We start from the raw sequence: 141,958 nt of genomic DNA on the forward strand, positions 1-141,958 counted from the left end.
GGGAAAGGGTGGGAACTTTTTAAATTTTTGTTTTCAAATCTCTAGTTTATTGGAGTACTTTTTTGGTGAGAGAAAAGGGAAAAGTTTGTAAAAACCTGTAGATAGTTCTTATGAAAATGATTCCTATCTATCAACTTTGGTGACTATTGTGTAATGACGTGTCTCGGTCACAGATTATTGGTTATTCAGTTTCTACACTGCATTTATTTGGATTGCAATGAACAAGTTTTGGTCCAGTTGGAGTAGTCAACTGCCAGGTAATGTCAAATGGGCCCGAAGTTTACATGTAGCCACGTGTTCCTAATCAGTGTATATATGTAATTAAATTTATTATCCCCAATGGAACCCAGCCAATAAGAATCCTTAGTTAGGTTGTTGCAACATGTTCCGAAGTTCTTGGGTGATACACTGTGTTGTAGTGTTAAATTTGGGAAAAGTTCTCAGTTTTGGTAGGAGTTTATGTTTGAATTCTGACCATCATCTTATATTATAAATAATGTGATTAATTAATGGATTACAAAATTATTTTAACACCAGGTTGTTGTCTTCATGAAAATAAGTTTGCTTGTCAAGTAGGAAATCATTAGTTAAATCATACAAAATAAAATAATATATTAAATAAATAAATTGATGGCTGACACGTGTTGTGAGTTTGTTTCTAATCACAGTGATAAATGTTCATTTTTTAAGCATGAATTTGTTATAATATAAAAAAAAACTTCAATTTCTAACTTGGTGAAAGATAGTAGGTTAGTTCATTCAGTGAAAGATGAGTTATTGGCCCAAAAGGACCTATTGGATAATAACATTTGTCACAGAAACTCGGGTCCTTTTCTTTGTTGTAAGTATCTTCTCTATTTTATTTTATTTCTCTCTTATTCTGCATTGACTAAGAATAGAAACAAATCTGACTATCTTTACCTATTTTGAATCCAGCCCATTTACCTGCTTTACCAAAAATAAGCTCACCTTTAGAATAAAAATTGACTATTATTTAGGCTGCTTTTTTTTTTTTTTTTTTTTTTAAGATTAAAAAATAAAAATAATCAGTTATTAACTTTTTTTATCCCATTATTTATTAGATCAATTTTACATGTTTGACGTGGCTTTAATATTGATTTTGCATAACAATCAAATTAAATAGAGATGTATCTCCTATTCAACTAGTGAAATTATGAGAACCGTATTCTAAACTACTTAACCTCTACCACTTCTAGATTATAAAATGTCAACATCTAATGGTGATTTTGGTTGAAAAGAAAGAAGGAGGGAGATGAGTTAAGGAGGAGAAATAAGTAGTTTGTTAAGGTATTAGAAAACGAGAAATATTAAAAAGAAGGAACTCTGCACACAAATACTTAAAAATGTGAAGAAAATACTTGTCATGGGTGTTAGATGATTTGTGTGTGCAACATATTTGACTAAGTTAAGTTTGTAACTTTTGATAATTGAAAACATTTCCATAATTGATTATAGGAATTATAAATATAATTGATTATGAGCTATATTTTTTTTAATAATAATCAGTAATTTTAAGATGGGTAGTTGTACTTAAAAGTACTATTTTGAAAGATAAAAATATAATTTCTAAGCACAATTTTCACTCTGTCCAAATCCATTTTCTTTTCAAATGAAGCTATACTTAAATTCATGACTTTGACATAATTTTTTGTTAAATTGTCACTAAATCTACTACTTCAAGCCTTTGTGTTTTTTTTTTTAATTATCACATGACTCACAACTTCAATCATTTTAATTTTTAAAATATTTTTTAATTCATTTCACTACTTTAACCCATATTATTTTTTTAATTTTTTATTTGTATTTGTGACTTCAGAATTTAGTTTTTTTTTTATATTTTATTTTATTGAGAATATTGTCTAGGAACCTGTAGAGGAAAGATTCCTAGGTACCCTCTTATAACTTTGCTTATTCACTTTTAAAAGTGGAGTGATGATGATCTACACTATTACTGAGATCAGATAGAAGAAGAAATATCAAAGGAAGTGAGAATAGACTGTTAGAAAAGGTTTCAATCATTTGAGGGAAAAATATATTTAAAAGGGTGTTTGATTTTGATTATGTCCCTTTCATGATCTTTATTGTGCATATCTGTACACTTTTTCAGTTAAATGTATCATTTTTTTTTCTTTATTTCTTCTTAGTTTAATGACTATAGTTTTTTTTAAAAAATTTCTTTGTATACATTTTTTTTATCAGAAAAAGAAAAAATTAAATTAAAAAGAATATTTTAGGAGTGTCTAAGCAGTACTAAGAAAATTTCATCACCTAACCTTTAATTTCCAGAAAAAAACATTAGGGATACTGAAACCAACAATCACCTGTTTTACCTTTCTTCTTGGTTTTCTCTTCATGACTAAAGAAAATATTTTTTCCTTCTAATATGTCATTCTTTCTTGGATCCTCTCCTTCCACTTTCACTCTAAAGTCCAATCACAGATATGATACGGACACGCAGATACGACTAAATTGAAAATAAAAAAAATCAAGAAAAACATAATGTTTAACTTTTACTTCGAAGTTTTAATATTTTGTCTGAGATTTTGTTTGAGATTTTATTTGAGATTTAATGTGGGAGAGAAGAGGTCTTTAAAACACTGAATCACGTCTTTTTTTCTAGTTTTTCTGGTGTGTCCAAAGAGGGGAACGTGTCTCCTCCAGTGTGTCCAGAAAGAGGGTCATTTCCAGTCAATAAAAAGCATCCGACACCGTGTCGTACATGCTTCCGCCGCGTGTTTGCTATGTATCGGAAACACTGATGACGCCTTTTTGGCCGTATCCGAGTTTCATAGCTCCCACTACTATACTCACTCAAAAATCATACGTTCTCTAGCCATATGATAATTCTACAAAACAAAAGTACAATTGTTCCAAAAATTTTACTAACATTAAACAAAAAATAAATAAAAATAAATACAAAGATAGATGCTTGTTGGGAATCTCTTCTTATTTAATGGGAGATCATGGCCTATAAATCTTGGCAATTGATTCAACTATGGTTATTCTAAAATTTTGGAATTATATCTTTCTTGAAGACTATGAAATTCAATATAGAAAGTTGAAGATTGTCTTCTCAAGGTATCTTGAAAATGTGACAAATATTAATTATCCCATCATCTCTTTATGAATAAGTCTTTCTCTATATAAATAGAACTTGTGAAGAAGAGAAATACAAACAAGTGAGAAAAACAATATAAAGAGTATAAATATCCACCATAACTCGAGATTAGAAATCCTAATGAGATGTTAAGGAGACATTGTATTTCAGGTGAGAGAAATAAATATTGTAATCCTACTTTCACATAGTGGACACATTTTTTGGACTAGATCTTGTGAATTTTTTTACTTCTCAGATTGAAGAGGTTTTCCTACCTTAAAAGTTTTCAATGTCATTATTTTATTTTGGTCTATTTTCTTTAGTCTGCTTATTGCTTCTTCAAATGTCAATTTTTGTATCTACATCAAGGAAAGAAAATTAATTATGATTTTTCCAACTGTGTTAGATGAAATCCCATAATCGAGGGTCTTGAATTTATGAGAGTAATATTGTATATTTAGAGGTAAATATGAAAGTTAAAAAATAACACTACAAGAAAATCATTAAATAAAAATCTAATTTAGAGATAAAAAACAATTAGTTGTTATATTTACTAAATTAGATACTATTTTAAAGACTAAAAAAATTATTAGTTTCTAAAATAGTTTGTATTATTGATAAATAGTTTCTAAATTGGTATCTAATTAGGTACCAAGGTTTTAACTACCAATCCTGGTTGTCTATTTTCAAGTTCTAGTGATTCAACCTCCTAGTGTATATAATGAATATAGTGCTAAAATACGAGTTGAGATTACTCCCTAGGTCATGGGCTTCATCGGCTTGGATCTTTGAGACTGATTCCTCCAGGTTTTAATGTGACATATGATAATAAGGGATATTCCAAAAATAAATAAGAGCATTTATAAATAGGGACATTGTGCAAGTAAATTAGAGCATTTAAATAGGTTGAGATATTGTGCATTAAAATCACATTAATTGTGCATTAAAATAACGTTAATTGTACATTAATAAGATTGATTTCCATAATATATTTATCTAAATTAATATTATTACACTAACATAATTATGTTGGGTTTATAATAATATAGTCTAAAAAATCAGGGTGATCTTGGCCTTAGACTACCTGGCGGGTCGGGCTAATGGGCATATAACTGACCAAATTCGAGATGGTACAATATACATATTAATATGATATTTAAAATTATCATTTACAGACATTATATATATGTGGGTTAAATATGTTTTTGGTTCCTATACTATAATGTGAAATTGTTTTTTTTTTTTTTGTTTTTAATCGAAACTTACCTCTTGAGTATTTGTAATAATGAAACTATTAGAAAGTATTCATGTAGCATACTATGTTAATTTTTTTTATGTGAGAAATAAATTTTCAATCTAGACTATATTATAATATTATAATAAATTATTCTACATTTCAGTGTGAAAGTTCAATGACTAAAACTAATTTTAATTTTTTTCTTTAATATAAAATAAATTTCTTATATAAAAAGGTTAAAAATATTTAAAAATATCATAATTAATATTTTTTATTTATATTAAAATATGATCTTATAATTATAATAAATATTTATAATTAGAATGATATTATAATAAATTTATAATTAGAATGATATTATAATAAATATTTATAATTAATATGATATTATAATTAATATTATAACTAGATCTTACAATTCAATTAATATTTACAATTAATATTAATATTAAATATTATAATTAACATTAATTTTAAATATTATAATTAATATTAATTTTAAATATTATAATTAATATTAATTTTAAATATTATAATTAATATTAATATTAAATATTATAATAATAGTAAATATTATAATTAATATTAATATTAAATATTATAATTAAAATTAAAAAATATTAAATATTATAATTAATATTAATATTAAATATTATAATTAATATTAATATTAAATATTATAATAATATTTATATTAAATATTATAATTAATATTAATACTAAATATTAAATATTAAAATTAAAATTAAAATTAAAATTAAATATTATAATTAATATTTATATTAAATATTATAATTAATATTACTATTAAATATTATAATTAATATTAATATTAAATATTTTAATTAAATATTTTAATTAATATTAAATATCATAATTAATTTAATATTAAATATTGTAATTAGTATTAATATTAAATATTATAATTATTGTAATATTAAATATTGTAATTAATATTAAAACTGGATCTTATAATTATAATTAATATAAATAGTATAATTGTTTATGAAATCTGGTCCATTGATTCCTAAATAAAGTGTTTCATCCAATCCTCCCGAGATTGGTAATGAGGAAAGTATGGATTGTGTCGCTAAGAGTTTTGTTGCTCGACCCATTGAAGGTGATGACCTCAAATTAATTAAGAGTAAATCACTTTTATCCACCTCACCTAATTAATAGAGTTACACTAAATAAAACATAAAGTTTAACAAAAGTAGTTAACATTGTTGAAAATCCATGTTTACAGCACACATTTCTTACAAAGCTCGAAGGCAACAAAACACTGAAGGGTGTCATGGGAGCTTTTGAATTCTCTTTGTAAGGAAACAATTCAAACACAAATAAATACAAGATCATGAATTGCATTTTAACAGCGTATCATGGTTATTTTGTTTTTGCTTTCTAATGTTATAAAATGAACGTTGTAAAATATAACTTTCTATATAAAACTTATTGCAACTAAAACGTAATATATAGTTTCATTGTTACTAAAAATACCTTTTCATGTTATCTTTAAAACATATTTGTGGTTACAACTTTGGTTATGTGTTTTCATTTAACCATAAGCAATTGAGTGCTATTACTAATACTGGACAATCTAATATATTTCACGGTTGGATAGATTTCAATTAACATAAAACACTCAGAAGATTCATAAGAATAAAACATGTGTTTATATCATTTAGTATTTGTTATCATCAAAATTTTCTGCACCGGATTTAAGTTGTCTAAGGTTTCAACATTATCATCAAATTTGTTTAACTTATTAAACCTATACCTATGCTTATGTTTGAGGGGTTGTATGGCTATCATCATATCAATAATTTTTACATTTTAAACTCTGTGACCATATTTGAGGCTTTGTGTTGATAAACTATCATTATAACAATATTTTTAGCTTATAAAACTCTACACTCACACTCAAAAGCCCGAGGAGCTATCTATTAATCCTACCAATAAACCAACGAGTAGCAAGGTAAAGAAGATCAATAATATGTTATTTATATAATCAAGAACACGAGATTTAACAATAAATGTTGATTTTGACTATAATTTGAGTATATATCCAAGTTTTGAAAATAAAATCTTATTAAGCCAAGAAAATTAACATAATAAAATAAAATAAATAAAATAAATAAAATAAAAGGGAAATAAGAATATCAAACCCTAACTATAGAGATTTAATCACAATCTTAGAAGAGAAAACCTCACAATAAATAAATAAACAAAATAACATTAGAGAAACAAAACACAAGACATGAGGTTTTGACTTAAAGGCTCTTCTAAAGTTTAAACTATAAAAGGATGACTATTCCATTTAATTATCTGTAGGAGGAAACTTTAGGAGAGTAAAAATGTGGGACATGCTTAAAAAAAATAAGAAAAAGTTTAATAGATGGAAAGGTAGACATTTCTCATATTTACAAGAAGGAATAGTTTAATCAAGTCTGCAATATCAAAACTTTGGTTTTCCTTTTACCTTTTTTCAAAACCCCAAAAAAGGTTATTCAAGATGGTAGGAAGATTATATATATATATAAAAGTTAAAATAGAAGGGAGGTTTGGTTGCTAAAGATATCCATAAATTTAATGCAACTTTTCTAGGAAAATGGAAATGGAGAGTAATGCAAGAGCAAAGCCGGTAATGTATATAAATACTTAAGTCTAAGTATGGGGACTAGAGACAAATCAATATTAGTGAAAATATAACTCACTAATCTTCATGGTGGCAGGACATGAAGAAGGTGTGTGGAGTAGGAGATAAAGGAGGTTGGTTTAATAGAAATATTACTTGGAAATTAGGTAATGAAACCCTAAACCGGATCAACACATGTGTTATACTGTAAGATCAACATTTGAGAGTTCTAATAGAAACTCTAGGAGGGTTAGTTCACCTTTTCTTCTTATGATATGGAATTTGAATATTACATCCATTGTGGAGATTGAGCCTCAATAATGTGGCTACAAGGGATAACCTTAGGCACATAGTTGTACTTGTTCCCCCTTTATGTTGTGTGATGTATGGCCTGAAAAATGAGTATGTTAGCCACCTCTTCTTTCAATGTAAAGGAGCAGAGGTAGTATGGAACCTCTTCCATAAATGGATAGGGGTCTCTAATGTGGCCCATAAACAGGTTGAACATAATTTTTATCACTTTGTTTTGGTAGATTTAACCAAATCTGAAAACAAGTTTTGGAAAGTCATATGGATGGCAATGGTGAGAGAAGTTTGGGAACAAAGTAACAGAGTCATGTTCAACAATGGAACAGTTAAAGGAGAGGAAATCTTTGGGGGACCACAATTGAAATCATGGCTTTGGATAATTGATAAGTGCCTAATTTAAGTAATATTTCATATTAAAATATAGGCACTTATGAGTATTAATTGTTAAATTACATATAAAATAATTCATAATTTATGATTTTTTACCTTTTTACATATTTTATGATCTTTATTTGAATAAAAACATTTTATTCCCAAATTTGGTGTTAAATTCAGGTTTCTAGGGAAGAATAAAGATGATTGGGCTAAAGAGGAATGATATAAGCTAAAAGGAGAAAGCTGGAAGGCCTCGAAACGCACAAAATAAAAAAAAACCCAACTCAGCAACAGGGAATCTCGCTCAAGCGAGCCTGTTCTCACTTGAGCGAGAATGCTCCAGAAGCCATAGAAAAATTGACGCTTTACTCGCTCAAGCAAGCTATTTCTTGCTTGAGCGATAAAGCGCCAGAAACATTGAGTCTTTTTATGTTTTAAGCAACAAGCTCATCAACGTGACTCAAGAAGTCACCTAACCCTAGCAAATTAGGTTAAAAAGGGGGCTTTTTGACTCAAACCTAGTGTGAAAGATTGAGAGGAAAACAACATAGAGTGAATTGTATCCCAATTTGGAGAATAAGAGGTGTGAGAAACATTAGAGGAGACAGTGGTCAAGAAGAAACATCCGAAATATTCTTTTCTTGCTTTCTCTGCTTGTAACAATCATCATATATGGTTAGTTCTACCCTTTAGGTTTGGGAATAATCTTTTCAAACTCTTATGTATATTGAGGTGATATCTAAATACAATATTTTGTTCTTGATTGGTGATTGGTATTATTGTTTTATTTATAATGTTTGGTTTACCATGATCTAAAATCTTAAATATGACTGAAAAATATTTTTATGGTTCTGACCTAAACAATAATACTTAACATATTTGAGTGCTAGGAATAGACATGAAATGTTAATTGCTATCAACGTCTAATCTTAATGATAAGTTGTTTTTATAAATATGCGAGTAATCGATATTTAGGAAGCATCTTAATAATTTTATATGCGAGGAATCGATATAAATAATTTTTACACAGACATCAATATCAATCAAATGGCACAATATTGTCATGCTAATCAAAATGCAAAAGAGTGAGAAAGATGAAACTCAATTCCTATTTTTCCATTTGAAGCAACAAACTTTTTGACTTATTTTCTTGTTAATTCTTGTCATCATAACAACTCTTAACAAAACTTTTATTATTCTGTTTATTATTTAGTGAATCTTTCACTTGAATATTCAACTGTTCTTTGTGGGTTCGATATCCGTCCTTAGGGACACATTATTACTTCTGACAACACGGTGCACTTGCCGTAAAAAGTTATCAATAACAAATAAAATCCCTATAGTTTCTTTCTCATATTCTGATTGGTGTATGGTTTAGAACGTGTATACAAAATGTGAAGAAATAACATACACTAGTGCAAAAAGAAGAAAAGGATACGCTTTATTTAGTGCGGCTTTTGCGCTACCCGCTTTCGAAAAAAACGCGGTGGCATTTTTGAAATTATTTTGATTTACGAATGCGGTTATTTGAATAACCGCATTCGTAAATCAAAATTCTTTGATTTACGAATGCGGTTTTACATTTAACCGCATTCGTAAATCCTTTTTTACCTTAAATTTTGAAGCGCGCCACACACAATTTCAAACTTTATTTATCGTCTTTGCCTTCGTTTCGCGTTTGCACTCTGAGTTCGTCTCCTTCTACTGCATCTGCATTCCATTTGTGCAATGTAAGTTTCTTGAACTCTCTTTTTTCCTCTTCATCTTCACAAATATATGCATAAATGTTTTTTCGTTTTTCTTATATATGTTTTTTTCCTTGCATTAGTGATCTCGAAGCACTCTTTCATTGTCTTCGTGGTTTCTTGTGGATTTTTTGGTTTGCTCCGTTGCTGCTTCCCTGTCCGTCGTCGCTTCTGCTGCCGCCACCGTTGTTCGCTCCCGTGACTCTTCATCAATCTTGGCTTCACACAAGATTGACGATGTTTTAAAATTTTTAATTTTTTTTAATGATTCGGCATATACAAGTGCGGTTAAAGCAAATAACCGCACTTGTAAATGGTATTTATAAATGCGACTATATAGCCGCATTTATATTTTTTGATTTACAAGTGCGTGTTGATCAAATGCGGTTATAAAGCCGCATTTATAAATTCAAAACAACCGCATTTGTTTTATGTTTCTGCACTAGTGATAACATAGGGAAGGAGGGGAAGGGAAGGGTAGTTTGTAATGATTAAGGTAAACAAAGTTTTCTTTCAAAGCTAAATCACACATGTCACAAATATACTTTTTGGATTGGTGGTTGGGTTTCTTTCTGTCTCTCAAATGTAGGTGTGAAGGTACAATAAATGACATAAGCGTCTACCTTTCCTATCTCAAGAACTCAATCCTTACTACTCTTTTGCATCAAACATGACTTGCAGCTGCCTCAAATGAAGGATTAACCACTCTGACAAACATGGATACAATGGTAGTCTATTGTGGCTCACATGGGGCTTAGAGGAATTGCCATTTGGGTGTATGGTTATCTTTTATCGTCAACCACATATTAGCATTCACTATCTGATACTCCTTTTGTTTCGTAAAATATCTAGGCACTGGTTTTTTGGACCCCTATTTATTTTGGTTATTTTAAGTGGGGTATAAGTGTGGTTTTACACTAGTGCAAAAAGGCCCATTTACGACAATAGATTCACAACGCTTTTATTACCAAATGTCGTCCATCAAAACGCAATGACATTTTTGAAATTAAAACGAGTGTAAAATGGCGGCTATTGAAATAGCCGTCTTTGTAGACCAAGCGCTTTGGTATTTTATTACCGTAATTCGTAGCGTGTCACTTACGCTTTCGTATTTCCTCTATCTTCTCGCGCTTGTCCCTTCTTTGCCTTCATGCTCTCTCTTCTTCTTCTTTATCTTCGAGCTCTTTGTTTTTGTAAGTTTCTTTCATTCACTCATTCCAGAATCCTCCATTGCTTATTTGTTTTTTTTTTGTTTCTCTTATTTGTTTCTTCATTGTTTACAACCGTTGTTTTCACTGTTGGTATTCTTGTGCCTCCATTCACCGCTGCTAGCCGTTGTCGCTCCTGCCGTGAGCCTACCGCTTCTCTTCACCACCGTTGCCTTCACGCACAAGGTTGTGCCTCTATTCGCCATTACTAGCCACCGTCGCCGCTGTCATGAGCCCTCCACTTCTCTTCACCACCGTTTTAGGGCACCATGTGTGTTGAGTTAGGAGGGTCTATAACAACGGCTTTTACCTTAGCCGTCATTTAAAGTGAATATAACACGGGGTTAAATAGTCATTATCTTTGGTGACCCATCACTGATCAATTATTCAACACGGACAACACTTCTCAATAATCCTGCAACATGCTCTTTAACATTGCTTCTTTCTACACAACTAAAAAACAAAATCACCTTTCTAATAATATACAATAAGATAGGTTCTCCATCTTAGCATGGCGTTCCTCTCACCCTCTATATAACACCTCCTATCCTCTAACTAAGACCAAGTTATTTTGGTTAAAGTACTTCAAAATATATTTAATAAAAAAACACATAGAAAAGCGTGAGATATAATCCAACATAATCCCTGCCCAATTTTGCACCAGTATTGAAAGCATATTTAAGTTGTTTTATAGTTTTGTTGCAAATTGACCTGCATTGCCACCACCCTTTTCACAACTATAAAACAATTAACCATCCAAACTGAACATCTACTTTTAGTGCCTCTCTATCTTCATCTGCAGGGGAATTATTCATCCTTATATCACCCTTCCCATCCTAGCTTTATGTTGTTGCAGTAACTCATCCAACATTTTGTAACTACTTAACCAGGCTGCACCACCAGTTTCTGTATATGGGGGATTAGTTGTTTTCCTCTCAACGCATCTGCCTTTTCAATTACAGATTTTAATGCAGTGTATAGTATTCATATACCACTTTAAAAATGCGTAAAGGACTTCATCCTATATTTTAACCATAACCAAGTTTTCAATTATGTCATATGAAAAATTTCCTCCATGTCCATTTAACCTTGCTTGCAAACAATTGTATTACTATGATTCCAAATACTCCATACAATTACTGTCCAAATTCCTTTTCAAATAAGATTTTGACAAGAGCTAAATTAGCCAAATAAAAACTCTCAAAGTGACTTTTTAAGTCCTTATGTTTAACATACAAAATTTTAACCCATCTAAAGCAGCTATTCCAGACTTAATACGCATATTTACACTCAAAAAACAGATGTTGGATTGATTCAGCCCACTCCAAAAACATGATCATCATTAACTAAGCCAAACCTCACTCAATTTAGTCATGACAAAGGGATTAATCGTTAATACTAAAAAGACCGAGAAAATATATTTTCTTACACGTGTCTTCATTTATTCTTTTTATTGGTGAATATATGTGTTTTTATTGTTATTTAAAAATTATTATAATAGTATATTAGTAAAAAATACCAATTATTTTAAAATTGATATATAACTTGTTAAGAAGAATCTTTTTAGCACACTATTTTAAACACACGTTTTATAAATTGGGTATTAAAAAACAAAATTAGGAGAAAAAAACTCATCAAAATCTGTGATTTTTATTAAATCTCAGTAAATAAGTAAATGTTTGTTAGAAAAGAAGAATTTAACATTTTTGTAACATGAGTTGAAGTTAGTTAATATGTGTAGAGTTGAAATTGTTAAACCATTAATTCTGCTGAAGCATCTTCAACACAAAATGATAGAAATAAGAAAAGATGTCCTTCCACAAAGTAGGTTTATGTCTCGCAGACGGTAACATACACATCCTCTTACACTGCCATGTTATCAAACCAAATTTCTTTTAGGGCAATAGAAACCTACGCAATAGAATGAATACCATAAAAAACATCATCTTCATATAGTATGGTATTTGGCACTCCGTATACCAAATTACAGGAGTACTTTTTTCTTCGTTTAACCACTCATTTGTAAATTTAATAATTAACGTTCGTAATTATATATAATATGACAGGTAAAACAATGTTCCATTATAGTGTTTATTTACGCAAACAACGCATGCAAAATAAATAGAGAAGAAAAATGTCATGGAGGGTTATTTGTAATTGAATATTTGGAGGGGTGGGGAGGATGAGAAAGGTATATTTGTGGTTAATATTGGTGATGAAAGATGGATGATAAAAGGAAATAATGGGTGTTGATGATGAAATAAAGACCAGTCAGAAAATGGTAAATCTATAAATGACTTAAGCTAAGTAAGAGGTGGCGCAAAGGCCCTCCTTTGTAGGAGGCCATTGAGGATCCCAAGGAACCAACGGTAATTGGTTCCTTTTGTATTACCACTTCCTCTCCAACGCAATAGTTTCTTCCATTTCGTTTCTTTTGATAATCCTTCCAGGTACTAACAATTCTATTATCATTTCTCTGTTCCCACACCATTTTCTCATTTCTTTCGTTTAACTTTGAAATCTCTTTGCTTCTTCACAGGGCTCAACCATTGTGAGAAAAAAGTAGGGGAAAATCTGGTGTTCCGGCAGACGTGGTTTTCAACGTATACCATTTAGCCGGAACCCAGAGGACTAATGTCTTCCCCAGATAAGAAATCCGCTCCTCATAACAACACACCCGATAACGCCACCCCCGATGACGCCACCCCCGATAACGCCACTCCCGACAATGCCACGCCCAACAATGCCACGCCCGACAATGCCACGCCCAACAATGCCACGCCCGATAATTCAAAGGGTTCCTCATCATCATCGTCGTCTTCGTCCACTCCTTCAGCCAAAGAGACGCACAAAGCGCTGTCGCATGAAAAGATGTCGAGTACAGAGAAAGACAATGGTGGCACCGATAAAGCAGCATTGGGAGCTGGGATTGGAGTTGGGTTTGTCCTTCTCGTGTTGATCATTGTGTGTTTTGTTTGGTGTTGCAGAAGGAAGAAGCGAAAGCAGAAGAAGTACTACTACGCATCTCCTTCTAAAGGAAAAGGTGACATTTTAATTCAAATGTGGTTGGTATTCACATACATATCATTGCATTGTCTCAAAGGGGTCTAAAATAATTTGCAGGCAATTATTACAACACTGGGCAAAATTCTCTCCCTAATTGGCAACAAGGACCTGGTCCTCTCGGGAATGACCATGTGGTGAGGGTTCAACAACAAGGGATGGGGATGCAGATGGGAATGGGGATGCAAATGGGAATGGGAATGGCTCCTCCTAGTGGTGGTGGTGGTGGTGGTGGCTGGGGTACATCCCATCCCCAAATGAGCAGTGGTGATATGAGCTCTAATTACTCAGTGGGAATGGGTTCCACATCGCCAGGCCTTTCTCTCACACTCAAGGGTGGTACCTTCACTTATGAGGAGCTAGCAGCTGCCACCAAAGGATTTGCCAATGACCAGATTATTGGACAAGGTGGCTTTGGCTATGTCCATAAGGGAGTTTTACCTAATGGAAAGGAAGTGGCTGTTAAGAGTCTAAAAGCAGGTAGTGGACAAGGAGAACGCGAGTTCCAAGCTGAGATTGACATCATTAGTCGAGTTCATCATCGTCATCTTGTGTCACTTGTTGGATATTGCATTTGTGGAGGCCAAAGAATGTTGGTCTATGAATTTGTTCCCAACTCAACTTTGGAACATCACCTTCATGGTAACAATATTATTTATGCTTTTAACTCTTCTATTTTTATCTTTCTATATATCAACTCTGTAGGTGCTACGAACATTGTCATATTTAATACATTTTAATAACTAATAATAATGTATTTAAGACTGTTAAACAAAATATGTTAGTAGCATTTATCGTATACGTAAGCGAGTAGGAAAGAATGAATAGTAATATAGCTTATGATTTGATGGTCACAGGAAAAGGTATGCCTACCATGGATTGGCCTTCTAGAATGCGAATTGCAATGGGATCTGCCAAAGGGCTTGCATACCTTCATGAAGATTGTAAGCATCAGATTTCAATTTCTTCTACCTATCATAATTTTATTTTATTTTGCTTCATTATCATTCTCATATTTGCTACTTTTACAAATGAACTCAGGTAGCCCTCGCATCATCCATCGTGACATTAAAGCTTCTAACGTTCTTCTTGATGATAGTTTTGAAGCAAAGGTTTCTCATATCTACATTTTTTTTATATGAAGTCTATGTATTTACTATTTCTTAACCCTATATCACACATATTACACATGAGTAAGTTTACACTACAATGTCCATCTTGATCAGGTGTCTGATTTTGGACTCGCAAAGTTGACTTCTGATAATAATACACATGTCTCAACTCGTGTCATGGGAACATTCGGGTAATTCTCCACTTCGTGCTCTAATATTTGTCCTACTATAAAAGCAAGTGGCATAACTAATCATAATATTCATCAATTAGTCCAACTGAATGTTCTAATTTTGCATATTAAAATAGGTACTTGGCCCCAGAATACGCATCAAGTGGAAAATTGACAGAGAAGTCTGATGTTTTCTCATTTGGGGTCATGCTATTGGAACTCATAACCGGGAAACGGCCTGTAGATTCGTCAAATGTCATGGAGGACAGTTTAGTGGATTGGGTTAGTACTCTATATTACATTTCTATCTACAATACTTAGAATTACCAAAACAACATAAATATATACATTTCTATCTTTTACTCTCTATCTTAGGGAGGAGATTTCAGATATATATATATATATATATATATATATATATATATAGAGAGAGAGAGAGAGAGAGAGAGAGAGAGAGTGAATTAGTCTCCCAAAAGTATATAGTTTGGTTTTCAAGTTCGTCCATATTTCCCTACAACTATTTTTTCAATCCAAAAGTGAATAAGAAACTCTATATGTAACGAGCAGGCTCGACCACTCCTGAATAAAGGATTGGAGGATGGCAACTTTGGAGGGTTGGTGGATCCATTTTTGGAAGGCAACTACAATACCCAGGAAATGACAAGAATGGCAGCTTGCGCAGCTGCAAGCATTCGTCATTCGGCTAGGAAGCGTTCAAAAATGAGCCAGGTATATATATACACAGAGATTATCTTAATTATTGCCATATGTGACTAAATATGTAGAATTTGACAGAAAATTCATTACCATGATTCTAAATGTCTCTTGGGTTTAAAATTTTGTTTTCTTTTTAGGGTTTAGGGTTTTGTCGTTGTGGATAGTTGCACCACAGCAATACTGCAATTGCCATTGAAAACAATATGATGTGATGTGGGGGTTTTGTCATTTATATACTTGGGAATTCAATGACAGATTGTTTTAGAAAAATGATAGTTTTGGTGGACATGCATGCAGAATTTTACATGATGAAAGTTATAGTGGTGTGACTTTATATTTATTCATTTAATATAAGTATGAGTTAACTATGGGCAGATTGTGAGAGCGCTGGAAGGAGATGTGTCATTGGAAGACTTGAAAGAAACGAAACTTGCAGGGAATGGGAATGGGAATGGGAATAGCAGTGCTTTCATTTCTTCATCTGGAAGCTCAGAATATGATACCATGCAATACAATGCTGATATGATTAAGTTCAGACAGGCAATAATGTCGAGCCAAGAATTTAATGACAGTGGTGAGCTTTCCAGTAAGGAGATGGCTTATCATTAGAAACCTCAAACCCAAGTTTTGAATACTCAATCAAAACGGCACAATTCTCTGCTAACTTTGGGTCACCCTCGTCACATAATTGAGTCGCATTCTTAAATTTTCTCTAATATCAAGTCACAATACCAGAAGTAGTTCTCAAGCGCATTAAGAGGGTAAAAAAATAGATAAACAATTTTTTACCACTGGGGTTGTTATTTTTATCTATTTCGTTGGTGTATATGTGAAGTGGGATCTCATACTATATAGGAAATGGGGAATGAATGATTTGGTTTTGTGACCCTATTAGTATGTTTGAGATGCACCTTATGAGGCTCTATTAATGTAACATTCTTTTAATTCTTGATTTATCTTCTGATTTGACATTATATGCATTTTTTTAGAGATTGGTAAAAGGTCCATTTAGGTATAACTGGAAAGATTTGTGTTAACCCACATTATTGTTGGTGGTTATAAATGTAATTAATTAGTTATTTAAAAATGATAAGAACTAGTCTATAATATTTATTATGTTATTCATAATTTTCTGTTGCAGATCCAAATTCTGTTACTCGTGAATTTAACTGTCACACTTTAAGATATAATAAATCATGTTTATTTCAAACTTTTTTTAAAGAAAAAAAAGAGTTTATTCCCACCTATTCTAAGCCCAATTTACTTTGATGTATATGTATAAATGACAATTAAACTATTTAGGCTCATATAGTCAAAATCTACAACTATAGTAAATATTATAAATGCACTTTCAAACTATAATTAATGTTCATATAATTAATTAATTATTACATAAAGAGGAGCAAATGCAATAAAAATTCATATGTTTGGTAGTTTTCCCATTATATATGATATTTTTATATACGTATCCACAAAGGATACAAATCTAAGATAAATACCCTACAGGGAAAAATAAAGTGTGTATTGTACCTAAAGAGCTACCCTGAACAAAATTATATAGAAAATCATCGATTAGAAATTAAGTTTAGAGATCAAAATTAATTAGTGATTAAATTAGAGACAATTTTAGAAAAAAAAACATTGATTTTTAAATTAGTTTCTATTATATTGTTAAATATTTTTTAAATTATATCTAATTAGTTACTAAGGTTTTAACTACAAATTATTTAGATTTTAAATTTGGTAAAAAAAATTTGATTTCTAATTAGATACCTTAGAAACCATTTAATAATAATACCAAATCTTTTTTTAGTGACTATAACAACTAAAAAATATTATTGTTTTTCTATTAAAGAAAATATATTATAGAACAAATAGTATGTTTTAGCCCATGTATTTTTTATAAAAAATTTACTTGAAATATAGATTTTAAGCAGAGTAAATTGTCCATCCACATCATCTCATGCATTTTACATATTTCTTTCGTTCTGCACTTTGGTTGCCACTTGAAAGATTGGCAAAAGAACACACAGTTCTAGAGTATGTAAGTATCTATTTCGCATATTCAAAAATACAATATTACTTCCATCTACATATATTTCCAGATTCTATTTTTAACTATCATAATGTATTATGATATTATGATGAGTTGTGCTAATATTAGACCACCTATTACATATGTTCCATATCCTGCAAGCTATCTTACAAGTAGAAATAATTGACTAACAAACTCCTCACTAATACCCCACATAGCACATAGGTTGCTTCCTATGTTAATCCCCTGTTATGTATTGTTGTCATTCTGTTTTGTGTCATTTTTCATGTAAATAGAATAGTCATGCAATCAACATACTTTCCTATATTGCCGTTTGTGTATTATCTTGTATCCAATTTTACAATATACTCTTTGTTTCCTCATCTCTCCAGTGTTATTTATCCAAACATGGGTTTTAAGTAGAGTGTATGGAATCTGTTCACTAGAGAACCTAACAATCTCTATGACAATTAAAAGTATTCATACAATACTTTTCATGCGGATTAAGAGTCATGAAGTTGTGAACTTTAAGGAAAGTAGGTAACTTAAGACATGTCTTCTTTAAGAATGTGTTTTGGACTTTTAAACCATATTAATGCAAGTGCTTTTGTATTCAAAATACAAAGAGATATTAATGGTGGTCATGGATGATGCACTACTCCTTGTTGCCTTGGTTGTAGTCGAGGTGAAACTATGCATGACTCCTTTTTCAGCAACCTATGCACAAGTGTCACATCACATCACATGATGACTTGTTTCTCATTCTGAATTGCCACATGTCTATACAAAGTGCATACTTTGCAGTGATGACTTGTTTCTTCTTTTGAATTGCCACATGTCTATACTGCATATTCGCAAGAGGATATATAATGGTAGGATCAAATCAAATTTTATGTATGTATATTGTATTTTATAAATTGCACAAAACTTCAAAGAATGCCCCATTCAAAACTCAAATCAATACATATTTTGTGGTTACAGCGCAGAATTCCATGTAAAATAAATTTTAAATTTTTTATCATTTTATATGCTACATTTTACAATGATTCTATCACATTATCAGTGATATATATTATTTAAATCGATTAAGTTGAAATCAATATAATATATATTAAAATATTTAGGAAATTGTCACCACTTACAATTATTTTAACACCATTCCTCATCTAATCAATCTGGTATCTTTTTTAAATTTCTATTTTGGACTAGAGCAAATACCCATTCACTATCCTTTTGTAACCAATAAAATAATTTATTGGGGTGAGGGGATTCATAATACAATAATTGGGAAAGAAAGTTCCTTAGGAGCTTGACTACGGTTATTTCATCTTGCAAGTTGTTTGCAGGATTCATGGAAAGCTGTGGAAAGAAAAAGCCATTTAACGATCCTCCCCTAACCACCCAATCAGAGGAAAGAGAATATATAGTTTGAGTCTATTTTATTTGTTTTTTGTTTCTGTTGGTGTTTTGCGATGCAAGTCAATAAACGATAAACCAAAGCTGAAAGCAAATGAAATTACCATGAAGCTTCATAGTTGAGTGCTTCACTTCTTTCATGAAGCTTCCTTCAACGTCTTGCTCCCATGAAAGTACTGTGTTGTGATTTTGATAATTATATCATTGTCATCTCGTGGATATTCTCCAATGTTTCTTTCTTCATATTCATTTTTCTTCAATTTGCTTCAGATGTAACATTGGAACAAAATGTTTGGGTTATTGTTTGACCAGAGAGGATTCATCTTAATTCCAAATTACCACGATTTGACTTTTTTTTTTTGTTTTCAAACTTTTGACGTGCAACGGTATTTATGATATGAAATCTCGTAATCACTTAAAATGTATGTATAAAAAAAAATTTCCGTAAAGAAAGTTGCAAGTAATAGTGTTTCAGCAATCAAATTTGTGGCAGAGTTGCAGCTGAACAACTTCATGATTGTAAACTGAAATCTAATATGATTTCAGGGTTTATAACTCATAATCATCTGGTTTAACTCTAAATATTTTTATATTTTATAACAAATTGAATTGAAATGATTTTAAATTTATATGTAATGTTAATGAAAAAATGTATTCTGGAATTACGGTTCTGTAAAAGATGTAATGATATTAAAATAATTGTTATATGAAATAATTTTTTATTCAATAATAATAATGTTTATATGAGAATGTAAAAAAATTGTAAGTTAATGAAATTGCAACAGATAACAGATAAAAGTTAGAAAAAAGGAAAATGAGTGTCAGGCAAAATATTACTAATAATGTGGTTCATTAAGACGGGTACATACAAAACAGCATTGTGAAGAGAATCTTTTAGAATCGATGCAATTAGAGAAGACATGAAGGAGCTAGGCAAGGATAAATAGTGACTTTCACTTGGTCATAAAAGAGGGAGAGAATGTCCTTAGTCCTTACCTTTCGTAGTTTCCTCCATCAACCATACTTGTAGAACCAGCATAAAAAAATAACCACAGAAAAAAAGAAAACACGTTGGGAGAGAGAGAGAGAAGTGTAGCATTCATCCTATTACTCTTTCAACATTGCACCATCCACACATGGCCTTTTCAAGAGCAGCAGCAACCGCAATATGGCTGCTCTCGTGGAGCCTTATTATGGCCTACAATGTGAGTTCAGCAGAAAGAGTTTTGAAAGACCAAAACCATGAGAGTTTAGCTGCCACAGAAAGAGAAGGAGTTTTGTTTAGCATAATCGATTTCTTTTGGAACGATGGAGGAGATCCTTCCAAAGACCGTGTTTGGCCTGTGAGTTTATCAAACACATTTTCACACGAGTCAATCTTTGGATCCAGGTTATATATGTTTGTAGTTACTTATTTGTTTCATGGTATTGGCATGTTGGTCTGAATGCAGGAGATGAAGTTTGGTTGGAGAATTGTGGTAGGGTCAGTTGTTGGATTTTTTGGAGCTGCGTTGGGTAGCGTAGGTGGGGTTGGAGGTGGAGGAATTTTTATCCCAATGCTCACTTTGATCATAGGCTTTGATGCTAAGTCTTCCACTGCCATTTCTAAGTGTTAGTATATTGCTCTATTCACTTTACTCTTCCACAAGTATGGCCATACTTAAAGGGGTCTTAAACCTCTTCTTATTGATCTATAAAACTTAAGAAGGAGACTAAATTCGTGTGTTTGTATTCATTGGATGCTTAACTGTTATGATTTCGCAATTACAGGTATGATTATGGGAGCAGCGGTATCAACTGTATATTACAACCTGAGGTTTAGACACCCAACACTAGACTTGCCAGTTATAGATTATGATCTGGCTTTGCTCTTCCAGCCTATGCTAATGCTAGGAATAAGCATTGGAGTTGCATTTAATGTCATGTTTGCTGATTGGATGGTGACGGTTTTGCTTATCATCTTATTTATTGGTAATATTCACTTGCCATAACCACAACCTTCTAAATTAATTAAGTTATCTTGGGGCAGTCTCAAAAATCTGTGCGGGTGCTTTCTTTCTTCTGAAACTGCTCTGCTGTGTCTGTGTTTCTGTGTAGATTCCTTCATTTAAGAATTCTATTTTCAGGATCTTAAAAGTGAAACTTTCTTTTTACCGAAAAAAAAATGAAACTTTCTAGAGAAAAAAGAAACATGTTACAAGGTTTTGTTTTTTAAAATTTATGAACCAGCTTATGCTACATAACACACGACATGATTTATTTCCTGTTCTATTCTGAATGAATATGTTACTATAACTTGTCTGATTTCTAATGAAACTAATTGGTTGTAGCTACATCTACCAAAGCTTTGTTCAAAGGCATAGATACATGGAAAAAGGAAACACTTATGAAGAAGGTAAACTTACCTTTTCACTTTAAAAATTCTGAAGCTCTATTGTTTTCTACTTGATATCAAGATGATTATGCTACGGAAATTTCAGGAAGCAGCTAAGATGCTGGAATCAGATTCTCCTCCTGAATGTAAGTCCCTGCAAACGTTCCTATAAAATATAGAGAAACTTTCGCAACTACGTAAAAGACTACTGCAAAATCTGAAACTACAAGAAGCAAAAAAAGCATAATGCTGAAAAAAATAGAGATAATAAGATTTATCAGATCAGAGTTTATGAAAATATTCTTTTTCACCTTATAGGACCTATTTTAGGCACGAAATCAGTGTTACAAATTTGTAATAGGGGAGAAATTTGGTTTCTTTTCTCTTTTGGTTTTACCTTTCAGGATTTAAATGGATAGAGAATGCATAATTACAGAGAACAGGGACTCCTATTTTTTTTTTCACTACTATTTTGAACATCATAAGTACAACTTCATTTGAGTTTCATTACAACTAGGTTTTGTGATTCGTACAACTTAAGGAAATATAAGGAAAATGATTCTGTACAACTTCATTTGGGAGAACAAATTATTGAAAACTTAAGACAAACTGATATTCATTACACAAAAGAATTATGAACTGGCTATCTTTTTAGTTCATAAGTATCATTTGAAAAATCTAGTAAAAAATCTCTCTAATATTACTATTGAAACACCATTGCCCCTACCCCTTAATGCAGATGATTCTGACGAACACTATAAGCCACTACCAGCTGGTTTGACTGATCCACGAGATGAGAAGGTGATTCCAGTGGCCATTCAAGGCATTCCTCACAGGAACTTTATTGAAGTTTTATTTAGCCTTAAAAGTTGTGTTAAATTCTGGTGTGCAGGTCCCTTTACTAAAGAACATCTACTGGAAAGAATTATTAGTCCTTGTCTATGTCTGGGTGGCTTTTCTCATTGTCCAGATTATTAAGGTAGTTAACTTTTTATATTTGGTTTGATTTTCTAATTCAGTCACGTGCATGCAGTTGTGGGTTTTGAAATTTATGTACTCAATCTGAAGCAAAAGGTCATTGGTTCAAAATCCTTGCTTGAGACTGCGGGTTTGGCTAAGTGATAAAAGCTTAATCTAAGAAAACGCTATATGTTTATTGAATATGCACCTTATATTTGTTTCAATGCAGACATACAGCAAAACTTGCTCCATACTGTACTGGGTTCTAAATTCTCTGCAGGTAAACATTCTATATTTCAGCAAATAATTGTGTGTGTGTGGGCTTCCGCTATTATCTCTAGTTGTGTACTTCGTACACCAGTTTGGATAAGTTAACAAACCCATTAGAGAAAGACAAATTTGTATTGGGGCTACAACTGTAGAATTGGTAACAAAGACGTTTGCATGAAGGAGGTAGTTGACAAATGAATTGAAAACTGTTGGCGAAGTAAATTACTAATTTACTACAAACTATCAAATGACTACCAAGAAAGAAGACATGACAACCTGAATCAAGATAATCTATAGGAAATTTTCTCTTAACTTTATTGGCAACAGATATAAAAGAAAATGATGATATATAGTATGCATGTATGTGTGTAAGGGCTGATTTCTTAAGCTGAAGTTCACATCTTTGCTGAAAGTTGTATAATAAGATTTCTCCATATGGTCTAAATGAACTTTGGCTTGCCTATTTGTCACTTTAAGGTGCCTATTGCAGTCTCTGTTACGCTTTATGAAGCCATATGCTTGTGCAATGGAACTAGAGTGATTGCATCAAAGGAAAAGGAAATTACAGATTGGAAGAAGCTTCACAAGATCTGCCTTTACTGTTCTTGTGGAATAATAGCTGGTATAGTTAGTGGACTGCTTGGTCTTGGTGGTGGCTTCATTTTAGGGCCACTCTTTCTGGAGTTGGGAATTCCTCCTCAGGTACATCATCCCTTCTTGAGCATTTACTACTCTTGAGATTTCCCAGAACAATCAGACATGAAAATATAGCCTTTATGCATGTGTCCTCTGTGGCAGGTTGCTAGTGCTACATCAACTTTTGCTATGGTTTTTTCTTCCTCCATGTCAGTGGTACAATACTATCTTCTAGAACGCTTCCCAGTTCCCTATGGTAAGAAGCAAAAAACTATAACTAAATAAAATCATTCCTGAATAGTCAATGTGTAGCAGATTTCAGAAAAGATAATGGAGAAACTCCAACTAAAGCCAATAATGTACTTTGCTATCTCCTTTCTTTAATTTCGAATTGAAATAAAGATCACCCACCACAAATAAGTATCCAAATCCCCTTTAACAGGAAATGACACCTAAAAAATTGAAGAAACATGAAGGAGAATGTTACTCTTAAACCATGTGTCATTTTTTAGGAAAGGGGAACAAAAAGCTATCCCAAAGAATAAAGATACGTTAGTTGCACTAGACTTAGATTTTTTATTTATTTGGTTTTTTGTTTAGTATTTGAAGAGGTGATTTGTGAAAGGTACTAATGTCCTTCTTCTTATGGGATGGGGGTGGATATGCAGCTTCTTACTTTATTTTGATTGCAACCATAGCTGCGTTAACTGGTCAGCATGTGGTGAGAAAGATAATTGCTATCTTCGGACGAGCATCCATCATCATCTTTGTTCTAGCTTTCACCATTTTTTTGAGCGCAATCAGTTTAGGTACTCTCCATGATTTTAATTGGAAGTTTTGGCATTCTATTCTATTATTATGCCTTTTGTTCATTGGTTTATTATTCAAACATACTTACTTTCTCTTTTTGGGTATCACAGGTGGAGTGGGAATTGAGAACATGGTTGAGAAGATAGAGAATAATGAGTATATGGGGTTTGCAAATATCTGCCATAAATCTTAGCTCTATTTTGCCTCTGTAGAGAAGTGGAAATTCTCTATAGATTTTATGCCTTGTGAGACATTCTAGGAACACACTTCCTTCTAAACACATTTTTTTATTAGTAGTTGAAATTTAATAAAAATCAAGAGATTATATGGGTTTTATCCTTGAATTCATTCATGTTTTTGTAATCTTTTATAAATTTTAATTAATATGAAAAATGTATTAGAAGAAAGTGTGTAGCATTATTGTTTCTTTACATTCAAGTAAATAAATGGTTTTTCCCTCTAAGTTGTATTCAATCTAAAAGAGTATTAATACTTCACATAATAGATGCACCAATTTTTTTATCACTTTGTCCAAACGTTTTTCCATCATTGGGGAGGTAGTGAGAGTGAACGAAAAGTATTTGTATGTATGTAAAAAGATGTGCATGACATTTTGTGTCAAGAAATCAAGTGCAATGCTGCAGCTCCAATATATATGGACATACAGATCTTTTTATTTATTTATTTTTTGACAAAGCGTATCTTTTACAAGCTTATACACAAGAATCCAAATAGGACTTTTGGTAATTGTATTCTCATTTCCTTCTTTTCCCTATTAATAATTTTTTTTTAGAAATTAATTTTAAATTCCTACAAAGAAAATAAGAACAGAGCAAATAGAATTATTCAGACATTTTGACTATTAATGGGCTATTTATGGTCCATGCAGAGAAGGAGATGGACCTATCTTTTACTATTGGGCCTATTGGACTATAGTTAAGTGAGGGAAATAATAAATTACAAAGCCATTATTGACAAAAGGTAAGAAAAAAAAAATTCCATTGCCGGGAATCGAACCCGGGTCTCCTGGGTGAAAGCCAGATATCCTAACCGCTGGACGACAATGGATTCTTGTTCCTATGACAATTTTTTATTTAATTATTATAATAGTTATTCAAATACTACAAATGAAAGTTGAGAAAGAACAAAACAGCTTTAAAAAAGAGTGATGGTAAGGTAAAAAGTAAAAAGGATAACATTAGGTGAGAGTTTTACATAAAAGGGACACCACCATTACAAATTGTGTAGGAAGGAGGAACGAAAAATATAATTATTCCTTTAATAAGATTTGCTTTTCTAAATTATCCTTTAGCCTAATTAGGGTTTGGTTGGTAAAACTAATTGATAAATAGTTGGTCACTAGTAAGTTAGGTGTTAGTTGATAAATTTTTAACTTGTAAGTTTTTAAGTAGATAAACTAGCTTATTGATTAAAAGTCTTTGGTAAGACTAATGAACAAGTTTATTGGTAAATGTAAATCACATAAAAGGACATACTTAGGTCAATTTTATTGTATAAATAAAAAATTATATTATAGCATAATTATAATTTTAAATTTTTTTAATAACTAAATATTTATTACAAATTAATATTTATATTTTTTTAATTGGTATTTTTTAATTTGAATGATTCATTTTATCCAAACTAATTATCTAATGAGCATTAATCAATATTTTTTTATTTATTTTTTTAAATTAAATTCTTTTATTTATAAACTTAAACGACTCCAATAAGTTTTTCCTTACAGTTTTTACTTTGTGTAATTTTAGTTTGTGCAATTTTCATATATAATCATGTAATGAAACATTAATTACTTATTTCAAGTTATAATGTTAAATGCTAAATTTTTAATTTGAAGTGTAAAAAAAACTAAAAGTGACTCAACAAATAAAAAAAATACACTAATTAATTGTTTCTATAAAATTTAAAATATGTAATATTAGATAAAAAAAAATTAAGAATAATAAAAACATATATTATAATATAAAAATAAAATAATGGAAGAAGATTAAAACTCATAAGCTATAAACTAATAAAAGGAGTTACTCTAAATATCATACTAAACGATGTTAACTAATTACCTTATAAGTTATTACTCAAATAAGTTAATGGTTAGTTTATTGAACTTCTTATAATAGGTTAAGTTGATGTTATTCAAATAAGTTAATAGTTAGTTTATTCAACTTCTTATAATAGGTTTTCTTGTAATAGGTTAAGTTGTTATTGGTTAATTGTTACATAAATAAACGAAGTATTTTATTAAATCTAATTCATTAAAAAGGCTTACTACACTATTTTTCTACTCTATTTATCTTAATTTTAAACAATAATATTTTAAGTGTTGTATTTACGGGCCATATTTTTTTAATTACGTGAATTGCATTTGTTATTATCTTTATTTTATTATAATATTATTATTGTTCACTTTTATTATTATTATTATTATTATTTATTATTATTATTATATTATTAACAATTTGTTTGTTATAATAAATTGAGTAAACATATAAACACTACGATAAACTTTGTTGTCAAATTATAATTATGATTATTATTATCATTATTATTAATATTACTATCCTTATTTATACTAATAATATTATTATTATTAATATTTATATGTTTCTGGTATTTTTAAACTTTTGTTTTATTGTTTAGCCGACATATTCCAAAGGTAATGCTTACAAAATGTTTAAACTAAGCAATAGGTTTACAAAATATGAAATTTGGTAGTCCTTAAACTACACTTGAAAAATCATTAGCTTACTTTACTAGACAACTCTTATATAAGTGTGACCTAATTCAAGATAATCTTATATAAGTGTGACCTAATTCAAGATAATCATGTCTAATTATATGATATATTAAAGTAAACAAGTAATAAATATAGTCCAAATTACCCACAATTTAAAAAATATGGTATAAAATATTATTTAAAGCACCCACATTTTAAAATATGTTATCATAAATATCCACATTTTAAAAATTATTGCCTGAACTACACACATTTTAATAAATGTTGTCTATAATTTTCTTTGTTTTATAATTTGTTTAGTGTTTTTTCATATACTTTAAATCGAATATAAATAAACATTACTATATAGCTACAATTAAAAACAGTTGATTATCTCTATTTTAAACAATTCTTTTTTAAATTATTGGTACATCAAATAAAAAATTGTATAGTAACTCATAAGCCTTTAAAACATTGATAATGAATATATGGAGTAATAAATTAATAATCCATGGTTTTGTTACAAGTTAGAGAGGGAGTCAACGACTTTGTGAATTTGACCATGAAGAGAAGAAGTTATTATGATAAATTTATTTTAGACCAAGGATTGTGAAGGTTTGGATTTAGCATGAAGATTAGTACAGGAAATGTTTAGGTGTGAGAGGTGAGATACATGGAGGTGATTATAGAGTCATGTGATATAGTGGAGTGAGGGGAAAAAAAAGAGAAGAAGACAAAGTACTCTCCCATATAAATGAAAGAGTCATGTCAAGTTAACATTAATTACTAACATTTTATCTATTTAAAAGAAGAAAAAAAATTACATTGATTTATTAATGGCTTTATTAGTTTATTATTTCCTCAACTATAATCCAATAGGCCCAATAAGAAAAAGAATAAAGAAGTTCCATTGCCGGGAATCGAACCCGGGTCTCCTGGGTGAAAGCCAGATATCCTAACCGCTGGACGACAATGGAATTTTGAAAGTAATTATCAGAAAACAATATTTATTATAGGAATGACTTCGCAATAATGATGACACAGTATGACTGTAATATGTTAAAATAAGTCCACCAAGTGACACCTTTTTGTTTTCTATTTTGAAAGTTCTATAAACAAATAAACAAATTAATATTTAAATTATATAAATAATATATAGTTAGAAAATGTGAGACATACCTTTCAGAATAATATACAAAGGAAATCAGACCAAGAAGGGTAAAAATAAATAAAACTTAATATTTGTAAATATATTTATACAATTTTTATAATTTTATCTCTAAGAGATTATAATTTTTGCCACTGGACAATCGCTCTACTTCTCAACTACTTTGCTGAGAGTATATAATGACTTGTATAATTTGTCTTGTATTAAGTGCCTTTTCTATAAGTGTTGAAAGATCTCATATGAAATTGAAATGTGATTATATTATAATATTTAAACGCGTGTAAATTTCATCATTCCATATTACGTCTTACTTATCAAACTTTCCATAAATATCTCTTCTTCATTATATTCCTTTTGTAATATAAAAAATATATTGTTCACCTTATATTAACTTAAAATGTTAATCAAACTATAATTACGAGTAAAAATTAATATTATTTTACAAACTTTGATTTTTTTTATGGCATCACTAAATTACGCATGGCATGACAAATATACATAATATAAAAGAAAGAAAGAAAACACACGTGCACCGTGCTTCTTCTTGTGCTCTGGTGCAACAACTCTTAAAAGGGACTTTATTTTGATAATGAAAATAATGTCTTGATATTAAAACTATCAAATGCAAGTTTAATTAGAATATCATAAGTGATAGAAATTAAATATTAAGATGGTATACAGATTGAGTAGAAATTTATTAAGGAGTTATTAAATAATTATTAAAAGTATGAATTGGCAGAATTTGTGATATATAAATATTACATTTTGTATTTTATAATAAACATTGGAACTTATGAATACATATGGTCACATAAGTCATAAGTAATGTGATACTTAGGGATAAATATGTTATTACAGTGTTTTGAATTGTTATATTTTAATCATTAACATTTAAGTATTTTTCCTATTTTTGTTTACTTTATTTTCTTTTATCATATGATTTACATATTTTCTTTATTTTTATTACATAATTTATAAAATTTAACACTTATATATATATTCCTTTTTTATATTGTTAAATTCTCTGATCAAACACTAGGCTTCATACTCTCTTTCGCCTCTCCTATGCTTTAATCCCATTCATAATATTTCCTTATGTTTCACGTGAGAAGATGAGTATACATTAACTATAACCACACTTCCATTATTTCCTTCCATATACCTTACTCCCTCAAAATTCCCTTTCAAAAGCTTCTTGCTACTATAATTTCCCATCCAACTTCCAAATCTCCCCACACATATCTTTCCCTCATTCTTCTTTCTTTATTTTTTAATATATATTATTTCTTACTTTTTTTTTACTAATGTTTTTAGGTTTTTTTAAGTGATGGTGTTTTTTTTTTCTCAAATCACTAAAATAAGTTAATTTTTTAAAAATTACAAATTAAAAATTAGTCGTATCTACGTGTCACAATTTTAATAAAAGAATCATGTTAATATAACACAATTTTTGACATCAATCAATATGAGATCTAATATTTTTGAACTGAATCAATTATAATAAAAAAAAAATACTAAAATCGTATCACATTTGACATAACTTTATCTTAATATGTTAACATGACTAATCCCTAATTTATAATTTCCAAAATATTACAATGATTTTAAAAAAAATTATATGTAAAAGAATATAATTCTTCCCCCTTCCATCTGTCTTACATTGAATCATATAATTCTTATAATGGAATTCCACTGTTTTCCTTTATGCATAATGGATTAAATCCCATTTAGTTTCAGCAACAGCCTTAAAAATATCTTTAGAACAAGAATAAAATAGAAAGATAATTTTGAACTTCCCAAAAAAGTGGTTAACTTCAAATAGATATTAGATTAGGATCGTCCCCCACTGAATAATGTTAGACTAGGATCACTCACTCTATGTTAGATTAAGATCATCCAAAAGCTTTGTTTGATTCGGAAGTCCAAATCTAATATATTCTTTAAAAGCTTTCAACTTTAGCTTAGACCCTATTTATAAGGAGATGGATGTATTTGTCTTTTTTCTTTAAATGTTTATATTTGTTTTATTGACCCTAAACCATAGCAAAAAGCATTTTTGTTTTCTGAATTTCAAACTTGCTTTTGTGTTTATGTCAGATAATTTGATTTATTTGCTTAATTGTTTCCTAATCGGCTGGTGGGTTAGAAAGTGAACTTTTGCATGGTGCTTTCTTGTTTATTTCCATGACGGTGTCACTGAAATGGAAATTCATATTTAATATTCATGGTGTAGGAGCATTTCCAAATAAACATAATTCTAATATAGTTTTTGGTGATATTCCTCGACTCTGGTGAACGTGAGCCTTTAAAATTCAACTCTCCTGCAATATTTTTGTGTGAAAAAGTTGTAATAAGCATCCACATTAAATCCAGAGAGTTGGGTACAGTGTACGAGCAGGAAAAAAGTTTTTCTGCACACAAATTCTGGGCACTTTTTATGGAAGGAGAAATTTATGCCTCTGGCCCAACTCTTATTATTCATGCTTCCGTGATGTATTTTTCTATATATCTAATAAATACTGATGGTGATAGACAGTCTCCTAAACCAAACAGTTTCTGGGACCACTAATATTTGTTTTTTAATGGATGATGAACACACAATATTAATGTTAAATTTTACTGATGAACAAATTACATCTACTAGACGGTAAATTGAAATGATCATGAATAAGTACCATTTTTTTATTTAATATTTTTAATTTAAATTGATGTAAAAATAATTCTGATTGATTTTAGCCTTTTTTTTTGTTATTTTCAGATCTTTCAAATTTTTCTAATGCTGTATTTTAGTTCTTACTATTAACCATGATTAGTCATGGTGCATTAAAAATAAAATGTTAATTAAAATAATAATCAATATTAAATTGACACATTGGATTAGTTTCTGGTAAGTGATTCAATTAAATTATTAGAAAATTTAAGCAAGAATGAATTAAAAGTTGTAGAATAAATAGAAATGAAAAAGTTGTTGTAGAATAAATAGAAATGAAAAAGTTGTATATTAAATATCTAAAAAGTATAGCTTTAAAATTTTATATGCAAGGTGATGTTATAATTTCTCTGTATAATTTATTCATGATTTATTAATGTTAAATTTTATAAAAATAAAAATATATAAAAAATTAAATGTGTTTTATGTTTTGTATTATAATATAAAAATAATTTTGTTTTTAGTTAAAATTTTAAATCACATAGTATTTGTGTTAAAAAAATATTGAAATTGATCTTTGTACCACAAGAAATCACTAGACGTTAACTTTATCTTTTTGTTTTGGCAAACAGATTTACATTACAATCAGCAGTCGATGAGTCGTTATCTATGTTACTCCAGACTAAAATCAATTTTAATTTTATTTATTGAGTTTAAAATAATTTTTTATATAATTTTTTTTAAAAATATTAATATTTTTTTGTTTATATTAAAACATGATATTATAATTATAAAAAAATATTATAAATAATACAAATATGAGATGACAAAGTCAGATAATTAATATAAATGTGATCACACATTTTATTTAACCTTTTTTTAATCTGGCAAGAACAGGATAACCTTACAGTCACATTGTTCCCACTCTCCATCTCCTTCTCCCTAGCCATGTTCTTAGCATTCAAAATTTGACTTTTCACTTCAGATAAGTCCCCAATCAAATGCCTCAGAATATTGTTTCTTTTAAAAAGAAATATTTTTTCTTGAACAAACATCCTCTTATACCTCCAATGAAATCTTCGTAAATATTCAACACAGGACCAAACATAATCCTCAATATCTCTCTTGTATTGGTGTCTAACTTTTCAACTTATTTATAAAAAAAAAATAGATTCACCCCAAAAGTTTGGAATTTGGTTTTTCAACATGAACCACATTGGCAACAACAAAACCCCCCCTACACCAATACACCACTCTCTTCAACGCCATTACTATATACGAAAAGAGGATTGTTGGGAATCTGATTAGGAATTACTTTGTGATTGTGATAGTGGAGGATCTTCTTCTTTAGGGATTTGCAATGCTAGGTTGGGTGGTCAGAATGCGTCCAAGTTTGAAATTTTGAAGTGATAGAGTGTCATAGGTAAAGTGGGAATAGAGTTTTGCAAAATGAAAATGTGAGTTTGTTATAGTTTAGTGGAACTTTGAGGCTTAGGGTTTTGGGTGGCAGAAGGACGGTATTGAATAGTTAGTGGGGTTTGAAATTTTTTTAATGTCTATGGATATGGATGAGAGTTAGGGTTGGTCGAAGGTTGACACCTCGGACAATTATCCCTTCAGTGTTGATAGTGTTTTTGTAACTTTTAAATTTTTAGAGATCTTATGTTTGGACAATCAACTAGAGAGAGGTCTCAAGGTTTCAATTAGGAAGAGAGATACATTGTTCATGTCGAATACTTCATCATTTTCTTTCATTCCATCACAAAATATTATTAATAAAACTAAATTATAATAATAATAATTAAAATTGGATGGAATCTCAACCTATATTTTCACATTTTAATCTGAATCCATTTTTATCAAATATTTATTTCATTAAATGATTTCATAAATATTATTGAAAATATTAAATATTAAAACTGATTGCATTTTTTTTTCTTTCATAATTGTGCAAAAAAAATTCTTGAATTTTAAAGGCATCCTTCAAATCCCTATCTTTAAAATTCTGTCCGAGTTAAACAAAATATTTTCTCAAAGTTAAAAAAATGTGTAGTGTGATTATTAATATTTATACTAATTATAATTATAAGATCATGTGTTAATATAAGTAAAAAATAATTTAAAAGTATTTTAAATCTTTTTAAAATAATTTCGTGTTATACAAAAAGCATATTTAATCTTGGATAAAATTATATGTATTTAACTTTAATACATGAATAATATTTTTTTCATTTATTTTATTAAATAATTAATAACTTTTTATTACAAGTATTATTGAAAGAAGGTAGAAAAGAGTTATTGATGCATAATATAGAATTAAATTTTTGCTTTTGCAAATGAAAAGTAGGAAAATGTAGAAGCATAAGCATAATTAGGAATTAGGAATTAGGAATTAGGAGTAGAGGAAGAGATGAGATAGGTATAGTTAAAATGTGAGAATGAATTAATAGTTAGTTAAAAGAAATTAGAAAGAATGGTATAGAAAAGGAAAAGATATTTGAGGAGGGGGGTGGTTGCACGTAGTGAGAGTGAGTGGAAGTGGTCAAAGATAGGAACTTAGAAAGAAGTGCCGGTGGAAAGCTACATTTCTGACAATAAGGGTGAGAGAGAGAGAGACGCGGGTGAACAATGATTGAGGTCCCCCACCTTCCACCCTGGGGGCCCTTCCTTCCAATTCAATGCTCCAACACACATTTACATGAACTTCTTTTTCCCTTCATTAATCCTCCCTGCTCCTTCAACTTTCAACTTTGAACCTTAATTTGTTTGCTTTTCTCCTTCTTTCCTCCTTCTCTCTCTCTCTCTCTCACCACACCACCTCGGAGGATGCTCTTCAGGACCACATCAACAACAACAACATTACTATTCCACTTCAAACCTCCCTACCCTATGTCTATGTGTCACATACCACACAACTACACTCACAATTATAAAGGATAACTCACATCAAATTCACTCTCCTTTATATATATTTAATGCTCTCAATGCCAATTACTCTACCCCTCTCTCTTCTCTCTTCTGTCCCATTCCAACTCATTTTTCTTTTTCATTAACACTCTCCACATCAACTCAATTTTCACTTTTCCACACCTTTACTACTACCTCACCATCTTTATTCATTATACAATAACTAATTTATTCATATATAATTTATATATTCAGTCAAATGTTAACTAATGTGAAAAAGAGAGGAAAAATAATAATATATTATTGTTGCTTATTGTTATAAAATAAAATTATAAAAAGCAAGAAAACCATAATAAATTATTATCTTATCTTTTATTATAATTTTTTTATTTGCAAACAAATTCTATTAATTTTCTTTGGAGAATATAATTCATTATGTGGAGAGAATAGCGTCTCTCCTTGTGTTTTGTCAGATTTAACTTTGGTTTGTGGACTTCAACATTTAATAGAGAGATTATATGCAGAGTGGCATGTATGGTTATTATATAATAATATTAATACATATTATTTGAAATAATTATTTAGTCTTTTATTTAACACATAGAAAATTAATTAGTATAATTAGTATTCAAGTGTGATATTTTTTTAATTTTAAAAGACTAAAATTAATTATTTTTTAAAAAATCAAATAAAAATTATTCTACTGAAAACATATTTAAGTTTAATAAATAGTTGATAATGCACTATATCTCTTTTAATATATTTTAATCCATGAACCTCTAATTGGGTGGAATAAAATACAAATTATCTTTATTATGTATGTGTAATTATCAAATAACAACTTTTGGAAAACTTGTGTTTTTATTATAATTATGTTCAACCAATAATTACTTGATAAAGATAGCTTGCCTACTTGAAGTCTAACACATAACTTCTTTCATCTTTTAACTATTTTGTAATAAGGATATCTCTTTTATATTAATGGTATCACCACACACATATATTCACCACATTTCTAGCCTTCATCATCAACTTATCACTCATGCATAAATATTCAGTCACTATCACTTGAGTGAGCTCATATTCTTTGAGCAACCTCAACTTGTATAACATAATTTTAGGTGGTGAGAAGTCGAGGAATATGACTTAGTAGCAATTGTACATGCGGTTAGATAGCAAATATTTTATTTTATCTTGATAATAGAAACATAGACTAATTAAGGTACAATGGGTTAATAATAGGTCAAGTGTTAGCTTTTGGTTAAATTTGTTTATCATGATTTAGACTCTTCTATCTATGATTAGATGTGAGTTTATATATATATATATATATATATATATATATATATATGATGACGATATAAACATGATTATGATGTGACAGATGTTATTATAATATAGTGTTATGCTTTAATTTCGTTATCTTATCACTCTTGTATGTTTGTGCATGCGTGTGCAATAATTTATTTGATATAGAGAAGATTCTATTGTAGATGACAAAAAAGAGAATGAACTTTTCATCAACGATGTTAATCATTTTATGTTAAAATTTTGATGTGTATTCATTTTTGAAGAAAAAGAAAACATATTAATTATATTATACTATTTTAAGAGAAATTACAATTATTTAAAGATTAACATTGACTTAAAAAAATATATAAAGATAAAAAATTTAGTTTAATGTCCGTTGAAACACTTATTTATAGAGTTATTTATAGAGTGTGACTATGTGTGCCAATAAATGCAGTATTTTTTTTTCCACAAATTTGTTTCCTATCAAGATTAGAATACCAACATCCCCCTTTAAGTTTGCAATTACAAAGTCATCTACCAATTCACTTAACCTGAAAACGGATGCAGATGTAGTGCACATACTCCATTCCATAGTCAGGACATATGATTTAAAAAAATACTGTTTAATGAAATCTAACAACAACATATAATATCAATTCATATTAAATATTAGTTTTAAATTATTACAATTTATATAAAATTTTAATTTTAATAAATTATATTTAAATAAATTTAAATATTAATGTGAGGATCGAGAAAAACAATTTTAGAATATAAGTGGTATATTTTAAATGATACATGAATATTTTATTATTAAAATAAATAAAAAACATATAAATAGAAAATTCGGTTATTTAGGTTTCATTTCAAAAAAACTACCATCGATCTACAAAAGTTCTTCTTTCCTTTTCTCTCATTTCTCTAAAATTCTGACTTCCTTGCTCATCAGATCAACGATCGACAAGTTTGACGGATCAAAAATTTTAGATAAAGTAAGTTCATTATAAACTATTTTCCTTTGAGTTAGTTTTGATCTTATTAGGTTTTTCCTTAGTGATGTTTGTATCAGAAGTAGTCTCTCTTACCTCAGGATCCTAGTGGTATAGTTAGATTTGTTATCAGAACTCTTTGGTACATGTTAAGTGACCTTTAAACTTTTGGTAAATTTGAAGCTATTAGTAAGTATATGTTTAAGTTCAGATAAAGAAAACTAGTTTAAATTGCCAATAAAATCCTACACTAGAATATCTGAATGTGGGGATGACGTCGTCACCGGTTTTAAAAAAATATTTTAAAAGTTTCTGAAAAAAAATTAAGAAATAAAAATAAAGAATGTAACTCCTGAAAAGTTCGAATTCTGATTAATTTTGCACCTACCATCCAGAAGTTGGAAGGACAGAAATTAGGCCTCTGAGACCGATAGGCCCTATTTTTTTCAGGTGTGTAATAAAGAAGTTTATTTGGAGAAATATTTGAATTTGGGTAAATATTTGAATTTTGGGTCTATTGGAGGAAAGAAATTTGTTTGAAGAAGACAGTTTGGAACATAATCAGTTTTTTTGGTTTTTGGTTTGTGGAGGTTCTTTGTGCTACACAGGTAGTGGTAGAACCAGAATTAGAAGTAGAAGAAGCTTAAGAAAAGGGTACGTGTATAGTGATGGCATGTGCCTTTGTCCTTTACCTGCAAATGGAATATATAGATGTCACGGACAACATTTTACGTCAACTGCATTCTGTAAATCTTACACACCTACTGTTCTATGCTCTTCTCTATGCCTGTGCCTAATGTTTGAATTTAGATCCTAACCTAAAACACTGCTGATAAATCAAATAAAATTGAATACATTTTTGTTCAAGAGTTGGTGTGCAATAAATAAATAAATAAATTATATGTAGCACAGTGTATGTTACACACTCACACCCATGACAGGGGTTGTAGTGACATGATTGGCTATGTTTCCACCCGCACGAGTGGTTTTCTTTGGTTTTTGTTTTGTACTTTTGTTATCTTTATTTCTTGCTCTTTCGTCTTTACGGCTCTTCTGCGTCTTTTTTCCTTTATCCTTTCATGTCATCCTATGTCACCCCACTGCTATTAATCACCTTCAAAAATTCATTCTTAGCCAAATATTAAAGTGCCTTAACAATTTATCAATTCAAATAATATTTTTAAATAATGAACGAATATAAAATTATAAGATAAATATATTTAAATAAGTTTGCAGTTTCTGATAAATACTTTTTTTTTTGTTAACAAAAGCCTCTCTTCTTACAAAAATCCAACACTTTCCGGTAACACTTTTCCTCCTCCAATACGGCTTTATCTGTAACTACCACACAACACTACTGCACCACTAAATGCATGTGAAGATAACAGACAATGTCATGAAAATTTAGTTTTATTAATTCAAATCTATTTTAGATATTTATAACTTTAGTTTTTAATTAATTTTAAACTTCTGCAATTTTTTATTTATAGATAAACCATTTTTTTTAAATGTTATATTTTTTATATTATGTATTTCTCTACTTATCATAATGTGTTTAAACATGATGCAAGAAGTAGTTTTCAACAACCAACTAAGCTTTTAACACTCATTATTATATAATTTTATCAAACATAATCTCAAGAATCAAAATGGTTTTTGTCCTTGAAGTAGTTACTTTTTTTCTTCTCTTTCACCAGACAACTTTGCTATTTTTTTTTTGGTCTTTTTTTTCTCACAATCAGTCAACTGTTAACGTAACGTTATTCGAGGGGTGAAACCAATGTTATATTAGCATCGAAATAGCTGCTAGCTGGTTACTGTTCATATGTTAAATTTTCATAAAATAAGAACAAAAAAGTCAAACATAAGTATGGATGTTCTTAATCCGACACATTTTTACTGTTTTTGTTTTCTACTGCATTTAGTTTTGAATTGTTGCTTGACCCAATTGAACTTAACAGGTCGTGGACCAAAGGCGATGAACCTTTCGGCCATCAATAGCTTTTATTGCTAGGTGGTGACAATTCTTTAATTCGATTATCAAGACACATTGTTTACAACTATAAAGCCATTACTAAGTACAGAAATTTAAGACACCTTTTTATTATTAATAATGTGATATTAATCATTCTATTTTTGTTTGTTATGTAATTATATTTGTTTTTGTTTATTTTTTTCAAATTTACACACAAAGAGGTATTTTTTTTATCGTTTGATTGAGTTAAGACGGTAAGAAATTATTATTAGATTATGTTTGGTATTTTATGTTTACTTCATAATCAATTTTGTTGTACAGATTATAAAAGAGTTTATTTAAAAACTAAAAAATAGTTATTTATTATAATAGTAAATAATAAATGAAATACTTTTTAAACTTATTTCATTCGGTCAAAACTCTTTTTCCATTTATTTTAATGTTTTTTCTCTAAATTTTCATTCTCTCGATTAAACAACTAAAAGCATGTGAAGTCAAATAAACAACAAAAATAGAGATGGAGCAAATTTGGAAACAAACAAAGATGTCACAAATAAAAAAAAAAACATTAACTTAGAAAAGAAGATACAAACACATTGACATAACATAACACAACCCTTTGTATGGAGATTCATAGAGTGTGAAGATAGCAGAGACAAGGGCACGATGAGAGTTCGAAAAAAGGACAACAATAAAATGCCTATGACTTAGGAACAACATGATGTCATGCGATCCACCACAATGAGTGTAGTCAGACAACGAGTCCTGTTAGAGTATTTCATCAAATAATCATGATTTTCAAGTGTTCGTTGTTCCTTTTACTCACCCTGTTGCATTTTTCTTCTATTTTATATTTTAATACATGCAGATATTCAACAACAAAAAATTAAATAAAATACACGCAGCTATGTTTGAAGCCATGAAGAAAAACCCGAACAAATTGCAATTTTGAAAACTGTAGTATGAACAAGATGCAGAGAGATAAGAAATGTTTGCGTAACCAATTTGTGAATACGAATGGATGTTAAGCTCAAAGACTTTCAAAGTGAATTTTGGTGTATGAGCTTTGTAATGACTACAAATAAACCTTTCATTAGAGGATTATATTCAAGTGAAAGGTTTGGGATTTTAGATAAATATGTTAACATCACATACAACTTCACACGTTCAACAATTTAGTTTTTTTTTAACACGCAAACAACTTTAGATTTGCAAGTTCTTTTTTAAGAGGCTGATATATTAAGTGTTTCAACACTAAAAACTTAAACTTTACACCTTAATAAATTAACATTTTTTTTTGTTTTTTAATTTTAAAATATTATTACATTATTATAAACAATTATTATAAACAGTGTCATATAATAAACTTTTTTTTACCTGTTGTTTTTAGCTGCAACACACAGGAAGTCTCTCTAAAAAGGAAAACGTCCACATTCCAACTCAGCAATTTACTAACCATTTAGAACTCATATTACATAAATTAACTTTCAATTCGAATATTAGGCCAACTTCACATTTCATTTTTTACATTATTTACGAGTATTCGAAAACTAAATCGATAAAAATAATAATAATCAAAAGTTGATCCAAAAGATGGGTAACGATTTTTTTAATAAATTTGAATTTTTTAAGAATTGAGTAGTTTAATTTAATATGTGATATCACATTTTAGAACGAATGGAAATTGAAATCAATTATTTAAATATTATTATATTATTTATTATTCAAATTATATACTAAAAATATGTATGAGAGAGAAAAATAATGTGTCTAATTTTGTTTATATTTATAAATATGTGACAGAGTACTAATTAACACATGGTGGACTAAGAGTTGTAATTGTTCTGGTGGTGTTATGTTGAGAAGAAAAATATTAAAAAAATAAATAAAATAATTAATAAAAATAAGCGATATAAAAAGACTAATTTTAATGCTTATGTTTAATCATTCTTGAATTGAAAAGTATTTAATAGAGTTAATATTTGTTTTGAGTTCTATCATATATATTTTTATTGATATAATATATCAACATCAATTACGGTATAAAGAAAAAATAGATTATTATTATTATAATCATAAAAATATTTTTAGAAACTGTGTTTAATGAAATTATAAAAAGTAATCAATCTTTTAATTTGTGAGTATTTGATATCAATAAAATGTTTTTGAACATATATCTATAAAAAAGGATATCCCCATATAACTAATAATTATCCGGGTTTAATAGGGTTTAAATCTCCTGTTATTAATGAGTGGGAAATTGATGAAGATGGATTTAAGCATAATAAATAAAAGAAGAGATTGGTAAGGTGCATGTTTTCCAAGTGTAAAAGGGAGTTCTTTGCTACTTTCTGCTGTTCCTTTTCTGCCTAAAGACAGAAGAGAAGCTTATAAAAGCCCCCCCTTGGCTTCACATTTTCATAAGGTTGAATACCAGCTTTTGTGATTTCACTAGGCTAAAAAATAGAACCTCCTTTTCACCAAGCGTGAAACTAACTTTTCCTCGTCCTGTTGCGCACTGCACATGCAACTTTCTTTTCTTTCTTTTTTCTTTTTTTGTTTCCTATACATAGAGAGAGAGAATCAGAAGAGAAGAAAGTAGAAAGAATCAGACAGGCTAGCTCCATGTCAGACTCACACCTGACTTTCTGTTTTCTTTCTTCTATCCTTGCTCTTATAGTCATCACCTTCATTTTCACCAAAAGAAAGAAACCATCCCTTAATCTTCCCCCTGGCCAAATGGGGTGGCCCCTTCTTGGGGAAACCATAGGGTATTTGAAGACTTACCAAGCTCTTACACTAGGAGAGTTTATGGAGAAGCACATAGCAAGGTAAGCGACCCCCCCACAACATCAGTACTGAAAACAAACAAAAAATAATATAAAATTGTTGAATATGTGCAGGTATGGTACAATTTACAAGTCAAACTTGTTTGGGGAGCCAGCCATTGTGTCCACAGATGCAGGGCTGAATAGGTTCATAATGCAGAATGAAGGGAAGTTGTTCGAGGCTAGTTATCCTAAGAGCCTTGGGGGAGTACTTGGGAAATGGTCTATGTTGGTCTTAGTAGGAGACATGCACAGGGACATGAGAAACATATCACTCAACTTTCTCAGCTATGCCAAGATCCGAACTCATCTAGTCAAAGACGTGGATAAGCATGTCCTTCATGTTCTTTCCTCGTGGAAACATAATTCTACATTATCAGCTCAAGGAGAAGCAAGAAGGGTAACTATTTATAACTAGTTCTCTCTTCACAATTTCATTTTTGTTATCATCATTATCAAAGAAAGCACCATAGTTAGTTATAATATATTTGCTTTGGTTGATTAATTAGTCATTGAACTAAATTGCAGTTCACCTTCAATTTCATGGCAAAACATATCATGAGTTTGGATCCTGGTAAACTCGAGACAGAACAATTGAAGACAGAATACGTCTCTTTCATGAAGGGTATTGTATCTCTTGCTCCTGTGAATTTGCCCGGAACAGCATACAGGAAAGCATTAAAGGTAATAATAATATTTAGTATTAGTACATTCGAGAACCCCTTTTTCCTACAATTAGTGGCACTGTATTTTTTAATTTTTAATATTGTAAGGCTTTTTCTTTTTACTATGTTATACAGTCTAGGTCCACCATTCTGAAGTTCATAGAGGCGAAAATGGAAGAGAGGGCCAAGAGGGTCCAAAATGGTGACGCATTGGAGGAAGATCATGATCTTCTAAACTGGGTTTTGACTCATACAAATCTTTCAAATGAACAAATACTTGACTTGGTACTGAGCTTGCTCTTTGGTGGCCATGAAACCTCATCGATAGCCATAGCTCTAGTAATTTACTTCTTGCCGAGTTGTCCTCGAGCTATGCAACAATTAAGGGTAAGCATGCAGAAGCAGGATGATGATGATACGTGGAATATTTTCTCAGGACAATTGCAACCACAAAATTCAAAAAATTAACTTTATTTCTAATCAATAACTACTTTTTTGCATTTTTCATGAAAAATAATAGGAGGAACACGTGGAAATAGTCACCTCGAAGAAGAAGACAGGGGAAGTTGAATTGACTTGGGATGATTACAAAAAAATGGAGTTTACTCACTGTGTAAGTGTCACATATATGATAAACAAATTGGGGTTTTATCTTTCTGTCCTTTTATGACACTTTTTCTATAAAGTAATAATACTAATTATTGAAATCACATGTGCAATGAATGAATCTAAGTTAATAATAAATTGCTCTTTTCTTTGTTTTGGGAAGGTTTTGAACGAAACACTTCGACTAGGAAATGTTGTGAGATATATTCACCGGAAGGCTCTTAAGGATGTTCGGTACAAAGGTGAGAAATAGGATGATATGGTGTCTCACTGTGTTTATGTACATATTTGGTTGAAAGAAAAGAAAACGAAAGAGGAAAGGTTGGCTTAAGTGTTATAGTAAAAGGGAAAGGTGCCAGAAATCCCAGGCCATATATGTGTATTGAAAATGTGTGTTTGTGTTTGAAAGGTTATGACATTCCATGTGGGTGGAAAGTTCTTCCAGTGATTTCAGCAGCACATTTGGATCCTGAACTCTTTGACCAACCTAACCAATTCAATCCATGGAGATGGCAGGTAAGTTCTATTATTTATGCACGCCTTGCATCATTACTTTTATCCTTCCTTTTTCTTTTCTAAAGCCAACTCTTTAAAGTGTTAGAAAAAAGAAAAAAACAAGATTATTTAAGCATCCCCTACCATTTCAAATCAATTGGTGCTTCTTCTGGATTGTTACCACATGCAATCACTCCATTCATGGTAGCTGTGCCCTGTGAATGAACAAAAGTTCAATTCCTATTGACCCTTCACATTTTGCCAAAACTTCCTTATATATATAATACTCTTAGTCTTGCCCTGGACACCACGGATCATTCATAACAATCACATTTTGGGCGATTTAATCGTGTCTTTTAACTTTTCTATAGATGCAAATTTTATGAATATTTCAATGTTCATACTAAAACCATTTTCTTAAAGTCATATGCACATTCCTCTTTTTATATTTATAACCCCATGTCATTAAAATTATTCGGGTGTATTACCTCCGAAGAAGAAAACAAAATAAAAGAAATAAAGTAAAGAAAATAGGAAGAGTAAATAGAAATAATAATAAAAAAAACGAGTGGATATATAGTAAACACATTCCGATTAAGACAAATGGGAAAGAAAGTAAAAAAAAAGTTAGGTGACTAGAAAAGAGTAAAAAGTAAAAATAACGAGTCGCACAATTTTAATGGCATGTTTTATGAGTTCGATAAAAAAAAACAGAACGAAATTGTAAAAATAAGTAGGGCTCACGGATATTCTTTCTATTATATTTTGTTTTGAATCTTGTTTCTATTTTATTTTATTTTGTCTCTCTTGAATAAAACATTCCATTTTCATTCTATTTTATTTTTATTTACTCTATCTGTCTAATTTTTGAGACATGGAAGATGGGTTTTGTTTGTTTGTTATTTTTGTAGAATAAAAGACATGAATGTTGAATTTGGTAATAAATTTGATGATTATGAGTAATATGATGATGATGCATTAGAAATTAGAAATTAGGTTGGATGGGTATTGTTATGGAAGAAGAATAAAAGTAGTTGTATAGTTATGTTTAGGTAGCTTTTTTAGCTTGGGTTTGTAGCATCCTTTATAGTAATAAGACTTTACATTCGGCGCTTCAGAATCAGGCCCCCACATGAGATAGACACGCCGTACAGCTTTGACGAAACTGAAAAGAATGCTTCATATCCTCTTTGTTCTCTTCAAACTCACTCACTGCTAACATTTTCTATCAATCATAATCTCATAATGGATCAAGCTTAAAAAGTACATAATTTCCATGCCTCAATAAATTAGCATAGCATGAGAAAGGAAGAGGGAGAAATAGTAGAGTTGGTAGAGTGTAATGGGTCCCACTGCCTCTTTTTGTGCACGTGTGTCCATGGTCCTGTCCTCTATGTCCTTCCGCATTATAAATGCCCGTGTGCAAGTGGGCCTCTCACATCCCACGTGCATCTCTGTCCTCCATTTACTACCTTCTTTTCTTTCTCACTTATTATTCCCATTCTAATCTCCTCTTTATGGCCCAAAATCAAAACATGGAGGCCCTATTATCAGGCCCGCTACAAGTCAATGTGGTTTTAACTGTTTGTGGCATGATATTAATTAATTTTGATTATTATTTATTAATATGTGTTTTGGTTTTACACTGGGGTGGTGGAGTTGCAGGGCAATAACAGTAAAAGTGATAACTTCATGCCATTTGGAGGAGGATCAAGGTTGTGTGCAGGGTCAGAGTTAGCGAAGGTTGAAATGGCTGTGTTCATCCACCATCTCATCCTCAACTACAACTGGGAAGTTCTTGATGGTGATGAACCTTTTGTATACCCTTATGTCGATTTCCCCAAAGGTTTACCCATCAAAGTTCAATCCTACTCTTCCATCAAACTTCCCAACTAGGACCTACAACATTATTATTAGCTCTTCTTTGCTTTTATTTCCCACTCATGCTTTTAGATAGCAAAAACTATGCTCCTTTACCTTTCCTTCTTTCCAATGTGTAGAAATTTTAAATAATACAAATTTGCTAACTTACCCTTTATTGCTTTCAAAGGGAGTATTTTAACTATTTAGATGTGGTTTTAGAAAATGAACGTTGTAAGATTCTAAATCTTCTAAAACAAGTGGGTTTCTGTTTTTTATAATAAACATTTTTGGGAAGTTATACTTCAATGTTCTGTTTAGCACGGCAAAAGTAATAAAGAGATGAGAAATAGGTAAGTAATAAAAGAAATAGAATGAACACAAAGATTGTTGGTTAAAAAGATGGAAGCAAACCCAGTTAAAGTTAATTTTTAAAAAGAAAAATATTAGTCATATTTATAATAATAATAATCCAAGGATATTATTATTATTTTTTGTTCCTATTGTTTATTATATTTGTGTATGTGAGTCAGTGAAAAAAAAGTTGGGAATGAATAGTTAAGGGATCAATAAATAGGACTCGAAAACGAGTGGACTAGACTCGTCCGAGAAATTGGTTGAGTGGAAAAATTGTTATGGGTTGCTTCACTTTAGTTTTATATCAAGTTAACGGTCATTTTGGATTGCTTTTTTTTAAAAAAATAAATAAATGAAATGCGTATTTTTTTAACTTAAGTAAACGAAGTTAATTTTAATTCTTAGATACACTGATTTAATATACAACTTCTTACATATAAAAATATTATTTCTTAAATTATAATTGTTATGACATTAGAGTATTTTGAGTATGACATTCTACTCTTAGGGGTTAATTTTTTGGGTAAGATTATATGTAAAATCTTTCTATTAAATACCTTTTTCAAATAATATTTCAAAATATTATGAGTGACTTTCATAAATAAAACATTATGAGAAATTTTATCGTTATATTCATTTAAGATGATGAGAATTGGTAAAGGATGAGAATTGGTTGATTTAATATTATTCCTCTTTTTACTCCACTATTTTTATTTATACCGATTTGTAAGAAAAATAATAGATAATTCAAATTTATTTATTGTTTTTTAAGTATAAATATTAATATAACTACTTTCATTTATAATATTGAAAATAATTTGTTGTTGATAAAACACACACAAAAAAGAGAGTAGAATTTATCAAAGGAATAATATTGATGGTCATATATGTCTGTAGGTAATTACTGACAGATGTGTTGGTCAGAAAGTTATTTACCATCAGAATTGTCCCGTTACCAACTTATTTTAGTATGTAACGACGAATTTTGTCATTTCAAAATATGTTTTTTTTAGTCGACATGATTATTGAAATTCTTGTAAGTTGAGTAAATATTCTCCATATCATCAACAAATCACCTTCAAATCGAGCTTCAATTTCATTATCACGGATGAAGGTGATGATTGGGAAGAGTTATTTTCAAAATTAGTTGAGGAATTGTGTTGAGTAATAACCATCCCTTCCTTAATTAACATAACTCTTTTATTTGAAAATTACATGCAATATGCTTAAACCCTTCAAATATTATTTTTTTACTTGTATTTTAAGGTGTAGTATAAGAGAGTTAGAGTTTTAGGAAAAAATATTTATCGTTTTAAAATTTATTTTATCCTTATAAGTAGAATTATGAAAATCATCATTAATACTTTTTTTTTAAATTTTTTTTCTATCAACAAAGAATAAATAAATTAAGATAAATGGGACAACCTTTTACATTATTAGAAAGCTAAAACTAAAACACTACAAGCACAACGAGATGCTCAAGGTACTCAACATACCCACTTTTTCTCTGCATTAGCTACCAGCAAAACAATAGGTTTGAAGTTTGCTACAAAGCACACCACTTATATAATTATATAATGTTTTAAATTTCTCTTTTGAAATCATTTAAAAATATAGTTATTTTTGCCTAATTGTCATTCATATTGGTATTAATTAAAGTGATAATAAGTGATTTAAGTGATAATTTTTTGGGTTTAGGCCTTGATATTGATTCTTTATTCTTCTTGGTGTTTTAAAAAGCTAATATATAGTTTGTATGGAATAAATTCCTTCTCCCATACGTTTGTTTCTAGTCCATTTAATATGTGATGTAAATAGAGTATGGTATTCAAATGATCATATCTAGCTTTGGGATGCTACGGTGCGTTTCATGGCTACGTGGACTATCTATATCATATCAGTCGTGGCACAAAAGAACACCACCCATCTTCGCTTTTTCACCATGCAAACACTCTTGCCTTGCCACGCGTCTCTCTCTCAAATATCTTACGTGGGCCACTTCACTTTTTTCTTATTATCGTACGCGATGCACGCGACCCTTGTTACTCGCGCTCCAAAGGATCCATGCATTTCTTCCTTACCAACCAAAACCCTCATCGTAAATTCCTGCGTTATTACCCTAATCACATTCCTTACATTCCTAATTTGGATTAAATTTCACTTTCTTTAAAACTCAAAATCAAAATCAAAATCAGTTTCTTCCATTTGCTACTTCTCCAAACCAAACGCCAAACATAGGCATCAAACTATGCAACCAGGGATGCAAACACTATCAAATTAGAACTCCACGCCAAAAGCACTGAAAAAATAAACAAAATAACCACACAGAGATCAGAAAGGAGTAGAAGAAAGAAAAGAGAGTGGCCGCGAGGCGAAACAGAGCGAGTCAGAGAGAACGAACCAAAAGAGTGCTTCGAAATGTGGCGGTGCGTGGCTCGTGCGAATCACCAATCACTGAGATCTCGCGTGTCAAGATTTTTCTCTGTGCGAATCATTCCATCAATTTTCTCTCTCCATCTCTCCATTATCAATTTCCGATTCGTCCATGGAAATTTTCTTTTCTAAACGGCGTCTTTTTGGTCGTTGTGTGTGCAGAGTGGTGGGAACTCCTCCTACAACGTGGTGGATCACAAGTACGATGCGGTTGTCGTGGGTGCTGGGGGTGCAGGGTTGAGAGCCGCCATTGGACTTTCCGAACATGGCTTCAATACTGCTTGCATCACGAAGCTCTTCCCAACTCGTTCGCATACTGTTGCAGCTCAGGTGCGAGATATTCTCCCACTTTCCACGTTAATGCATGTTACTTGTTTGTCACAATTCAGGATTTTCCCTTTTTATCGACCCCTTTTGTTTTTTTATTATTTCGGTTGATTTTACTGTGGGACAAGTTGTCTGTATACGTTAAGTTATTCATTTATTAAGGGTTAATATTAATAAAAATAGTTTGTTGGTCACAGAGGATCATGAGACGAGGAGCAATTTGGTTTAGACGAAATACACTCATTCATGGACATTGAATGTTATTTCCATTTTTCTAAGAACTAATAAGCCCTATAGCTTGAAGCTACTTTGACTGTTTATTCTAAATTAATCTCTTCATGGACCACCGAATGAGGGCTATTGACGTGGTTTTAATTTGGGCTGTTAATTTTTTTTGAATTGAATCAATTCACACTGAATTGTTTTGAAAGAAAACTGAATGGAATTGCTCTTTAAATAGTACTATTTGAACTAAACTGAATTATAGCTAGTAAGATTGAAAAATATGCTTTAAAATAATATGTTCATTGGTAATAGTTCAAACAATTCAGATAGGAATTCAGAAACAATTCAAAGTAATTCAGTTTGATTCACTCAAACTATCTCAACTGTAATGCAGTTCAATTCATTTAAACAATCATATAGTTCCGTTTTGTTGAACCACTTTTAGAGTTTAGTGCAATTTTACTATAATTCAATTCTGTTCAGTCAGTTTGACCACCCCTAGTGTTAACTAGATGAATATAGTAGTGTTAACTGACTAACTTCTTTCAATTTATTATCTCTACTGAGAAACTTTTAGGCATGTTTTAAATTTGATATTACACTGGTTATAGTGGGATAGATGATGTTATGTATTCCGCTTATTGTCTTATGGTCAATTAACACAAAAAGACACTTCATCTTTGCTTGACACCATTTTTAGGGGATGAAAGCCATCATTTTGACAATTGTGTTTGCAATGATGAATGGGGATTTTTCTTCCTTTTCTTACCATATCTTTATGTTGTATTTGTTTGTATAGTTTGTTAAAGTACTGGTTGATGCTCAAAAGTGAATTAAGTTGGCCTAACCACACCAACCTTTTCTTCTGAATCGATTATACTGATTATGCTCATGCATGGCAACAAATTTGTGTGTAGGGTGGTATAAATGCTGCATTGGGAAATATGACTGAAGATGATTGGAGGTGGCACATGTACGACACTGTCAAGGGAAGTGATTGGCTTGGTATGAACTCACTCTATCTTAAAATTTTAAACTTTTTCGTTTTGTGCTACAAATTTTTCATATAACTAGAAGATGATTTGCTATATGAGTATCATGGAAAGCAGAGACTCTTTTATTGTCTGTTCTTTCTTTTGTTTCTTTTTTGGATATGAAAAGATAAGCTCCGTGTTCTGCAGGGGACCAAGATGCCATCCAATATATGTGTAGGGAGGCACCAAAAGCAGTCATTGAACTTGAAAATTATGGACTGCCATTTTCACGAACTGAAGATGGAAAAATATACCAGCGTGCATTTGGTGGTCAGAGCTTGAACTTTGGAAAAGGTAAAATGCAGAGGATGGAATATTAGCACTTTTTATTTGAGAGTTCTGATTTTGACTTTTTTTTTAATGTTGCTATGCTACAGGTGGTCAGGCATATCGTTGTGCATGTGCTGCTGATCGAACTGGACATGCTTTACTGCACACTCTCTACGGCCAAGCCATGAGACATAATACCCAGTTTTTTGTGGAATATTTTGCACTAGATCTATTAATGAACAGTGATGGTAAGGTTCTGTACATAGTAGTTTTCTTTCTCTGAAAAATTTGCAATTGGTTAATTGCACAACGTATCAGCATTCACAGGAAAGGATTTAATAGCACATGACGACTAGAAAATTTCCTGTACTATGCTACGGGAGACTTATATCCTTCAAGTAGATTTTATGCATCCACATTTGCAATTTTTAGTCTTATTTTTTCTTTCAACTGCGTAAAATATTCGTGCATTTGTTAATAATCCGCTAAATTCTAACAATTCCTGTATCATTGACAGAGGAAAAGAGCTAAAGTTTTGCCAAAGCTATAATACAAAGATAAATAATTCACAGTTTTTCTTCTGCACGACAATGGCTAGTAAAATGTGCATAAAGGAAAGTATGGGTTTATAGGAATAATACTTCACTATGTTGTTGGTATGCCCACAAGGCTAGGAAAGCAATTTTAAAATACAATTGCAAACATGGGGGATTTGTCACATGTTTTTCCCCCCAGCTAATCTTGAAATTAGAGCTAACCAATACAATGCTATAGTACAAAGTTAAAACTGAAACTATAGGTTTTGTGCATATTTAGATTTCCTTCTCACCTTGGCTGCTGACTCCTTTGGTCATATTATGACTACATCGCAAGCAGCAACGTTGGTGAAAGAAGAACAAAAGTAATTAAAATTATTAAAACTTCTGTCACATGTCACAGTTATAGGACATTTTTATGAATGGTACTCCAAAACATACTCTTCTTGTTTATTTATATTTAATATTTAAGACGTGAGATTAATTGGCTATATGTTCTCATCACTTATTTTTCTCTCATCTACTATATCACCTCTTTTTCATATGTACAGATATGCCATTACTTGTTTGTTATGCTCACTGGATTGTCAAACATTTGCAGTGGTGAAAAAAAGAAAAGACGTTGCTGATTGTGTATGTGTTGGAGTTGATGATAAAGTTAACAAATTTTCCTTATTGGATATACAGGTAGTTGCCAAGGTGTGATTGCCTTGAATATGGAGGATGGAACATTACACCGTTTCCAAGCAGCTTCAACAATTTTGGCCACAGGGGTACATTATTTTCTTTTGCATGTTAGACATTGAAGTTTATAATTGTACTTGTTATGAGCGTGTATGTGTTAATATTCTGTTTTGCATCAGGGCTATGGTAGAACATATTTTTCTGCCACCTCAGCACATACATGCACTGGAGATGGCAATGCCATGGTTGCACGTGCTGGGATCCCACTTGAGGTCTATTTTTGGGCTTTGCAAATTTTGTTATTAAGTTGAAATCTTACTTAGCAAGTGTTTTAACATTTTCTTGTCATAAATTATGAAGGATTTAGAGTTTGTGCAATTTCACCCTACAGGCATATATGGAGCAGGCTGCCTTATCACGGAAGGTTGGAATGTCTTAGTTCTTATTTGCATATAGGCTATCTTTTTATTGTATAATGTAATGACAGTTATGTACTTTGGTCAATTTAGTTGTAATATATATTACTTCTCGTTTTCTTTCTTGGACCTTGTAGGTTCTCGAGGTGAAGGCGGGATTCTTAGGAACAGTGAGGGCGAGAGGTTTATGGAACGTTATGCTCCTACTGCAAAGGATCTTGCATCAAGAGATGTTGTTTCCAGATCAATGACTATGGAAATCCGGGAAGGCCGTGGTGTAGGTATGCTGGCCATAAATTAATACTTTTATTTTCTGATAAATAAAACTAACATATAACTGTGCTGTTAGTTTGTGGTTGTATTTATACATAATTGTGGCTATATTATTTTAGTGGGACGTTATGTCTTCTAGAAACTAGATATGCACGATATTTTCTTGAACCTTGACCTGCCAGTTAAGTTGGACAATTAATTTGATACTGGAAATTTTTTGCAGGACCCCAGAAAGATCACATCTATCTCCACTTGAATCACTTACCCCCAGATGTTCTCAAGGAGAGACTACCCGGTATCTCTGAAACAGCTGCTATTTTTTCTGGCGTGGATGTTACTAAGGAGCCTATTCCTGTTTTGCCAACAGTGCATTATAACATGGGTGGTATTCCCACGAATCATCATGGAGAGGTACAATGTTAAAACTAATTGTTTAACCTCCATTAGAGAAAGAAAATGAAAGAAAAAGAAAATGTGAGAAACAGATTAAAAAATAAAAAATAAATTTAATTATCACTGTCATGCCTATATATATATGTTTATTTATTTTTCTAGACCTACTGTTTACTATTATTATACATTATGCTCTCTGCTTACTTGATGTATAATAGTTGACAAGAACGCATACCACATCAGATAATTGTTTGGTTTTATTTTGATGACTCCAACCTTTACGTTGTCTTGTAGTTATGTACCTTTCACAAAAGGAAAATATCTCTTCACAAAGAAAGAGACAGGATGTGCCAGAATGGATTGCATTATTCTATGTTATTAAAGCAATTTTCTATTTAATTTGTATTATGATTAAACACCCAAACAATTGAGTTAGATATTTAGATGTTTTCTATAGGAACAGTTAGAAACGGATATAAAGCTGAGTTTGACATCTTCATGAGTTGGAAAATGTTGTGGTCATGAAGTTATCAGAAAACCGTGATTAAGAAGTTGGTACCTAAATGTCTTTCTAATATTTTCGTGAATCATTTGGTACTTGTAGCGCTACATTATCCCCATTACTATATGAATGTATGTGTGTGTAAATGTGTGTGTGTATATATTGTAACTAGCTTGCACCATTTCACTTCTCTCTATGATGGAGACTCTTGCAGAAATATATTTTTTTATTGCAATTTTCCCTAGCCAATAATTAATACCTATTTATTTCTCAAATTGCTTCTCCAGGAATTTGAATATGTATGTCATTGGGTCAGTCACATTGCAAATAGTGATATCTTTTATTAATTTTGGTTTATGGCATACTTGATTACTTGTTTGGTTTATGGCATGGTATCTTGTCCTTTGGATTTGTTATATTTTCATTTAAATTTTCTTTAAACAAAGCGAAAAAATGAAAAAAAAATGTGGTCTAATATGTCTTTTCTCTTATTCAGGTGATTACTATTAAAGGTGATGATCCAGATGCAGTAGTTCCTGGATTAATGGCTGCGGGGGAAACAGCCTGTGCTTCAGTTCATGGTGCCAATCGGCTTGGTGCAAATTCACTTCTTGACATTGTTGTTTTTGGTAGAGCTTGTGCAAATAGAGTTGCAGAAATCTGTAGGCCAGGCAAGATTCTTTGTCGGTTATTAAATAAATTGTGCACGCTGAAATGAGGTGAAAAAAATTCCCGTTTTATATTTTGCAGGAGATAAACAAAAGCCTTTAGAGAAAGATGCTGGAATGAAATCAATTGCTTGGCTAGACAAATTGAGAAATTCAAATGGGTCATTGCCAACTTCCAAAATTCGGTTGAATATGCAACGAGTAATGCAAAACAATGCTGCTGTGTTCCGTACCCAAGAAACATTAGAAGAAGGTAGTCCTTTGTTGATCAATAATAATTGTTCTTCTTATACCCTTCCTTTTCCCAAAGTACACGTATCACCTTTACTGCTCCTATAGTTATCTACTTTCTTTGATTATCATCTACTCTGACAGGTTGTCAATTAATTGATAAAACATGGGAGAGCTTCCATGATGTCAAGTTGAAGGATCGAGGTTTGATATGGTAAAAGTTCTTTGGCTGATGTCACTTGGATCCCTATTATTTCAAGGAATCAAATCTGTTTGTTCATTTTAAAAGTTCCATGGCTCAATATTCTCAGGAACTCTGACTTGATTGAGACCTTAGAGTTGGAAAATCTTCTGATTAATGCCTGCATCACCATGCACTCTGCTGAAGCAAGAAAAGAGAGTAGAGGTGCTCATGCCCGTGAGGACTTCTCGGTTAGTATAAACTGGTGTGTATATTTCCCTCCATTAATATGAATAGTGGGTCTGATTGAATACGGTACTTGCTTTAAATTTACAGAAAAGAGACGATGAAAACTGGATGAAACACACTTTGGGGTAAGTCATGTTTCAATTAATTTTCTATTTACATCAGTATATATTTGGATTGAGTTAGTTCTCTTCAGTTCTAGTCGGAATCCTGATACAATCCTGTTGATTCGTAAGTGCATCAGATCTTGCGTCTTGATTCTCTTGTATTAGTAGAGAAGTCAAACAATCAATAAACCAGTGGCGCCAGCGGAATAATATTTTTAATTGACAGTATCTGGTACTTTTACCATCTTTAAGTGATCCTTTCTTGGAGAACCTCCGTCTCTGGGTCGTTTAGTTTTCATTGCAGGAAGGGATAAGCCTTTAAGTAATTCAGTGTCTTGCTATCTCTAAGTAAGTATTTTATAAAACGAGCATGCATTGATTTTTGGGGGCAAATTGCGACAAATGTTTTGCTGTTGAATATGGTAATTTTAGTTCAAAATTTCATATTCACTAAAGTACAGAGCTGTCAAAACAAGGACAGGTGGGGAGTGACGTATTTTAATTGTGCTTCTATCCGTGGGCATGGTATATATATTCTGTTTAGTGATCCATTAGACTTCTTGCTTTGTCAAGGCAGAATTGTACAGTGCAGGGCTTGTTGGTCTTCTAAAACAAAAATGAATTTGGTTTGCTGGATTTACCGCAGCACTTTGATGATAAAAATACTTGTGTTGTGTCTACGAGTTGTTTTGCTTTTGTTCTCTGAGCTTTTGTGCATTGATTTGCAGATATTGGGAGAATGAGAAGGTCCGGTTAGATTACAGGCCAGTGCACATGAACACGTTGGACGATGAGGTGGAATCATTCCCTCCTAAAGCTCGTGTTTACTGATATACTTGTTTAATTACTACTATGGATGATTTATACGGATTGTTTCACCAAGTATGAAATAAGAAATGGCAAGTGCAAGTGAAAAAGGATTCAATAAAAGTGTTGTAGATGCATAATCGTTTCATTCATCATCACTCAATAATATACGATGTCTGTATTGAAAGCTGAGAATAATACCCTTAGATCCCAATAAGAGATGATTATCTGCATAATACTAGTTTTAGTCTGTTTTGAATTCAATTTTGTTGAGTGTGATTTTTTATTTTGTAGGTTGCTTTTTGTTGGGAAGAATTTTTTTAGAAAAAAAAAGTTATTTTAAAGGGTAAAATTGTAAGAGACTGAATTCTTTGTTGTTTTCAAATTCAAATTTTCAATTTAAAATAAAAATCATTAAATTTATTATATTTTAATATTATAACAATAAAATATGTATGCCAGGAATGTCGTTTATATATTGTTATAGTTGTTATAGATATAAATTTTGTAAAATTAATATTAAAAATTATATTGACGTTATTTTTTAACAGATACGGTATTCAGTTGTTGATATTCAGTTATTTTCAAATAAAGAGAAGTTATTCACTTATTTATTTATTAAATAAATAAATAAATTATTTTTCTTTATTAGAAATAATACTAATTAAAGAGAGTTACCAAATAGGTTTTTTTTTATATATAATGGTACAGATTACTATCACATTTTTAAGTGAATTTTAAATTTTAATTTTATGTATTTATATATATTTTTTTGTTTTTTTATTAATATTCTTCATATATTATTATATTATTATATTAACAGTTAAAATCTTGGAACTCAAGTTTTTGTTAGTTCAGGTAGTAGTTAGACTGTTGAGAACATTACTCTTCATTACTAATGTTTTTAATTTTACATTTTTTATTAGTTTTTACCCTGATAAAAAAATTATTCAACTTATAAATTTGTTTTTATCTTTCAATATTTTATTTTATTCCCTCTTATATTCAATATAAGTATTAAATAAGTCCTAAAAAGTCGTTGTTTGATGATAAAATATGCTGAGATTAGTCAATTTATTTATTTAATACTTAAATAAGAAAACGTAACAGCATGCACGAAGTCAGAAGTTATTATGTAACCAACGATATCTGGCTGTTGAAGAATATCACGCGTCTAAAATTGGAAATCTCAACCCTTCATCCCATCAAAACAACCCTATATATAATAGTGGGTATGTTTTCCCTAATTTCAATTCAATTTCACCCCTTTCAATCTACCACGTATCAAGAATTAGGTTTTCAAAGAAGAAGGACGCGATCTTATTGAGGACCTAGTATCAGGCTATGGTGAGATCGAGCAAAGAAGAGCCTACTACAGTAAGATTCAAAGAAGGCCATGACGAGACTATCGAGCAACTTCTGGTTCGTAGCACTGGAACCAGGTATCCCAACCCCAGACCTGATCGGGTATGGTAATCTACAATTGAAAGCGCTACTTCCGTAGTCTATGGTCCCGCTAAGGCATTCATGGCCCTAACTCTGCTCTGGACAGTTTCTTGTTCTCTCTATTTAAGATCTACTCGCCAATCGTGCTTTTCCTACGAATTGGTGCGATTACTTTGCGATTCGACTTTTTTCTTGCTTACGTCCTTTCACTCTTACGTGTTCGTGTTTTATTTTTTTTCCAGGATTTGAAGCCCGGTGTCACCGTTCAGAGGTGTCATGATCGTGTTCTTGTTGATTGTTTTGTGAAGGCTCGGTGAATATAGCGCGGATCGCGAGAACAAGATTAGGCCGGTGCAGCGGTTCATTCTTGCCGTTCCTTTGTGGTGTTCTTGGCATTCGGATTTCAAGAATGATACTAGGGTTTTTGAGGGGAAATCTTCGGTGTAAATGGTAGAATGAATATTTGGGGATGAAGTGGTTGTCGAGAACTTTGTCTACCGACCTTTGCCATGACAGGTGCGCTTGCATGGCAGGTCAAAAAAATTAATAAAAAAAAGATTATTTGTGGGTTTTGAGGGAGAACGTACGGGAATTCCCGGGTTCTCCCTCTGGTGTGGGGTGTGGTGCCGTGTTTGATGTGTTCCTTTTCCTTCCTTCGCCCTTTCTTTTATATCTTTCTTTTCCTCGCTCTCACTCCTTGCCATGGATACACCACCACTGGACTCGCTTCGCCTTCCATCTAACGACATTCATCTAACGAGGTATCGTATAAATCTAATTTTTCATTTACAATAACGCCTTTCCTTTTTCGCAACATAGTCAATATACAAATAACAACGACAAAATGAATACAATTGCAAACATTAATTAATTGAATTAAGGAATTCGTATATGAGAAATGAATCACATGTAGTTTATCTTTCCACATGGTGAATTAGTAATTGAAGTGATATTATCATGTAAATTCTAATATAACAGCTTGGATGATAGATTCGTAACAGCAACATTGATCCTTCGGTCGACTTCTATAATAACTTTAGTCAAGAGACGATACTTCAATTGATTGAGATTTTTCCCACTGTAAACTTAAATTCTTCTTCATCTTTAAATTTTGCAACGCTATTACTACGAGTATCATTTTCGGTTGAGTTCTTATAATTATTTGTAACCCAAAATTTTTTGTCCTTGACTTTAGCATTTCAATTTCCGACATGCATAGATTTTTCTGTAGATATACTCGTTCGTATGAAGTCTTTGCAGCCTGAAGGGTATAAACGGCACCGTTAGCAGTGATCTTCCTCAGCTTGACTGGAAAGAATTACAAGGTTTCAAGTCTACAAATTCAAGAAACGTTTCAAATATGTACTTAATCATTAATTTTTGGAGGTAGCCTCCTCAAATTTTATTTAATAAAGTGTCATATTCACGGTTTTCAGTCTATGGAATAATTCCGTATTGGCCTTTGGTATATTTTGTCAAATTATGTTGGTGATCAATCATTTTATATATGTTTTATGGATTGAGTGGTTTTACAGCAGTAAAACAATAGTTATGTCTATAAAAAAATTCTTTATGAGCATTGACTTTTGATTTTATTGAGTTTTTTTTTGTGTGATCCAACAATGAATTGAAAGATTTTGGTCATAATGAATGAAGTTTTATAGAAGAGACATTGCTAATAGTAAAAGAACTTGTTATCATTTGTATAAATTGTAAACCATAGTGTGAATGATATGATAATGACATGAACCTGAAATATGAAATAGATAATCATATATTTCCTTTTGATTCACTCAAACTATCTCAACTGTAATGCATTTCAATTCATTTAAACAATCATATAGTTCCGTTTTGTTGAACCACTTTTAGAGTTTAGTACAATTTTACTATAATTCAATTCTGTTCAGTCAGTTTGACCACCCCTAGTGTTAACTAGATGAATATACTAGTGTTAACTGACTAACTTCTTTCAATTTATTATCTGTACTGAGAAACTTTTAGGCATGTTTTAAATTTGATATTACATTGGTTATAGTGGGATAGGTGATGTTATGTATTCCGCTTATTGTCTTATGGTCACTTAACACAATAAGACACTTCATCTTTGTTTGACACCATTTTTAGGAGATGAAAGCCACCATTTTGGCAATTGTTTTGCAATGATGAATGGGGATTTTTTTATTAACTTTCTTACCATATCTTTATGTTGTATTTGTTTGTATAGTTTGTTAAAGTACTGGTTGCAGCCGGAAGGGTGTGAACAGTGTTTCATGTATTGCAGTGATCTTCCTTGGCTTGACTGGAAAGAATTGCGAGGTTTCAGGTCTACAAAAGACTTTTCAAATATATGTACTTAAGCATCAAGGTTTCAGGTCTACAAAATCCTTATTCAAAGAAATGTTTCAAATATATGTACTTAATCATCAATATTTGGTTGTAGCCTCCTCAAATTTTATTTAATAAAGTGCCATATTCAAGGTTTTCAGTCTATGGAATAATTATGTATTGGCCTTTGGTTTATTTTGTCAAATTATGTTGGTGATCAATCACTTTATATGTTTTTTGGATGGAGTGTGATTGCCGCAGTAAAAAAAAATACGTATGTCTATAAAAATTCTTTTATGAGGATTGACTTTTGATTTTATTGAGTTATTTTGTGTGATCCATCCAACAGTGGATTGAAAGATTTTGGTCATTAATGAATGATGGATGTTTTATAAAAGTGACATTGCTATTAGTAAAAGAACTTGTTATAATTTGTATCAATTGTAAACCAAAGTTTGAATGATGATGACATGAACTTGAAATAGATAATCGATATGATAAGATATTTGATTAAATTAAGCATGAACTTGAAATAGATAATTGATTATATCGATTATCTTATATAAGTGATAATTTATTAAATTATACTTGAACCCAATCCAAATAATATGACATTTTATTTAATAAAATATATTTTTCTATCATTAAAAAAAATATCAACCATTTTAATTGTGGTTGAACTCTTATAAAAAAAATTCTTTAGTCTCTCCCAAGATAAATCGAAAACATCTTTCAGATAACTAATAAACAACCTTACTAAACTCATACGCTAAAACTAACCAAAAATGTAATGTCAAATGTTTTAGGAGGAAATACTCAAAAAAAACCAATAAGCAACATATTCTTAACCTATTTAGTTGTTAGGTTTTAGTTTTAATTCTATTTTGTTTGCAATATTAAGTATTTTATATTGAAATAGATAATTTAATTATTATAACTGTTTTTTTTACGTTTGAACTATTTAATTACAATTGTTAAGCAACCTACTTTAGATATTAAAGAATAAGTTGAGTGTCTTTTAATCCTCAATAAAAGTAATTTTAACAATTTAGAATAATAATTATTTTAATAAATAATAAAATTTTTAAAAATTACACTCTCCTATAGAAGTGTTAAGTCGGCTAGTTTAGATCATTTTGGTTCTTAACCAGTCAAAAGTGGGTGGACGGTTGGTTGTCAATTAAAATTGTATGAAGTGAAATTAGTAACATGTTTATTAGAGGATGAACAAATTTTAATATTTTAATAAAAAATATTTAGTGTTTAATAAAATAAAATAAATATGAACAATATTTTAATAAAATTATGTATAAAGTTATTATAAAATATTGATCACCACGATCTTAATTTAAAAAACATGATATTCATCTTTAAAAATAATAAAAGTAAATAACTCATGACTGAATTTGCTGAACTAGTAAATATATTTCGATGACCCGTTAAACTAGTAAACACGTCATATCAATTTTTCGAATTGATAAGTTTAAAAAATTAACTTAAGAACGATCCATTTTTTCATTCTTAATCTATTAATTTTAATTGATTCACCATATGATTTGTTTTTTACATATATTCATTAAACTCTTATAAGTATTGGAATCAATTATAACCTAGTTATGCATTGAAAGACCTCTTAAACATTCTTGTGCATGTGTTACTGCATACTGTGCCGTCCTACGTGTATAATTCTTTAGTCTTCTATACTAAAAAAAAACAAATGACCAAAATAAAATATATAACTATCATAACAGGTCAATATATTTTCAATTTCTATCTTAAATTAACTTCTTGTACCCAAAATCAACAGCGCATTAAAATTTACTATGATTAAAAAAAAGTCAGTATTGCAATCTTTGTAATACTTAGCATGACCAATAAATGTCTGTAAAATATAATAATAAATTAAATAAAGAATTTAGTTTTCAAAATTTAAAATTAACATCAGCACATCCCAACAAAATATAATAATAATGACTAAAAAAACATGTTCGTTTATCTCATTTTTAGTTACACATAATACATACAAAAATACAAATTTTCAACTAAACTAACAATAATATAAAATTTACAAAAATACATACAAGAATATAAGAATTACAACTAAACTGAATATTTTTTTTTTCTGACACACAATAAGGCCATACTATCCGTACAGAAAAAATTGTCCATATTTTTTTAATTATTATCTGATAAATAGTTTTTTTTCCTCTCCAATTTCGATATAACCAAAACAAGTATTTTGATTTTTTTAATCTAAGCAATATTCACGTGGTGTCATGACTCATTTGACGTTTCAATACTCTTAATTGAAGCTTCTAGAGGGAGTAGTTGCAAAAATTGATATACCTTCCTTTTTAAAACTATTTTTTTTATTTTTTTATTATTATTGCCGTCCTTACATTACATTCTTGTTAGCAATTTAAGAAAGTTCATTTTGGATTTTACGGTCAAGTTTTAATAAAATAAATAAATTAGTATCTCTAATTGATCGTAACTACCAATGATAACAAAGATTAATCCGTGTCAACCTCTAATAAACTAATTTCAAAACAAGTTAATTGGCCATAAGTTTTCTCAAACATTCAAAAAATAATTATCAAAATGTTTATATTTATACTTGTAGTAAAACTATATTTAAATGTAATGATAATCCAGTTCATTTATTTTGATATTAAATTATAATAATTTTATGATTTTAAGGGTTGATTTTGTAATTAAACCAATTGTATGGATGGTTGCCTAAGGTTTGCAAATTGTTTGGGAATCCTCTTCGCATGGGGAACATGATCCCTTAATGTTTTGCACGGATTATTTTGTGTATTTTAAGTTTTGAATTTTTTAAACATAAATAAACCTTTTCTATTGAATAAGTAAATAATAAAAACAAATTCATTTTAATCTATTTTAGTTTTCTCTAATATCTCATTTCTGGATTCTCTTTATGAAGATGTGATGTGTATTAAATTATATTGTCTCCAACTTACTGCACATGGAATATAATTATATATTTATATTTATTGTATATTTCATCATAATACTTTTGTATTCACTAATAATAATTATACATGAAATAAAATTATACTAGATTGAAAATATAATACCAACAGTCTTATCAAGATATGGAATTTGACTCAGATACCAACGGTCTTATCAAGATTAAAAATATAATACCGTAATTTAAAAATTAATTTAAAATTATGAGTATTTAATATAAAGAGATTAAATACAAAAATTAAATTACAATTTAACTAAGGTTATATAACCCTTAAACTTCGAGCATATATAACATGAAGAGATTAAACTTATTGTTCAAATTAAAATTTAACTCCATATAAGAACAGTACTATATAATTTATTGTTCTAATTCAAGAATCCAACCTAAAGTTTGTGTTAATGTTTTGTCTAATTTAAATAACACTTTATTGGTATGTTTTGATCTTCTTATTAGAATTAATAAAGTCAAAAGTTCATATTTATTTAAGAAAATTTTAAAAACTTAATTTGCATGTAAGAGTTTATCTCATATTGAAATAGATTTTTAATGTGAATAAATATGAAATGATATTAGGTTGCACGTGTAAAATGGATTTTTTTGGTACAACCAATATGATAAATGAGATTGTGAAAGTCACTTCCATGTATAATCATTATAAGTTATTAAGGATAATTTTTTATTACCAGGTGAGTATAGTTGGACTAAACTAAATCGACCTACTTTATATTTTTTTATAATAATTTAAAAGTAATTTAAAATAAAAAATACAAGGTCAAATAATTTTACTAATATATGAAACATAATTTTTTTTATTAAGCTGAAAAGTCTTAGTCAAATTGATTTAATAGTATTAAAAGAACCATCATCTTTATTTAAAAGTTCATTTTTTTTTCTATTATCTCTCTAACATTCTGACATTATTAATCAGTTTGATGATCGAAGTTGATTTTTGACGACGATTATTGTAAGACTGCTCAATTAAAATCTTAAACATAATAATCTAAATTTGTTCCTTTTTTCTTTGAGACATTTTTTAAAATATTAAATCTATTTTAATAGATGTTGTTGCATGTGAGATTTTTAGCTTCAAAATTAGTTCTTGTTAGCTTAGAATTCCTGTATCTTGATTTTTTTAAAAATATAAATAACTCATCTTACAATTTGTATTATGTTTTATTTATCTTTATTTATAATGATCATATATTTTTACACAAAAAAAAACAAGTGATGTTTCATATAATATAGTTTATAAATAAATAAATGAATCTCTATTATTTTATTTTAATTTATATACATGTATATATTAAAATCCTTACGAGAAACAGATACATATATTTTGAGATATTGATTTTTCATATATATATATTGACATATTATATGGATTATTCATATATATTTTATAGATGTTTTTTATATAATAATTAAAATAAAGATGTTAGAATATGAGAAGAAACACATGGGTTCCGTGTAGTTTGCTTTAAATAATATTAAATCAAATGATTTAGATCTGAGTATAATTTGTATGCAAAATTAAAGTTAAGAAGAAGACATTAAAGAAGTGAAAGGGAAAGACACTCTCTTTCTTTCTCGTTTCTGTGTTTAGGCAGACTCAAACAGAAGCGTCATTAAATGAGACTCGCGTGAGCCAAATCACAAGAGACATGTCGCCAGAGTGTGCGTGATTGCGAATCCTACCATCCATCTCACTCATTCCCCACTCACTCACTCAAACGCAACACAATGCAATGCACGCTCACTTCGTAATTCTCTTCTGGAAAACCTCTTCAACCACATAACATTACCCTTTCAGCTCCTTCTTTCTCACCAGGTTTCTTTCATTTTCACTCTTCACTCTCTGGATCCGATTCTCGAATATTAATTTCTCTTTTCTTTTTCTTTTTCTATTTTATTCCTTTCACCTCTCTCCTGTTACTGCTTCATCAGATTCCAGGCCTTTATTCTAATTCATTTTACGCTTTCTCCCTTTTCGTTTTCCTTTTGTCAGTCAACGCTGCCGTTTCACGCGAGCGTGTTAAACGGATCGGTTTCAGAAGAGAGAAAATCAAATTGAGGTTGAAAAGGTTGACCTTCTTCGTGTTGGACTCAGTGAAAACGAAAGAGAATTGATGTCTTTTTACGCTTTTGCCTTTGCTCCAATAGATCGGTCGTCTGCTTATATTTTATGTTGTTAATTAGTTTTTGTATTCGGTCAACGGAGGGGCTTAGGGAAAGTGCTTAAATAATTGTTAGGTGTTTCGGTATGTAAGTGCGCCGTGTTTTGGTTTCATTGTGATTAAGGTGATGTAGGAACTTGTGATAGATTACAGTGGTTTTTTATTTGATTGTTATTTCTATTTTGGGGAAATCGAAATGGAAACCTTGTTTTATTGAGGGGAGTTCTTCTTTACGAGGGTTTGATTGGTGCTAACTTCCGGTTATTTTGTTCTCTGTTTCAACTTTCATGATTTTGTATGGTTGTAGATTTTCGGTTTGAGGAGGAAGTGTAATCTTGAAGTTTTGTGTTGCAGGTGGAAGCCGGTGCGTTTGGTGGACACCATGTTCCTTCTTAGAAAGCAAGGCCAGAATCAGCTGGAGATTGATTCCACAAAACAAGATACAAAGGTATGCCTATTTGTTAACTCAGAAGTTCCATATCAGATTTTGAAAAATCCTAAACAACAGTTCTAATGATACACTTTCTGCTATACATCTTTCTTGTTTATTATTTTTTTTTTAAAACTACAAAATTATATGTGGGGTTCCGTAAATATGAAGTGGATCCCTCACGATTCTGTGGTTTTCAACAACTTTTAGCAAATAATAGAGACTACATCAGAGAACGTGTTAGAGAAAGCGAACCTTTATGAAATTGCAAATAGAAATTATTTGAGTCTATTATTCCCTTCATGGAAATTGGCATCCTCTAAGGATGATGGGAAATTATTAATACTTGTCTGTAAGAAAAGACATCCATGAATGCTAGCTTTTATGAGGACCAAGTGTAACACATATGCAAACAGGTGAATGAACTCAGGGCTGCTCTTGGGTCCCTCTCTGGTCGTCGACTACTGTATTGCACAGATGCATGTCTAAGGAGATATTTAGAAGCAAGGAATTGGAATGTTGATAAAGCAAAGAAAATGCTGGAGGAAACACTCAAGTGGAGGGCAACTTATAGGCCAGAAGAAATCCGTTGGGTTAGTTTGATTTAACTGACTTTGATCCCCACGTGCTCAATTTGGTGATGCCAAAAATGAAATTGACAATGATGGTTTCATACTTATAACACTGATCCATGTTGTAAACAATTTGACAAATAAATGATGATCGATCAACATATCAGTTACTTGTTCTAACCTGTCTTGAGCTGACATAAAGTCTGTGTGTTGTGTTGTTTTTACTTGTGGCAGAAGCAATTCGTTTATATTGTCCTTTTACTGTTTGATCATCTGCAAGATACTTCTCTGTAGTCTTTACTGCAAACATATCAAGTACTTTTTTTCTTGGAGCAGCATAATTCTTAAATTATAAATCAATACTTCAGTACTAGATTACTCAATATAAGGCCAAAAACATATACATCTAAATTTTAAAATGTTAAGATTGAGTTGTGTCTTTTGAAATCAATTAAGATCATACATTAGCATCGTAATACATTTAGTTCCAAAATTATGATACGGTACCTTCTACATGTGTGTAGTATCTGCTTAGTTTGTGAGGACTAAGCCTCTCTTTGTTTCCACTGAAATATGAAAGAAGGGAATTGAAGCAACTGAAATGGGAAGGATAAATAAAATTTCATTCGTTTGTTTGGACTTTAAAAGGAGTGGGAACTATAAAATTTCATGGACTCCACATGTAAGGCGTGGAATCATACATGTACAGTACAAACACCTGTAATTTTGCTCCTGCATTTCAGATTATGTCCGTTACTACTACTTGTTTGAAGAATAAATTATATTATCTCATTTCATTCCATCTTTCAACCAAACAATACATTTTCTCTTTGTCTTAATTCTATTTTCTATTCTCTTATTTATTTATTTACTATTTCATACTCCATCCAAACAGAGCATTAATGAAACCATCATCAAGTGACAGCCTGTTTATGGATATTGCCCTTTCATGTACTATATATACCCTGTATTTACAATTGAATAACTTCCTACATCCAGGCTGAAGTAGCACATGAGGGTGAGACAGGTAAAGTCTCCAGGGCTAACTTTCATGATCGACATGGGAGGACTGTGCTTATTTTGAGGCCAGGAATGCAGGTTTGTGCAAACATGTATTTTTAATAGGCTTCTCCGTTCACGACTGGCTAACTTAATCTGTCTAATCTGTTTTCTTTTGTTAGAACACAACTTCAGCTGAAGATAATATCAGGCATTTAGTCTATCTATTGGAAAATGCTATCCTAAATCTTTCCGAAGGTCAAGAACAAATGTCGTGGTTGATAGACTACACAGGATTATCACTTAATACGAATATTTCTCTTAAAACAGCTCGCGATATTATTCACATTTTACAAAACCACTATCCAGAAAGGCTTGCTATTGCTTTTCTGTACAATCCACCAAGAATATTTCAGGCTTTCTGGAAGGTTTGTTCTCCTTCCCTGCAAGTTATACTTGGTCTGCTTTTGCATGGCTTTATTTATAGTTTCTAATTGGAAGTTTGCATTGCGTAGTAGTGGTTTCTTTCATTTATATTTTACTTTTAAAGATCAGGTAATACTTGGCTGAGCCTTTTTGCTTATGTTAATGTTATTATGTTCTGTATCTTTATATAATTGAATAGTCAAATCATATAATGTCTGTAAGTTAGGGAAATTTTAGTCGGTTTCCAGCAAAATAAACTCATTTAGAATTATATTCTGTAGTATTCTTGAAAATCAGCCGTGTAGGTAGTGTTGGCCTTTAATGTGTTTTTCTTCTCAAGTTCTTGAGGATGGGTTCTGGGATCATGTAGAAGGATGTATGAAGTATCTTAGTTTCTTATGCCCCCACCCTTCTCTTCTTTAATATATTTCTTCTTCACCTTGATTTAAATTTTTTTATGTTTGTTGACTTCTATGATTGTACTCTATTTGTGGTTGGATTTGAGCTTTTAATAGTTACCTCTTCCATTTGACAAATTTGAAGTTGGTCTTATTTTGATAGGCCGTCAAGTTCTTCCTGGACCCCAAGACAGTCCAGAAGGTGAAGTTTGTTTATCCCAATAATAAGGAGAGTGTGGAGCTAATGCAATCACTCTTCGACCTAGATAACCTTCCAAGTGAATTTGGGGGGAAAACAAGTTTAATGTATGATCACGAAGAGTTCTCACGGTTGATGACTGAGGATGATGTGAAAACTGCAAAGTTCTGGGGACTTGACGAGAAGCCTTTCAACCCTCCTAAAAAAGGCCATGCTGGAGCAGAGGTGGCACCAGAACCCGTGTCTGTTCAGACAGTAGTTAGTTAGTTGATCTAGTTTCAAAATGTTGTCACTTATAAACTGAAGTGATTACATATCTGAATTCAGTGGCTAATTTAAGGAGCCGAATAAGCGTTATTTTGTATTTTTCAACTTTTAACCATTTATGGCAATAGCTGCCATATAGTCCTCTCCTTCTAGGTAAGCGAACTTAAATTCTGATTGGATATTCCGACTATATATGTCAATTCTCCAAGCCTGTGCAAAGTCAATTTCTTGTTGTTAGAACTGTCCTTGTGCCTAATAAAGCTAATGCAAACTATGAAAATTGGTCCCAGAGAAATAAATGGCATATAATTAAAATTGATTTGACTTGTTCATTTGGACAGGACTTTATTCATTTTTTAATGCCAATTCAAGTTTAAAATTATAATTAGTTTATTTTCCATTGCGTATCTATTTAACTCTCATTATATTGACGCATTAAAATTTTATTAATTTTAAACTAATTTAAATTCATGTGTTGTATTTATTAGAATTCAGTTTTATATTAAAAAGATTTTAAAAGTTTAATGTTGATGCATAGTGTAGAACAATTTTATATTTTCCTCTAATCTTAAATCCATGTCAATATGGATAATGAATTAATGTGATTGAATGATAGAAGTTAAAATTATACTTTTAAGTCCACCGTTCTACTAACTAATATTTACATCTTTCTAATTTTAAAATATACACTTATTTTCTTTCTTTATTTTTTTATAAAATAATACTTCTATATAACATTTCCAATCTTTATATAAAACACTTATTAGGGTGTTTGCCAAATTTAACTTATAAACTAGTTGGTGACAGATGAGTTAGTTTTAAGTCGGTAAGTTAATTTATTAAATTAGAAGTAAATACTAAATGAAAATATATATAAAAGGATATAACTACATAATTTTATTATATAAATTAAATTTTTATTTTTTAGATAAAAATATATTATTATGTAGTTTTAATTTTAAATATTTGTAGTACTTTTATTTATTTTATAAAAAGCATGAAAGAATCAATAAGTATAAAAACTTTCCAAAAAAAAGCTTCCAATCAACGCAAGTCGGGAATGCAATGCAAAATCGTTGAAATTAGTTTTATCTCAGTAAAGTAATCTAGATTGGATTTAATCAGTTTGTTTTGTTAAAAAAACATATATAAATTATTAATGAATTTTAATTTGTTATTATCGGATCTATATTTATTTTCATTAAAGAGTATCGAAGAGGTCCCGTAGCTCAGTTGGTTAGAGCGTTGGTCTTATGAGCCGAAGGTCGCGGGTTCGAGCCCCGCCGGGACCAACTTCTAATTTTTTGTTTTAACTAATTTTTTTTTTGTTTTTAACTAATTTTTTTTTTGTTTTTAACTAATTTTTTGTTTTTGTTTTTAACTAATTTTTGTTTTGTTTTTAACTAATTTTTTTGTTTGTTTTTAACTAATTTTTGTTTTGTTTTTAACTAATTTTTTTTTTTGTTTTTAACTAATTTTTTTTTTTGTTTTTAACTAATTTTTTTTTTTGTTTTTAACTTTTTTTTTTTTTTTTTTTTAACTTTTTTTTTTTTTTGTTTTTAACTTATTTTTTTTTGTTTTTAACTTATTTTTTTTTTTTTTAACTAACTATTTTTTTTTGTTTTTAACTATTTTTTTTTGTTTTTAACTTATTTTTTTTTGTTTTTAACTATTTTTTTTTTTGTTTTTAACTATTTTTTTTTGTTTTTAACTAATTTGTTTTTTCAATTTCTTACTAATACCTTTGAACAATCACATAATTTTTTTTAACACGTTTCAACTAATCACTATTACATGTAGGAAAAAAAAAAAGGGGGATGAAAGATCCCCTTGCTATGAATCATATCCTCAACAACTCCATTTGATAATCTTGATGACTGAATACACGGAAATGAAACCTATCCCTTCCCAACGAAACGGTAAACAACAACACCAACCCTAGATCCATCGGAAGGAGGATCAGAGTGCAAAACGTCAACATGAAAATGCTTCTTCGCCTTCCGAAAAAACGCCGATTCCTTCTTCCACCTTTTCATGTGGGCCATCACAAACACCATCTTCTCCTTCCCCTCTCTCTCCGCACCCTTAGTTACCATTAACAAACGCAGCGTTTCGAGCAGAGGCTCATAAAGGTGATCGTGATACACTACATCTGACGCAAGAATAAGATCGAACTCCCGTCCGATCGTTTCCACGTCATCAGCGTGGCCCCACCTCAGAGGCGCAACGGCTAATTCCCCGCCGATAGGCCCCACCACCCCCGCGTTCGCGTCCGCGTTGAATTTCAGATTGGGAACCACGTGAGGGAGGTCCGTCAGGGTCACGTGGCCGCCGAGAGTTGCGGCGGCGACAATTCCCACGATGCCGGTGCCGGAGCCGAGCTCGAGGATCCTGAGGCGGCCGTTGAGCGTGGCGGAGAGAGGGCTGGAGGGAGGGTCGGCGCGGTGGCGATCGAGGAGGGAGACGAGGGAGGTGGCGGCGGGCCAGAGCTGGAAGGAGAGGCCCTCGGAAGGTAGCTGGCGAATGGTGATCGTTGATTGAATCGAAGGGAGAGAATGGTTCTGGAGCAGGTGGTGATTGGGTGCGGTCTGGTGTAGGGTAGTGGAGGATCCGGGTTTGGCGTCATCGTTTAGGAGGAGCATTGTGAAGGGATTTATTATCTGGTCTTCCTCGTTTTCTTGAGTGGCCATTCTTTTCGGATTGCGCCGTTGAGGTTTTTGACTGGGATTGCGCCGTCGCCAGACGACGACGTTAGGGCATGTTTTCCCTCCCCGTTTATGTATTTATATTCAAACTGAATTCCTCTTATTTTACTTTTCTGTCCCTCTCTTTCCTTCCTTTAGATTTCATAGCTTATTTTATCATAATTTGCTTTCATTTTAAATAAACTAAATCAATATAATCTTTTTCAGTAAATTGGTAACGAGATTACAATAACATATAAAACAAAACAAAAAAATTAAAAAGATTATCACAATAAAAAATATTAAACCTTTCTTTTATAAACAAATATAGTGATAATTAATGTCTGTATGGTGTATGTTTCTGTGTATTAAGCTAAGAATGATTACTTTTCATTTCCTTTTAAAAGAATTAATATCCAAATTATCTTTATGGATGATCATGAAAAGGGAAGTATATTTTTTTTAGAAAATCAAATTGTTCGTGCATCTCAAATAATAGATCATACATTCTTTTATATTATAGATTGTATTCTGATTAATTTGTCTAACACATCTCTTTAATATTAAGTTTTCTCCTAAAATTTTAATCTTATTATTTTTTTATATTTTCTTTTACCAATTTTATCTTTGAATTTATTACAAGATACTGGGAATTTTGCAGGCAGGTAGAGATGTCACCGTTAAAGTGGAAATTATTACAAAATTTGTTTAACTATGATGATTTAAAAGAAATACTGTTGCAGAGTATCTAAATTGTATCTAACGGTTTTTCTATGTAAGAGTTAAATAATATGTGATATTTTACAGATAGTAAATATGACAGTTAAATATTTATTTAAAAGATATAATGTTTTAGTGAAATTATTATTTATTTATTTAAAAGATATAATTTTTATTTTATTTTATATATTATTAATGTAAAATAATTATATAATTACTCAATAAAACTTTATATTATCATCGCATTAGTAAATATCACAAAATGATAAAAAATTTAACATTTATTGAATGTATACACAAAAATATTAATGCTAACAGTGTACATAAATTGTTTCATAATTATTTTTAAATAATTTTAAAAATCCATACTAAATGTTTTTTCGAATATATCATTGTCAAAAACTATTTCAAACTATCGCTTATTTAAAGTTCATTAATGATAATGATTTCAAACATCATATTTCATTAAAAATTAGAAAGTTGTTATTTTCCCTAAACTCTATTTTCAATATTTTATAAAATTCTTCATATATTATTATTATTATTATTTTCATTTATAATATTTTCAATTATTTTCCATCTCTAAATCATCCTAAACCTTTAACTATTTGAGCATTAAAGAAAGTTTAAGATTTGAGTGTAGAAGCAATACAAAAAGCTTAATAATAGCATTGAAAAATATTAGAGGGATTAAATTAAAATAATTATATCAAAGAAAAAGGCAATTAGTCAATGAAGTTGACATTTAATTTAAATTTTTAAATCAAATCCCATTTACTTTATTAATAATATTTATTATTCAACATTTTATACTGTCAACTGATTAAAACTAAGTTTTTATACAAATTTTAAAATAATTATGATTAAATTTAACAAATTTAAGCAGTTTTATTTATAATGAGATTAAGAATAGTAATAGAAAAAAAAACTTTGCAAATTTCATATATTTTTTCGCTCATACTATTTTTTGGTCTATGTTTGTGTGCACCTTGGACGCACACGCTGTAATCCTAATACGCTGGCAGTGGTGTGGGCTTAATCGATGCAACCAAATTATTACAATTGACAAATTCGATAAACGGTGCGTTTAAGAATTCCGTTGTTCTTACAGTTCGCAGTAAGAGCAAGGAAAACACTGACCATCGTCGATTGTTTCGATCGGAGACTGAACTGGTACGTCCCGCTCACACTCCTATTCAATTTCAAATTCCTTTTCTATTTCAATGTCTCTCTATCTTTCTCCAAATCTCGTTCGTGTAATTGATCGTAAGATTGCTTCACTTTCATATATCGTTGATACATTCTCGTGTGCTATATAAGAAGTTGAATTTGAGGTATGATAAGAAAAGGAGCTCCATTATTTATGTATATACTTAATTGGTTCCAGAAAGAAGCAAAATGATAAAAGCAGTGCTGGTGATGAACACGCAGGGGAAGCCTCGTCTCGCCAAATTCTACGAATTTCAGGTCCCCTCTCTCTTCAAACCCTTGGTGTCAGCATTTCCATTTATCATTTAATGGATGCATTTTTCACACTTTTTTATTTTCCTTTTTGTGCTGGATCAGCCCGTGGAGCAGCAACAGGAAGCTATTCGCAATGTGTTTTCAGGTTTCTCTCTCCCTCCCTCGTTAGTTTTCTTTTCAGTTTTGCTTTCCTTTTTTGTCAATGTTGTTTCTTTTGCAGTATTATGCACTAGACCTGAACATGTCAGCAATTTTGTGGATGCTGAGTCCTTCTTTGGCCCGGTATTTCTCTGCTTCCTATAAATTTGATTTGTCAGAGTTTCATGATTTTTTATTTTAATTATCTTTAGTTAGGCGTTGGAAAGAAATATGAGATTAGGGCCTTTTCTTTGCAGTGTTTGTTGGCATAGTACTGATTAAATTTTTTTATGGATTTGTATTGGCATATGGTGCGGCAAAGTAATAACTAGTACTGAATTACCATGAACTTGTTTTGAAACTAAAGTTAGAAGGACTGCTATGAACGCAATTGTGAGTGTGCTTTTATTTTATAATTGAAAAACCTCTGTTAAGTTTTGTTAACTTGATGACCAACTGGCGTAGCCTGTGTTCTTTTGAGCAATTCTTTGGCTTGATTGTAGTAATGCTGTTATCTCATCTTTTTTCATTCGAGGAATGGAAGTATGGATTTATTATTGTATTCTCGTGCAGGATTCTCGCCTTGTCTACAAGCACTTTGCAACTTTATATTTTGTGTTCATTTTTGATAGTTCTGAAAACGAACTAGCTATGCTTGATTTGATACAAGGTAGATTCCGATATTATCTAACTTTTACTGCATTGCATTAAATGTCAAAAACGAAAATATATATCTTTTACAGGGATCAGTATGCTGAATAGATTAATTGATAATTTTACTCAGTAATGGTGACTTATCGGTGTGCTAGGGAATCAATCAGTGTGTCTCAAATGTCTGAAGAAGCTACGAAGTTTTGGTTGAAAACCGGAGTAATTTTTTTCCTATTAATACCATTTTTAAGAATTGGGAAAATTCATATCATGGAATGACAGATTTCTGAATGACCGTTGATAAAAAAATTGTTGTGCCTGCTAAGAACTATTATAAAAATGGTGAATTTTAAACTTTAGTTATATATGATGTTATGGTGCAATACTGGTTTTATCGTTGCTTGCATCAAAGTAATTTAGATTAATATTTTTAATACATATCATCAAGTGCCTCCCAAAGTAGGTAATCTGTAATGTATGGGAACATGCGTAAACTGACGTTTTACCATCCTTATGGCTATGTCTTGCTTCTAGGCTGACAAACCTGAGAAAATGTATCATAGTTTTTTCCGTGGGTGTCATCAATATGATGATAAAGGTAGAGACAACCAATGAAGCTTCTTTCTATCAGTAATGGGTTCAGGACAAGGACGATTGAAGTTAGAATTAGAGTATTGTTGTTCTATGTTTTGGATCCTTTTGAGTATGAACATATAATATATTTAATACTTGGAAACTTAGAAGTTATAATGATAAAAACATGGATTATAAGATAGAAACTCTTCTAGAATTTCCTATACATACACTGTACTTTAAGGACTTCATACCTACCATAATCATCCCAAAACTAACTGAAATAATAAAAAATAAATACTAGTGATAGAATTCAAAGATATAATTTTGAGAAATGGTGTATATTCTTATCATTCAGAAACAGCCAATACAATGAAACAGTGCTGAAAACATGCACACTAACAGAAATGATTACAATCAAAACCGAAAATAATTACAATCAAAAGCAGAGCTAAAAGTATGCACCACTTATAACAGAATCCACAACAAACAGTAAAGCATATACACTAACATGCCCCCTCAAACTCAAGGTTATTGACCAAGATATCCTTTGAGTAAAACAGAGTTATCAATCTGAGACTTAACAAAACAAACAGATGAGTGAAATTCAAAATATACACTGTTATCTTTTGCAAACTTACTGACACTAACAAGATTTTTGTTTTTGGAAGGAACATGTAAAAGACTTTTGAGATATAATGTGATATATGGATTAGTACTCGATGGAAAAGATGCAGAACCATAACATGAATTGGCAAACATTTCCTAGAAAAACATTTTCATCTTCTTGAGTAGAAACATCTTCCACAAGATTGGTGGTGTCAGTAGTGATGTGATGTGAAGCACTGGAGTCAATAAACCAGTTTTGAGTTTGTTGTGTAGGAACAGATTGTGTTGCATATTCCTGTGGTAGAGGATTAGACACTGCTGCAGTACAAAACTGAGGTGGTGCAGAAAATTGATGTGATGCAGAAGACTGATGTGGTGCAGAAGAAGGAGAAGACCATGGCTGAGACATTCTTAGGAAAGAAATTCTGATGTGAATTGTAGAGTTGTGCAGGATTAGAATGCGGATAGAAATTGTAAGGTTAAGCAACATAAGTTGGATTAAGATGATGATAGCAAATTGATGTAGTGTGTCCATACTTATTACAAATTTGACATTGAATAGAGACACAACTATTGCGGCCACCTCTATGGCCACCTCTGACGTAGTGAAAATAACCTCCTCATGAAGAATTACCAGAAAGATAATTCCAAGAAGACTCAAAATGCATTTGAGTTAATTGAACAGTAGGAGTAGAAGTTGTTTATAATTTTGTCAAGAGTTAAATTGAGAGAGATGTTGTCACTGGATTGCTTAAATTTCTCAATTCAAGCTTCTTGAGCAACAAGTAATGATTCAATTTCATCAAATGAAAATAGATCTGGTTTGCTATTGATAAGAGAAATGAATGATTCATAGTCAACAGGAAGATCTTCAATAAGAATGTCCAGTTGATCATGTTCAGAAACAGGATCACCAATAGAATTGAGTGAATGAACAAACGTTTTGAGACAAAGTAAGAATTCGTTAATTGGACAATCACCTTTTTTCATATTACGCAGTGTAGACGTTGTGCCCTCGCTTTAGTTTGTGAATTAAAATGAAAATGAATTTTCTCCCAAAGTTGAAAAGAATACTTGCATCCGATGACTCTGGCTAAGAACGATGCAGAGAGAGATGATTGCAACCACGAGAGCAGGAGCTGATCTTGTGTTTCCCATGCACTATACTCTGGATTTTCAATTCCAAGATCACAATCGGAAAGAGAAAGATATTGCGAAGGAATTAGAGGATTGACGAAAAAACGATGAAGACGATGTGCCTTGATAACAAGTTCAACCTACTGTTTCTAGATAAAAACAAATTGTGTTAGAGAGTTTCTCTGATATAGAATAGGAGAAGAGAACCAGTTAAGGAGTGGTTGATGAAATTGGCATAGGTGCGAGCAATGGTTTTGGTTCAGATACATTAACCATGAAAGAGTTTTCAAGCTCTGGATACCATGATAGAATTCAAAGAAGAAATAATTTTGAGAAATGGTGTATATTCTTATTTTTCAGAAACAGTTAATACAATGATTATATAGATAGTCTAAGTAGTGCTGAAAACATGCACCGCTATAAGAAATGATTACAATCATAACAGAAAAGGATTACAATCAAAAGCAGTGCTAAAAGTATGCACATGGTACACCACTTATAACAGAATCCACAACAAAAACAAAGCAAATACATTAACAACTAGAAATTATTCTGTGTGAAATTTACAGAGTAATGTTAAAATTAGATTGTTATGATAAACCGTTTATACCTTTTAAATCATTTTGATCTCTGATAGAGCTTAATGATGTCATTCAGTTCATGTATGTGCCAACCTTGCATTGTGGGATATGACTTAGTTGTTGTTTTACACCATAAGCATGTGAAAGAATACCCATATGCATACGCATCTACATTGTATATTTTTAAAGGGAAAGAAAAGAAATTTAATCCAAGTTTCTAGGAAAATGTTGTGAAACCTAATTACAAGTTGGTACTAACAACTCTTTTCAAGAAACCTCAATTTGAATGTTTATTTGGGCTAAATGTTTTTGTGGTGATTTTGCTTTTTTTCACATTATGAACTCTATTGGAGGTAATAGTGTTAACCGTTAACAGTCTATTTATTTAACCTTTAATTTTACCATTTTCTTTAACCATTTCAATTTTATTGCATATTGTTCCAAGGATCCTGGAGGAGTAATTATTTGCGTTATCATTATATATTATCTATTACATTCTGCATGGCTATGTAGATATGCTAACAGTTGTTCATTACTGCCTTTTACATTGTTTTTAATTTTTTGTTTTGATGTACTTACTTAGTCCCTTTCTTCCTTCAGTCTTTGTTGAAACATTGGACAAATGCTTCAGAAATGTATGTGAGCTTGATATCGTGTTCAACTATAGTAAGGTTGTATGCTTTGTGCCTTCGATTATGAATCTTATGTTCTTTATCTCAATTTGACTCTATATGGTAATGCACCCCTGTATCAAAATATGAATTAGAAACTGTTACGATTTTGGGAAACATTTTTTCTGCATATATGATTTGCTGGAGTTTGCTGCAGTCTGTAAGTTTGACTTGATCGATTCTCAAATATGAAGCAATTGACAATGTTTGACTTTGCACTTTTTACTCTAGATTGACAAGTCCTTTATATGTTATTTTTCTCCATTAACTTTGTGTTGTTTTGGAAATGCCCTTCAATTTAGGGAAATCAATTCATTATTTTGCTTAGTAGCTCAATAGTGATACTTCAACCTAAGCAAATCTGCATCTTAAATTCCATTAATGTGAACCTAAAATACTAGTTCATCTGCAGATGCATACTATACTAGATGAGATCATTCTGGGAGGGCAGGTGTTGGAGACAAGTTCAACTGAGGTGATGAGAGCTATTGAAGAAATAGCAAGGTGCTCTCTCCTTCCCTTCTGGTTTTTAAGATGGTCTTTCTTTTTTACATAAGATTCTCCCCACTCTAGCCTATTACTTTCTTCAATAATACGATGATTTCTCTATAAACCTCCCCTTCTTTTTTGTTATGCCTTATTTCTTCTACTATCTCATCCACGTAACTAACCTAACCGACTTCCTAAAAAATATAGACCTAACGATCTATCAATACTCCTAGTCCCCTTAAAGTTTCACCTTGTCCTCAAGGTGAATGGCTTGTAGCTACTAAAATGAAGTTCCATTTGATGTTCAACTGATTAAAGCATGATGACCAAGCCAATTCTTCCCAGCAGCCCATGAACAGATTCCACTCGTTTCAAGTCAAATACAAAACATGTAAACACTTCATGATCGTTGAGATCCCTGTTTTCAATGTCAGTTTTGGCCATGAAACAGCATCAGAGGCTGTATTAGTTATACTGAGATCCCATGACTCCCTTACGAATTACACTCCTACACATGAGAGCTTCTGGTTTTGTTATCCACAAACCTTAATATTCTGTTGACTTCCATCACTTGGCTCCCCATGCTCTTACACCTCTTCCTTACGTTGATCAAAATGATACCCTGGTTGGAATCTTTTGACCAGTACCTTCACAACCGTCGATAAAGCATGGGTTGTGTCGTTTCCATGTTACTCAACCGTTGAGAACATTACCTCTAAGAGCCTAAACTTCCTTCGATAGCTTTTTATTCCTTGTGTTTTTAGTGGCTTCAAAATACAGCTCTGCCTGGATAACTTCCCCCGTAAGTCTTCCTCTCTAACAAATGGTGGACTCATCTTCAATATTTGTAACCCACCCATGGCACCAAGATTGGAGCTATGGTGAATAGCAATAATAAGAATGCCTTAGAATCTAATGAAAAAAGAAGGATTTTTTATTGATGAACACTAAATCCCAAATGTTGTGCCGATGTTGTCGCAGCCTTAGGCTAGGGTTAGAAGATATAAAATGAATGATTTCCATGATATTCAAAAGACCAAGATTCTACCCACTATCAGACTATATAATCCTCTATCAAATGATAAGATTATTTCTCTCTTGTTCTACCCTCTTTATTTATAAGCAATACGCATCTACTATATCTTCCTAACTAATTAACTTCCTTATCGATACTTAACTGTTAATGGTATCTATTAAAGCGCTACGTCATTCCAACTAAAGATGTTGCATTTTCTTTATAAGGTAAATTAATGACTACATTAAACTATTTGGCAATTTTTAATTGAATCCCTAAACTAATTGAATTGCAATTGCATCGTTGTTTTTAGTTTATGACGACAGAAACAGTGGGAAAAAAGACAATTTGTATAGGTCTTAAAAATCTTAGATACTTAATTAAAAATTACAAGATCAAGGACCTAATTATAATTTTTTAATTAAGACCTAATTAAAAATTCCCAATTAGTTTAACAAACTACAGATTAATTAATTTATTTTTTATAAAAAGACTTTGTATGCATTTTAAATAGATGGAATGATAATGTATCAAAATTATTATATTTTTTACATATATTTCCGTACGAATTTAACATTTGTGGTTTATGTGTATTTTTGTGACTACATAAACATATATCTAAACTTGTGGTTTATACATGAAAGCAGGCTTGACGCAGCATCCAATGCAATCAATCTTGTTCCAAAATCTGTTTCTGGTTGGAGGTCACGGTAAAATAATTTCAATTAAACTTCCGGAAGGTTGTCCACACATACAGGGGAGCTAAAAGGTGAAATGTATCTTATGTTCTACGAAGTTCGTTGATATTGTTGTCTAGAACTCTGGAATGAGTGCTCCTAACTGATACAACGACTGACATCCAGAATTACAGTTGAGTTCACCATGAAATCTTGTGTCGATTGATCTAACACGGATTGCTTAGTCAATTGGTGTGTTTGTATTTGTGATTGATTCCTTACCCAATGTTGATCAAACAAACTGTTGTGTACTTATTGTTCCCAACGAATCTCAATTTCAGTTAATCTGTTTGATTTAAATTGACTTGAAGTGTTTAGCTCTTATAAATACTTTCCTACACAAATTAAATTCTTTATCAACCGTGTCAAGATACTGGAATCAATGCATTGAAACAGATGTCAAAAATCATCTTAAAGAATCACAAGTTCTAGTTTTCTGAAATCCATGTTATAGCTTCTGCATCGTTGTTATGCAGTTCATCCAATTTGATAAATAATTGTCTTCATTCTTATATCTAATGCGTTGCAAACTTTGCAGTAGTTACTGCATATAATTCCAACGGAAGAGCCATCCTTTTCCAAGCCAGTTTGCAGAAGTAACAATGTGGACGAGCCATAATTGAGTATCACTATCACCCCTTAAGTTCTTTCTCTAATATCTTGAAGAGCTAAACGAGCAGCGTTACGTCCAGGTGCTCCCATAACTCCACCACCAGGATGTGCTCCACTTCCGCACAAGTATAACCCTTGAAGCGGAGTCTTGTAGTTTGACCTTAGTCCCAAATCAACGAAAATATTCACGTAATTACAAGTAGTTGGAACAGTATGGTTATAATCCGTTATACGTCAAAAAAACAGAACCAGATTATATTCCAAACCAGCATAATTTAGCTTACCACCCCTTTGCAGGTCGCATGAGGAAAAGGGAATCCAACCCCATAGCCCCATGGAATATATTCCCTCCTGCCCAGAAGAACAGTTCAAAGTGTTAACTGTCACAATATACAAATTCTTTCCAGTTCGAGGGATTGGGGAAGCTTTGTTTCATTTATGCATTCTCCTGGATATCTCTTTTGTGACCTAGAAAAAGCTCTTTGACTTGCACTTAAAATATCAACTGCATATGTTTTTGTTTGGGTGAATATGGCTAAATTACCTGTCAAACCGATTACCCTTTCAAGGTCTGGTGGAGTCAGCATGTCATAACCGATGACTGATGTGCTGAAGCCAGGAGCATATTCATCAATCAACGTGAAGCATTTTTGTGCAAACGATTCCTGAATAGATTCAACATAAAATATTTAACAAGTAGTTTTGGCATTATGCAGCCGCCAGCACTCACAAGTGCAAGACCAAGGTGGAGCAAAACAAATTCATGCACAGAAATGCATAACATAAGGAAAAACAATCAATGTAACTAGAAATCCAAAACAAACTAACTCTGTATTTGTGATCTTGCCAGTCACCATCCAATGGTTTGTAGGGTGTGTACTGCACAAACAGGTTGATTACATGCTTACCTGTGAAGAGAGCACATTTCATAAGCTAGATGTTATCAACAAAAGTAACCGTTCCAGTTCTAGTCTACTGGTGAAATTCAATGGAAGCTAAAGGCAAAACAAAGTCAGTTCAACAGTGCCAACAAATCATCATAATGAGGCAAATACTTTAAAGCAAAGTAATAAAACTTCCTCCAGTAAAATAAACATAGTAGGATCCTTAAACACAGTTTCAAGTACCAGGTGGAGAAATAGTTTTGTCCAGTACGGAGGGAATTGTCATCTCAATAACCGGTCTTCTCGATGGTGTTCCACTTGCTGCATCTTGACAAGCGGAGTGAATCTCCTCCATGCTAAACAGATATTAACAGGGCAAAGAAAACTGTCATGTTTTAAGAAATAAGTTGCAACCATCCATATTGAATAATGTTAAAGCAAATGTATATCTTGATTAGACAGCATGATCTGAATCCACAAAAGATGAACTAAGATTCAATTTTAAGGCACCTTTCTGAACCTATATGAATTGTGCCGACGTGCTGTGGACCAGCATGAGGATGATCCAACTTGCAACAGCGAAATTCAGGCAATTTATCAACAGCTACATTTATTTTTGTAGTGGCCTGTTTCAGTAGATATTTTCAAAATAAAAGAATGTCAATTAATGACGAATTACTGAGAACTTCACCAAATTCTGTACTGAGTACCAATGATTAGTTGGAAAAGAAAATAAAATCCATAACACCAAATCAAAATCTGTCCTTGCCAGGTCTAGATGATCGTTGCACTCTGTCAAATGTTAATGACTAGCATAGCAATTAATCATACTTGATGAAAGAGGCAGTCTCACTGATTCATATTGTTTATAAAACTATCCCAATCTTGTTCTCTCTTTTTTCTGGCCATAATTACCCCAGGTTTGTCATCTGATGTAGATTTGAAGTTTCTATAGGAAATGTGATTATTCCATTCATGAATTCCAGGCATTCTTCGCTAGCAATCAAATATAAACGGTACATATATTTTAATCTTACCTATTATTCTAGTTCCGTAACACAGTACAGATTGAGGGTGTTAAAAATAAATATCAACTGAGAAACAATAGTTAACTTACAGAACTGTAGTCAGAGTGCTTAATGGCACGGACAAAATCATTGGGGAGTACATCGTCAGGCACTAATTCCTGGTTCATATTAGCAGATTCTATAAATTAATGTCAAGTATAGGTACACAGAAGAAGTTAGTATATGCAGCTAGTTTGAGAACTTACCATGAAAGTTTTATATGGAGTTGCATTGGACAAAACAATTGAAGAATGCACTTCAGTACCATCAGCCAGAGTCACCTATATGTAAGCCATATCTTCAAAATTTAATTGCTAAGATCCAGTATTAAAAATCCACTTGATTGAGCAAATTCAATATCACGAACAACACTAACCCCACAGACAGTGCTAGAATTTTCAATCAACAACCGAGACACCTACAATAATACAGAATATCGCAGCTGGTTAGAGCCCAGGAGAAATAAGAAAGAAAAGGGAGAGGAGGGGCAGAGGTTAGAAACAAAATATTAATTCTCCTTCCTTTTTTCCCTGTGAAACAAAAATTATCTTTCTACGATATCACAAGTTGATATTTTCAATTTGGATTAGAAGAAATTTAATTAGATAATAAGGTATTTTCAACAATCAGCAGGTAGATTAAAAAAAGAAAAGGTAGAGACAAAGAATGTACTTGCTTCCATTAAGGAATCTGAACTTCAAAAACTTCATTGGAGCTAATGTTGAAAACGACAAGATTAAGACCAGCCCACACCAGCAATCATAACTTGGGAAGTAAAAACAATTTGAATTCCAAGTTTGCCTTCATTGGGAAGATTTTGATGGCAAAGAAGGAGGAAGTTAGTTGGGATAAAAAAGGAGAACTTGCTCACAAGATTCTGCCTAGGTGGACCAACACTTTAATAGACTAATTTTTTGTACCAGATAAAATATTAATAATCTAAAAACTTAAATAAAATAGTAAAATAAATTATAATTATATATACAAAATGTTTAATAAAGTGTAAATTTTAATTTAACTAATATCAAGGATATATGAAAAAGTAGATTCGAACTTGAACAGCAGAAAATTTAAGGAATGGTGTAAAATTAGTTGAAAGTAGATGATTACGGGCTCATTAAATAATAAAATTAGAATATTAAAAACATAACATAAGTTTTATAGTTATTCGCGAACAAATACTCCTTTGAACACAAATCTAAGAAAAAAAATAGCATGGATGACATCACAATATAAGCAAATCATAACTAATTTCACTATACTTACTAATATCATCCCCAAAGTACCCTTCATTTGACTGAGATTCTATTTCTAATGATCATTTTTCTTTCTTGATACCAAGACCAACCAATAGAAAAAAATCTTTAATTTTTAAATGAGATTAATAAATTAAATAATGGCAATTATCTTTCTTAACTAACTATTTTTTGCTCAAATAACGCACAAATTAGTTATTTTATCATCCTTTCCCTCCATATTCTTCTTCTCGTTGTCATAATAAGATTCTTATTTTATAAAAAATTGTTCATTATTTATTACTCTTGTTGACCCTATTCCTCATACAATTGACAAAAACTTTTTAGCTTGCAACTTATGGGAAAAATGATTTTTAAAAAAGGAAAATACCCTTCCCCTCTTCTGTCTCGAGAAGGCCTCTGTAAAACCAGAAGGTACTGTTGAGTATTGAGATACCCAGGAGTTTCTATTCTTGCTCACATTTGAACAATCTACAATTAGGTCAATGATTATGGTCAGCTTTTCTTGTCTAGTTACTTCAATTTCTAATTAGAAATTTATCCGAGATCAAACTTAAATATTTTGATACCCCGACCTGCCTGTGGCCTCTAGTTTCATGACTTCAACTAACTCGGATCTTGACTAAATTATATTATTTTCTGGTTGTATTTAAAAATTCAATGGAATAAGGACACAAACCTATCAGAATCTGCTTAGAATGTGAGAATTGTTGCTGTGCTTACTATGGAGGAAGCCAATTTAAAAGTTAATAGAGATTCTTGATGGCATACCTCAGCATTGGTTACAACATGCGCTCCAGCTTCAATAGCAGCATTACCAATAGCCTTGGATATTGAGCCCATTCCACCTTCAACATATCTATATATGAAATAAATAGCATGCTATTTACTCGCTTGTATGAACAATACGAAGTTATAGAGAATGGGTAGCTAATTAACAGTTTATGTCTCAACTATAATTAAGAAATAATTATTCAGGAATGTTACTTAAGAATATCATTTTGAGATAAAATTGGTAGTGACATTTTTCTTTTGACAAATTTGTCTACTCATGTTTATATTTATGCCTGTTTTTCTATGTATAATACATGTATGAAAGAAAATTTAAACACAGAATCAAAGAGGTTAAAGCAAAACATAATCTCCATCTTTGGACAAAAGGCAGTAATGTATAATACTTGAAATATAAAAGAACGTACTTGGTAAACCTATCATGTTTAAGTATGAAATGGAGAAAAAAACTGTCTATGGACTCCTTCCTCTAAATGTTTTGGGTAAGATGCAAAGAAAAGTACTAGTAAACTTAATTTCAGATCATTCCAGCATATTAAAAATATTTTGTCAAAGAACAATATTTCATTCTGACTATGCACTAGAAAGATATAAACTAGCAAGAGAAATACATACGACCAAATCCCACGTTCCCCATCAGTTTCTCCCATCACATGATGTAGCAGAACATAGCCACTTCCTGGGGTGTGGACACTGGCCTGCATTACAGATTTAGAAATACTATGTATGCTGTGAAAGATGAAACATTGACTAGGCTATTTTTTATCAGAGAGAATTCTGTGATAGTTGTAATTGAAATTTCAAGTCTGTCTCTCAAGAAGGATTAAGAATATTTTTATCTTGAAAATGTTTTCTATTTTGGTGCAATTTTTTACTGTAAAGATAACTGCTCTTACCGTACTGCCTATCACAGCATCAGTTGCAAGGGTTGCCTTCAGAACATCTGCCTGCAGAAATAATGCCATACAAGACATTACACCATTAAGAGAAATAATATATAGAAATTGCAATCTTATTTACAAGATTTATTAGCAATGTAATTGATTTTGGGAGATAATTTTGGGTTGAACCTCAAACTATCTCACGAGGAAAGGTTGCTCAAGTCAACCCCCTCACACCCAAGGTAAGACATCTAGAGAATGAAGTTTGGAAGGCTAGACATTAACAAGTAGCCCAACATTAGAACTAAGATAGACTCTAAAACCTTACCAGAATTAAGAATGAACTAAGCCTGACTAACTAAACCTCAAAAGTTAGCCCAAGGATGAAGGATCCCCTCCCCAAGGAAAGGGCTGTGTTGGTCATATATTGAGCCGGAATGGGATCTTAACACCGTGAACCAAAAATGTAGATATCATCATATTAGTATATTGAGAAATGTATGGTATGAGATGGAAAATATCACGAAAGAAAAAAAAAGATTAAGATTATATGCAATATTTATTCCATGATCAGACATGCAGCCCAGTCTCAAGTTGAACACTTGAACTAGCCTTTTGAAAAGATGTTTATATAAAAAATAAAAAATAATAAAAGGAAGTACAACAAACTTCTGAGACATGAGATTAACACAAACAAAAGAATATCATCAAAGAACTAAGAAGATATATCATAATTTTCAAGACATACAGTCAATGTGAAGTTGAAGATCTAAGTGAAAAGTAAATAAAACCATAAAAATACCTCAAACCAGTTATTCAACACTTTAGAAGCTGGGGACAACAGAAGGTCCATGAAGTCCCTGCGAAATAAATAAACAGTGTCAACTTAGTTGCTATCGTGTACTCATTACAGTTTTGCTATTCAAGACATCCCCAAATCATTGGTTATAAAAACAAATTCCTATTGGATAAACAGACTCACACCATATCCTTTTGTCCCATGGAAGACACATGCCGCAGACAACTCGCCCAAAATACTGAATTCTGTATTTTATTCTTCAACTTTTCATTAATAGACAATTTATGCTGCACAGATTCAGGTGGAGGCGAATCCAGCACTAGATCCATGAACTTACAGAAGTTCTCAAGCTGACTCTCGTATCTAAAAGATTAAAACAAAGAATTAAGAAAATAAAAACGAAAGCAGGAAATCTTATCAAATCATGAACATACAGTCAATGCAGGTCGACTATAAGGTCATCAAATACACATCTTTACAGAGGTCAATGAACAAATTGAATGAAGAATACTAACACATATTTGAGCAAGTTGCATTACTGTTTGATAAACAAATAACATTTTAAACTTTTCTGGTTATCTATTCAAAGCTGTTGGAACATTTAAAGAGCGAATAAGGTGCAATTTCTTAAGTAGTTTTGGTGATGTCAGAATTAAAGTTTGACTTTGGTAAGGCTTTTGACATAGGTTATGGATGTGAAATTCAATTCTGATTTTGGAACAACACCAAACGTCAATCAGAACTGAAGTTTGACTTTGGTAATTCGTGTGAACATAGGTTGTTGGAGTGAAACTCCAATTATTTATATTAAAACAGTACTAGACAGCATGTAAGAAACTGTATCTAGGTTTTGTCCATAAGAATGAGAGTTATTTTGCCTGATATAGAGTAGAATAATGCAGCAGAGTGGAAGAAAACAGAGAGACCTTGGATAAGCCTCAGCATCTGCGAGCGAGAATTTGGATATCTCAGAGTGGTTGAGCTGCTTATCGGGTCCTAATAGAAGGTAGCGTCCGTCGAGGCAGGGCGTGAATGACGACGGATTGCGCTTCAGAAGCTTCAAGCCGTGCTTCCCCAACTCCAGCTCCTTTATAACGGACGGTCTCAAAAGGCTTTGGAGGTAACTGCACCGCGAAAACTTGAACCCCGGAATAAGCTCCTCTGTCACGGCGGCGCCTCCGATCACGTGGCGGCGCTCCAGGACTGCCACTGACAGGCCTCCGCGCGCGAGGTAAGCCGCCGCTGTGAGGCCGTTGTGGCCACCGCCGATTATCAGCGCGTCCCATTTCTTGCCCTTGAGAGTGGCGGTGGCGGTGGGGGTGCTGCTGCTGAAGCTCCTTCGCCACATCGTGTTATTGTTTGGGTTTTGTGTTAATTATGAAAGTGGCATCGTTTTAATATTATTGTTGCATCGGGGTTACTGGGTTCGTCTGTGTGGGTTTATGAATTAATAGGGTTTATGAATTATAAAAGATACGGACTTTCAGTATTTTTACAATTATATTAATCAATAAAATAAAGTTTGAATTAAAACAATATAAAATCAATACAAAATAGTAAAGTTCCTTTTAGTCATTTTGAGAGACTAAGAGCTTTGCATAAGATATAATGTTAGATGATTTATCTATTTATTTTAACATTTGTAAATAAACTTAAAAAAGAAAATCAATGCAATTCAAAACATAATAAATTGGATTGGATAAAACTTAATTTAATTTTGTAATAAAACTAATAATTTAGTAAAAAAGAGACAAGCTATTTTAATTAAATGATAGAGATAATACGATCTTAAGGATAATTATAATTAAATCTACATATACAACTATAATAAATACTTGTAACGATAATTAAATAATTATTATTTATATAATTGTTGAAATGATTTAGAAGTAGTTCACTATAACGATACTAAAAGAATTTGAAATTTCAATTAATATAAATATGTTTATTTGTATTAATAAAATTGTTAAGCATCTTATTTTTTACTCTTCTCATAATGAGATATCTAAACATTTAGATATTGATAGTCAATTTATCTTGTTAACACCGAGCATTAAATAATTGACATATTTACAAAGACTCTTCCTATTACTGTCCTTCAATCATTTCATCAGCAAGTTGAGAATCGTCATTTATTCTCCAACTTAAGGGGATATTAGAATAAAATGCAATTAGATATTGTATAATTAGTTATTTTGTTTTATTTCTATTATTAAATGATAAACACCTTAGTTCAATTAATTATTTTCGAAGAGAGGTTCACGTCACCAATGTTTAATATTAAAATATTGAGTAATGGGTGAGTACTTTGTGTAATATTGTGTGACATGTTGTCCTATGATATGACATACTAGAAGGTTTTGTCATTTTGTATGAAACATTTTAAATCTTTTGCCTCCCTTATATTAAAATTCATTAGTTTTCTTTATTTTGATTATTCTTTTCATGGTCCTTCTAGATTTTTTTTATGTTGTTTTAGTAGTTTTATGTATCTAATTTGTCTTTCGTGTATACATTATGAGCAAAATATTTGATTATAAACAACATATATCCTTTGTGTATAGTTCTTGGTATGTTGTTTCAACATTCGTACCTTAGTAATATGCCTTTGAAAATGAACTTATATAGTTTGTCATTTGTTAACCTTTATACATTTTTTTTTTACATGGATGTCCTATTTAGTAACATGTTTTGTATACTAGAGAGTTCTACTTTGTTGATCATTCTCAAATTTTTGTATTTGTCGCCCCCAAATGAAGATTACAAGTTGATCATGCATAACCTGCAACTTAGTTTGGTATTGGTTGTCCATGAGTTTCAAGTCTTTATCAAACTTCACCGGTAATTGTTCTTGAAGTTGTTCCCAAACCTGGTGATTCCCCTCCACTTGTTGTTGTTACATGTTGGTTATCTTATTATGGATAGTTTCTTAAATTTTATGAGAAGATTTTTAATGTGTTTTAAGGATATTCACTAACAAGGAGTCCATTTCAAGATTGGATGAAGGCGAGATAGAAGTTCTATTATAGTAAGAAGCATAAAATTGGTGGTTTGAAATTTTTTTATCAATTTCCATGATGGTGTTACATGTTCTTACTGGAAAGAACGTTGTTCGTCTAAGGTGAAAAAATAATACCTTAAAAGATTTGAGTTAGACCTTCCGAATTTGAAATTCAAGTTATTTGTTGAGTATCGCAGATAAGTCCACCTATAAAAGATTTTTCGATAATAAATTAGTAACTTCTATATATAAAAAAGAAAAAATATATTAAAGTGTTAAATAATAAATAACTACTTTTTATTATATTGTCATATATATAGGTTTTAATTCTTCGATAAATAAGTTAAAAAATATAATTTTATAAGAAATTAAGATATATTATTAGTGATAAATAATTAAAAGAGTTTAATTGATAATTGATTAATTAATATACTACTAATCTTGTTCTAATAAGTAGGTATACTTTATATGACTATTCATATTAACATTTTAAAATAATTTCCTAAAAAAACTTATAGTTTACTTTGTTATTTCCAAAATAATAATATATTTCCTAGTATCCAATTTTTGTCTATATTTAGATTATTATCAAACATACCCATAAAAAAGATTCCTTTTAAAATCATCGGAATCTAATGGGTGATGCGAAGCAATGTGAGACATAGCGTTTTGATATCCATTACCCTTTTATCGTAGTTTTTGTAGCCTTCTGTTGTTTGGGAAGCAGTTCTGGAATGTGGTGGAAGTGCAGGTAAGAGCTTCAAAATCACGCGTTCGTCCAAATGCCTACAGAAAACCCACCCTTCAAGGTTTGGCCCGTTTCCTCTTTACACGTTTCAAATGATGTCTGTACCTGCCCAACTCTGTATAAATGGCCCATTTCCTCTTTGATTAAGCAATTGATGTAATCTGTGATTTTGTTATCTTTCAATAGATAATTCTGGGCTCTTCTTCCAATGCTCGTCGAGAGATTCTTTCTGAGATGGGATACGAGTTCACAATAATGGTATGTGTTGTGATGTATTTGCTTCAATTGTTTAACCGTAGTTCATTAGTGTGATGGAAGATTGAAAGAGTTTGGCTTGGCTTGGCTTGCAATTTAGACTGCTGACATTGATGAGAAAAGTATTCGGAGGGAAAAGCCAGAAGATTTGGTAATGGTATTAGCTGAGGCAAAGGTATGATTTTTTTGGGTTCTTCTTCTTCTTATTGTTTAATTAGTGGATGCAAATCTAACAATCACTTCCTCTTGGCGGGCTGTAGGATAAGAATTACACCCCAAGAATAGGTCTGAGTTTGTATGAAAGTTTTCAGTTCTTGTTTCACTTTGTGAAATCCTTCACCACAGTTGTCTCTTTACTTTCTAAAGCGATATAACCGATTTCTTTTGTTGATAAATTAGTCTTCATTAGAGTCTCTATCTCTATAGTAATGTAGTGCTAGTGCATTCGGCAGTTATAGGTAGCCAGTGGCTGGTGGATGATTATTGAGTATTATATTATATCCATGATACTTAAAGATCCAAGAATACTGGTGTTTTATGTAAATGCTCAGAGTTCACTTGGTTGATGAGAAAAAATGAGAAGGTGGAAAAAAGGGTGGTGAGGATTCGAGATGGTGTGGGATGATATGATTTTGATTTTCTCTAGTAGTTTGTTGTTAGCGGGTGGAAAATTTATTTCAGATAATTTCATGATACACAAGTGACTGAATTATTTGGGGTGAAAACGTAGATGAGTTGCACTCTAGCATCTTCCTTAACTTCTTCTGCAACAGTTTATTCTGAATTTTAATCTCCATAAACAAAGGACACCGTAAAGCATGAGAGCCGGTAGTAACATAACAATTTTTTATCTTTGCTTAATTTCTGGTAATATTTATTTTAGAAGAATGCAAAACTTATTTAAGGTCTTTGTATTTGATCGTGGTGACTGAATATGCAGAAGGATTTCAGGCTGTCATGTACCCATCCAGAAACTGCTTCTAAAAAAGCTAAATAAATAAAATAATGGAAAGTATAGAGCAATTTGAAAACCTCATCATCTATTGATTCTTCCAAGGTGCGTTTAGTACTCTAACCTTGATATTCTTATTAGGCTGATGCTATTGTGCAAAGGCTCCCAGCTGGAGGTCGATTGGAGGAAGATGATTCTACAACACTATTAATTACTGCAGACACGGTATTCTGTATTAACTATTGTTTGTTTCAACTATATATTATCGATAACAAATGCATGACTTTAGTTTTCCTTTTGCGGATAATATCTGTACTACTCTATCTCTGTTCTGGTCTCCGCAAACTTATCTTTACGGATATAGCTGTCCAATCAGCTCACATTCTTGTTGCAGTTTACAATCATATAACTAACTTAATATTTATAAAATAATTTTTAAGTTGAAAGAATGGAAAGAAGTTACATCTAGGAGAATGATAAGGAATCCTCCATAGAGAAGCTTATTGGAATATGTTCCCAAGCCTTGAGTTTCCTTTCACTTTCATAATGAATCAGATTAGTTATTTATGAACCTACAGAGAAAATAAATTAAACTCAGTTCTACCTTTACGTGTATTAACCTTGTTTGATGCAAATGCCATTTTAATGCAAAATCAAGCTATAGATTTGGCTTAGACAGTTTTTTCATGTACACTTTTTTGTGTTTGGGATCACCATATTTTCTGTTTCACACTATATGTCCTTGGTTAAACTTTAAGTTACAATCTGAATCCTATATAGCCAGTCACCTTGTACTGATTTTTGTTTTGTTAAAAAATAAGACTGTTGTAAAACTGTTTGTGTTGTTGCAAATATTTTGCAGGTTGTGGTGTATCAAGGAATCATCAGGGAAAAACCCACAAGTGAAAAAGAAGCACGTGAATTCATCAAAGGTTTGTGGTTATTGACAGATTTAGTTCCCTTCTTTTGTTGTCGCAGTTAATGACAGATTTAACAGCAACATTCACAAATTCGAATATTTGCAGGATACTCTGGTAGTCATGCAGCAGTGGTAGGATCTGTTGTAGTAACTAACCTTGCAACTGGAAAACGTGTTGGGGGATGGGATAGTGCAGAGGTACGAGAAAATAAATTGCCTTCTTTGTATGAATAAGTCTTACCACCGTTTTGAACGTTCGCCTTACCCCATCTGGCTCAAGTCTTCTTTTATCTGCCAACCAGGCTGCATTGTTTTCATTGACATATTTTATTGATTAATTCAATGTTTCTCTGGGCTGATAACTTGGCTAACATTTGTGACTATTGTGGCAGGTTTACTTCCTTGAAATTCCAGATGAGGTCATTGATAGTCTGGTAAACATTTTAGAAGTACACTTTTCACCCTTGCACTGAATTAGTATGAAGGTGAAAAGAGTACTTTAACTAGTTTCTCAAAACATATGATCTTCTGAAACTTTCTTTCAGGAAATTCTAGTCAACCTGAATACTATGAGTTTTCTTATTTGATGGGAGCTTCTCAGATTGACGAAGGAATTACATTCAACGTTGCTGGAGGTTTGATGCTGGAACATCCATTGACATTACCCTTTGTGGATGCAGTAGTAAGTTATCGTGCTTCTCAACAACATACTCACTCTCAGAAGAAGCATATGCATGCACATTAAAACAAGATCCTTATGGAACTGTTGGCTTCAAATCTACTTATGATAAGCACTACTTTCTATACCTTTTTTCTTGGCCATAAATATCAAGGCACTGTGATCTTTTGTTGCCATTATTTGGGGAGTTCTTTCATATCCACAATAAGCAAATATTTGCATCTATAGTTATCACTCATTTTCTCCACATCTTTGCCAATTGAGATAATTTTCTAGATGAGCGTCTTTTAAATGTTAACAATGGTCAGATGTAAATGTGGATTTGTCCCTCTTATTTTTTTCTTTAACAAAATGACTGTTATGCTTGTGGTAGGTTGGCTCAACTGATACAGTGATGGGACTTTCCAAAGCTCTTACAGAGAAACTCTTATTGGAAGCTCAATAGCTGTCCCAACAACGCTACAAATATATTCCAAGGGATACGGTGCGCTGGCTGACAGCGAATATTACTGCAATTACATTCAAAAGTTTTGTTTGACAGATTCTTGTTAGTCAAAACATTAAAAAGAATGCCCCAGACTAACTGATTATTTATGGCGAGCTAAAGATACTTGTTATTTAACTTTAATGCTCAGTCTCCCGGGATTTTATCAACAATCCACTCTTTTGGATTACATATTCTTCATACCAATGAATGCATTCCAAATTACATTCTTTGAATTGCATTTTCCAGGCCGAGATTGAATATCAACAGCGTAGTTTTGTAATTTAAAAGATTCTCTGAAATTTTCACTTTCACATGAGTAATTTTACGAATAATGTTAATTCCTTCGTGAGCATGGTGAGAATCTGGAAAAGATTTTATTAGAGTTAAAAGTCAGTTGAAGTCTCCTATTATAAGAAGAGTGATATATTTTGATTTTTTATGAGTTTGTTGATGATTTATGTCAGACTCAAGAATTATATTTCTTTTACTTCCTAAGTTAATTTTCATCACCTCTTTGATGCAGTGGTCATTGCCTTTTAAAGATGGCATGTTCGGTTTATGAAGGTTCTTTTTTGTTTGACTCATTTCATGAACAATATGACATAGCAATCATTAGTCAAGCATACAACCAATCAAATCCCTCAAGCAGATCCTCATCAGTGTATTCACTACAACAAACTATTTTTTAGTGCCCAGATTTATCCATGGCTTCCAAGTTCAGCACCTACAAAATAGAACATATGAGAAAAAAATCAACACTTCTAAGAAATAATTTTATATTAAACTAAGAATATCTAGATTGATCCCTTGTCGTTTTGGAATCAGGATTTTCAGGATTCAACCTACGATAGTTGTTTACTTAATTTTGTAAAACGTATCTCCCTATTGTACCTGAAAATATGTATTATTCAAGGTTAGCAATAACACTTGTCAACTTGTTGAGCTGTTGAAACGTTGAATTCAAGGATCTGTAATGCGTACCTGGAGAATCGATAAGGGTTTTTTTAAATAGTAGAACATAGATCAGCAAATAATATAGTGGTCTGTTAAAAGATATTGTATCGCATAAAGTCCTTAGCATTGTTGATGACAACTACTCACGGTTGGTTATATGAATTCACTGATTCATCGTTAATGGTTTACAACATGGTCAAGAAATTCTTTGTTGAATTTTTTTTATTTGAGTTCTATAGTGACAAAAATTAACTATTTTTATTGTTGAGGTTATAAAGATTTCACACCAGTTAACTATTTATCTTCCTAATTTGTTAATATTATGAGCATGATAAAGTTATACATTTGCATCCTTGGTTAATTTAGTATGATATTATATATATGTTTACAAAGATATAATAAATACAAGAATAAGTATAAATGCATTTATTTATTTGTTTTAATGAACTAAATATAAAATGTCTTTATTTAACCATGAAATACATTTTAGTTTATGATCAATTATAGTTCTTTATTATTATACTAACTAATTTTGTAACTTCATTTAATATTACTACTTTCTTATTTAATTCTTGATCATTGCATGAAGATGTGAAGTTAATATCAATGCTTGTGTTTATGGTTCTTTGTTTTTTTCTCCTTGTAAACATATAAGTTCTTTTCTCTGTGATTTTGAGACTTGTAGTTAAGTTATGTTTCAACAATAATGTAAACTAGATTATATTGTGAATAGTGTTAAAGATATACATTGTTTCCAGGAGTTGTTGTCCACTCTCAAACCGCGTGCTCTGCACTAAAGGATGTTGATGCTGCGTCGCGCTACTAGTCCTTCGCAGTGATGGTTATGCTCCCTCATGTCACCACTCACCTGCGCCACTTTTCTTGCCAGGTTAGTGTTTGAATATTCTTTATTTTATTTTTATTTTTTTTATTTTATTTTTATTTTTTTAATAAATTTATGAATGCAACGTGTTGATTCTGAGGGTGTCCGATCCTCGACAATTTGGATTTTATTTTATGATGAATTAGATAATATTTGTATACATTAAACGTATTGCATGTATCTATGTGTTGATAGTTAGTAGTTTAGGATTTGAGGAAAGTTCATTTAGTGAGTATTTGATGGAGAAGTCATGCATTGAAGAGAAGAGAGATAAATTTGGACTTGGCCAATAGCCAAAGGAAATTGGGGTCCACCAAAATTCCAAAAATCCACCATTAACTATTATTTAGGTATTTTGACGTTTTAGTTCTCATACTTACACTTGTCAAAAAATTCAGAAATTTTGCATGATGCTTCCTAGTATAAATTAGAGATTTATCAAACCATGATGATTATATTACATTCACAAATTTATGACTCATACATTACATTATATAATGTTATGTGTGTTCTAACATAAAATCTTATTATTTCAGTGTTTATTCTGGATATAACATGTTGAGTGGGAGGAGAAGTGCAAGTGCAAGTGCACAAAGAAACTCACTTGGATGCACCTTAAGGTAACCCATGTATAACACTTTACAATGACATAAAACTTTTTCATATATTTATAGAACTTTGTAGACGACTTTCATATTTAAATTATGATATTACATGTATTATTGTTATGGAAATTTGATAGTTTATGCAGGATTAGAGTATATATATAATAATATTTTTAAAAAATATATACTTCTAACAATGGTCCCCACTAGAACCGTCTTTAAAAAGAATTTATAACGACGGTTACCCACTAGAACTGTCTTTAAAAATGTATTTTTTTTTTCATAATTATATTGGTAGAATAACGACAATTTTTAACACGTGTCGTTAATGTGATTTTATAATAACAACGGTTTTATATGGTTTTTTTAACCGTTGTTAATGAATTTTTCTGTACTAGTGTAAATCTTATAATTAAATAAGAGGTTATTCTTGTGAAGACATATTAAAGCTTATTTGTTACACATAAATAAAATTGATAGTTTCATTTAATTTTCAGTTCCTAAACTCTTATAATGTATTTGGATAGAGAATTTTAAGAGAGTAATTCATTTTTTCTAGAGAATTTGAAATGTTTTATAACAAAAATGTGTTGTTTGGGTAATGAATTTCAAAAGAAATTAAAATTTTATAATTTTATTAGAGTAATTGGATTGCTTAAAATTAGACAATTTCAAATTTCATCTAAAAAGTAAGAATTCATATTTTCAAATTCATGTTTTGATTTTCATAGTTTCTCGTTCGATTTTGGTTGGAGTGTTATTTATTTAACTAAGACCGAGACATTGTCAAAAATATTACTTTTTCGGTTGATGTTAATGAAGATTTTAATATTTAAATAATTTTTAGAATTTGGTTATGATTGAAACACTTTATCTAAATAAGAAAATTAAAATTCACCAAATTTAAATTTCCTTATCCGAATAAAATATTAGAAAATAAAACAATTTAAAATAAGATCCGTTTAAATTAAATGTATTTGAATCTCTTAAAAATGATAAAATTTTCATTCCAGATACAAGGTTAACATATTACTAACATACAACAATGACAAAAGGTTTCAATGAAAATATATATATATATATATATATATATATATATATATATATATATATATATATTTTGACCCATTCTTTGTTTCTTTGCTAAAAACTTAGAATTTGTTTACACATTTGCTTATGCTCTATAGCTCCTTTCTATAACTTCTCTTCTATTTATAACACATTGATCACATTACACATGTAAGGAAAGTATAGCAAATTCTTAATTATATATTATGATGTATTATACAACACAAAATACTTTGAGTAATAACTTAATTTAATTTACCAAACAGTCAAATATTCAAAGTTATAATTTACTTATTTGTCTTTTTTTTTTAACCTTGCTGTCTCTCAACATGAATCAACGGGTGCATCTTAAGTTATTGATATATGTTTTGAAGTAATCAATTCAGAACTACACGGTTATCAGTTATCTATAAAATTGTAACGGTGTTGTATTTTGTCAGTCTTCAAATAACTTGTCAGAAACGCAAGGATACATAATTTTGTTTCTCTGACAGAAGAATCCATCCATTATTTTGTTTTAGAAAAATGAATTTACTTCGACAGAATGGGAGAATGCATCCTAATTCCATCCATATTGTTTTGGATTTTTTGAAAAATGGGGGCACCCAACAAAAGAAAAAGTGGGTAGTACGCAAGGGATCACTCAATGAATTAGGCAGTGTAGCAAAGTACTTGAGGGTTAATTAAAAACGAAGAAACTTAGTGATTTAGTAGCTTTTAGCATAATTAGTCCACATAATGGAGAGGCCCGTACAGTAGAATTAAGAATAATAAATGAAAAGATAAAGAAATGGTCTTTTAAGGTGCATAGTATATGCACAGTGGTTTAAGACCACCTTTGACCAAAAGGTTAGACCTCCTTAGAGGAGACAATTAGAGGTTACAGTTTGTAGGCTGAGATGTTATGATACTGACAACAACTCAACTTTCTTAGGGTAGCATGACTTAATAGGGGTTTCTCTTACAATACAATCTCCTTTTCTAAACGTTGGTCCACAGCCTCCACCCTCGTTTTACCACTTTATTTCTCTTCCTCTCATCCTTTTCCTTCTCCATATTCCATTTCTTCAATCTTGGTACTTTCAGGCCTTACCTGCCACTGCCAACACAAGATCCCGTCAACAACAAGATCACTAGACCAATCCCAATCCCCCTACCCATTCAAACTCTCTCTCTCTCTCTATGGATCACATTTCAACCAAAAATATATACTATAAGAAAGTGAATTGTCCCTAACCCCCAAGTCAGAGAAAGACAGACATTCCAGTTGTATCTTGTTGCTTTTTAGGAATGCAATTTTATGTGTTCCCAAAGTTTATCATGCCAATTATTCTCTTTTTTATTTAATCTTCCTCACTATAACTATACTCCTCTGTAATATCTACTACATGCTACTCCTAGTACTATAATAATTATACTAACAATAATAATATAATTTTTTTTGGCTAACCTGCGTTATTTAACACATTTGCATGCATGCATGCAACCAAATCCCTCCCACGATACCCACGTGGCATCTAGATTCACGATATTATTTTGTTAATATTATATTAATAGTTGGCAGTAAATCACATTTAGGATTTTCGTCGAATTAGGTGTTAGATAGATACGATTTGGTAATTATTATTAGTATTTTTATTTCTTTTTTTATCACACTCACATTGGGAAAGTGAAACACTGTGACAGATGGGTCCCATGAAATCCAACAATCATGATTAGGGAGAGCATTACATGTAAGACCGTGTAGAACTGCGGTTGTGAGGCGGTGACCATTACTTGCACCACTCGCATGCACGTACACTCTCCTCTTCAACCCATACACTATTACACAGTATTATACATAAAAACAGTAACGCTCAAAATACCATCATAAATATCATTAATTTATTTAGGAAATTACATTATACTCCATTAAATTTTAAACAATTTCTATAAAGTATGCAGTTCTCAAAATATATATAAATATTTCTCCTGGTTCGAGGTTCTCTCTGATAATGATTAATAGCAACTTTATTTGTTTAGGATAAACAATAGTATGCGAGAGATAGATACATACATTCCTTCACACGTCACATGCGAAGCAGACAGAGCAGAAGAGGAAAGGCTCAAACTTCGAAGTGAAAAAATGGTAGCATATGGTGAAGATAATGTATAAAACCATTTTAGAATACTGTTAAAAAATGATAATGTAAAAAGTTAAGAGGGTGGTGAAGTATGGTTATTAGATTAGATTAATGGAAGGATTTTAAAAAAGAGTAAGTATTCAAGATTTGATAAAACTGTATGAAAGAGAGAGAGAGTGGTAGAGTATGATCCACGTAAGATGAGGTTGCGTGAGGATGTAGAAAATGTGTGTAAATGAAAACATAAGCCTTGTCTTGGGCTAATCGTAGTTTACAAAGCGAATAGAGAGAGCATCTTTTGGAAAGCGGTGGTCGTCCCCGTTTGTCGAACTATGGTTCATCAATCTCTAGATGATCTGATTCTCTCTCCTTCTCTTTCTCTCTCTCCGTGAATGTTTTTTGAATCTTTTGATCGAATGGGGTCGATATTCCAGAGGAGGGTGTGTTGGGTTTGGCCATGATGAATGTGGGGTCCCTTATGCGTTTTTTTATTCATTTTGAAGACATTTTTGGTTGGTTTTAGTAATTTATTTGGATTTGATTTTTAAATTTTTGCGAGCCTTTATTTCTTTTTGGTATAGGAGTTTCTATCTTTGACCCATAGAAATGTGTTGTTGTCTAGTGGACTAGACACATAAGAAGCCAAGTAAGAAGCCAGGCAGAGTTGCTTTGATGATTGCAGGGTATCTCATTTGGGATACCTTTATCTCTTTCTCTCTCTTGGCTTACTTTTTCCCAGTGTGATCCAAAAACCAATCCAAATCTCAGGATCTTCTCTTCTTGATCAGTTTTTCTTCTTCTTCTTCTTCTATCTACGGCTACTAATACTGTTGCCCCCATCAGCAACTGCTCCTAAAAAGCAATGTTGGTGTGATGGGGGTTTGGATTCGGGGCATGAGGTTACTATCATGACAATTGACGAACTTAGCTTTGTGTTTGGATTCACGTGATTCCTACAGTACGGATGGAAATAACTGGTCGTTGTGTTGTTGTTCCTGCAGATTTGACGGATTGAACGGCCTATAACAACTAACGGAGATGTTATCTACTTATCTATCCTACAATGCTCATTCCTCTCTTCAACTTCAAATCATAATAATAATAACTCTTTGCTTGCACACATATGTCCACTATTACTAACCCCATCAAACAACGTCACCATCAAAAATAAAACCAAACTAAAACTTTTATTCATTTGTTAAGCCATCAATATATCAGTTTACACCATCTGCATCTTCTATGCCTATAATTACATCACGTTATATTTTGAACTGATTCTGCTAAAGACTCAACACATTTTAATTTGACTCGGTCAAACTACCAATACAACTAATGAAGCAAAATAAAAGGTAAATTGAAATACAGACATTTTATCATCTAAGTTATAGATGATCAGGGTAGTATGTAGTGAATTTATTAATTTTGATAATAAGAATAATATTAAAGGGTTGTTATGAAATGAATATTTGTTTTGATTTGAAAGAAATGAAAAGATGAAAAGAGTGGAGAATATGAAAGGTTTGGTAATTAATATATGGTATTTAGGAAGAAGGAGAGAGGAGAGAGTAGAGTAGGGGTATGTGGTTAATTAGGAGTATTGGGATTAGAGCGTGTTTGGGAAGAGAAGAGAGCGTGGGAGTGGGAAGGTAGATACACTCAACGCTATACTAACACACTACTATTCCATTTTCCTTGGGGGATGGCAGTGGCAGAGATACGGATACAGACAGAGGTTTTGATGTATTGGGTTTGCGACTAATAAAGCCTCGTGATCGGAGAAGGCAGATCCGTGGAAGAATACTGTTTCCACTGTCACGTGCCCACTTTTGACTACCCAATGACCAAACCAAACCAAACACTCCCTCACCACATCACACTTCCTATGCTACCCCTCTCTCTGCTATAAATTAACATGATGCATGAGAAATTTTTATGCAGAGTCACAAACAGTGCCGCAGATAGAAACTCTCAAACGCTTCCTTCCACTCACTCCCTGACTACTCACTCAGTACCACTCTTCACCCTTTCTCTTTCTTTCCCCCCCAACACATCCCCAGCCACTGGGTCCCTCTCTGTTTTTCCATGTCTTTATAGTTTTCATTCATGCCCCACTATATATATATTATTATACATTTGTGCATCTCTCTATTCGCAGTTAACGACAACGTGGACTGCACCTGCTGACTCGTATTTCGCCATTTTATTAGCTTATAAAGCTACCTGACAACACCCACTTCTCATTTCTCCCGTACCATTTTAACTCTTTCTTCCCACTGCTTCCTACCCTCTTTACATTTCAAACGTTTTATCATTGCATTTCGCACCCACACTCCACTTTCCCCCTTCTACTCTTCCTAATCCCTTTCACTCTCTCTCGCTCTCTCTTTTCCCTTCTTAAACCCCAACACTCGCATCATCGCATCGTCTCCCCGACCCTCGCCTACCATAGCAGAGGACCAGTCCAATTACAATGATGCATCGTTGTTGCGGGAACTCCCAGGGTCACGTGATGGGCACCTGCACATGCAGCATGTTTCACAGTGAAACAAACTCCTACTCGATGCTCTTTTCTATGCCCAACACCCACGGTCCCTATGATGATTACGAACACGACATGTATTCCTCCTACACGCCCTCTCCTTCTTCCGTGGACTGCACGCTCTCCCTCGGAACCCCTTCCACGCGTTTCACTGAAGGCGAGGAGCTACGAAACCGTCACGAACCTCGCTCTTCCGTCACCAACTTCTGCTGGGACTTGCTGCAATCCAAACACACCACGCAATCTCAAACCAATAAATCCACCAGAGCAACCAATAATGGCGGCTCCAACAACGACCCTCTCCTCGCTCGTCGTTGCGCCAACTGTGATACCACTTCCACTCCCCTCTGGAGAAACGGTCCTCGTGGCCCAAAGGTATATCCATTGCTTCATTACCCCAACTCACTTCTCTTCACCTTAAATTCTTCATAACAACTCTTAACTTCACATTCTTTATTTTGTTAATAACTCTTATTTAAGAAACTTCATTTTATTTTATCATTTTTAATTAGCAATAGAAAATGTTACAAATGAATAATATATAACACTACCACTTTTTATGTTAATTGTTTATATGAAAGTTGTGCCTTGGTAAATGGAACTGGACATATTTTATAAAAGTAACATCAAAAGCTTCTACTTGGTAACCAGGTTTAAAATTACGCTATTTTTAATTGTTGTAAAGAAACATCAAAAAAATAAGTTGGTGTGTATATATATACATATATGTATATATATATTTAAATCATTGAATTTGCAAAAATATTTTTAGTACTAGTATTGATTAACTAATAGTGTTATGATACATTGATAAGCCCTTTATTTGATGTAGTTTGAATCCGATTTTGTTAACGTTTTGTTTGAATTGAATTGATGCAGTCACTATGCAATGCTTGCGGGATCAGATATAAAAAGGAAGAGAGAAGGGCAAGCGCTGCAGCCGCCACGTCTGCGACAGTTCCCAGCAGCGTAATGGAATCGTCGCGCTCTTACGGCAACCAAAGCAGTTCGTGGTACGCACACTCGCAGATGGGTAACGAGTTACGTTTCATGGAGGATTCTGACGATAGAGATTCGGACAATGGCATTCCGTTCTTCTCATGGAACCTTAACGTTCCAGACCGAACGAGCCTCGTGCACGACTTCACGAGATGATGAACGATTGCGATATCCTTAATACGTTAATAATCATATGGAGAAAAAAAAATGACAAAAGCGAGTAGCAGCTACCTTGACGTTGGAAGACCACACAGATGTACGTCGACGTTTTACGATGGTGATGTAGATGTTTTTGATTGCGATGGTTGCATTATGGTCTCGTCAATGTGATGTTTTTTTTTTGACCTTTTCCTTTTTGTTTGGTTCCTTTTCTCCGTCTTGCTGCGAAAGATGGAGTGAGAAGGGGATAATTCTATGTTCTTAGTTTGCTTTTTCTTTGGTCTTGGTTCTTTAACTTTCTCTTTCAGTTACTTGTTAATCCTACCTTTCTGTTGCTTCACTTTCCCTCTCGAACTCTCCGTTATATACTATATTATTCTATTCTGTAGTGATGATGACCATGACACTGTTGGCATGTGGACCGTTTTATTTGCTTGATGCAAAGCCATTATAGCTTTATGGTCCATTTTGTTGTGTTCTAAGACGAAGTGGTTCCCCCCTCTATCACCTTCTCGTTTTTTGAGTTTTCTATATCAACAGCCATGGAAAATAATTGCTTAACAGGGAAGACAAGTAAATATTAATATAAAAGTCGTATCAATTTAATAAAAAAATATATAAAGTAGTTTTACTATTCATTCTTCTTGTTTTAAGATAATAACAGTATTATTTCTATGAATTAATTTAGTTATCCATGTGGAGAGAATTTGAACGGCCATTCACTAGTTGATTTTGAAACACTTTGGGAAAGAGAGAGAGAGAGAGATGTTAGTGCATTTAATCGGGTTTTGTAATTCTGACGGTTGGATATGTATGTTGGATCACTGTTCTCTCTGAACCGGACACCCTGCGGTTCAGAACAGTAAACTGAAATGTCTTTTTGAGCACTTCATCGAATCCGTCCGGTTAGAGTTGCATTATATCTGACTGCTAACTATGACTACTTTTTTTCATCATCAAAACAACCATCATTGAGATACTATTTCATCTGCGATGCCACGGACTCATGAAAATGGTCTTTTCTGATAATAACAAAATCAATATTTGCTTTTCTAGCCATTTTCTTTTCAAATATCGAATAACAAATAGTCTATTTTTAAGGAAAAGTTTTAACGGATGCTGAAGTGAAAGTACCAATGTAATGGTATTTCAGAATGGCGTTATTTCCAGTTACAACAAAAATATATAATGGCATCCTTCATGAGGGTGCAATATGGCAACATTAATATCTAATGCAGCACTAGAAAAAAGAGTGGTGGAATGATACAATCTACCAAACAAAGGTAACCATGTTAACATGCCGCGCAATTATTGTATCAATGCCCAAATAGAAATGCTATGGTATGATTAATGCAATCGTTTCCGCTGCACATGTGCTCGAGGAAAAAGGGTACTGGCACATGTAATAAATTTTGATGTTAACCTTTCAGCATCCCACTTTGCTATGTGGTTTTGTTGTACCAAAATTTCATTCACGACAACGGTTGAACCCCAAAATTAAACTACAAGAATTTCACTTTTATTATCACTTATTATAAGTCTTAATCTTAATCTCAAATTAATCATGTTTCAACTGCTAAAGTGCTAAAGAAAATGAGTGTCTTTACTACCTAATTTCTTCCACAACAGGAAAAGATAAGCCTATGTAAGTAAGGATCAAATCATAGTTACATTTTTTTTTTGAACATTTAAGAAATACTACTTGAAGATAAAAAGTTCAATATATATATATATATCTTAATTGATATACTATCATACATTTTATAACCTTACACACAAAATATTAACTAAAACCCATTATTTAATATGATGAGTCATCTAGACACCCTCCATCTTAACCTCAATTGCATAAAAATATTTCTCCTTAAAAATTATACATTTATGTAACCTTATTGAGATTATGAAATTCCAATATCTCTTCAATAGTGTATGTGATTTGATTGCTGACTGGGCAATTATCCTCCAAATTAGATCCTGTAAGATATTAATATTAATATTGTACCGTGGTATTGGGTAATGAAAAAGATTTCTTTGATATCGAAAAAATAAAATTGACAACCTATTATAATAATAATATTTTAAATTAAAAATCATAAAGATATTAATTTATTAGATTGTTAAGTATATGTTTTTTATCATTTGTGTGTCAATCTATCATCACTTTTGGGTAATTGTTCCACCTGATGCAGAGAACACACCTGCTACAATAATTAACATAAACCTATTTCTGTTTAGAGGCAACGATTAGGGTATAACAATTAATTCCAAAAGAAGAAAACATAGCACGCAATTTATATTTTACCTACAACTAGGCTTTTAACTATACCATGTGTACCAGTTCTTCTTCATCAAACTTACCATTTCTAAACGCCACTACATTTCTATGATTTTTATTTTTTTTTTATAAAATTTTTGTGTTAGATCATTATGCAACTTGACATCTCAGCTAAGCTGACACCTCAAGTAACAACAATCATTTGTTATCACATGAAAAAAAAATATTACTAAAAAAAAAAAAAAATACAAAAATATGGGGGGACTAGATCAAAACCCATATGTTAACACAAACATATTATACCTATTCATAAAGAATTCTAAGAACAGACTAGCTAAGAGTCTATTATACCAATGAAAAGATTCTCTATGAATAAATCCTAAATTAGCCAACTTATCAGCACACGCATTCTCACGAAAAATATGAGTTACCCTAAACCTGATTGTCCCACAAAATTAAGAAGACAAGTATTTAATGATTTTTTTTTAAATTGTATTACATTTCTATGATTTATGAATACTAATCACATGATTTTTCAGACTTGATTATGTTTGTTTTACATTGTATTTTATCGATAAAAGATTGACATGTAAATAAACAACTATTTTTATTTTTTCTCCTATTTAACAATTAAATTTTTACATTATTAACCATTATATAACTAATATATTTTTTGTTTTCAGAAAATAATGAAGTAAAAAAAGTTAGAAGTGAGAGGTTTTCTGTGTGCCTCGTTTAACATGCGTAGTCAATCCTATGGCGGTCAGAAAATAAACTCAAGAAAAACATGAAATGACACGGAATGGGTAAAGGTCCATGCATGTATTGAATGGAAGTGTTTTATGCACAAACCTTGGATACTGGACTTTCTTTTTATTTTTTATTTTTTCGAGTATAATTTATAAATTAAAAATTATTATTATTATTTTAATTCAAATGAGCCTTATATTTAACATAGTTTTTAAGGTATAATTAATAATTAATTTAATTGATTAAACTATAAAAAATAAATGAACATATATAAAATTAAGGATCAGACCAAATTACATTTTTTTTAAATGAAGAATAAAATAATAAAAATCAGGGAGAACAAAATTATATATAAAAAATAATAAAGAGAAATCAAACTTATAATTTAGCTTATTTATTTTGTCTTACAGCTAATGATGAAAAGTATCTCTAAATGCATCGACATGTTTATGAAAAGAAAAGCCTATATTGCAAAAGCCGAAGATGAAAATGAAACGTTAGAAAGAAAAGAAAGAGTATATATGGAGGAGGATGAACATTGAAACAACACAACACATCTACTATAGCATTGACAATCATCCTCCAAGTAGTCAAATTTTGTAAAGTGCATCTCATTTGATAATGGTTTAGACCCTCTTTCTGATATGAATGTTTCGGTTGTGATTTTTGTCTTCAAAAAACATCATTAGAATTTTTTTTTATTGATTTGACTGTTAAACATATATATATATATATTATTATTAAGAAGAAGTAAATTTTAAATTTATTTTTATAAAATAAAGTTTATACTAATAAATATATTATTAAATATTTTTATTTCGGATCGATGAGGATTACACTCATAAATATGCTAATAAATTTAAAATCCACTTAATTTTGTTTTTTTGTTTTGAAATAGCTTAACTCAATGTTGAGACATTGTATAAGAGTCCTGTGTATTATGCCTACACTATATAAATATTTAAGATATATATACACATATATGATATCGCATATAATAATCAAATAAAAAGTCTATTGTACTTTTTTAAGTTTTATTAAAACTATATTGTTTGTTTAATATAATAAAATTATTTATTTATTTGTGTTTTTTTATTAGTAAAAAACAATAAATAAATATAGATCACTTTAAAAGGTGATACAACCTTTATATATAAAAAAATAGGACCTCACATTCCAACTAATTTCAAGCTCCCAACAAAAACTACCAATTAATCCTTATCCCAAAAGTTGGAATACCCCAAGTATTCTCATTTATATTATTCTTTATTGCTGATTAAAAAAAAAAAAAATCCTTATCCCAAAAAAAATCATATCTACAAACACCCACCATTAGTAACATCCAAGATGTACCATCCCAACAAACTCCAAAAACACATAAAACATAAACAAATCACCAAACATAAATCATCAACAATTAGAGACTCATAAAAGTCCTCTTTACAAATAATCCACTATCTTAACAAAAACCAAAAATAACCTTTTTACATCACAAATTTTCCACCTTAAAATCTCTTTATCCTAAAATAAGAGACAAAAACTCCTAATGAAAGCAATTCTCTTATCCCACTTAAGAAGACAAACTGCTTAATGCCCTTTGATCCTGCCTGTTGACCGGAACGCTGGAAACTGCCTCGTCAAAGGATCGACATGCGCACCGCTTCTCACCTCCGTTCCTCTTCGAGATCCACCTCAAGAACCTGCAAAGAAACAGAGCGGCGCCGCTGCGGCCGATCGCACTCCAACGCTCAAGTCAGTGACCGAATCACCAAATACTAAGAGAACAAGAACCGTGCAAATCCTCTCTCACAGTCAGCTCTACAACTCGCAAGCGTAAAGAGTACATACTGAACGTGCGTACCTCAGAAAGTTTGTTGAGAACTCTTATATACCTGGTTGTTTTCTCTCTCCTGGCAGTTACAGACCTGGACACGTGGCTTGCATCCAGTCGTACACGTGCCATCATCTGGAGCCTCCTTGACTTGGCGCTGCTTCTACTCTCATTTTGGCTAAGTTACTTATGCATGGTACTGCCCAGTGCATAGCTAACTTGGGAGTGCGATCTCTACTGGAGTTGGCGAGTTAGGGTGTCCTCATACACCTTCCCTGTGGTCTCGCCGGTCGCCCTCATAATTTGCTTCTCCTTCATCTTCGGCGATGTGCTTTCTCCGGCGATCTCCAACTGCTTGGTCGCCCGAGTTCACATCTGGCGACTTCGTATTTAACCCGGTGATCGCCTATTCTGATATGCTGGAGATCGGAACACGCCAACTTAAGTACTGGCGGCTTCACGAGCCCCCCGACTTCCTTCCCTTCTGCCAGCCTGGCACCTTGCCAACACGCCTATACTGTAGCAGGATGCCACGTCATCACTCCCGACTACCAGGGCGGTACACAAGCCCCCAGTCTTAAGCGAAGACTTGTCTAGCGAAAAGACTGAAAGAGTCACGTCAACACCGGTCTACGTGGCACTGACGCAGAATTCCAAACGGTTGTACCTTCTGCTTTTCTGACGCTCCACCAAACCCCTCACTCATCGCTCGACACGTGGCTTCATCAACGGCTCTCTTCAGCTGCCGTTTGCGCTTCCTAAACCCATTTCGAAAAAACCCTTAAACCTATTTTCACTCAACACTGTTCCATCACTTTCCCTCGCATTCACGAACGCTCTAACTTTCTTCTGCGGAAAACTCTCAGCGCTCTCCAGCATTCTGAATCACCATCAACCTTCATCGTTTTCCTGATCATCAAAAGGTACCTACTTTCCTTCTTCAGCTGGTTTTCCTTGCATTTTAACCGATTCGCATCATCCTGTAACTGCCTGGTGCATACGCTGTGGGTTGCTTTTCCATTTCTCCTTCTGCGTAACTTAGGGCTTCGTCAATCGTCGCAACGAACCTACATTCGTTCGTTTTTCACCTTCCTTCTATGATCGAGTCAGCCTCTGTAACCCCTGATCATTTTTCCTTTTCTTCTTCCCGTGCAGCTGCAACCATGACTCGCACAAAGATCACCCCGAATCCTCCTCCTTCATCAAGAAACCCCCATTCACAAGCACACGATCCACCACGAGTTCGTGGCGCTTCATCTTCCCAGGCTGAGAGGCCTGCGTCTTCCCGTCCTGTCCTGGCCCAGGCGACTCCACCTACCGCCGGAGGAGCCCCCGTTCCCCTGCCAGACTTCAAAACCTTGTATCCCTGGGCCAACTCGACCCTTCTGAGGGAGACATCCTCTGTGAACACTGCGGGAGCAGTTTTGCGGCTGACTAAGGGGGATGAGCTTCATCAATCATTTCACAAGGAGCACGACGAGAAGATGATGGTGCTGCCTTGCCCCCCCGATCTGCCTGTTTGTGCCGATGACAAGGTGAGCGCCGACGGGCCCTTCTGCTTCGTCTACACGACCTTATTCAAGAAGGTGAAGCTCAAGTTCCCTTTCACCCGATTCGAGAGGGAACTCCTTACCGAGCTCAACATTGCCGCCGCCCAGCTTCACCCCGACAGCTGGGCGTTTGTTCGAGCTTTTCAAGTGATGTGCGACCACCTGGGGTTGCCCGCATCCGTGGATGTATTCCTGTTTTTCTTTGAAGCCAAGCACCCAGGAGACCGCCTGTGGGTTAGCTTGAACGCGATTGCTGGGAGGTCCATTTTGTTATCTTCCAGCAATCCTACAAGGACTGGAAGGGGAAGTTCGTCCAAGTGCGCGCTAATGACAAGGATGCCTCCCTTCTCGACGGCTTCCCCTTGTACTGGGTGGACAAGGGGAAGAAAGAGTCCAAGAGCTGTTTCAGGAGACCCAGAAGTCCTGACAGCATGGGAGCATTGGACAGAGATCTCTGTCTCTTCTGGAAAAGGGTGGCGGACGCCAACATTACTTTCCTTACCACCACCTTGATCTGCTTCGAATTTTACGAAGACCAGCTAGAAATTCGAATAGGTTAGAACATTAAAAACTGTTGTTTTAATACTGCTTCTGTTTAGCTGTTTCTGGGCGTCTTGTGCGTTATGCGCAAGACTTTGGTTTTATCTTTCCTGCACGTATCATCTGCTTTGCTGTGTACTACCTTATGCACTTATTTTTTCCTTGAGTTAACCCATGCATTTTCGTTCCATGCAGATAACATGTTGGGCAAAGGCATGCTCGCTGAACTGAAGGCGCTCGCCCGAAACCACGGGTTGGCGACGGGTTCTCAAACGGTGCCCAACTCGGTGGTGGAGACAGCCATCGTCCAAGGGCGATCACCACCCAAGGAACCTGCCCAACGCAAGAAATTGGTCCTCAAGAGACCTAAAAGGAAAGCCCCTCAGGTGATCCACGAGGAAGAGGAAGAAGATGACGAGGCCACCGAAGACGGTTTGGTCTCAAAGAGGAAAAGGGTGGCACCTTCTTCACCGCCTGCTCCACCCCCTCTTCCAACCTCAACACCTCCATCGACGCTTGCTCCTCCTCCATCATCGCCACTCCCACGGGCTCCTGCCTCACCAGTCCAAGCGGTCCCACTGGCCACTGCGCCACCTGCAGTTGAGGCCCAAGAGCCAAACTTCATGGAGGACCCCCCAAGCGCCTCTACACCATATGTGTCAGCTGGAGGGGGTCTCCCTTCAAACGCCTCAGCTGCAGAAGTTGCTCCAATCGGGGATGAGGTTGCTCACACCTCTCCGATTCTGATCACCGAATCCCCGATTCCGTCGCCACGCCAGGAAGCGCCTACTGAAGAACCCGCTAAGGAAGGTGGCGACGAGAACCAACAACAGGCTCACCTGGTACCTCTACAAGCAGCAAACATCCCTTTGGAGGTCACAAGGATGTGGGAGCCTCTAACTGCCAAACTGAAGACCATAACAGAAGATATCCCAGCGATCATAACCAGAGCTGTGGAGAGCTCAACCAGGAGGCTCCAAGACGACTTCTTCAACCTCAAAACCGAAAACAGCACTATGAGGGTCGAGGTGGAGAAGTTGTCTTTCAACCTGACGCTCGCAGAAATCGAACACTCCCGAGTGGAGGATGCCATGAACACCGAGCTCAGGCTGGCGCGCAAGGAGGCCGCTGACCTTCGCCACAAGGTGCATCAACTTGCTCAAGAGAAGGTTGAACTGGAGAGCAAGATTGTGCCCCTTCGCGTCAGAGTGGTTGACCTGGAGGCCCTCATGAAGGCTGACGCCGTCAAGGTGCAAAAACTAGAGAAAAGGTCAGCTGACCGAGAGACCCTCCTTGGGCAGGTGGAAAAGGCGAGGGACGACGCCATAGCTGATCTTGCCAAAGCCAACGAAGAGAAAGGAAAGGCAGTTGCTGAACTGGCCCAAGCGCAAGCGGAATCCAAAAAGGTTACTGAAGACCTTCTCCAGGCTCAAGAGATCAATGAACAACTCAAGAAACAGGTTGAAGAGCTGGAGCAACAGAATAAAGAGCTGAAAGAGCAAACTGAAGACCTCAAGAAGCGGATTGAGGAACTTCAGAAGCAAATTGAAGAACTCAAGCTGAACTCCGCTCAAATTCTGGCTGCTGGATTCGAAGCTGCGCGGGAACAATTTGCTTGCCTGTTCCCCGACCTGGATCTCAGCATGGTGTCGCTGAACAATGAAGTGGTGGATGGAAAAGTCGTTCCTGCTGAAGACTAATCAATTCTTCTTCATCTGCTACCTTTGTGCTTTCCCTTGTATTATAACTTGTAATAAACTTTATGTCCCTTCGTGTATATGCTCTAAACTGTTAACTGTTAATGACAAAGGCTACGTTTTCCCTTTTATAACTTCTTCACTCGCTTCAACTTTCCTTGCTTGTTTAATTTCAAAGAAATGACTTAGGAAAACTGTAGGTACAACCTTTGGCTTAACTGCTTCGGATCACTTCAGCCTTAAGCAACAAACACTTAACAATTCGTAACCTTAAGGCAATTAACCTTATCGTAAAAATATCCCTCAAGCAATGAACTGTAACCCAGTCACTGGCTTAAACACCGCTCCACTCGACCTGCTTCACCAAACAGGTCTTTTAACCTTCTCGCCGCTGTTTGAACTCTTCCCGATCGCCAAAGACTCTTGGTGATATCAGCTTCTTTCTAGCCTCATGCTTTGGCCATTGTTTCTTTGTCTGGGGGTAGAAACGCCTTTTGGGATCCTTCTTTACCTCCCTGAACTTCAGAACAAAAGACCGGTTGACTAGGCGTTCTCTTCGAACCTACCTTAGCCACCTTCCAAACTTCTTCCACCCTCTGCACCATACCTGAACTCGTTTGAGACGAGAAAGATTTTATCTTGCCTAAGCTCGCATGTAGGCGAGAAGGTCTTTAACTCGCCTGAACTCGCTCATCGGCGAGAAGGTCTTTAACTCGCCTCTACATTGCCCCAGGGGTTACATCTTCTCGCCCCCAGAAACACGGAGGACTTTTTACTGGCGCCTCTACATTGCCCCAGGGGTTACATCTTCTCGCCCCCAGAAACAGGGAGGACTTTTCACTGACGCCTCTACATTGCCCCAGGAGTTACATCTTCTCGCCCCCAGAAACACTGAGGACTTTTTACTCTTCATCGCCTGCACTCGCTCGACGGTGAGGAGGTCTTTATCTTGCCTCAGAACGCGCGAGGGCGTTGAGGTCTTTCATCTGGTGCCTCCGATCGCCGAAAGACGATGAGGACTTTAAAACTTTAACTGGTGCCTCCAATCGTCGAAAAACGATGAGGACTTAAAAACTTTAACTGGTGCCTCCAATCGCCGAAAAACGATGAGGACTTAAAACTTTAACTGGTGCCTCCAATCGCCGAAAAACGATGAGGACTTAAAAAACTTTAACTGGTGCCTCCAATCGCCGAAAAACGATGAGGACTTAAAAACTTTTTAGAAAACATGCGATATATCTTTACTTGCCTTAAATCATGTACAAGCGACAAGGTCTTTCTTCAAAACTTTTGGGAAAAAGCAAACATGCAATCTGAAAACGCCTTATACTTCGAAAACTCTTCTTTTATTGGGTGGCCTCATTAAAAACCCTCCTTAGGGAAAAAAGAGTGCCCCCTTCAAACTGTTTCATCAGAGACATTGTAATATGACCTTTGTGTTTGTCTTTACTTACAAAGCTCTTAACTATAGTACAACTTCAGGTGCGTGGCGTTCCAGGTGCGAGGAATCGCCCCTCCTTCCAGCGTCTCTAAGCGGTAGGCGCCGTTCCCGAACACCTCGGTTATTCTGAACGGTCCAGTCCACTTGGGCGACAGTTTATTCTCCATCTCGTACTGGTGGGCCTTCCTCATCACCAGATCGCCCTCTCTAAACTGCCTTGGCATCACCTTCGAGTTGTATCTTCGTTCGATCCTCCTCTTCACCGCCTCAACTTTCAGTCTCGCCTCTTCCCTGACCTCGTCCAGTAGATCCAGGTTCAGCCTTCTCTCTTCATTCGAGTCTTCCTCTACGAAATTCTGGAATCTCGGCGAGCTCTCCTGGATCTCTACTGGGATCATGGCATCACACCCATAGACCAAGCTGAACGGGGTCTTATGGGTTCCTGACTGCTCGGTGGTGTGGTACGCCCAGACTATACGGGGTACCTCCTCAGCCCAACTTCCCTTGGCTTTCTCAAGCCTTCTCTTCAAACCTCTCAACAACACCCGATTAGCTGACTCCACCTGGCCGTTTGTCTGAGGGTGCTCGACGGATGCAAACACTTGTTGAATTCCCACCCATTCGTAGAGCTTCTTCAGCAGGTGGCTTGCAAACTGAGTTCCATTATCCGACACCAGGCGTTTAGGCACTCCAAACCGGCACACGATGTTCTTCCACACGAAACCTTCGATCTTGTGTGCGGTGATCTGGGCCACTGGTTCTGCTTCGATCCACTTGGTGAAATATTCAATCGCCACCACCAAGTAGTTCATCTGCCTGATCGCCAGCGGGAAAGGTCCCAGGATGTCGATTCCCTAGGTATGAAATGGCCAAGGGCTATAAATCGACTTCAACTCCTCGAGAGGCGCCTTATGCCAATCGGCGTGCTGCTGGCATTGTTTACAACATTGGGCATACTTCTTGCAATCTTCTCTCATGGATGGCCAGTAGTATCCTGCACGGAGAGTCCTCGCGGCCAGAGCTCGACCCCCGACGTGGCTTCCGCATATACCTTCGTGGAGCTCCGCCATGATTCTCGTGCACTTCTCGCCGTATATACATTCCAGGAGCGGGTGAGTGAACCCAAACCTGTACAGATCGCCATCAATCAGGGTGTACTTGCTAGAATTCTTCTTTACCTTCCTAGCCTCAGTCGGATCCAGCGGGAGAAGGCCATCTGCCAGGCACCGCTTGTACTGTGTTATCCAAGTGTCTGGCTCATGGGTAGCGCAGACCTGTATCACATTCACCTTCTCTCCTCGGCATGCTCTAATTCTCGGCGATCTCAGAGTTTCTTGCGTCAGGGACTTATGGCTTCTCGCGGCGTTCTCCGTCGACTTGCTGATCTGAAGGACCAGGTGATCTGCCACAAATGCTCTTGGCGTCTTCAGAGTTTCTTGAATCACCGTCCTCTGCCTACCCCCCTTGCCTGAGCTGGCGAGCTTAGCTAGCAAGTCAGCTCGAGCATTCTGCTCTCTGGGTACATGTACTACTTCAAAGGAGGCAAAGGAACTCTTCAATTCCTGCACGTACGCCAAGTAAGCCGCCATTTGTGGATCTTTAGCCTGTAACTCGCCTGTTACTTGCCCCGTGACTAGCAGTGAGTCACTCTTAGCCATCAGCACCCTAGCTCCCATCTCCTTGGCCAGCAGAATCCCGGCGATCAGCGCCTCATACTCTGCTTGATTTTTGCTGGCTTTGAAGGCGAACCTCAGAGATTGTTCGATCAGCACGCCGTTGGGTCCTTCCAATATGACTCCAGCATCGCTGCCCTGCTGGTTCGACGATCCATCCACTGAAAGTACCCAACGGAAATCGTATCCTTCAACCCGCGTCGCCTCTGATGAGAGCTCAACCACGAAATCTGCAAAGATTTGCCCCTTGATCGGGCCTCGGGGCTCATATTTAATATCAAACTCTGACAACTCTACTGCCCACTTCACCATCCTTCTCGCAACGTCGGGTTTCTTCAAGACCTTCTGGATGGGCAGGTCAGTCATCACCAGTATTGTGAAACTATGGAAGTAGTAGCGCAACCTCCTCGCCGAAAACACCACAGTCAGCGCAGCCTTCTCCAGGGCCTGATATCTCGTTTCGGGGCCCTGCAACACCTTGCTCACAAAATAGATAGGCTTCTGAGCCAGATCTTGATCCTGAGCGAGCACCGCACTCACCGCCCTCTCAGTTACAACAAAATACAACCTGAGAGGGATTCCCACCAGCGGTTTGCACAGAACCGGCGGGCTCGCCAGATACTCCTTCAGTTTGACGAAAGCTTCCTCGCACTCTTTCGTCGAAACAAACTTATTATTGCGCCGCAGACACTGAAAATAGGGATGCCCCTTTTCTCCGCTAGCTGACACGAAGCGAGATAGGGCTGTCATCCGACCTGTTAGCTGCTGGACTTCTTTTACCGTAGCTGGGCTCCTCATCGCCAAGATGGCGGCACACTTGTCTGGGTTGGCTTCTATTCCTCTTTCAGTCGAGGAAACCCAAAAACTTTCCAGCCTCCACGCCGAAAATGCATTTCTCCGGATTGAGCTTTAACTTGAACTTGGCGATCGTCGTGAACAATTCTTCCAAGTCTGCAACGTGCTTGCTTTTTTCCTGCGAGGTCACGACCATGTCATCGACGTACGCTTGCACGTTCCTTCCCAACATTGGTGCAAGTACTCGATCCATCAGCCTCTGGTATGTGGCCCCCGCGTTCTTTAGCCCAAACGGCATCACCTTATAGCAATAGCACGATCTCTCCGTCATGAAGGCTGTCTTCTCTTCATCCATGGGATGCATCTTGATCTGATTATATCCTGAGAAGGCATCCAGGAAACTCAGCAACTTACACCCTGCAGCACTATCGACCAGGGCATCTATGCTTGGTAAAGGATACGAATCCTTTGGGCAAGCTTTGTTCAGGTCGGTGAAGTCGACGCACATGCGCCATTTCCCGTTACTCTTCTTTACCAGCACGACATTTGCCAGCCATTCAGGGTACTGGACTTCTCTGATGTGGCCTGCAGCGAGGAGTTTCTGTGTTTCGTCCCTGATCGCCTGCCTCCTCTCCTCGTTGAATTTTCTTCTCCTTTGTCGCACTGGTCTCACCAAATTGTCCATCGCCAGATGATGGCACAAGAAGTCGGGATCAATCCCGGGCATGTCTGAAGCGGACCATGCAAACGCGTCCAGATGCCGCTCAATCACCTCGGCGATCTGGTCCTGGAGCTCGACCTCCAGAGATCTTCCCAGCTTGAAGATCTTTCCTCCGATCTCCTTTTCGAGCCACTGCTCGACAGGTTTTGGCCTGAATTCTCTGGCGATCACCGCCCTGGCGATTCCCTGCTCCCTCGCTTCCTCAGGGCGATTCCGCTCCTCTTCCTCCTCCAGACCAACATCCTTCTCCCCCAGTTCAGCGTCCACCATCTCCACATCTCTTCCGGCGGCCTCCTCTGTTACCGTCGATCTGGGCTTCACACCGGGAGGTGGGGTGGTTGTTACATAACTCACCGATCTCTTATTTTTCAGGCTATTCTCATAGCACTTTTTCGCTTCTTTCTGATCAGACTTGATCGTGATCACCACCCCTTCCATGGACGGCAACTTTACCTTCATGTGCCGAGTCGACGGGATGGCGCCTATCCTGTTAAGCGTGGGCCTTCCCAACAGGATGTTGTATGCTGAAGGAGCGTTTACGATGAGGTACTTGATTTTCTCCGTCCTCGATCCAGCCTCATCTGTAAACGTGGTTCTCAGCTCAATGTACCCCCTGACCTCCACCTGGTCACCAGCGAACCCATATAGACACCCTCCATAGGGCCTTAGCTGGTCAAGGGGCAACTCCAGCTGTGTGAAAGTCGGCTAGAACATCACGTCTGCCGAGCTTCCTTGGTCCACCAGAACTCTGTGGACCTTCCTTCCCGCTGTAACCAACGAAATGACTATGGGATCGTTGTCATGGGGCACAACGTCCCGAAGATCCTGTTTGGTGAACGTAATGTCCACTTCCGGCGAGTGATCTTCAAACATACCCACTGTCATCACCGATCGCGCGTACTTCTTCCTCTGCGATGCGGTGCATCCACCACCTGAGAAGCCCACTGCAATGGTGTGGATCTCCCCGTGGATAGGCATCTCGTGTTGCTGGGTTTCTCCACCTGCTGGCTGGGAACTCGACGCTCCCCCCGTCCTCCTGTCCAGCAGATAGTCATTTAGGAACCCGCTCTTAACCAGATCGTCGAGCTGATATCCCAAAGACAAACACGAGTCCAAAGTGTGGCCAAAACCTTGGTGAAACTCACACTAGGCATCCGGCTTTGACCCCAGCACCTTGTCGCCCACCTTCTCAGGCGCTTTCAACCTAGCAGATATATTAGGAATGGCGATTAGATCCGCTAGTCCCATGACAAACTTGTGCTTAGGCGGGCGATTGTATTCCCGGCGTGCTGGTTGCTGGCGCCCCTGGCTCCTTCCCTTGTTCCTCCTGTCGTAAGGATGGCGAGTCCTCTGGTCCTTCCTGGCCGCCGCCGCTGTTTCCAGCACCCTCTGCGGCTGGATCCTGGTCTGGGCGCGTGGCCTGGCGGAAGCCACGCTTCCTCTCTTCTCGGCGACTTCACTCTCGTCGGCGATGTGAGCCACCGTAAGTCGCCTGACTTCAGCAAACGTCGCGGGGTGAGCCCTGATCAAGGCCTCGCAGAATGGTCCTGGCTGCACGCCCTTCTTGAAGGCATAGACCAGCATTTCTTCATCCTTGGCCGGCGATCTGACCATCTGCGCTCCAAAGCGATTCAGGTAATCTCTGAGGGACTCTCCATGGTACTGCCTTATATCAAACAGATCATAAGACACCCTGGGCGGTGCCTTATTCAGGATGTACTGCTCGACAAAAATCTTCGAGAACTGTTGAAAATTGGTTATGTGGCCGTTAGGCAGGCTCACAAACCACTCCATCGCCGTTCCCTGGAGCGTACTCACGAACATCTTGCAGTAGACGGCGTCTGACCCTCCCGACAACATCATCTGCGTATGGAACGTGGTTAGATGAGCCTCTGGATCCTCCACGCCGGTAAAGACAGCCTTAACCGGAACCACGCTCGTGGGAATAGGCGTGTCAGTAATCGCCTGAACAAAAGGCATAGGGAAAACACGAGGTGGCGTCGACGGCGCCACCTCTTCAGCAGAAGAACGCCCTTGCTGCTCCTGAAGAGCTTGACGCAGCTCCTCAGTCACCTTGCTAAGCTCCTCGTTCCTGGCTCGAGCGGCGACCAGATCCTCATGTATTCTCGCCTGCTCTACGCGTGAGGCTTCCACAGTTGCCTGCAACGAACGCATCATCTCTGCCATCTGCGCCATGGTCATGGCGGCGACGCCTTCGGCAGCAACGGGCGCAACTGAACTTGAACGATTGCTTCTCATTTTTCTCATGAACTCAGCGAATCTCAGAATGCAGCGAACGACACTTCAACCACGATCGAGTCAGCGATCAATCGGAGAAAACAGTGCGAAACTGCGCAAGAGAACTCAAGAACACCGTAAACCTTCAAAGAAAACCACAACTTCACCAGAAACCACCGCTTCCCCACGGACAACCAAACGAGCGAAAGAACTCGAACTTCCACCAAACAAATTTCGTGTAAACAGCAGGAAACCTCACTCCACCGATCGAAAAGCCAAACGAACGGTATAAAACGCGAATTCACCGAACGAAACTCAAGCAAACAGCGAACGATGGTTGCACCAGCACACAACCATGCAGAAAACTTCGAAAACTTCCAAGAACTCACGCTGTGGATGGGAGCAAGTTTTACACGGCCCCACGGTGGGTGCCTGATGATCCTGCCTGTTGACCGGAACGCTGGAAACTGCCTCGTCAAAGGATCGACATGCGCACCGCTTCTCACCTCCGTTCCTCTTCGAGATCCACCTCAAGAACCTGCAAAGAAACAGAGCGGCGCCGCTGCGGCCGATCGCACTCCAACGCTCAAGTCAGTGACCGAATCACCAAATACTAAGAGAACAAGAACCGTGCAAATCCTCTCTCACAGTCAGCTCTACAACTCGCAAGCGTAAAGAGTACATACTGAACGTGCGTACCTCAGAAAGTTTGTTGAGAACTCTTATATACCTGGTTGTTTTCTCTCTCCTGGCAGTTACAGACCTGGACACGTGGCTTGCATCCAGTCGTACACGTGCCATCATCTGGAGCCTCCTTGACTTGGCGCTGCTTCTACTCTCATTTTGGCTAAGTTACTTATGCATGGTACTGCCTAGTGCATAGCTAACTTGGGAGTGCGATCTCTACTGGAGTTGGCGAGTTAGGGTGTCCTCATACACCTTCCCTGTGGTCTCGCCGGTCGCCCTCATAATTTGCTTCTCCTTCATCTTCGGCGATGTGCTTTCTCCGGCGATCTCCAACTGCTTGGTCGCCCGAGTTCACATCTGGCGACTTCGTATTTAACCTGGTGATCGCCTATTCTGATATGCTGGAGATCGGAACACGCCAACTTAAGTACTGGCGGCTTCACGAGCCCCCCGACTTCCTTCCCTTTTGCCAGCCTGGCGCCTTGCCAACACGCCTATACTGTAGCAGGATGCCACGTCATCACTCCCGACTACCAGGGCGGTACACCCTTCTACAAAATACATTACTTCTTCCTTCTTAAAAAGGGAGTTAGAAAAACATACCAAGATAAATGAAACAAAATTATTTCCAGAGAAGCCAGAAACAAAGCCCGCTCCAACACTATTGTCACCTCCGTCGCTGTCAATAGCTCCATCACCGTCTGCATATTAAATTTGTAAATATTTACAGGCCTACCTGCTATATTATTTTTGTCATGGTCTCATAATTTAGAAGCGACCCTAATATAAGTATATATATATATACACGAAAAAGCAAGCATGTACTTATTCTCTGGTAGAGGGGCATGAGGTACTTGGATCAACCCTACTCTTAAAGACCCAAAATTGATATAACAATATGGACAAATTCAAATAGAAAAATGGAGATGTTGCTTTTAAGATAATCTTGGGAAAAATCTATGGTAATATGTGGATTGAACTATTTGAGAGATTTTTTCACAATACTGATGTGATTTTGTTTTGACCAAGATAGACTGATGCAGGCGTGCCAAATCCAATTGAGCATGAAATCGGCAAGTCTTGGTTGATTGTGGCATTGGCTTGGCAAAGATGCAGTTGGAGGCAAGTATGGAGCAATATATAAAGTCACAGATCCCTCTCATAGCTCCATATATAAGCCCAGAACATGGTGTGGTCCAACTCCTCTAGATCACTTTTGCCAAAGATATGGTTATAATTAAGAACAGGTGCTAAAGTGGAGATAGCAAATGGGCCTTGCATTACAATACAACGTGGACTGTTTCTTCCTGCACCTCCATATATTTTTCTCTCACCTTCATAAAATTTTATATTTCTAAAAATACCTCACTTTAATATTCTGGATTACGTAATCTGGAAGTCTTTTTTCAAATTTGTAATTAGCTTCCAAATTACATAATCTAGAAGCATTTTTTCTAAAGCATGGTTAGTTTCTGGATTATGTAATCCAAAAATCTTTTTAGCTTCCGGATTATGTAATCCAAAAGTTTTTTTTTAAATATGTGTCCGGTTTACATCTAGAAGCTATTCTATGGGGTGACACAAGAAGGATAAAAAAAATATTTTTACATATTGTATGGAGTGACAAAAGAAGCTATGGAGGTGCAGTGTACAACGTGTTAGCCCTTTTATATCATGCATGGCACTAACATCTCATGTTGCCCATGCCAAGGCTATATGATCAAGATAGCATATTTTTGGATTCATCATTTTTTTTTTGGCTCTTCTATAAAATAAAGTCATGAGTCACAACTTTTAAAAAAAATAATAATTGAGGAACACTACTTTTTCATTAAGAAGTTGCATCGTGAAGTGAACTTGTTCATTACAATACACAATCTTATAAGGTTCACTTGGTAGCATCTCCTTCAAATGTTCTACAAAGTGAAATATTTATTACTTCCTTATTCAAATTCACAAGACATAAAATTAATGACAGAACTGTGAATCTTGTGCACTCAAAATACCATGGTGTCTTTGAATCACTCTTCAATCTATCATATACGAGAATATGTGAAAACTTTCTTTTCACACATTATGAAACATATTTATTCGATCTTCCATATAATTTTTTTTAAAAGCAATTTTTTTTTTAATAAATATGAATTATTTCAGGGGTGATCCAATCCTTGATTCGATCTTTCATATTAACATTCTCTCCTTAGTGTGAGATACTTTTGTAATATCATTTCAGTGTATCATATCCATGTCGTTTATTTCTTCAAGAACCATCACTCACAAATAAGATATATTATATTTCAATATTATTGAAATAACAATAATGATGTTTTTAAGAAAAGATGATGATTAATTATTATAGTTTCTCTTTGATAATAATTTCCTTTTATGTTTTCTTATCATGAAAGATTTAACTTTAACATGTTTATTTTATGTAGATGTTAATTTTATGTTTATTTAGCTTTTTAAAAATTTTACTGTCAATGATAAATTCATGTGATACATGAAAGATGTGAAATATTAAAATAAAATTATTCTTTCAATATATGCTTGATTCTCTTTTAAGAGTGGGTCGGCTTGTCTAATATGATTTTTTTACCAAGTCAGAATATAAAGTGAATCCAGATTGTCATCCCTAGAAAAAAAGATAGTTTGACGAAAAAGATAGTTTCAAATGTAAAATATGATGAAAATTGTATTGATATAAGGATTATCTTATAATAATTATTGCATTGTCTTGGAAATACTCACTAATAATATTCGAAAGGTCAAGAGAGTGAGAGACCATTATCTTACAGAAACCAAGTGTAATTAGAAAAAGATAAAAGAATAAAACAACTTTGATATTGTATCAAAGTCTAACGGATAAATCCAAAATATTAAAAATATACTAAGCAAATATAAGGTACAGAAAGTAAAAGCCTAAAAAACAGTATGAATATGTGACTTATTAACGGCTCACTAGAGTGTTTTTTAGATATTACAACTTAATCTAATTGATCTTGACTTTATCATCGGAATAGCTTGTAGGTACATCCACCTGAATGAGAGAAGATGACACCCACCTGACTAAGAAAGCTTAAACCTACCTGTCTAAAAGAACTTAGACCCAGTTGTCTGAGAGAGTTTGTTTGAGATAACCATATATGAAAACATATAAAGACATTTACTAGAAGAAACCGGAAGGCCGCGAGGAGGGGAAAATCAAAGTAGTTATTTTAGTTTTATGTTAATCCCTCTAAGAACAATTATATTAAAGTACCCATCAGCATCCTTTCAAATATGAAAGTCAAATTAGAAGATGGAGAGATGGTTTAAAGTCCACAAGTAATTTCTCACCAAAATGGATGGGCAAGGGTCCACAAAAGCAAAACGTTGGACTATTAGGCGATGTGGTGGTTCATCAAAACTAAACAAAGTTGTTGTATGTTCTACAACAAAACTTTGTTAAGCGAACATATATATATATATGCATAACCGAGATTGCGTGTAAGAAAGCTGTACAAATCCTTTGATTAGATTTTATTCATGTGAACGGTGCTGTGGTGTGGGATCATATTCATTTTTATAAAAACTCTGCCTAGCTAATAGATTGAAGCAACACATAGCTTGATATCTTGGACAAATAAACACATTTCTTAACACCTAACTCAGAGACTTATATTCTATATCGACTTATGAAAGACTTCATGTATGAAAAGAAGTATTACAAAAAGATAGCTATTGCCGATAAAAAAAAACAAAAAGATAGCTATTTCTTTTTTCAGAGTCCAAATTCAAAATAATTTACGTTTAATTCATCAAAACCAACAAGACCTTCAAAAATATTGGTGTACGCAATTGTTACATTTACAATTTTTGTAGTTGGCAAAAATTAAAAAAAATGCAGTTAGCTACCAATATCTTGAAATTTGTCCTTTCGTAAAAAGTAATAATATATTGAAAATTCCAATTTTTTATATAATTACATTATAACTTTTTAATGTTATTATTTTAAATTTTTTATATCATTTAATTAAAAATTTACTCGTTGTCAAATTATCATTAGTATCTTTCCTCTGTGTGTGGCAAGTAATAACAACCCAGCACCAAACCTCACTAATCTAAGTTAACCTTTCTCCAATATAATAAACCTTTCTCCATTCTCAACAATTTCACAGCTTAACGTAGAGTGATCACAGAGAGAGAGAGAGAGTAGAGAGCATGGTGAACCTTGTGGCAGCGCAGAGGCCATTGCTGCATGGGCTAATGAAGATGGCGGGAATCAGGCCGTACACGGTGGAGATTGAGCCCGGGACCGTGATGAGTTTCTGGGTCCCTTCTGAGACCATAACGAAGCCCAAGAAAAAGGAGGAAAAGCCCAAAATTATAGCGAAGCCCAGCAAGCCCACGGTGGTTCTGGTGCACGGTTTCGCGGCGGAAGGAATCGTGACGTGGCAGTTCCAAGTGGGGGCGTTGACGAAAAAGTACGCTGTTTATGTTCCTGATCTTCTCTTCTTCGGAGGGTCTGCCACCGATAAGGCGGACAGGTCCCCAAGGTTTCAAGCGGAGTGTTTGGTGACGGCGTTAAGGAAACTTGGGGTGGAGAAATGCATAGTGGTTGGGTTCAGTTATGGGGGAATGGTGGCGTTTAAGATGGCTGAGATGTGGCCTGAAATGGTTGAAGGCATGGTTATTTCTGGTTCCATTTTGGCCATGACGGACTCAGTGAGCAGCACCTCGCTGCAAGAGCTTGGGTTCTCTTCTTCTTCGGATCTCTTGCTGCCTAACTCTGTTAAGGGTCTTAAGGCTCTTCTGTCCCTCGCTGCTCACAAAAAACTCTGGTTTCCCAATCGTTTGCACAAAGATTTTCTCCAGGTATCTCTCTATCTATACCTTATTTTCCCACTGCTTCTACTTTCACACTTCAAAACCTAAACATCTTTATTATTTAATAATTCAATAAATTAATATTTAGTCTTAATCATTTTCACACTTTTTTATACCTTATATTTCTTGCTTTTGAAAAAAAAAACAATTCTCTCCATATAACTCTATCCATTTCTTCATAAACATATGGCATAATTGATTTTGCATAATCATTTATACAAGCTTAACACTTATAAGACCATGTCAGCACCAAGGAAGAGAGTGCCATTAATTTGAATATAGAAATGGAGAACACAGAGAGTGGGGATGTTTGGTGTTTCTGAGCGACTGGAAATCACCAAAGGAGATATATAACTCCATAAACAGTAGTACGTGAGCCATATTAAAATAGCCTCAAAATAGTACATGTACTTTAAAAAGGGTCAGCAAATTTTATTACAAAGCCATTTGATAAAGGAAACAACACAGGTACCATGATTTTATGGCGACAAAGACGAAAAGAAGAAGGTCGATTAGTTCAACCACCTTCACCTAATAAGCAGTTACATACCAAAGTTTGAAAATAAGGATTTTGATTATCACCTTACATCAGTATATTTATTAGTTTGTGTAAAGAAATACATACAAATTCACTAAACTCTACACAAATGGTTCACGATAATAAAATAAGGTAAATATTAAAATTAAATGAAGAATCAGACAGAAAAATTTAAATTTGATATATTTTTACGGTCAGAAATTCACTAGAAAAGAATATGAAATTACAATAGAACATAATGAACTTTTGATTTTAAGTTAAAGATAATTATTCATTATAAGATCTTATTTATATAGTTAAAGTTTGCTAATTAACTTCCAAAAGAGTAGACGGTCTAGCTTGAAGCTTTGGTCAAGACAAATTATAAACACTCTAACCACTCACAAAATGTCAAGGCACGTGCAGACCATAAGATATATATAACAGAACCAATGAGAGTAGCATTTGGAAGATGTCTCATTTTTTTTTTCTACAAAGTTGATGGAATTATTCCAAAGAATGAAGGAGAGTGAGTCCCGGGTGGAAAGTGAAGTTAAAAAACAGTTTCTGTGCGTAAAACATACATGTTTGAAAGCTTGATGGTAAAGATGGTTGAAGTTTTGTTGTGGGATTATTATTTGCAGGCGATGTTTACGAATAGAAAGGAACGGGGTGAATTATTGGAGGGCTTAGTAGTTGACAACAAAGATATCGTCATCCACAATTTTCCACAGGTAGTAAAAAATTGACAGTAATTTGCACTGCTAGCTCTAGATGCATGACCTTCGTGCTTACTTTGCAGAGAATACATCTCTTATGGGGCAAGAATGATCAAATTTTCAAAGTGGAGCTTGCAGAAAATATGAAAGAGTAAGGGAAGAAGCCTAGTTATTGTTGTTTGTTAGAGTAGTTGCAGTGAATATTATTAACATGAGTGATGTATGGAATGACAGAGAACTGGGGGATGGCACAACATTTGAATGCATAGAGAAAGCTGGTCACCTGGTTCACCTGGAGCGACCCTGTGTCTACAATAGATGCCTCAAGCACTTTCTTGCTTCCTTCTTTCCCAATAATCATTAACGTATTCAATCTATTACATCTTCTTCTTTACCCTAAGATGGAGGAGATATCTAATACCTACGCTGTCTCTCATATTCATTATATTCTAAACACCTATACACTACTTTTCCTATGTATCTTCCTTCCTTTTTCAATTATTGTTTTACTTTAAATTTTGAAATGAAAGTATTGCTTTTCTTAAATTTTTGAAATATTAAAAGGTTGTTAAGCACTTGAATGAAACAAAATTTATTAAAAAATATTATTAACTATAACTCAACTTTATAAAATCAACTTATAAATTAAATTTTATATATCCATTATATATTATCTATTAAATATTATCTCCAATAAAACTATAGAAATTAATATAATGATATTTTTCTTAATTTATTATTTAGGATAAATTATAAATTTAACTACAAGTTATTGCAATAAATGTTAGGTTTTAAAGGAGTAAAAAGAGAGAGAATAAAGTTTCTTTACACTCTAACTGAAAAAAAATAACCATTCAACTATCACTTTTTAAAATAAAATATTATATTTATAATAAAATAATAATTTTTAAGTGCCAATTGAACGAGACTCGTGTACTAGATAATTCAAAATAAAATACATTATACAAAATAATTGTGTCCTAGATAATGTACAGAACCGTGATAAATTAACACTCTATTTTCACTTGATAGAGTGAAAACAACCACAATCATTGTATTTCTTAATTTGATTAGACGCACATAGGAGAAGCAGCCAAAACTACGCAATAAGAATATTATTAGGTAGTAATTCAAGTCATCCAGGTGAATAACAGAGTTACTGCTTTAATTTATGACCCCATGTTTACCGTAGGCACCTATTCCCTGGCAAAATACACAATTCGTAATAGGAAATACACTATGACTAGGAAGGTTTTTCCCTCATTCTTTTGCTACAATATTATTTAAAAAAAATTATCAGTAGCTTGTACAGTAAAGGAACACTTGCACAGATTTTTCACCCCCTTCATTTGTTACACAAAATTTGATACATAATAAATACAAAGACCTAAAAAACACATGATATCGGACTCCTCATTTAAGTTTAAACGAGACAGACTACCTGTGTGCTCTCCCAAAACATATCTATCTGAAGGAAAACTGAATTTCTTCCAATGTTCTTCCCTTGGTCTCTGGGACAAATTTCGCTATAAAAGCAATAGTCATGGCAGCTATTACTGCGTAGATTGTAAATGTCCCTGTAGACAGTAAAGTCAGCATTGCATTGATATTGATATAAGCATACAAGAAAGACATTATACACACACTCACCTCCACTGCTCCAATTTAAAAGTATGTTAGCTGTCATCGTGACCACCCACGCAATCAGCCAATTTCCCATTGTTGCTATACTGCCAGCAAGCCCCTTTATATTCACAGGAAGTATCTGAAATGCATTATTAAACAATTAACTCGAGACCTGCAATCATGATTCAATATCCAAAAGTGGCATGGTGGCTCAGATCAAAAGAAAAACGAGAAAACCTATCAGAATTAACTAAATAGTAAATAATGTAACAATTACTGGATTCTTCCTCCTTTTGATTATTTGTTTTGAATGCTGAAAGTATTTCATACCTCAGACATTATCAGCCAAGGGATGGGTCCAAGACCTAGAGAGAACCCAATCACCATAACCTACAACATTCGTGATCGTCAATCAGACGAATGCTAAAAACTTAAATTGCAAATTGTACAAAGAAACTCCAACCAAATCCAAGAAACATACCACAAGTCCAACAGCAGAAAGTGTTCCTAAAATGCTGATTAGATGTGAATCCTCTGATACAACCCCCTGGTATCAATCAATAAAATAGTTAAAAGCATAGGTAGTCTTATGAAATTGAATTAAGACTGTTAGATATTATTAGATATAATTAGATATTATTTGATATTATGAGATATTATAGATATTATTTGATATTATGAGATATTATAGATATTGTTAGATATCTCATATTTATGTAATGGGCTTAGCCCATATGTATTTTTTTCCTATATAAACATAACCCTATGTGTTCAATATACACAAGGGATTTACCCTATTCTTTTCTTTTCCTTTAATATGGTATCTAGAGCATAAGGTTAGAGTTAAGGGTTTAGGGTTCAATTTTTATTGGTGAATCCACTATTCACTGGAATTTTTCAGCCACCACCCCCACTGTCTCGCCGGACCTTCACCGGACCTTCGCCGGACCTTCGCCGGAGACGCCGCCGGAATCGCTGTCGGAGCCTTCATCTTTGTTGCTCCCGCCAATTAACCGGTGACTGGATTTGTCCTTATCTTTTATGGCTTCTTCCGCTTCCGCTGCCACTATGGCTTCTTCTTCAGTCATTATGTCGGATTCATCTATTTATACTAATTACGTCAATGTTCATCTTTCCATTGACAAATTGAATGGAACCAATTATGACACTTGGGCATCAGATATTAAATTATGGCTTAAGAGTCAAGGTTATGTTGATCATCTTACTCATCCTACTCTTCCTGAAAATGAGGTTGTTCGTTGGTCGAAAATTGATGCTCAATTATGCATTGTTATCAAATCGACCATTCACTCATCTTTAAAACAAATTTTTCGTACCTATGAAACATGTTCAGAAGTTTGGGAACAAGCAAAATTATTATATACCAATGATACTCAACGTCTTTATGGTGTGTGTCAAAATCTTCTCACAATTGTTGCTCCCAAACGTCTTGATGGTACAATGGCAGAATATCTAGGTAAACTTCATGCTCTTCTTCATGATTTTAATGAGTTATTACCTCCTGCCTCTACTCCTTCTCAAGAACTAGAACAAAGATCCAAGTTCTTCATGTTATTGGGTTTACATGGTCTTCCTGATGATTATTCTCAGGTTCGTGATCAAATTTTGGGATCTCCTATTGTGCCCAATTTTACTTCCACTTGTTCTACCCTTTTGCGCGTGCCAGGTAAACACACCGCTGATATAACGTCTCATGTTGATGACTCTTCTGCTTTAGTATCTCAGCATAATGATCGTACTCGCCCTCACAAGCCGGGCAAAGGGCGTCACAAGTGTGACCATTGTGGCAAACTTGGCCACAAAATTGACAGATGTTATGCCTTACATGGTCGTCCTCCTAGATCTGTTGCGGTTGCTCAAATTGCCCCTGTGCAACCTTCTACCATGGACCATACTTCAATTGATACCCCAAGTCAGCCTGCTATTTTCAATGAAATTCTTAAATGGTATGAGGATCGTCAGAACCCTAGTTCCACGGTTTCTGTTGCACATTCAGGTACATCTTTTGTTGGCCTCACTCACTCCACTTCCCATGGCCCTTGGGTTCTAGATTCAGGTGCCACTGATCACATTACTGGTAATAAATCTTTTTTCTCTTCCCTATCTACTACGGGTTATTTACCTTCAATTACCATGGCCAATGGATATAGGGTACCATCACATGGTGTTGGTACTATTAATCTTTTTTCATCTTTATCTATTGATAATGTTCTTTATGTCCCTGGGTCTCCATTTAACTTATTATCCATTAGTCGTCTCACTCGTTCCCTTGACTGTGTTATTTCTTTTACCAAAGATTCTGTTACTTTACAGGACCGGAGTTCGGGACGGATGATTGGCACCGGATGTGAGTCTCATGGACTTTATCAACTACAGATCTCTGCACATGTTGGCGCAATTATGGATTCTCCATCACTCATTCATGCTCGGTTGGGTCATCCTAGTCTTGCCAAGATGCAACAGCTTGTTCCAAGTTTGTCTAATGTGTCTACTTTATCGTGTGAGTCGTGTCAGTTAGGGAAACACATTCGTAGTTCTTTTCCTCGTAGGGTCTCACAACGTGCTTCATCTCCTTTTGCCTTAGTTCACTCTGACATTTGGGGACCAAGTCGTATTAAGTCTAATTTAGGATTTCAGTATTTTGTTACTTTTATTGATGATTATTCAAGATGTACTTGGGTATTTTTAATGAAAAACCGTTCTGAGTTGTTTTCTATATTTCAAATATTTTACAATGAAATTAAAAATCAATTTGGAATTTCCATCCGAATTTTGCGCAGTGATAATGGACGTGAGTATCTTTCTCATTCTTTTAAAAATTTTATGGCTTCTCATGGTATTCTTCATCAAACTTCATGTGCTTATACACCTCAACAAAATGGGGTAGCTGAGCGCAAGAATAGACATCTTGTTGAAACAACTCGTACTATTTTAATCCATGGTGATGTTCCTCAGCGTTTTTGGGGTGATGCTGTTCTTAGTGCATGTTATCTCATTAATCGCATGCCATCTTCAGTTTTAGATAACAAAATTCCTCATTCTATTTTATTTCCACATGACCCTCTCCACTCTTTACCTCCCAAAGTTTTTGGGTCCACATGTTTTGTTCATAATTTTAGTCCTGGTCTTGATAAATTATCTCCTAAGTCACACAAATGTGTCTTTTTAGGGTTCACTAGATCACAAAAAGGATATAAATGTTTCTCACCGTCTTTAAACCGTTATTTTATTTCAGCAGATGTCACCTTCAGTGAATCTTCCCTTTACTTTAAGTCTTGTCCTTCTCCTTCAATTTCTTCATCTAATCAAGTTAATATTCCTCTTGTTGTGCCTAGTGCACCTAACAATTCACCACCGCCGCCAACTCTTCAGGTGTATAGTCGTCGTCAACCGTCTCATCGTCCATCAGCAGACTCTATTCTGGTGCCAACACCTCATCCCCCTCCGGCTCCTATAGTTGAACCTCCGACTGTTGAACCTGATCTTCCTATTGCTATCCGTAAAGGTATACGTTCTACTCGTAATCCCTCTCCACATTATACTGCTTTGAGTTACCATAGACTATCTCAACCCTTTTATACCTGCCTTTCGTCTATTTCTTCTGTATCCATTCCAAAATCTGTAGGTGATGCCTTAGCCCATCCTGGTTGGCGTCAGGCCATGCTTGATGAAATGAATGCGCTTCAGAATAATGGAACTTGGGAACTTGTTCCTTTACCATCTAGGAAATCTGTTGTTGGTTGCAGGTGGATTTTTGCTATCAAAGTTGGTCCTGATGGTACTATTGATCGTCTCAAAGCTCGTCTTGTGGCTAAGGGTTATACCCAAATTTTTGGTTTAGACTATGGTGATACTTTTTCTCCAGTAGCAAAGATGGCCTCTGTTCGCTTATTCATAGCTATGGCTGCTCTTCAACAATGGCCTCTTTATCAACTGGATGTTAAAAATGCTTTTCTTAATGGGGATTTGCAGGAAGAAATTTATATGGAGCAACCTCCCGGTTTTGTTGCTCAGGGGGAGTCTTCTGGATTGGTATGTCGTCTTCGCAAATCCTTATATGGCCTCAAGCAGTCTCCTAGGGCTTGGTTTGGAAAATTTAGCAATGTTGTTCAACAATTTGGTATGACTCGCAGTGAAGGCGATCATTCAGTTTTTTATCGTCACTCGAGTGCTGGGTGTATCTATCTTGTAGTATATGTTGATGACATTGTTCTTACAGGCAGTGATCACCATGGCATCTCACAAGTAAAACAACACCTTTGTCAACACTTTCAGACCAAAGATCTTGGCAAACTCAGATATTTCTTGGGGATTGAGGTAGCACAATCCAATACTGGTATTGTTATCTCTCAAAGAAAATACGCATTAGATATTTTGGAGGAAATTGGGTTGATGAATTCGAAATTTGTTGATACTCCCATGGATCCCAACGTCAAGCTTCTACCCAATCAGGGGGAGCCTCTTTCAGATCCTGAGAAGTACAGGAGATTAGTTGGAAGATTGAACTATCTCACTGTTACTCGTCTTGATATTTCCTTTGCAGTCAGTGTGGTGAGTCAATTTCTTAATTCTCCATGTGAAGATCATTGGAATGCAGTCATTCGTATAGTGAAGTACATTAAAGGCTCTCCTGGAAAAGGTTTGTTATATGGTCATAATAACCATACTAAAGTCGTTTGTTATTCAGATGCTGATTGGGCAGGATCTCCATCTGATAGAAGGTCAACTTCTGGTTATTGTGTCTCCATTGGTGATAACTTGATCTCTTGGAAGAGCAAGAAACAAAGTGTTGTGGCAAGATCTAGTGCAGAAGCAGAATATAGAGCTATGGCCTCGGCTACTTGTGAGCTTATTTGGCTTAAACAGTTACTTAAAGAATTGCAATTTGGAGAGGTTACTCAAATGACACTGATATGTGATAATCAGGTTGCTCTTCATATTAGCTCAAATCCAGTTTTTCATGAAAGGACAAAACATATTGAGATTGATTGTCATTTCATTCGAGAAAAGATTATATCAGGAGATATCAAGACTGAGTTTGTTAATTCAAATAATCAATTAGCAGATATTTTTACTAAACCCTTACGAGGACCTAGGATTGATTACATTTGTAACAAGCTGGGTACATATGATCTATATGCACCAGCTTGAGGGGGAGTGTTAGATATTATTAGATATAATTAGATATTATTTGATATTATGAGATATTATAGATATTGTTAGATATCTCATATTTATGTAATGGGCTTAGCCCATATGTTTTTTCCTATATAAACATAACCCTATGTGTTCAATATACACAAGGGATTTACCCTATTCTTTCTTTTCCTTTAATAAAGACAATACCATTACTATTACTAACCTCTAGATAGAATGCTGTTGAAACAATGACAAGGCTAACTGTCATTATACATGATGAAATCTGCAGAAGTAATAAGAGATCAAATTTCTTTTAACTTAATAACCATATTTTAGTGTAGTAGATATTAGAAAACGATTATGACAGAATGAAGTTTGCTTCATACTCACTATTAAAAGCAGCCTCCGACCACTTTTGTCCACCAGCCACGTGGAAATTCCAGTTGCTATGACCTGAAAAAAGAAAGCTGATAATAAGAGCTGAATTCACATTCATTATATTCGCATTAAACATGATATGCAGCCTAGGCTTTATTATGCAACCTGAATGGCACCAAGTCCAACTGTAGCAGCATCGCTTGACGAAATTCCTGTTACAACACAGAAATTAAACACCATATCAGGAGCAATTGAAATCCGGGAGGCAATAAAACTGTCATCTAAATCCAAAAATCAGTTTTTGTTACCAAGTGTGTGAACACTCAAACCAAAAAAAATAAATTCTAAAGTAGATCAGAATTAGCCATCTTTACTTTCCTTTCAGTCAAACACATCATTAGGACATTCAAATCAGCTGAGTAAGTTTAATGAACTAATGAAGCGGATTTTATGCCATTCAGATACAATTTTCAACATATATCTAACATCTCAAACCATGCTATACTTCATGTAAAGGAATTTTGAGTATTTGAAGGTTAAAAACTCCCTTCACCCTACAGATCATTGAACACCAATCACTCACCCTCCTCTCACCTTGGTGCACATCCCCACCCCCAACCAATAAAATTGTCAGCCAAAATTAAATATAATTCAACAGTTTATAGGTAGATCTAAACCTGCGTTTGCAAAGATGGTAGTTGAATAGAACAAAACTCCATTGATGCCAGATAATTGCTGAAGAACAAGTAATCCAATACCAATCTGCAGGAGCTCAATTAGCAAAGAATGCTCGACATTTTTTATAAATGACAATAAGTCATGCTTGGGAAGAAAGGATTTAAAAAATAACTTATACAGCATCATATTATACCATTAAGGGAAACCAATATCTTTTCCTCTTGAGATCTGCAAATCGGATTGCAGCTCTTTTTCCTGTTGAAGCCACAGATCTCTAGAAAAGCAAAATGGTTAGCAGTGCATTTCAGAAACAAAAATTAAGCTGCACCTGGAAAAATTTAGCCACACAAATTACCCAAAAAATACCTTAATTTCATAAACTTCCACAGATATGTCGGTGTCAAATCCTCTTAATACTTGCAAAGAAGTCTCAAACTCATCTGTCATCCCCATCTTGGCCTATACTTCCCCACCAATCAGGAAAGATAAATAAAATGAAAGAAAAGCAGAAAGATAATCAGCAAGAGTATAAAATGCCTTGCCATCCTTTTTCAGGAAGGAACAAGTATTTTAGCAAAGATTAAAAGTACAGAAATTTGATCAGCATGATGCATAACTTATCCATACCAACCATCTGGGGGATTCTGGTATGAAAAATAACCCAGGTATTAATACTGTACAAGGCAAAACTCCTGCAGCAGAACATAAAATATTTTTTGTTATTATTTAGATTTCAGAAACCAAGTAAACCTCTCGTAACTTCCTAAGAACATCATGTAGCAGACACTTCAAAATTGTAGTCATCTATGTGTCATACCCATGTTGGACATGTGTGACAATTTGGGTTTGAATACTTCTAACTGCATGTTACATTTTGTTTACATTCATTTATAAAAATATTAAACTGAGATAAAATATCAATTAGAAAAATTACAGCATTTATCATGTCAACAACAACTCATGCTCACTCTTCAAATAAGATTCCCTCGTTTGATTTAAAATTTGTATTTTATGCTAATTTTATACGTTTAAAATTATTATGTCATATCTATGCTTTCTATCCCAATCAAATTGTACTCCCCTATCCCATGGTGAACCATATTTTATTTTATAAATGTTGCTCGTCCCCTACACACACAAATTCCTTATATTCCCGTTTTCTGTAAAAATTTTATGGAACTAATTTGTAACCAAGGTACCTAAGAGTTCCATTCATCCATCCACAAAATCCGAGCCAAGTAAATAACTACAAATTTACCTAAAATTGCAAGCACTCTCCAGTTGACAAAAAGGCCCAACAGATAAGCCAGCAGAATGCCAATTGTAACAGAGAGCTGAGCCAGAAAAATTACAAAAATAGTGAATATTAAACTTCACATAAAACAAAAATAAATAAATAAAACTATGAGAATTGTTGTGCAACAATGGATATCAACCTGGTTCACTGATCCAAGGCTACCTCTCATGTTTTGAGGAGCAATCTCAGCTATATATACAGGAACCTATTAAAAACAAAAACCAGAAGCCAGACCACGTTCACTCAGCATTCTAACCAATAAGCCAAACCAAAAGAAATGATTAAGAAAGTCGATCCAATTTACCACATAAGAGATGATCCCAACGCCGAAACCTTCCAACAACCTCCCCATAAACAAAAACGAGGAATCCTAAAAAAGCAACAAAACATCACTGATTTACACAGCCATGGCCGCTTGCTGATTAAAAAAAACACAGCCATAACCACAGCATCAAAACCAAACCACTCGTACTTACTTTGGCAAAAGAAATAGAAAGCCACCCTATTATATTGGGAATTGCAGCAATCATCAACGACTGCAATGTTAAAAAACATGCCAATAATCACCAATCACTCTTCACATTAATAGATTTTCCTTGAAAAATGTTGTCCTCAAAACAAACACAAAATAAATAAACCAATAAAATACCCCTTTGCGCCCTATGTATTCAGCTATCTGACCACTTGCTATAGCCCCCACCATCGCTCCCACATTCGACAAAGATCCAAACAAAGAGAACTACAAAAAACTCAACATATTAAGCATCAAAACTTTAAAACTTAACCACGGAAAATATAATCAAAAGAACAGACATATACATAGTAGCACCTCCGAAACTGAGAGCTTTAGATCGCGTACTATAGCCCCTTGCGTTGGAGAAGAATACCCACACTGTACCAAAAAAATTCAAAATAATTAAAAAAAAAAAAAAGACCTTTTTCTATCCAACTCCTTTACCAATAATAACAAACATTAACAAAAATCTTATCCATCAATAGATGAGGTGGACTACATGAAACACGCGATTCGTGCTACATTGAATCTAAATTCTGTATCCTACTCCTTTTACTGATAGATACATACACTAGAGCCAATCATAACGCCTGCGGGCAAAGTTCTACTTCCAGATGTTTTTCGCAGTTGTATATCATGTTGGAACTCAAGATAATTGTTTAAGCTATCTAACACCTTTAAACTAACGAGAAATGTCTATTCCATGAAAAAGCACAGCAATAAATCTGATGATTTTAATAAAATCAAGTACATGCATAACAAATTGTAAAAGTGAGATAAAATCAAGTATATGCACACTCCTCGGTGTTTTCTTACTGTGAAGCCGAATTGGATAGGACCCAAAGCGACGATGAGGACGCAGAAGAGGACAGAGACAGCGCCATCGCGGATGACCTGAGTAGAGGATCCCATGATGCTGGACTGCCTCGAACCCATCTTGTACCAACTCCCCGTGTGGAGAAACGGTTTCTGAAGATCCCTTGCATCTCCACCCTCTTCCCTGAAACTCATCCTCAAAATCCAACCAACCACTTCCAACCAGTGGCTCTCGAAACCTGAAACAAATTATACTCGCAGGTACAAGATGTTTGCGAAAATGTCCCACGTGGGGTGAGGATTTGGAACGCTGCTTTGCTGTGCTGAGCTGTGACGAGTAGTGTCGCTTGTGATGTTAGTGAGAGACTAGAAGCGTCACGTTTCGATGCTTAATTAAAACTGTGAATTCGGTCCACCAAACAGGGAATTATGATTGATTTATGAAGGAAGGGCAAAGTGGAGTGTTGCTCTGGTTTGCCTTGGGTTTGCTTTGGTGGTTTCAAAATATCTGGTGAGTGACGTGGTGATCTCAATCGCGCTGTTGTTTTGGATTTTTGCTCCTACTTACGGAACTCAATTATTCGTTAATGTGTGCTGCATATAGTAACAAATCTAAAAGCCTAATCCTCGTCACCAACTTATATATGCTGAAAAATTGACTGGCAGCTGAAAAGTTTAATCCATTTTTACAAAAATTAATACAAAATTAAAAAATAAATTATTTTTACATGGAAAATATTAAATGCAATGATTTTTTTTTCAATCCTTTTATATAAGTTTGAAAAATACTTTTTTATCCATCTGATCTAAATGCAATTGAATATTTTTTTGTGCTTTTAGCCATTCTAAATTGTTTATATGATCCCTTATTATTAATTTTACATTATTAACATGTTTATTTTCTTTCAAATTGCTGGTTTTAATGATGTTTAAGTATAAGACGTTTAGATAGAAATTAAAACAAACTTTTTTTTTAAAATTACATGCTAAAGTTATTTAATTTTAATTTAAATAACTATAAATAAACTTAACTAAAATTAAAGGAGTTAAAAACGTTTTCAAATTCTGTTGTGTAAAACAATTTTGAGATATTATATGCAGATTTTATTGTTAGTCTATTCGTTACTCGCTACAATAAATTAATACTTATCTCTCTTCTCTTATCAATCATATTTTTTATAAATTTATTGCTTTTTTATTTTCACTTTCTTGAGTGATCGAACTTTGCTTTAATAAACCATTATTTAATATTTAATACAGGTTATCTTTGACACGTCATTTCATTTATTTTCTAATCTTTTTATCAGTTAGAAAACTTGTATGACTATATTAGCAATATTTAATAAACAAGTTTTATTTAATAGTTTGTAACTTTTTTTAAACCTACTATATATAAGTGGCAATTTTTTAAATGTTGTCATTAATATTTATTTTTATTTTGTTTTTAAAATATTTATCAATTATACTTTTCACAGAGGATGTGATTTTGTTATTATTTTCTTCATTATTCATAAGGCGTTATTTTATTTTATTTATTTTATTGGTATGAGATTGACTTTAATAAATTTTAAACTCTAATATTTACCACTTTGATACAAATATAACTTTGATGAGTAATATTCTATGCAAAGTGATATCCAGAAGAAATTCATTAATTATGCTTTAAATGAAACTATTCACATGCATTTAATGCTCGTAAAAGAAACATATATGAAATCTTTCATAAGATATACTTATTATTATTATTATTATTATTATTATTAATATATGAAAAAAAGACTTTTCATACAAATAATGTGGTCCAAATAATAGATGAAGACTAATAATTATTTATATAAATTAAAATTTAATTAGAGTCAAATCATCCTAAATCTAACATGATCATCTTAATATCTAACAATAAATATAATTAAAAAAAGTATTTGTACATAAATTATTAATTATAAGAGTTTAAATTATTTTAAAATACCTTCAAAATATATTTTATGAATAAAGATAAAATTTCTATAAACATAACTAATTTTGTCATTTATATTTGTCAGATACTTAAATTGGTAATCATATTATATATCAATAATTTAATAAGTTAGTTTAACATCTTTTTCATACCATTACTAGAGTATGCATGTTGAATTAATTATTATTGGCTTAGTTATCGTGTCCTTTAGGAGGTGGAAGCCTTATCCACTATCTACTACTTAATCAAATGCTATAATTTAAACCATTTGCATTATAGAAGTTTTATATACAATTATACATTTAATTTTTATACGAAATTCTTATTCTAATATGTTGGTATGACATAAAATTTAAGAGATTAAATTTAAAAAAAAATGAGTTTTATAAATGCATATTTTTTTTGTCAATAACCAAATAAAAATATTTCTTTTGGAGTCTGAGTTTTATAAATTCTTAGTTATCCTGTTGTAAGGGTCATTTTATGAGGTCTAATTTTATTTTATTTTTTTGGATTTCATTATTTTATATCATTTTTATGGCTCTCTAACAGCTTTATTCCAATGTAAGGATCTTATAAGACTAACACTATAATTCATGTTTTATTTTGTTGTTGGCAAAAAGATATGTCCCTATAATTGTTTTTTTTTTTTTTTTTTTTTACTCAAGGTCTTATTTAAAACTTTCATTAATATCTTATAAGACTTATTTTTTAAACTTATGACCTGTCTCTTACACATGCAATTGGAGACGTCCTTATAAAAAACTCTTGCATTGTAGTAAAAACTACAAATATGTATTAAAGCATTTTCCTTTTTTAATTTAAAATTCTAATTCATACTGTATTATTAAAATGAGTTCTAAAATGAGTGTATTGTTTTAGGGTGTAAAAGTATTATTTTCCAAAAATAAATTGAAATATGTCTTATTTAGGATCCAACTTTTTCCCTTTTTCCTACCTAAGATGATGCAATAACTCAAATGCCATTAAACAATTATAATTTTGTCCATCTAACCATCCACACAGCATGATTTATGATTTATATTTATGATTTAGGATTTAGAATTTATTCTTATTTTTTTTATAGTTTATAGTTTAAGGTTTATAGTGTCATCAAAACTTGTTGTGATGATTAATATACACTGTCCAACCATCTATGTCCGAGACAATAGCTTTGGTAGAATTCATTACAAAACAACTAATACAACTGTATTTTGGGTTTGTAAAAAATGTGAATTAGGTTTTTGTCTTACATTATGGGTTTCCATGTCAATATGAATAAATAAAAAATAAATGAAATCATTTTACATTTAAAATATTAGGAGACTAATCATAAATATTTAATATTTTACATTTTTACACTTATATTTTTCAATAAAATCCATATGATTAGTAAGCTGAATAAAACATTTATTAATTGATGCTTATTTAATGAGTTAAGTGGGCCTCATCATCCTTAAGTTGTGGATTATAAAGGATAAACCTAAGCAGACACATGAAAATTTCCAACTCCCATGCTTTTTCTAGAGGATTATGGTATGCCAATTAATGAGATGTATTCCCATTATTGATTTGGTGAAGCATTAAGAGAAGTGGTACCAAACCTCAGGTAGGTCTTGAGATGCAATCACAACAATTCAATAACCTCTCATTCTTACTCCTAATTCCTCTATAAGATCACCATTTAAATTATCTAAAAAAATCCTCTCTTTTTTTGTGAGCTAGAATGTTTTTGAGAATTGCTTTTAAAAATGTGAATGTTTTTAAAACCAAGAAACTTATCATATGCATTTATTTTTTATTTAATACAAGTAGAAAGTTGACTTGAAGAAGGAATTGAAAAATAGATCAAATTTTATGATAATGATAATAATAGAATTGTTTTAAATAACGTTTTAGTATATCCAACACTTATATGAATGAGTACAATTCCGATCTTAAGTTAGAGAGATAATATTGTTAAAGTCAATCACTGTACTCAGAGTATTGTCTGTTTTGGAGGTCGATGCTCCGTCATAATTTTATCCTTAAAAAACGGTTCGGTGAATTGAAGGAGGAATTATACTTCAACATGTTTCACAGACTATTTAGCATAATATATATATATATATATATATATATATATATCACGGAATTGATTTTTGTTTCTAGTCCAAATCGAGGTTCTTATAGTATAAAATTAATCTGGTGTTATTTTGTATGTGAAATTGGTTCAATTTGAGATTTCACTTCATCAACACATTGAAAATATTTTTTAGTGAACATGAGTCTGCAATCAAAACAATAACGAATTTTGAAAAAAAATTAATAATCTTTGAAAAAAAAATAACAATAATTTTACTGAAAGACTCATTCCAATCATTTTCATACTACAAATACTTAAATGGTCTAAAATTTGGATAAAAACAAAAACTATTTTCATATTATGATAAAAGCACAAAAAAAAACATATTTAACTCATATACATATAAGTGCGTTAAATGGTACACTAATATCATAATATTTTTTAATACTTAATATTTTAAATTTTAAAAGGATAGCATTTTGTGAAAAAAAAATAACATCACAAAATATTCATGAGCCTAAGTAAAAAGTTCGAACTTTTTCACTTGTGAAAGTATATACTAATTTAAATAAAAATTATAAAATCGGAGACATCTAATTTAGGAAAGTCACGGGACTTAAATCTTTTATAGAGAAAGAAGAGAAGTTTGGAGACAACGTAGAGAGTTTGAGAAGTAGTGAGAAAGTGTTCCTACTTGGCAAGGTGATTATAGATCACTCAAATGATTGTATGAATTTAGGAGGTGAGAAGGTAAATTATAAATTTCTTGATCAGAATTTCTCAAACTTGAACTAGAGTAGACCTTGTTTCTTGATTGATATATACTTGTTTTGTTAGCAAATCAAACAACATTGGACAATGACCTTGGTGTCACTCTATAAGCCTAACCAAAAGAAGAAGTGTAAATCCTCTCCCCTTAGAATATAATAATTCATTACTGAAGAAAAGATGAGATGTGTTTGGATGGAGCTATCAACTTTACATTTTAAATTAATTCTTTGCCTTTTGTGGTTGTCTAGTACAACTAGCAAGTATACAAAAAAGCTGTGTAACTAAGGAGGTGGATACAAAGATTGGTTCGAAAAATTGGCCAGATAGTGCATTGCTAAAAGTACTTCTCACGACGATTAAAAACAATAACTGAAAACAGTTCTACGATAGTAGTAGTATGAGATGTCCTACAAATTAACGATAACAAACAATTTTTTGTTATTACTAAAACTCATATATATATATATATATATATATATATATGATTTCAAAGACAGTTTAGCATTTAGATGTCTAGATCGTTCAGCAACTTCACAGTTGTTAGTATTGAATATTTAGGTACAAGTTTAATGGTGTATTTGGATTTGGGAGGAGATTTAAGGGAGTGGATTTGGAGTTATTTGAGAGGGAAGTGTGGTAGTTTGAATTGGGACTGCTAGGAGATATCATGGTCTTACTTGTGGAGGTATTTTTTGTTGGAGTATGAAGAAGTTATTGGTTCTTTGTGTTTCTTGAAGTTTAGACTACTATTGTTGTTGAGTTTTATGGAATTATATATGTTATGAAGGAAGCTCAAAAGATGAAGTTGACTAATGTATGACTTGAATATAATTATGTCTTGGTTTGTGTTGCGTTTACTGCTAGGACTAATGTTTCGTGGATGTTTCGTAATCGATGAAATATTTGTCTTAATTACGGTGAGAAAATCAGGTTTAGAGTTACTCATATTTTTCATGAAGGGACTGAGTGTGTTGATAAGTTGACTAATTTAGGATTTATTCATAGAGAATCATTTCGTTGGTATAATAGACTTTCATCTAGTCTCTTTTTAGAATTCTTACCTATATATGGGTTTTGGTCTAGTCCCCTCATATATTTTTTGTATTTTTTTTCTTTTTACTTTTTTCATGTAAAAAAATGATTCTTGTTACTTGAGGTGTCAACCTATTTGAGATGTCAAGTTGCATAGTAATGCCTAACATGAAAGCTTTTATAAAAAAATAAAAATGAGATATCTTAAAATAGGTTTGAGAGAAAAGTTGATTGAAGTCTCCGAGTAATTTAATAGTTGTGTGAAAAATTTTAATTTTTTTAAAAGGTATAAAATATAAGTTTACAAATTTACCTTTATATTTAAAAATATTTAAATAATAATAAAATAATTAATTAATTTATATATATATTTTTTATAATTAATAATAATAATATTATTATATAAATAACTATATTATTTTTATTATTATTATTTATTTATATTAATAATATTATTAAATATTTAATGCAAATAAAATTTCGTAAATTTTTAATAATTATAAAAAATATATTTAATAATATATATTTAACTGTAATTTCCACACAAATCTTTCATATTTGCAAAGAAAGAAGAATAAAAAAATCTTTATTTTTAATATTTTAGTTAATATTTTATTTCTTGATTTTTGCCCTTTTTATTATGTTTTTCTTCGTTTGCAAAAAGTCCACCCTCAAAAACAAACAAGATGTAAATGTGTGGAGGTGTAGGAATGCACAAATTTTGTGACCATTTCCTACCATTACAAAAAAAGGTTAAATAAGCATCACATGAAGCTTGAAGGATATCATGATGAGTATTCATTGTGTTGTTAGATTTGATGGTCATTATCTCATAGATAATTTGAGATCGTTGTTGTCTTTAGAATATAATTTACTAGCATGGAAGTACTATTAATCTAAGAAAGGTAATTAAGAAAATAAATAAAAAATAATAAAAGGAATTTTTCATCACATCATAATTTTGAGATGATAATTTCAAAGAACCATATATTTTATAAAAGCCGTATAGCACACATGTTTCATAAAATAATAATTAACTATATGAATTTGGGAACATTTTGCCTTTCTTATTAGGCCCATTGGTTTGTTTGTGTTTCTGAGCCACTACAATTTTGTTTGTTTAGCATATAGTTTCGAACTGTTTCTTCCTGCAACTTCGTACCTTCTTCTCTCACCTCCATATATTTTCAAATTTCCAAAAATAACCCTCTATACTATTTCGGATTACGTAATTCGAAAATCATTTTTCAAATTTATAATTAGCTTTTGGATTACATAATTTGGAAGCCTTTTGTCATATACATGATTAATTTTTGGATTACATAATCCAAAAGTCTTATTTAGCTTCCGGATTATATAATCCAAAAGTCTTTTTTCAAATGAGTTTCCGGATTACATAATCCAGAAATTATTATATGAAGGTAACATAAGAAGGATAAAAATGTATTTGCATGTTGTGTATAGAGGTGGCAGAAAAAGATATGGAGGTGCAGGAAGAAACAGTCATAGCTTCGTAGGATTTTCGTTATTATAAATGTGGCAACTTCTTCCTGCACCTCTACAAATTTCTTCCTCCACCCCATCGTTTTCAGAGAAGATTGTTTTGCCCCTTTAAAAAATGACTTTTGAATTATTCTTTTTGAAATATTTCTGAAACATTTTTTCCGAAACATGTTTTATGAATTCCAGATTTATCAATCCGGAAATAAAATAAATGTGTTCTAGAAAAATGTTTCGGAATATTTTTTTGTCTTCTGAATTTTCTATTTCAAAAATACTCTTTGCTTCTTGAATCACTTTTCTAGAAAACCTAAAACTGTAAAGGATAATTTCAGTATCTTTTGAAAAATGTAGGAATGCAGGAAGAAAAATGATGAGGTGCAAGAAGAAATTACCTATAAATGGTTCTTTACTTGAGAACTAGATGTAATAGAGTGGGTTTGCGTTACCTCTGCTTGTCTTGTGCACATGGTGAAAAGTCCTTTTATATTCTTATTGGTGTATTCGGTAGATAGGGAAAAAAAAGTTAAGAATATTCCATCTTCATGTTCCTCATAAACTCAAAACTTTCCTACAAAATTTGTACCCAACACTTTCCTATGGTCGTGCCACAAGAACCAATAAACTAGGGAATTAAAGGGTGATTATCATGCTCAGATTTTCTGGAGGAAAAAAAGTTTATTCCATTCTATCAAGCATCACATCACATCTCCGAAAGAAAAAAAAAAAAAAGAGAGAAGAACCTCTATGTACTTGTTTGCTTTAACTTTTGCAGAAAGCTACAAAGAGGTTTTTTATTCTTTGAAATACATAAATTCAAACATGTCTAAAGCATTTATAGTATTATTGACACTCTTTCTGGCAATTTTTGGAAGAAAGAAAAAGGGTAAAAAGGAATTCTTAATCGCATATGCTTAGGGTTTTGTACGTTATTTGTAGGACATAAACATGGTGCTATCATATTGAGGGTACACGATCAACAGAATGATGGGAAAGTATTATGTGAAGTATGAACACAATCTGATTTGGTCTCTCAGTCATTTTCCAGTATCAATGAGAGTTGAAGCTTGCATAAGGTGCTTGAATTGACTTGGAGAAATCAGTGCAATCTATTAATGACTGATTGGAATCCAGATATTTCTCTGTCATCAAATTTTTAAGCTAATGACATTCCAAAAAATCTCTGTTTTCCTTTTCAAAAAGTGGGATTATTAAGTAAATATTCAAAATTCAAATAATAAACATCAATATAAATATAAGATTAAGACACAACCCTGAATCCAAATCTTAAAACAATACATTTGTGGATCTTATTTCTTATATAGTACTCAGCTTGCTAATTCTTATTCAATATGATATTAAAGTCATATTTAAAATTTTAACAAATATATTTAAAGTTAAGTACCAATTAGTACAGATTATTATAAAATTAATTACCAACTAATACAGTAT

At 33.2% G+C, this 141,958-nt stretch overlaps 12 protein-coding genes, 1 long non-coding RNA gene and 3 other non-coding genes across 27 annotated transcripts; 11 read left to right on the forward strand and 5 right to left on the reverse strand.

Annotated features, from left to right (window-relative positions):
* The first annotated feature begins 12,942 nt into the window (after window positions 1-12,942).
* On the forward strand, window positions 12,943-16,663 carry LOC137808382 (proline-rich receptor-like protein kinase PERK4). Its single transcript, XM_068609457.1, has 9 exons — window positions 12,943-13,077; window positions 13,167-13,670; window positions 13,751-14,332; window positions 14,548-14,634; window positions 14,732-14,802; window positions 14,917-14,993; window positions 15,110-15,254; window positions 15,540-15,701; window positions 16,065-16,663. Exons 2-9 carry the CDS (start codon window positions 13,262-13,264, stop codon window positions 16,296-16,298), a joined length of 1,767 nt encoding a protein of 588 aa, XP_068465558.1. The 5' UTR covers window positions 12,943-13,077; window positions 13,167-13,261; the 3' UTR covers window positions 16,299-16,663.
* Window positions 16,664-20,005: 3,342 nt separating this feature from the next.
* On the forward strand, window positions 20,006-24,653 carry LOC137808383 (sulfite exporter TauE/SafE family protein 3-like). The gene is made up of 12 exons (XM_068609458.1): window positions 20,006-20,483; window positions 20,592-20,751; window positions 20,911-21,111; window positions 21,471-21,535; window positions 21,621-21,660; window positions 22,254-22,315; window positions 22,407-22,493; window positions 22,704-22,754; window positions 23,222-23,446; window positions 23,543-23,636; window positions 24,049-24,189; window positions 24,301-24,653. Exons 1-12 carry the CDS (start codon window positions 20,277-20,279, stop codon window positions 24,381-24,383), a joined length of 1,416 nt encoding a protein of 471 aa, XP_068465559.1. The 5' UTR covers window positions 20,006-20,276; the 3' UTR covers window positions 24,384-24,653.
* Window positions 24,654-25,186: 533 nt separating this feature from the next.
* On the reverse strand, window positions 25,187-25,258 carry TRNAE-UUC (transfer RNA glutamic acid (anticodon UUC)). Its single transcript has one exon. It is a non-coding gene; the product is annotated as a tRNA-Glu (tRNA).
* A 2,571-nt stretch (window positions 25,259-27,829) lies between these two features.
* TRNAE-UUC (transfer RNA glutamic acid (anticodon UUC)) lies at window positions 27,830-27,901 on the reverse strand. Its single transcript has one exon. It is a non-coding gene; the product is annotated as a tRNA-Glu (tRNA).
* A 12,425-nt stretch (window positions 27,902-40,326) lies between these two features.
* On the forward strand, window positions 40,327-44,549 carry LOC137805971 (cholesterol 22-monohydroxylase CYP90B51-like). Its single transcript, XM_068605846.1, has 8 exons — window positions 40,327-40,737; window positions 40,810-41,134; window positions 41,263-41,418; window positions 41,535-41,786; window positions 41,920-42,012; window positions 42,169-42,247; window positions 42,415-42,521; window positions 44,166-44,549. Exons 1-8 carry the CDS (start codon window positions 40,532-40,534, stop codon window positions 44,394-44,396), a joined length of 1,449 nt encoding a protein of 482 aa, XP_068461947.1. The 5' UTR covers window positions 40,327-40,531; the 3' UTR covers window positions 44,397-44,549.
* A 2,181-nt stretch (window positions 44,550-46,730) lies between these two features.
* Window positions 46,731-54,286, forward strand: LOC137808384 (succinate dehydrogenase [ubiquinone] flavoprotein subunit 1, mitochondrial). The gene is made up of 16 exons (XM_068609459.1): window positions 46,731-47,201; window positions 47,313-47,480; window positions 48,620-48,707; window positions 48,884-49,030; window positions 49,114-49,254; window positions 50,230-50,315; window positions 50,406-50,498; window positions 50,587-50,650; window positions 50,780-50,923; window positions 51,139-51,326; window positions 52,307-52,481; window positions 52,561-52,731; window positions 52,854-52,923; window positions 53,021-53,141; window positions 53,227-53,264; window positions 53,972-54,286. Exons 1-16 carry the CDS (start codon window positions 47,136-47,138, stop codon window positions 54,072-54,074), a joined length of 1,863 nt encoding a protein of 620 aa, XP_068465560.1. The 5' UTR covers window positions 46,731-47,135; the 3' UTR covers window positions 54,075-54,286.
* An 881-nt stretch (window positions 54,287-55,167) lies between these two features.
* Window positions 55,168-57,981, forward strand: LOC137808385 (uncharacterized). 3 transcript variants are annotated; one of them, XR_011080699.1, is made up of 3 exons: window positions 55,168-55,658; window positions 55,739-56,882; window positions 57,721-57,981. It is a non-coding gene; the product is annotated as an uncharacterized lncRNA (long non-coding RNA). The 3 variants fall into 3 exon arrangements; XR_011080700.1 differs by having other exon boundaries at window positions 57,778-57,981; XR_011080698.1 differs by lacking the exon at window positions 57,721-57,981 and having other exon boundaries at window positions 55,739-56,936.
* Window positions 57,982-62,323: 4,342 nt separating this feature from the next.
* LOC137808386 (uncharacterized) lies at window positions 62,324-66,505 on the forward strand. 3 transcript variants are annotated; one of them, XM_068609462.1, is made up of 7 exons: window positions 62,339-62,644; window positions 62,822-62,897; window positions 63,345-63,438; window positions 63,837-64,013; window positions 64,992-65,090; window positions 65,174-65,419; window positions 65,979-66,505. In XM_068609462.1, the coding sequence occupies exons 3-7, from the start codon at window positions 63,373-63,375 to the stop codon at window positions 66,279-66,281; spliced, it is 891 nt and encodes a 296-aa protein (XP_068465563.1). In that variant the 5' UTR covers window positions 62,339-62,644; window positions 62,822-62,897; window positions 63,345-63,372; the 3' UTR covers window positions 66,282-66,505. The 3 variants fall into 3 exon arrangements, with proteins under 3 accessions (XP_068465562.1, XP_068465563.1, XP_068465564.1); XM_068609463.1 differs by having other exon boundaries at window positions 62,360-62,644; window positions 62,822-63,114; XM_068609461.1 differs by lacking the exon at window positions 62,822-62,897 and having other exon boundaries at window positions 62,324-62,644.
* Window positions 66,506-67,499: 994 nt separating this feature from the next.
* Window positions 67,500-67,573, forward strand: TRNAI-UAU (transfer RNA isoleucine (anticodon UAU)). Its single transcript has one exon. It is a non-coding gene; the product is annotated as a tRNA-Ile (tRNA).
* Window positions 67,574-68,023: 450 nt separating this feature from the next.
* On the reverse strand, window positions 68,024-69,091 carry LOC137808387 (uncharacterized). The gene has a single exon (XM_068609464.1). It carries the CDS (start codon window positions 68,969-68,971, stop codon window positions 68,180-68,182), a length of 792 nt encoding a protein of 263 aa, XP_068465565.1. The 5' UTR covers window positions 68,972-69,091; the 3' UTR covers window positions 68,024-68,179.
* A 1,537-nt stretch (window positions 69,092-70,628) lies between these two features.
* On the forward strand, window positions 70,629-78,060 carry LOC137808389 (AP-3 complex subunit sigma-like). Of its 5 annotated transcripts, none has more exons than XR_011080701.1 (9): window positions 70,629-70,858; window positions 71,073-71,152; window positions 71,252-71,294; window positions 71,370-71,431; window positions 71,861-71,957; window positions 72,072-72,157; window positions 75,439-75,509; window positions 75,922-76,013; window positions 77,661-78,060. XR_011080701.1 is itself a non-coding variant. In XM_068609466.1 (8 exons), the coding sequence occupies exons 2-8, from the start codon at window positions 71,084-71,086 to the stop codon at window positions 77,725-77,727; spliced, it is 501 nt and encodes a 166-aa protein (XP_068465567.1). In that variant the 5' UTR covers window positions 70,629-70,858; window positions 71,073-71,083; the 3' UTR covers window positions 77,728-78,060. The 5 variants fall into 5 exon arrangements, 3 of the variants coding, with proteins under 3 accessions (XP_068465567.1, XP_068465569.1, XP_068465568.1); XR_011080702.1 differs by having other exon boundaries at window positions 75,439-75,473; XM_068609466.1 differs by lacking the exon at window positions 72,072-72,157.
* Window positions 78,061-78,121: 61 nt separating this feature from the next.
* LOC137808388 (uncharacterized) lies at window positions 78,122-85,507 on the reverse strand. The gene is made up of 15 exons (XM_068609465.1): window positions 84,968-85,507; window positions 84,225-84,404; window positions 84,045-84,102; window positions 83,258-83,308; window positions 82,977-83,059; window positions 82,341-82,428; window positions 80,690-80,731; window positions 80,520-80,594; window positions 80,364-80,432; window positions 79,757-79,872; window positions 79,490-79,602; window positions 79,191-79,270; window positions 78,907-79,027; window positions 78,647-78,713; window positions 78,122-78,522 (listed from the first exon to the last, which is right to left on the reverse strand). Exons 1-15 carry the CDS (start codon window positions 85,387-85,389, stop codon window positions 78,390-78,392), a joined length of 1,698 nt encoding a protein of 565 aa, XP_068465566.1. The 5' UTR covers window positions 85,390-85,507; the 3' UTR covers window positions 78,122-78,389.
* A 2,138-nt stretch (window positions 85,508-87,645) lies between these two features.
* LOC137808391 (uncharacterized) lies at window positions 87,646-91,315 on the forward strand. Of its 3 annotated transcripts, none has more exons than XR_011080704.1 (9): window positions 87,646-87,851; window positions 87,977-88,048; window positions 88,146-88,220; window positions 89,139-89,222; window positions 89,860-89,929; window positions 90,023-90,114; window positions 90,309-90,401; window positions 90,518-90,598; window positions 90,969-91,315. XR_011080704.1 is itself a non-coding variant. In XM_068609469.1 (9 exons), exons 1-9 carry the CDS (start codon window positions 87,825-87,827, stop codon window positions 91,038-91,040), a joined length of 615 nt encoding a protein of 204 aa, XP_068465570.1. In that variant the 5' UTR covers window positions 87,646-87,824; the 3' UTR covers window positions 91,041-91,315. The 3 variants fall into 3 exon arrangements, 1 of the variants encoding a protein (XP_068465570.1); XR_011080703.1 differs by having other exon boundaries at window positions 90,309-90,350; window positions 90,462-90,598; XM_068609469.1 differs by having other exon boundaries at window positions 90,309-90,350.
* A 7,306-nt stretch (window positions 91,316-98,621) lies between these two features.
* On the forward strand, window positions 98,622-100,752 carry LOC137808392 (GATA transcription factor 18-like). The gene is made up of 3 exons (XM_068609471.1): window positions 98,622-98,723; window positions 98,871-99,629; window positions 100,134-100,752. The coding sequence occupies exons 2-3, from the start codon at window positions 99,186-99,188 to the stop codon at window positions 100,407-100,409; spliced, it is 720 nt and encodes a 239-aa protein (XP_068465572.1). The 5' UTR covers window positions 98,622-98,723; window positions 98,871-99,185; the 3' UTR covers window positions 100,410-100,752.
* A 19,793-nt stretch (window positions 100,753-120,545) lies between these two features.
* Window positions 120,546-123,258, forward strand: LOC137808393 (uncharacterized). Its single transcript, XM_068609472.1, has 4 exons — window positions 120,546-121,464; window positions 122,638-122,727; window positions 122,796-122,863; window positions 122,947-123,258. The coding sequence occupies exons 1-4, from the start codon at window positions 120,811-120,813 to the stop codon at window positions 123,074-123,076; spliced, it is 942 nt and encodes a 313-aa protein (XP_068465573.1). The 5' UTR covers window positions 120,546-120,810; the 3' UTR covers window positions 123,077-123,258.
* Window positions 123,259-123,964: 706 nt separating this feature from the next.
* LOC137808394 (sugar transporter ERD6-like 6) lies at window positions 123,965-133,795 on the reverse strand. 2 transcript variants are annotated; one of them, XM_068609473.1, is made up of 18 exons: window positions 133,182-133,795; window positions 132,681-132,743; window positions 132,501-132,590; window positions 132,328-132,387; window positions 132,156-132,221; window positions 131,991-132,056; window positions 131,813-131,888; window positions 131,182-131,246; window positions 130,921-131,013; window positions 130,748-130,828; window positions 130,554-130,638; window positions 130,042-130,088; window positions 129,889-129,951; window positions 129,722-129,781; window positions 124,820-124,885; window positions 124,669-124,728; window positions 124,363-124,477; window positions 123,965-124,289 (listed from the first exon to the last, which is right to left on the reverse strand). In XM_068609473.1, exons 1-18 carry the CDS (start codon window positions 133,374-133,376, stop codon window positions 124,177-124,179), a joined length of 1,464 nt encoding a protein of 487 aa, XP_068465574.1. In that variant the 5' UTR covers window positions 133,377-133,795; the 3' UTR covers window positions 123,965-124,176. The 2 variants fall into 2 exon arrangements, 1 of the variants encoding a protein (XP_068465574.1); XR_011080705.1 differs by lacking the exons at window positions 123,965-124,289; window positions 124,363-124,477 and having other exon boundaries at window positions 124,663-124,728; window positions 124,820-124,940; window positions 129,696-129,781; window positions 133,182-133,747.
* Window positions 133,796-141,958: the final 8,163 nt, after the last annotated feature.

Source organism: Phaseolus vulgaris, chromosome 3 (assembly GCF_000499845.2).
Source record: "Phaseolus vulgaris cultivar G19833 chromosome 3, P. vulgaris v2.0, whole genome shotgun sequence".
Lineage (NCBI taxonomy): Eukaryota > Viridiplantae > Streptophyta > Magnoliopsida > Fabales > Fabaceae > Phaseolus > Phaseolus vulgaris.

What these genes read in the sequence shown, in the direction of transcription:
- LOC137808388 (XM_068609465.1), bottom strand. Translation starts at nt 85,389, where the DNA reads ATGTGGCGAAGGAGCTTCAGCAGCAGCACCCCCACCGCCACCGCCACT. An exon ending in GGGGAACGTGGGATTTGGTC is followed by an intron (nt 82,429 to 82,976) that starts GTATGTATTTCT and finishes TTTCATATATAG; the next exon opens with ATATGTTGAAGGTGGAATGG. An exon ending in AGCACTCTGACTACAGTTCT is followed by an intron (nt 79,873 to 80,363) that starts GTAAGTTAACTA and finishes CTACTGAAACAG; the next exon opens with GCCACTACAAAAATAAATGT.
- LOC137808383 (XM_068609458.1), top strand. Translation starts at nt 20,277, where the DNA reads ATGGCCTTTTCAAGAGCAGCAGCAACCGCAATATGGCTGCTCTCGTGG. An exon ending in ATCAGATTCTCCTCCTGAAT is followed by an intron (nt 21,661 to 22,253) that starts GTAAGTCCCTGC and finishes CCCTTAATGCAG; the next exon opens with ATGATTCTGACGAACACTAT. An exon ending in TCATTGTCCAGATTATTAAG is followed by an intron (nt 22,494 to 22,703) that starts GTAGTTAACTTT and finishes GTTTCAATGCAG; the next exon opens with ACATACAGCAAAACTTGCTC.
- LOC137808393 (XM_068609472.1), top strand. Translation starts at nt 120,811, where the DNA reads ATGGTGAACCTTGTGGCAGCGCAGAGGCCATTGCTGCATGGGCTAATG. An exon ending in TGCACAAAGATTTTCTCCAG is followed by an intron (nt 121,465 to 122,637) that starts GTATCTCTCTAT and finishes TATTATTTGCAG; the next exon opens with GCGATGTTTACGAATAGAAA. An exon ending in CTTGCAGAAAATATGAAAGA is followed by an intron (nt 122,864 to 122,946) that starts GTAAGGGAAGAA and finishes ATGGAATGACAG; the next exon opens with AGAACTGGGGGATGGCACAA.
- LOC137808387 (XM_068609464.1), bottom strand. Translation starts at nt 68,971, where the DNA reads ATGGCCACTCAAGAAAACGAGGAAGACCAGATAATAAATCCCTTCACA.
- LOC137808394 (XM_068609473.1), bottom strand. Translation starts at nt 133,376, where the DNA reads ATGAGTTTCAGGGAAGAGGGTGGAGATGCAAGGGATCTTCAGAAACCG. An exon ending in CTTGGCTGATAATGTCTGAG is followed by an intron (nt 124,478 to 124,668) that starts GTATGAAATACT and finishes AATGCATTTCAG; the next exon opens with ATACTTCCTGTGAATATAAA. An exon ending in TTTAAATTGGAGCAGTGGAG is followed by an intron (nt 124,290 to 124,362) that starts GTGAGTGTGTGT and finishes TACTGTCTACAG; the next exon opens with GGACATTTACAATCTACGCA.
- LOC137808386 (XM_068609461.1), top strand. Translation starts at nt 63,373, where the DNA reads ATGTTCCTTCTTAGAAAGCAAGGCCAGAATCAGCTGGAGATTGATTCC. An exon ending in GGCCAGAAGAAATCCGTTGG is followed by an intron (nt 64,014 to 64,991) that starts GTTAGTTTGATT and finishes TCCTACATCCAG; the next exon opens with GCTGAAGTAGCACATGAGGG. An exon ending in TTTTGAGGCCAGGAATGCAG is followed by an intron (nt 65,091 to 65,173) that starts GTTTGTGCAAAC and finishes TTCTTTTGTTAG; the next exon opens with AACACAACTTCAGCTGAAGA.
- LOC137808392 (XM_068609471.1), top strand. Translation starts at nt 99,186, where the DNA reads ATGATGCATCGTTGTTGCGGGAACTCCCAGGGTCACGTGATGGGCACC. An exon ending in ACGGTCCTCGTGGCCCAAAG is followed by an intron (nt 99,630 to 100,133) that starts GTATATCCATTG and finishes GAATTGATGCAG; the next exon opens with TCACTATGCAATGCTTGCGG.
- LOC137808382 (XM_068609457.1), top strand. Translation starts at nt 13,262, where the DNA reads ATGTCTTCCCCAGATAAGAAATCCGCTCCTCATAACAACACACCCGAT. An exon ending in ATCTCCTTCTAAAGGAAAAG is followed by an intron (nt 13,671 to 13,750) that starts GTGACATTTTAA and finishes AATAATTTGCAG; the next exon opens with GCAATTATTACAACACTGGG. An exon ending in AGCGTTCAAAAATGAGCCAG is followed by an intron (nt 15,702 to 16,064) that starts GTATATATATAC and finishes AACTATGGGCAG; the next exon opens with ATTGTGAGAGCGCTGGAAGG.
- LOC137805971 (XM_068605846.1), top strand. Translation starts at nt 40,532, where the DNA reads ATGTCAGACTCACACCTGACTTTCTGTTTTCTTTCTTCTATCCTTGCT. An exon ending in ATGGAGAAGCACATAGCAAG is followed by an intron (nt 40,738 to 40,809) that starts GTAAGCGACCCC and finishes GAATATGTGCAG; the next exon opens with GTATGGTACAATTTACAAGT. An exon ending in GAGCTATGCAACAATTAAGG is followed by an intron (nt 41,787 to 41,919) that starts GTAAGCATGCAG and finishes GAAAAATAATAG; the next exon opens with GAGGAACACGTGGAAATAGT.
- LOC137808391 (XM_068609469.1), top strand. Translation starts at nt 87,825, where the DNA reads ATGCCTACAGAAAACCCACCCTTCAAG. An exon ending in TGGTATTAGCTGAGGCAAAG is followed by an intron (nt 88,221 to 89,138) that starts GTATGATTTTTT and finishes TATTCTTATTAG; the next exon opens with GCTGATGCTATTGTGCAAAG. An exon ending in GGGGATGGGATAGTGCAGAG is followed by an intron (nt 90,115 to 90,308) that starts GTACGAGAAAAT and finishes CTATTGTGGCAG; the next exon opens with GTTTACTTCCTTGAAATTCC.
- LOC137808389 (XM_068609466.1), top strand. Translation starts at nt 71,084, where the DNA reads ATGATAAAAGCAGTGCTGGTGATGAACACGCAGGGGAAGCCTCGTCTC. An exon ending in TATGCTTGATTTGATACAAG is followed by an intron (nt 71,958 to 75,438) that starts GTAGATTCCGAT and finishes TTCTTCCTTCAG; the next exon opens with TCTTTGTTGAAACATTGGAC. An exon ending in GCTATTGAAGAAATAGCAAG is followed by an intron (nt 76,014 to 77,660) that starts GTGCTCTCTCCT and finishes ACATGAAAGCAG; the next exon opens with GCTTGACGCAGCATCCAATG.
- LOC137808384 (XM_068609459.1), top strand. Translation starts at nt 47,136, where the DNA reads ATGTGGCGGTGCGTGGCTCGTGCGAATCACCAATCACTGAGATCTCGC. An exon ending in TCTATTAATGAACAGTGATG is followed by an intron (nt 49,255 to 50,229) that starts GTAAGGTTCTGT and finishes TTGGATATACAG; the next exon opens with GTAGTTGCCAAGGTGTGATT. An exon ending in TGCAGAAATCTGTAGGCCAG is followed by an intron (nt 52,482 to 52,560) that starts GCAAGATTCTTT and finishes TATATTTTGCAG; the next exon opens with GAGATAAACAAAAGCCTTTA.